Consider the following 144179-nt stretch of genomic DNA (forward strand, 5'->3'; position numbering starts at 1 on the left):
GTTTTTTTTTTTTTTTTAAGCTTAAAAACTCTGTTTACTTGCTCTCAAATTTTATAACTAACTGTTTTCATCTAAGATAGTTTTTGTTGTCTTCATTTTCATTTTTAAGGGACAGAAAATATTAATGGAAATTCTTCCCCTTAACTTTTCAAGGACAACCTAAAGCAATTTTACAAAAAGCACATGAAGCAAGTGAAAACATGTGGAGGAAGGAGCTTATGCATACAGCACATGGTATGCTTCTCCAACATACATGACATTTATTCATAGTTCCAGCTATTGCTTTATATTTCTCTCTTTCTTTCTTTCTTTCTCTCTTCCTTTCTTTCTTTTTCTTCTTCTTGGGAAAGGGAAGAATGACAATTCTGAGTTCATTGTTTCCATGTGTGTCAAATAGTCTGGAACATATTCCCAACTAATATAACTAACCACCAACTCCAGAGAAGATATTCCAGATAAGGCAGCAGAATTTTAATCTTTCCAAACACTAGGGAAACATGACATGAGATTTGGAACTGCTTATGGCTGCTTTGTCTCATCAATAAACAATAACTATCTTTGGGGTGCTCATTATGTTTTGACAGCTGACAAAATCTGTAAAGTACAATTCCCAGGTATATGGAGCATGTGAGATTCAGATGTACTTTTTCTGTACAAAAATCACACACAGCAAAATTTGCCACGCACTCCTTAATATTTTCCATAGCTCTTTTTCCCTCTGCAAGTGACTCTTGTCAGGACAAATGGAAATAGAAAGAACTTTGACTTGGTCCCAAGTGACAGAATGTTTCATAGTGAGTATGCAATTATAAAGTATTTAATGCACTTGAAAGTGAACATATATTACAATAATATTTTTTTCTAAATAGGTATTTTTTAGATTCTTGACCTTCAGTGGATTTAATATGTACTTTGGAAAGGCTAAAAGTTGGAATATCTCTAACCACACCTCTTAAAGCTTGTCCCATCTCTTATTCTGGTTGACATCTAGACTAAATTACCCAACACAGGGCCAATGCCCATCCTTGAATAAATTCTCATCATGGTACTTAATCTAGTTTTTAGAAACATTTATATAGACAACTGCATTCCCCAGTGGTGCAAAATAAAAGTTGCATACATTTGCCTCTAATTAAATTCTGGGATTTTGGTGGATGGAGTTAATCACTTGAATTTCAGTCTCATATTTACATTGTCAGCACCTGTCCTATGGAATTGCAGCCTTGTGCACACCAAGCAGTCCAAAATCTTCCCCTCATGGACTAAGAAAAATTTTAGAATTTTGTACATCTTCTGGATTCTTGACAATCTAAGATTTTTTTTGCTCTTAAGAGGCCATTGAGATGGTCAGAGTAACCTCTTAAGACTCCTCCTGCCCATGGTAAACTCTTCCTACCATAAGGAAGCTGAAATCTCCTTCAGCAATGAGATGCAGTTTAGATTACCACAAGGGGTCAGTAGAAATCAGTGAGAAATATTCCCTCCTTCTCCCCCCCCAGAAACTATGAAACGCTCACAGCCACTATGTCATTCCCTGTTAATTTCAGGAATCCAGTCAGGGAAAACCAGACATGATTTTTTTTTTCCTTTATAACCAGACAGCTTTCCCCACTAACATATATGAGTGGTTTTCTGTATATATATTATATTATATATATTATAAAGAAGTTTGCTTTTGATCAAAGCTAGCTGGAGTTCAAAATCTGGGATTCAATAATTTTTCCAGGATAATTTTTTCTCTGTATTTGTTCACAAGGTTTGTTAAAATGAGTGCTTCACCCTGGCACAGATTCATGATCAGGAAGCAAAATTTTTGTTTCTTCCAAATGAGATTTTAAAGAATTATTCTTTCTTTCTAAGTTAATAAGATTGAATTTAAAATAAATCTTAAATTAAATCAAATCATATGTCCCTGCAACTAAGCAAGTAGTTGAGAGCAGTTGCATGTATTTTCTCTCCAAATGCTTATGTAACTCTATTTTATTCATGACTGCCCCATGAACATCATTCATCACACTTGCACTGGTCTCTCTGTATCACATTCCTTTCATTCCAAAGGATGCTGGGGAAAAAATTTTGATTTGAAGTTTGATTCTCTGTCACTTCTGTGACAAAACTGAACACGTAGGGAGCATTCCAGTCATAAATGACAGCAAATTAAGGACCTGCCTACACCACAGTGGGAACCTGCATCTCATAAACTTTACCAAATGCCATCTGACCATTTTCCTTCGGGCAAGTAGCAGGTCAAGCTGGTGTCAGTTAATCTTATACTGCAGTGGTACACTAGGTAGTGTTCATGGAGCCCTTGAAATTCCTCTCACCTTTTCTTGCTGTAGCCATTCATCCTGAGCAGTCCAGACATAATGCAGGGAAATAAATTTGGAAATATTCAGATTTTAATTTATTGCAGACACACAGGAAAAGGCTCAAAATACTGCTAAAAAAGAAGCCCAGTGGTTGAAGCTGTCAGGGAATTATGGGTTTGTAGAGTCATTTGCTGGAAGTATTATTGTACTTTGGTTCATTTATTTGACATAGACAGAATAAGTGGTAGGAAATTAAACTAGATGGGGAATTTTGCCTCCAACAAATCACAGTTTGGCCAGGTTAGAAAAAAATTTCCATTGGTATCACTGTGCATTGTTCAGAGCTGGTGTACAATGAATGTGTGTTCAGTGTATTGTGCAGAGAGAGTATGCAGAGTGAAAAAGGCTGATTTTTTATTGCATATTGCAAAACCAAAGCAACATCACTCTTTTAACCCAGGCAGTGTCATTCCCTAAGCCTCTTGTGGCTAATATGTGCAGCAAGAAGAGGCTCTGAAACACCATTTTTCTTTTACAACACTTGCAATTCATTATGACTGTAAAATGCATGCTCATCAAAAACAGCTTAAAAAAACTAATTGCAGCTTAAGACATAAGAAGCAGTGGATTTACAGCTGCATTCTGTTTAGTGCAGTTAATGTTGTGGGAAATCCTGCTAAAAATGTAGCAGAAACTGGTCCCAATCTATGTTGGAGGTAAAAAGTGCAAGTTCCTGCCATGTGCAGTGCGAGAGGCTGATCAGGAAATGGCAGATGGAAATGGGATTGTGGCTCTGGGATGCTGGTTGCACACACTGCATTCAGCTAAAGCCTGAGAGAAATCACCTCCCTCCCTGTTCCCACGGGAACCTGGAGAGTCACCTCTGTGGATGGTAGCAAAGGAAAAGTGGAAATGAAATCAGGAGGCTCACAGCTATTGGTGGTGAGGAAGTGCTGTGTCTGCTCCTTGTCATCAAGAGATGTGCACAGACAAAGGAGGTTATGTCTCAAATTCAGAAGATGCTAAAATGTTTTTTTTATTTTTAATTTATAAGAGAAAATATGATTTTTTTTTTTTTTTATTATGATGTCCTGGAAAACTCAAACCCAGATTTTTTGGGCACCAGAACTCATTTCCTCCACTGTGCAGAATGTCATTCTTACTTGTTTGTGAAGATCCGAGCAAAGTCATAGGGCTCAAAAAGCTTTGTGAGGAATGGCTGTGTCTGGAGGACCAAAGTGAGACTGGACCCTTGATGTGCTACCTGCTGTAAATAAATATTGGAAGTGGACTGAAATAAATAAATATATGGACTGAATAACCATGGTGGAGATCAACTATCACCTTGCCGAGCCAAGATACAGCTAAATGGCTTGCCTCAAGTCACATCAGAGCTTGAAACTGAACTTCAGCATCCTGAATCTCCTTTCTGCCTCTTAAACATCCTGTCTTTATCTACTCACTCCTGCAGTCATGATCCCAGCTGCAGATGTGGCCTGACAGATGCACCTGACTGAGGAGGGACTTTGTGCCAGTGTCCTCGGGAGGGAAGGTGGAAGGGGAGATCTGGATTGGAGCTCCAGGCGCTCAGAAAAGAGCTCAGCTTGAAAGCTTCAGAGGAGCTGTGAGGTGAGGGAAAAAAAAAAAAGAAAAGTTTATACTCAGTAGGGGGGGGAAAAAGGAAACTCTCTTGATAAATACAAACTCAAGACATATTTAGAAGCTGGGTATGCAAGCTGAATTTTCCCTGGGGCTAATTGCTGTAATGGCATGTTAAATAAATCCTTTCTAAACTTGGCTCTGCCACATGAATGCTGTTTAAATAACTCAGTGCTCATGGACAAATTATCAAAAGTGTTAGGCAAAAACAGGCTTTTATTTAACTGGAATTGAAATACATGGTGGGGTTTTTTCCATCTAGTTATTGTGACCATCACAAATCAGATTTTTTTTTTGCCTTTTAATCTTGGGGCTTCCCCTCCTTTTGCTGTCCTGGTTAACCACAAATACAACACATGCTTTTCTTCTTTGCTGTTTTGTACTGTTCCATGGCAGACATAGGAATGTTCTTTCTCTTTTATTGAGCAGTTGGTAACTCCTGGGCCTTTCCTTTTCCATTGTGCTTGCTCAAGACAAGGCAAAACTGCTGGGAAGTGGAAGATATTTATGAAATGATAGTCTCCATGGCCAAGCTTCTTGAGTAAGGGTACTTCAGCTGATAAGTTAGAACAGTCTGTGCCCCAATTAAGTCTGAATGATAGTGATCCATTCTGAGAAAAATATAAAAGAAAAAACCAGAGGAGTAGAGGATATTTCTGCAATCTAAAATTCTGAAATCTGGAAAGTTTCTCTCTTTCTGGGTATATAGAAATAGCTAGATTTCTATATACAAATTTATATGTATATAATTAATTAATAATTAATAATATAATTAATATAATTATAAACATTAGCTTATCATTTTAGATATATGTGCAATAAATAAATTTACACTATGTTTATCTATTACGTATTCATGCATATTTACATATTCTATAGAAATATAGAAAAAAATAGATTATCAGTCAAAAATTTCCTGTCATGCTTATTGTAGTGTAAAACTACTCTAAAAAAGAGTGCAAAGGCTCAAATGGCTGGTTGCACCTGAGGACTAACAGACTGCTAATGGAATTTTATAATCTTTTGAAAGACTTCCCTAGTCAATGAAATGATAAGAATGACCACCCTAATTGGAGAACCCGAAGTGTCAGTTTGTGCTGGGTTGCAATACAGGATGTGACCAGAAATGTGTATTCTATCACCATCTGTTGAAGCTGGGTGGGGCAGTGATTCCTTATCTCCATGGCACACATTATCTGCTAATGGGCCATCTTTAAACCAGGTGGGGCAATCATCTTTATCTTTTCCACAGCCCATCCTCCCTCCAGGAAGATACCATCTGCTGCTGGGCCATTCAGTCCCACTGTGTGACTGATAAAATTACATCATCCCATGGGAGATGCTCCAGCCAGGGGGAACAGCCAAGCCTTTCCTACCTAGATAAAAACTGTTGGACAGCAAGTTACCCTTCTTTCCACTGGATTCCAGAGGAAAACTGGACCTTTCCACATCATCCCTGGACCTTCAGAGGAAAACTGCACCTCCTAAAGGAGCACTGCTTCAGCTGAACCACATCTGTCACTGCAGGGGGATGCAGCCACCATTTAATGGGACTGCTACCAACACACTGACTGACTGACAGGGTGTCAGGCTGTATTCTGACTCTGTCAGTGTTTTGGGATTGTTCTTTGTAATACTGTATTTCTATTTTAATTTTCCTAGTAAAAAACTGTTATTCCTATTCCTATATCTTTGCCCAAGAGCTCCTTAATTTCAAAATTATAATAATTTGGAGAGAGGGGATTTATATTCTCCATTTCAAAGAGAAGCTTCTGCCTTTATTGGCAGATAACTGTCCTTCAAACCAGGACACAGTTGCAAAAACACCCCATAAAAGGAGGTGCTTTGTACTGGTTCACCCCTATTCCTTACCTGTTTGGTGGTCACTAGCTTTGCTGGAAAGCAGTGGAGTCACCAATTAAAGCATGTGCACTTAGGAGTCCTTGAAATTGGTAAGATGGAGAACCTCTTCTAATATTCACCCTCATGATCAGACATAATGCAGTCACAGAATATCTCAAGTTGGAAGGACCCATAAGGATCACCAGGTCAAATCCCTACTCCTCACAGCACTACCTCACACTAAACCATGAGAATGAGTATTCTCCAGACAGGTTTGATGCCACTTCACACAGAAGAAACCTTGCAGATTCACATCTTTTAGTGTTCATCGTTTTTAGTGTTCAAAAATTCACATCTTACAGTGTTTATTTAAGTAAGTATAAGGTAAAATTAGGAATGTATACATCCACAATGTGAAAAAGTAAGTTATTTTCTTGGTGGTTTTTCATCTGGGAACATACACAACACTTTATTTAATTATTTTGATAAAATATTTCCTTCAAGTGCTTTCAGAAGACAGGAGAAATAAAAGTATATGATTCTTCTAAGCCTTAGAATAATGTGTTTACCTATCAAGGAATCTCTTTTATGGAAATCAATATATTTTCATTTCATCTGGGAAAAAACAATATTAGACACTTGTTGGTTCTTGGCTTTCTTAACACTCATTTGCAAAGAGAAACAAAAAATTTTACAGCAGCTTCCAAGAAAGCATATATTAGATCTTAATACTTAACTGCATTTCCTCACAGGCATTGATTTGCTGCTGTTATTGTTGTGACTGCATCCAGGTGGTCATATAGTTTGAAGGAAATATGCAATTAAGTTGATATCACTAAACTGTACTTGGAATATTTGTGCCTGGCTAGGTGTCAGACTGAAAAGCAAATCATTTGATTTTTCTTCAGAAATGGGAAATTCATTTCCCTCTTATGAACATCTTGACTGCTAAAAACCATCAGGAGTGATAGAGAGGGAGGTACCATGGGGCCAGCAGAGTGGTAGACATCCTCATTTAGATTCCCACGCACGTTCCAGGAAACTGCCATTATCCCAGGCATGGTTTGGGCTGGGTTGGGGGAATGAAAGGTATGTGAGGCAGAGGAGCTGGGGCAAGGCATTGTACAGCTCTGAACGTGCTCCTCAAAGTGCTTCCCACTTCCCACTTCCCACTTCCACCAGGAGTCTGGGCTCTCTGAACCAGAGGGCCAGGTCCCTTGACAAAATGAGCTATAGAAACAACTTTCTATTCCTCCTGCCCAGAGGCTGATGCAGTCAGTGGATAATTGGTTGTACAAGTACTTTCACCAGGAACTGGATATAAAGAACTGGAACACGCAGAAACTGGATATAAAGTATTGATGAAAGCTTTCTTTCACAAACCATTTTTCTGTCTGAAAAATATCTTCCTCTAAACATGCCCAGCCAGCTCCATTGTGTATTTGTTAAAGATGTGAATGCATATGCTTTTTCGTTTTATTATTATCAGATTTATCTCTCTGTTGACCTTTATTCTGTGTCTGTTCTAATATCAGACTTGCAAAGACCATGTGATGTGAATATTTAAGTATCTTACCTAGAGTGCACTAAAAGAGCCTGAATTTCAGAAATCTGGGGCTGTGGTTTTCCAACATCAGCCTCATTTAGAAGTTTTGCAGTCCATTTGAGCTTTCAGGCAACGAGTCACTCCATCCATTTTTACACAGGTTGCAGCAAGGACATGAATTTTAACTTTCTCTAAATATCCCTGTGGATTTTAATTGCAGAGTAATAGGATGGGATATTCTTTCTTCTGAAAGGTTTGTTCTTACACATCAGCTTTGATCACAGTCATCAGAAGTCCTGCCAAAGAAACAATCACTGAAACCAGGCCTTAGCTCTGTGGTCTCTGGACAAAAACCTGCTCAGGTGCAGGTTATGGCACCTTGTCTTTCACCTGCTGCTACAGGGAATCTGTGCCCACACTGAAGAGGACCAGCTTTGTGCAGAACAAAGCTCATTGAAAATTCCCGTGTTTTGCTCTTCCTGTGGGACCATGACCCTGCTGATGGAACATGCTCTGCAGTGCCTGGACACTGCACAGTCCGAGAGCAGGGATGGGTTACACTGCCTTGGAACAGCCCTCATCAGCTCCTGGCTGCAGCTGCAGTGTCCCATGCCAAAACTGTGTAGGGGCAGCAGCAGGGGATGAGGTACCACTGTGCAGAGAAGAGAGGTCAGTCACTGCTGCCATGGGGCTGGGGGCACTGAGACCGTGTGTGCAGAGAGCAGGAGCACATCACACTTCCTGGCAGGGCTTCAACCCGACAGCTCACTTTACCCAAGAGAAAACTATGCCAGATTCTGGCCTTTGAAGATTTAGGTAAGCTTCTTTTTTCAGGCAAAAAAGGGTTGCCAACTGGGATTTTTCACGAGTTGACTGCTTTTCAAAAATCTTTGTGAAGGGGCTTGGTTAAGGGCATTGCTGGGGGAAACCAATTATAATTTTTAAATATGTTAGACTTAAATAAACATTTAATTAAAATAAGACCAGCTTTTTCAGCCATTGCCTGCATTCTCCTGTTTGTAGAGTTGGGGAGTTCTGGGGAATTCCTGATACTACATATTTTTTGAGAGCATCAGCAAACTTCTCAAACTAACCTTCAATACTTCCTTTCCTTTCTCTTCCCTCCCTCCCAACCCTTTTCCGTAGACACTTTAACCTACTTTTTAGTCTTTCATCTTTCAGTTTTCCCCTATTTCTTGCAATATCAAATTTTCTTCTAACATCTGCCTCCTTGCCCATTGCTCCCTGCTCCCCTTTCCATGCATTTTCTCCTCCAGTTTAACTGAACCTCACCACAAGCCATGTTATCTCCATAACAGCCCCTTCCTAACGATGGAAGAAAATACCCTGGGACATCAGTTTTCAGCAACTGGGAGCCAGGAGGGTGTAGATGATATGGCTTTTCATCTCCCACCTCAATCTGTATTATACTTCTTCAAAAGTCTGCCTACCTTTGGTGGCACCAAGAAATGTAGCTGGGCTAGCAAGAGGAAGAATGAGAAAAGATGATTTCATCACCTGAGCAGCTCTAAACCACTGTATTTATTTATGGCACTATCAGCATTGTTACCACCACAGAGAGTGCTACATTAGATGCTGAGTGTGAGCCTTTGCACTTATTAAAACCTATAAATATCCTTGATAAAAGCAAAGGGAAAATATTTGCCACAAGAGAATTTTCTTTAAAAATCATCCAACTGATTTTAGTTTGACCCAGGTTGAAAGTTCCCTCACCTGCCAAAATAATTTAATTCCAAATTGTCCTGCTCTTTTTTTTTTATCGTTTGCTTTTTCCCACTCTTCTTCAGTGACTTCCAGTGCTTAAATGTGCCTGCTTGATAGGACACAATTAAGGAGAACACCATACAACATTGAAATAAACTTTAAACAGTACTTTTGTCTCTATTTTGCTGAGAGACAAACATGATATTGTGCAGCAGCTTTACCCTGGTTGCTATTGGACTGTCCTGATTTTGTCTGGAATTGAGTTAACTTTCCTCCTAGCAATGTGCTTTGGATTCAGTATGAGAATAATGTTGATAAAACACTGATGTTTTAGTTGCTGCTAAACAGCAACAACTGTTAGGAACTGGCTGGATAGCTGGGCCCAGAGAGTGGTGAATGGAGCTGCATCCAGCTGGGATCAGGCACCAGTGGTGTCCCCTGGGGTCTGTGCTGGGGCCAGTCCTGTTCAATATTATTATTGATGATGTGGATGAGTGTATTGAGTCCTTCATTAGCAAATTTGCAGATGACACTAAGCTGGGAGCTTGTGTTGATCTGCTGGAAGGCAGGAGGGCTCTGCAGAGAGACCTGGAGTGGTTGGATGGATGGGCAGAGTCCAATGGGATGAAGTTTAACAAGTCCAAATGCCAAGTCCTGCATTTTGGCCACAATAAGCCCCTGCAGTGTTACAGGCTGGGGATGGTGTGGCTGCACAGTGCCCAGGCAGGAGGGGGTCCACACCCAACTGCACATGAGCCAGCTGTGTGCCCTGGTGGCCAAGAAGGCCAATGGCCCCTGGCCTGTGTCAGGAATGGTGTGGCCAGCAGGAGCAGGGAGCTCATTCTTCCCCTGTACTGGCACTGGTGAGGTCACACCCTGAGTGCTGTGTCCAGTCCTGTCCCCTCAGCTCAGGAAGGACATTGAGACACTTGAGCACATCCAGAGGAGGGAACAAGGCTGGTGAGGGGCTGGAACACAAACCCTGTGAGGAACTGAGGGAGCTGGGGGTGTTCAGCCTGGAGGAAAGGAGACTCAGGGGTGACCTTATCACTCTCCACAACTCCCTGAAAGGTGTTTGTAGTCAGCTGGGGTTGGTCTCTTCCACCAGGCAGGAACTGACAGAACCAGAGGACACAGTCTTATGCTGTGCCAGGGGAAAATTAGGCTGGATTTTAGGAAAATGTTTTTCACAGAAAGCGTGATAAAGTACTGGAATGCTCTGCCCAGGGAGGTGGTGGAGTCACCATCCCTGGATGTGTTTAAAAAAAGACTGGATGTGGCACTTGGTGCCATGTCTAGTTGAGATGTTAGAGCATGGGTTGGACTGGATGACCTTGAAGGTCTTTTCCAACCAGTCATTCTGTGAATTTTGTGAATTCTGTGGGTACTTACCCTAAGTCAAGGAGTGTTCAGTTTCCCAGCCTCTGCCATGAGCAGGTGTGCAAGAAGATGGGAGGAGCACGGGCAGAACTGGTGACCTCAGCTGGCCAGGGGGATGTTTCACAGTACAGGACATTTTGCTCAGAACCTAAACTGGGCTGGGGGTGGCAGTGGGGCTGGTTGCTACTGGGAGACAGGCTGGGCATCGGTCAGTGGGTGGTGAGCAGCTTTATTGTGTGTCACTTGGTTCTCTCTCTTCATTTCAATTGCTGGTTTTGTTCTATTTTACTCTATTTCAATTATTAAATTGTTCTTATCTAAGCCTGTGTGTTTTACTTTTTTCTGAATCTCCTGCTCACCTCACCAGGGTAAGGGGGGAGTGCAAGATGTTTCATTGCCAATGGAATTAAACCACAACAGAGAGAGGCATTGACACAACAAACCATCCTAATTTTTTACATGGCTTCAACAACACACAAAAGTGCAGCTTAGTAAACATGGGAAGTAAATATATATGTTTACCAACTGCAAACAAATAATCAAAGCATAGCTTTAGCCTTTCCCACAATTTAGAGTTATGGCATTATTTGCAAAATAAAAATTAATATCTAAAATAACCCAATGAAAAGCTTTCTATTGAAAAGAATGAGAATAAATTCTTATACACAACTCTCATGCACATTTCTGCTCAGATTTGTCTTTCTTTGGCTCCACCCTAAGCATAAAATATTTTCCCCCTATTTTAAAGTATTCAAAATGTACAAAAAGTCCTGTATACTTTGCCTGTCAACCTTAACTTCTAGGCTTTCCTAACTTTTAAATGTTTGCTCTCATAAATGTAGTTTACCACCAATCTCAGCATTCTTATCCTTGTACTGTAATTAAGGTTTTGGAGACATTTTGCTTTACATCTGTGGGTATTCTGTGAACTATCACTTTTTCACTTGTCAATTCGTTCTTAAAAGCAGAAGTTCTTTTTAAATTTTCATAATGTAGAAAAGTTCTTCAGGGAGATTTAGCAGGAGGATTCAGTGGCAGTCTAAATTAATCTGGATCAGGTGAGAAAATGTTTTCAGAGTCACACCATGAATGCCAGCTTGCTTACAAATTCTGTTTCAGCTGTAAGCAGACTGCTCAGACTAGAGGCATTTCAAAAGCAGAGGAAACATTTAGATCCTACTAAAGCTAAACAATTTCTAGGCATCAAGAAAAAAATGTAAAATCACATTCAAAGTGACAGGTTCGTCTGCCAGTTAAAATTCTTGAATAGAACTGGAAAGAAAAGCCTGGGTGGAGATCACATACAATGTTGTTTGTGTCATGGATTTGATAATGGTGCTCTGAATTTTGGAAAGCTAATAGTTGCTAGATTGGAGGTTTGGCTGCAGGCATAGTTCTCTTCATTTTCACACAAACAGAAAAATTCTGTAAAAAACCCAACTTGATGATAAGTTTTTAGGAGATCTATGTTTAGCTATAATTAAAAAACCCCAAAATATTATATTTCCCATTAATCTTTTCCACACCACAAGACAAATACTACCAGTTTCTACATAACTCCTGTCTTCTGATAAGGATTAAATTGTGCCATCTGTTAAAATACAAAATGTAGCATAATTTAAAAACTAATATAAAAAAAGACAGGAAGCATAACTCCTGTTTTTCAGTTTCAAAGGTAAATTGATCTATAATCAATCCAGGAATTTTAGTCTCTTTCAGTTTTTAAATCGTTTCAATTCTCTCTGCTTTCTAGACCCATTAAAATACAGATTCAGTGTTCTATAAATGGAATTAAATTATTCATTATTCCTATTAATATACATATGTATTACCTTGAATTGAACACTGGTTATTGCATAGTTCAGACAAATCACTAAATATTTAATATATTATACTACTTTTTCACCTATGGAAAAAAATCCAAAGCATGGCATTTACCAAACTACAGAAATTTGATACACTAAGCATGTCTGAAAGAGTCTGCCCTGTCTGATCAAATCATCAAACTAATGATGCAACCATGTAAAATGTCTCCTTCTAGTTAAAATTTTCATCATAACTTAATAGGCATTTTATATGTCATGTACATCATTTAGAGGAGATAATTTCCATACAAGCTATGAAAAAAAAAAACCCAAACCATTTATCTTTTATTTAGTTACACAGGTCTTCATCTCCTGTCTACTTCTTGCTACTAAGAATTCATGTATGTGAGTAAAGAATAGCATCCTTGCCCTATTTTTAAGACTCTAAACATCTTCCCCAATACAAGGAATTAATAGCCAGTGGGATTTGCTATATCTTGAAATATGAATAAAGACACAAAGCTTTATCTGAGAAATTAGACCTCATATGCCATATGTTTTCCAGATTTTTATATCTTTTTATTTTGTTAGAAAAGTTCAGAGAATATTATACCCATCTCTGAGGATGTGTTTTGCTTAGCTCTTAAGCGTCTGCATTCATATTTCACTTACAGCATTTCCAAAAATACATCTTTCAGCAACCTGAGAGCTAAAGCAGAGGGGTGGCTCCAAGAATGGGAGTATGGGAGTTTTCTTTTACTACCCCATAACTGCATTTCAGCTCTCACCAGTCAGGGGATACCCCTCCAGCTCACCCCACCCCCAACATTTTTGATGGGTCTTGCATAATTGTAAATGATACTACTGTTTGTGAAACCAGACTTAGATGGTAAACTCTGTGTTCTGAACTACAGAACTGCCTTTATCTATTAAAAGGTCCACTGGGTTGTCAAACCACTAAACTTGTGCTAAATTCTGACTGCTGGCAGAAAGGCATCTCAGTCAATGCTCCTGTGACTCTAAGATTTTGTCCTTAAAAGAAAAGGTGATGTGGCTAAGTTTTGTCTTAGGCATATGCAGTAGTGGCAGATGTTCTTGGCAATTGTTAAATGAGCTCCAGATGGTAGCTTAGAAGCTTGACCTTAAACATTTTCTCTCCTTCAACCATAATTTTTAAATGAAGAGATGTGTAGAGCTTGTTAAGTTTTTCTCCAGGATTTAGACTGAAGATAAGATGATGAGGCTCATCAAGAAGATGGATGATGATATTATCTTGTCTCGAATTCATTGCAAGTGAAGTTTGACAGAATCATCTGTTCACCATTATCTAAAAAAGATATTAAGGGAAAAGAAACAGCTCGGTAATTTTGTTCTTTTTAGACCTCTTAGAAACAAAAGAAAACCAATTTTCTATTTGAATCTTTTATTCATTGTTTGATAAAATTTCATCTATTTATGCAGATTGTTTTCTGCTAGGCTGCTCAGGGTAAACCCTAACATGATGTGTTTATCCTAACAGAGAACAAACGACTCTGCTCTGAGATTTAAAGAACTCATGTAAAACTTCCTTTCTACTTCAAAAGATGATGTACATATTTTTAGATCATTTACTACTCTTATCACAGTAATCACCAGATAGTTTGTCAGAGATTGCAAGTTCATCTCCACAGGAAGCTTAATAATTTAGAAAATAACATCTTAAATCATGAAACTCTCCTGCCTGCTGGATTTATTTTCTACATGCAAGGTTAAAGGAGGATAACTCATTGTTCATTTCCTCATTAGAAAAGAAAACAACATGTCATTGCAGTAAAACTTCTGTATGCTCCTTCTAGAATGGGTGCACGTAGTGAAGTGGGTGATTTTTTGAATGCACAATAGGCATGTGCTGCAAAATCATCATCTGACTTAATTTTCTCCAATAATTTCTTTTTGCCCTGATGCACCCACAGTTCTACCATTTAAACTGAAAATTGTACTCTAAAGTCACATATCTTCCAGCAGAGAGCAGGTAATAGTCCATCTCAGGAGGGCAGCAGGCTCAGGGCAGGAGTTGAATCCTTTTGGGGCACAGGCACAAGATCAGGGCTGTGATAGGACATATAGGACATATCCATGTCCTATCCCAAACTGGGCTTGAAAGCGCTGTGTCAATGCTTGCATGGACAGGACTCCACATTAATAGTGCATCTGGTAGTTTAGATATAGGCATAAAAGTAAAAACACCAGATATGGTCTGGACTTGCAGACCTCCTTGGCTAACTTGGTCTCCTTTTAGGACAGGGTGACCCACTTAGTGGATGAGAGGAACAATGCAGATGTTGTCTACCTACAGCTTTGGTGAAGCCTTGACACTTCTCCCACAGTATTCTTTTGGAGAAACTGGTTGTTCTTGGCTTGGGTGAGGAATGCTTCAGTGAGTCACCTGGATGGCCAGGGCAGAGTGGTGATGAACACAGTTAAATCCAGTTGGTGGCCAGTCACAAGTAACAAGTGGCAATCCCCAGGGCTCAGTGTTGGAGCTGTTTAATAACCAGTGAGTTCACAGGAAATACCAAGTTGGGTGGAAGTGCTGATGTGCTGGAGGGCAGGAAGCTCTACAGAGGGATCTGGACAGGCTGGACTGATGGGCTGAGGCCAATTGTATGAGGTTGAAATGCCAAAATGTTGGGTCCTGCACTTGGGTCACAATAACCTCATGCAGAGCTGCAGGCTGGGGGAGAGTGGCTGGAAAATTGTCAGAAGTAAAAAGCCCTGGGGGTGCTGATCAACATCCAGCTGAACATGAGCCAGCACTGCTTTGAGTGTCTTGTATCAGAAACGGTGTGTCCAGCAGGAGCAGGGCAGTGATTGTCCCCCTGTACTCAGCACTGCTGAGACCACATGTTGAATTCTGTTCAACACTCTCTACATTGAGGGGCTGAAGCATATTCAGAGCAGGTCAATGGAACTGGTGCAGGGTCTGGAGCCCCAGTCTTACCAGGAGTGGCTGAGGCTGCTGGGTTGTGTAGTCTGGAGTAAAAGAGGATGAGGGAAGATCTTACTGCTCTCTACAATTACCAGAAAGAAGGTTGTCATTAAGAGGGGGTGGGCTCTTCTCCCAAGTAACAAGAAATAGGACAAGAGAAAATGGAAATGGTCTCCAGGCACATCAAGAAATGTTTTCATTGGATATTGGGAAATTTTTTTCAATGGAAGGTCTACCAAGGACTGGAGCAGGCTGTTAAGGGCCTGAGATCTCTGAAGGCATTTAGAAGTCTTATAAATATGGTGCTTATGGATATGGTTTAAGGGTGGACTTGGCAATGCTGGGTTAACTGTTTGACTTGATGATTTTAAAGGTCTTTTCCAACTTAAATGATTCTATTATTCTATATCTTACTGTTTCAACCATTTATGGCACAATAACTTTAGGACACAAATTAATGAACTTTAGAAGAAAGAAAGTGAAGGCTAAATAAAGCTGGCAAGTAGAATCTGAACTTTCAATTGTAAAACACTTCTAGGTCCTTTTGAATGAATAAATCTCTGGAAATATTGACTTGGAAATATTTAAAGGCTGACATTGATCATATCTTTGATCTATAGATAATTCCAGAAAGTTAGATCTAATAACATATCTTATTAAAGCTGAGGAATGTAATCAGTAATTTTCAGCCTGACTGAATATTGAATATTCCTTTATATAGCAATAATTCAAAAGAGTAGGGAGTCATTGACCAAGGTAAGTGGAAAAAAAAGTCATGAGGCCAAAAAGGATTCCCTAAAGTTAATTACAAAACAGTTGGGCTGTGGTATTGATTTATGCAAATGCCCATTCCTGTATGTGCATCAGACAGGCAGGGGTACATGTCACTGAGGGAGTGACCTGGGAGAGGCAGAGAGGTCTGGGACAATCCCAGGTGGCTGAAACAGGCGCCTTGGTGCCCATCATCCATGCCTCATGACTTCAGGGAGCAAAGGGGGGCTCATAACACCCAAGCAGCACCTGGATGTAACCTGCAGGTAGAAGATTTTATGGTCTTTGATGAAATATATTAAAAGTACAGTTAATTTAATTACCATCCACTATAGGCATGTCCATCTTGGGTTCAGACAAAAAAAATTAACTCTTCTTTTCTGCCTTTTCTCCCCAGAGTTGTCATGAGATGCAGGCTAAGGTTCACTGACTGCTACACTACAGTGAGTGTGACACAAGTTTGGCCTGTGCAGAAGAGAAAAAAACCCTGTTTGTTTCTTTTTCAAGTTGCTGGAGAATGGAAGTTTGTATATCAATAGCCATGATGAATTCTTCTTGTGCAATTTGAAACCAGCCTGGTCCAAAATTGTCCAGAAGACTGTTAAAATCAATGTAACTATGGAGTGAATAATTTGAATTCAATCAACAGGGAAACGTGCTGATTCTCAAGATAGAGAAATCAATATATATTATGGCAGAAATCATAAATTGTAATGGCTACATTCAGAAGGCAACCTGCTCTGTACTCTTAAGATTACCAAATAATTACATCTTTCACTGTCTCTAAGGGTATCTATCCAGTACACACAAAGCTCTCTCTAGATGTACTTAGAATTTTTTTCCTTTATCATGAAAATTTGGCTCATGATAAACAATTTTAATGTTCTGGTCAACTTTGGGAAAATGCTAATTTTAAACAAAAAAAGCAAATAGAGAAAAAGACAGCTTTCTTCATGCAAATGAAAAAATCCACTCATGCAGATCACTTTAATAATTATATTAACCATTAAGGTAAATACAAGGATTTAGTCTGAAGGTGTCACATCAGAAAATTGGTTCTGTTGGTATTTCAGGGATTTAGAGTCCTGTCTAGAGGTTCTAAAAGGTCTATAATGGGCCTAGAGGTGTGGAGAAAAGTAACTGAAATGGTTACCAGCTCACGGTAGCAACTTGGGTGTAGAAAGTCATCAGAATTTAAGTACAAAGTGTGCAGTATCCAAAGCTGTTAAAATACCCTTCTTAGAATTCAGGAAGAATGTATTGAGAAGCAGATGTTTGCATCAAAGCTTCACAGTAAAGCTTTAACACGAGCTTCTATGGTTTATTTTTGGGTTTTGATACAAATCCCACTTACAATACAAGCACAGAAAAACCATGTGACATTATAAACAAATATATTGTACTATCTCTATTAAGCCACCTCATTAATGATGAGCAATAATATATTTTGGAGGCTTTCTGAGCAAGGCACACCAACCTCAGTTGCTAAAATTAAGCTCTGGAGTGCAGAAGAAAAGCAAGAAAACAAGTTACTGGAATAAAATAAGCAGAAAAGAGATGAGAGAAGAGAGTGACATGTAGTATGTTGACCTAAAAAATTGCTAAGTAAGAGATTTTATTTCTGTGATCTGTAGGTGATCCTCAGCTCATCTGTACATGGTTTTGCTTATAAAACAAAAAATCCATTTCTCAATCCTGCAAGCCAAGCTTAGCAGCTACTCCATCTGCTGAGCTACAGTAGCAGGCAGAGGCTGTACTGGGTGTTATTTGTACCCAGGGTACAGTGTAAGATTGCAATTGCAAGCAGTGACCTCCTTTTCAGCTCTCTGCATAGGAATTTGTACCAGGGACCCCCAGACAGAGGCAGTGTTTTGTAGATGGGCCCTGCCATAATTCCCTTTTTTCCCCTGGGGACAGGGAAAGAAGATCAGTGGGTTACCAGTGGGTGCTGAATTTCTGTCCTGGGCTGGCCAAGTGATGCTTTCCTTTAGTCCAGGGTTTAAAGCCTTGCTTCTTTGCAACTCATCAGTCTCCAATTCAGGTCAACTGCCTGACCAGAGGCTGCTCTGAGCAATCATGGAAGTTATTGCTGACCCCAGGATGCCCTGGTTTGGCATTAAGAGTAACAATTTTAGTAATCTAATGTAAATCTCAGTTTTGTGTGTGTCTTCAGCTCTGTCCTGCAGAGAAGCATTTAAACTCTTTATGAGTCTCTGCCATTTAATATTATACTATATAGGCTCAGCTTTCAAAAAGGAAAGTGCATTGGCAACTAGTTCCTTTTTTATCACTGCTAAATATCAGGCTGGCAAGACAGATAATCTTTCCTGATTACTTTCCTTATGTTTTATTAGAACATGCTCCTGCATTCATTCAGATATTTAATTTCACTATTGACGGCTGCTTCCTAAAACATAAACAATTCTGTCTTTGTTTGAAAAAAGGTTTATATGATATCCAATAATTGCCTAAAGTGACAGCAACCACTAGCTCAATGCATTCTCCAAGGTTACTGGACTCAAGAGCATTTCCAACTACTAATTGTTTTTCTTCATGATTCTTCGTTTTTCCTTTAGTCTGGTAATTAATTTCATCATTCCTTCCTCAGGTTTTCATGTTCACACACTAATTTTCTTCCTCAAGCTCCTGAAATCTTTTTGTATACCTTAACCTTTGGATAGAGACACCATCCTCCTGAGCATGCACCCCATTTCTTATGTGGGGCTTGGCTAAATGAGGTAATTCTAGGGCTGTCCTGTCAGACTCAGAAGGGATCCTGCAGATTTACACAGGTATGATTAAATGTGGGGTTAGTTATTCACAGATAAAATACTTTTTCCCTTGCAGTTCCATTAAGCACTTAGCATTTGATTGCTACATGAACTGGTAAACTTTAAACTTTTTACACTGGCTTTCTGGCTGGTCACTAACTCATCAGAGAGAGCCTGAGGATCTCTTCCTTCACTGCTTGAGAAAGGAATTGACAACAGCTAAAGGGAAATTCTGAATAATCATGGCACCAGCTGGGCTTACACTCCCTCTGAGAAACAGATAAAGATCTGGGTGCTCTCAAAGAGGAAGGAGCAATGAACTGAGGTGGCTGCAACTCTCTGTGGAAATAGTGACTTAGTCTCTATTAATGTGGAGGAGGGTGCTGGGCTGGGTGATGGCAGTGAGACACAGCCACCACTGGCTCCAGGACTCTTATCCCAAAGGTTTTGGCAGCATCAACCTGGCAGTTACTCATGCTCATGCAGGAGAGCACAGACATGTCAGAACAAACTGCCTTACCCCTGCCCATTAGAAGCTGTTAGCTGGCAACAGGATCTCGTTCTCCCAGCACCATAAACTGCTGCTTCTGCCATGACATGTGCTCCCCACAGGTTTTGCAATAGCTGTGTGTAACATTTCAAAATATTTACCTTGATTTACAAGATCACTGTAGGCAGTGAAAATCAGAAATGTGAAATTTCTTGACCTGCTCTGATCAGTGTTTAATGTAACCTCAAATGTAAAATGTGTATTTCTGGAATACAGGATATTCCATTATTGCATTTAGAGGGAAAATGTTTGTTATGAAGCATCAGTCTTTGTGATCCTGGTGACTAGAAGAAAGCCATTTGGTCTGAATAAACCTACCCATCCACTCTAAGCTACCATACATGAAAAATATGAAGAATACATTTCATCTGCTCACTTCAGGACACTAAATTGTGTGCACTTGACATAGCAGCTTTTGCTGTCAAATTATCCCATCTTTTGGTGGTGATAGGGGTAATGGTGATGGTTCTGGCTTTCTAACACTGTGCTAGGGGAAGAAAATACCTTAGTGAAGCAGAAAGTGCAAACATAACAATGTAGAAATGAAAAAGGATGTTCAGGGGCAAGTGAAATACCTGAAAGGTGTTGTCATTCAGTTATTGAAAATGACCAGGTTTCACGCTCTCATCATCTTCTTAAAGGATTGAACTCAGTCCTCTTTGATGGCTTAGAAGTCTCTTTTTCTATACAAGGTAATCTTTATAGGCAGCTGCTACAGAATGTACCAGAATGAAGGCAGGTGCTGAATACAAGATACATTTATGTTATAAGGTGAATTTCCTTCATTTTACTTGAAGCTGATCTATCAATTGCAAACCATGATCTGATGTAGATAAATGAGAGGCCCCAATTTCTTGGTAAGGTGGCAGAATGGAAATTGTAACTAGAGACTGCAGACCCACAATAGTATTACAGTACTATGCATACAACTATTGGGAGCAAGGAGACCTGAGCAAACTCTGTTAACTCAGTCATTCTGACTGCCTATACAGGATAAATTACCCCATATTAAAAATAAATTTTAAAAGCATGTAGCAGAAACTTAGAAAGGAAATATTATCTGAAGAAAGAATTGCCCCTATCTCATTTGCTAAATAAAATTTATTTCCTTTACTAAAACCTCTCCTCTCTCCCCCATCCCAATGTAAATTGGCAGTTATGGATAGTAAGACTGGTGGTTCAGTGAGAGCCCAAATTTTTCCATCTTCTTAGTTCCTTTTGATGGTTTGGGGGCCATTCACTGTAAAATCTGGTTGTTTCACAACTGGCTACCAGCAGCTGGCTAGTTAGTCCACCTGGAAGAAGGGATGTGGCAGCAATTTTGTGTAGGTCCTGGGCTGGGAGAAGAGGAATCACAGGTGAAAAATCTGGCTGCACACACAGCAGGAGTTTCATGTTGTGGAGCTCTGAACTTCTAGGTTAATAAATCCAAACTGTAGTGAGAGAATTTATTTGCTTCTGTGTCATGTATGGACCTCTGACAGCAGGGTGTCTGTGGATTTGCTAATAATGGTTCCTCTGTAAGCTATCTAACATATGGAGTTTTTTTTAACTGTAGATGACCCTGAAAATCCTGACTACTTCAATTTATTTGCTTTTGACATAACTTGGCAGCCAGTGTTATTACACTGACACAAGCAGCAACTGTGTACCTCACACCAATTTGAGATTAAGGAAAACAAACAAAAATTCCTGCTATTTTAATTCACTACTGGAAGTTTCAATTGTTTTATAAGCTAAGCTCTTTTTAGATGACTTGCAAGGCTGAAACAAAGAAACACACAGTTCCTTGGATTAAAATGCATCATGTATGCATACAGATTTAAATGTGTTGACTTTAATAAACACAATAAAAAATAGTTTGATGGCAACTCATGAATGTTTGGTCAAGGATGTTCCTATGTGTGTACAGGGCCCACATTCTTCCAGTTTCTGCTCCTGTCTAACATTAAAATAAAAAGACTTCCAGCTCTACTGACCAAGAACTTCAAAGTTTATAAACAATAAAATAAATAGTGGTATATGTGCTTTAGTTCTACAAGTCCTGTCAGATATCTGCCATGATGACTGTAAAGTTTTCCTGAGCAATATATTTTGTACCTAAGCATTTAGCTTTAAAGGAGTAATTACAAAGCAGAGCACTTACTTATTTATAAAGCACACAAGAGAGTAACAGGCTGCTTTGTTTATTCTTTAGCTGGTTTCCTATAGTAATTAAGATAATCCCAAAAATTACAAAACAAAAACATTAACATTTTTCCATTTCCAAAATTAGATTAAATTTTCAAGCCCAGATCAGGTGTGTACTGGGAAATGCACTTGAGAATATGTCCCTCAGGGTCACAAGTCCTGCCAGCAAACCTGCTCCAGTGTGGGCTTCTCTCCATGTTTCCACAGGTCCTGCCAGGAGCCTGCTCCAGCACAGCTTCCATGGGGTCACAGCCTCCTGCTCTGGTGTGGGGTCCTGCTCAGGCTACACGTGCATTTCTGCTCCACCAGCATCTCCCTGGGCTGCAGGGGCACAGCTGCCTCACCTTGGGCTGCACCCTGGGCTGCAGGGAATCTCACCCTGGTGTCTGGAGCACCTCCTGCCCCTCCTTCTCCAATGACCCTGGTGTCTGAATATTCTCCCTTCTCTTTTTTCCAGCTACAACCTGCTCCTGTGAAGTAACTTTTTTCCCCCTTCTTAACTCTGTTACCCAGAAGTGCTATCGTTCTCACTGATGGTCTCAGCCTTGGGCACTGGTGGCATGAACCCTGCCAGGCAGGGGGGAAGCTTCTAGCAGCTTCTCACAGAAGCCATCCCTGTAGCCTGCCTCCCCCTGCCCCCAGATATTGCCATGCAAGCCCAATCCAGGCTGGCAGATCACATTTCCCTCTCCAGATGTGGAGTAACAGTCTCTAGCAATGAAAGCAATGCATGAGGTATTTGTGGAAGTTCATGATCTGTCCCAAGTTACTTATTAAGTATTCTTACATTTCATTGCAAAGATGGAGAGGTGGAAAATTATGATACCATCTGGAAAGGATGAGTTTAGTAGTCAAAAGCCTAAAGTAAGTCCTAGAGAATGGGTTATTTTAAGCATGCTTAAGAAAGTCACCTTTATTCAGCAGGTCACGATGAGACAGACAGAAGGAAGGTGGCTTGCACTGGATTAATGAGATTAATTCATTGCAGAACTCAAACACAGGGTGAAGGATGATTGTTTCCTACTCAGGGAACAATATGCTGTGAGCTGTGGTTTCCTTGGTAGGAATTTACCATGTAGCATTGTCACATAAAAGGCAGTGAACTATCCCTTGTCCTTTGGGAAAAGAACAAGAAGAAAAGTGCATGAAATAAACAGGGGAAAACTATATTGGTTATGAGGAAAAGTTTCCTAAAAATAAAGAAAAACCTTCCTGTGAAACCTAATTACTGAGAGAAAGTAAGCCAAATCCTGGAGAGCATGGTTTATATACAGCTGAGCTGAGCCGAGCCAAGGGAAATTAGCAGGAATCCTGTGAGATGTGTTAGGATTTTATGATCCTGAGGCTCCATCATGGCATTCACTGGCATTTTTTTTGTACAGCATTTTGCAGCAGTGGGGCCTGAAGGCAGCAAAAATGGCTGTGGGTGTGTGACAGGAGGGAAATGCCCCTGGCTAGAGAATTTTCTGCCATTACCCACGTTTCCAGAATTGCTCCAAGCCTAGCTCCCAGCCTGAGCTGACACAGCTCTTCCAGATCTCTTTCTCTTTGAACAGTCCAACATTAGAGGCATGTTAGTTTTCCCAGGCTACTCTTCCCTTTAGTGTGTGAAGTTATACACTTTAGTGTTTGGAAAGCTTGATCATGCCATTATGAAGATGAAGAGTTTTATTGCCCATGCATGCTGCTGACTCCCAAATCCATCTCACAGCCCGGTCTTAATGAAGAGTTTCAAATTCATGAGGCTATTCCCAGAATGAGGAGCACAATTCCAAACTAGGAAATGGCCAGGAAAAGGGTTAAGAGAATGAGATGTGCAGCTTTATCTACCCTGCTAGATCTTATGTTAAAGAGTGCCACATGATGGTCAAGTCCACCAAATCCTGCCAGCAGATTCAGCTACCTCAGCACAGTTAGACTAAAATTTTATAGCTAAAAGATGACCCACCAGAGCAATCACCACTGTCTCAGTGAAATATCTTCATCTAAAATCCCAGCTGTGAGAATATTTTTTGGCATAAAATAGGCAATAATAGGTTAAGCATCTTGGTTGTGCCCCCTGAAAAACTGTCTTTTGTTTTATATGTACCTCAGCATCTAGCTAAAGGGGGTGTGTGATAAAAAGTGAAATTACTTGTAAATCTTAGGCTGGCCAGCACGTGTCCTAGATCCAGTATAGAATAGGAAAATGGCCACATTTCCTTAGACTGACACTGTAATATTACCTTGTGGAGGTGCAAAACATGGGACAGCCCTGACACTTGCCCATATGTGAACCATTACACAATGACCAAATACTTGGGACTAATGTTCACACAAGATTTTGGATAATTTTTTTAATCTCTAGTTCTTTTAGTTCTTTTTCTGTTTCTTACATACTGTGGTTGTCAATCTGCAATATTTATCCTACTTTCCACCTTCATTTGTCCCAGAATTTATCAGGAACTTTATTTTTTTTCTGGCACATATAAATGCCATAATATCATAATTTGCTCAGTGTTTGAATCCAAGCTGTCAGAAGGGGTTTAAGATATGTCCATTGGTTTTAATAAGCAATGCAAATATTCAGTGCATAGTCCAAAGCTGACACTGGTGAAGAAAAAGCCATCCTGTTTTATTTCATTCACTTCTCCTTTAGCTTCAGGACAGCTGCCAGACTGTCGTGTCACCATATTTCTGCTTTTTGTTCCAGGTGTTTTAGGGTGCAAGAGGAACCAGAACTTTGGAATTGCATATTTACTGGTATGGTATCTGATTTCAACAGATTGTGAATTACTTTAGAGGCACCCCAGCTTCATGAATCAGTTTGTTTCTCTGTCAATTTATATAGACAGCTTGTCAACAGATGTTGAATTAGTGCAGAACTCTGCACTATCAAGAGTGTTATTGGAGCAAGAGAATTTATTTTATTCAGGGGATATGTAGAGACCAAAGGGCAATATGTAGAATTTACTTCTCTGACATTTAGTAGTCATGTGTAAGATAGTAAAATTGGTCTAAAAGAGGTTTTTGTAAGGATTTTTTAAAGTCTTTGTAATATCTAAGAGCATTCAGTTGTAGCTGAGAAATCTAGACACCACTGTAAGGATTGAGAACATCAGCAGTATCCCTTAGTGAAAATTGGAATACAAGCACATACCCTTCAAGATCTTTATGGATACTTTTAAAGCATTTAAACCACACTGTTGAGGATTTTTTTTTAACTCATTTTTGTGTGGTCACTGTGATACCAGTAACTGAAAGACCAAAGAAACTGTCTCCCAGCTCAGCACTCTGATACAATAGGCTATTCTATTCCAGGAGCTACCATAATCAAGCATTATTTGGTGGAACAAAGGTGAATGTTTCCTCCTCTCTAGAATGAGACAATCTAGAAATTACAATGTTGCTTAGCTTTTACAAACATATTTCAAAAGGCCTGGAAGAACAGACTTCTTTTTTGTAGAGGAGGTTCCTCTACAAGCCACATTTCAACAGAAACCCTTCTGACACTAATTAAGGACCTCATTCATCCATTTGTGGTCTGTGATTCTGTGGAGGGCATTCAAACCTCATTTTTGTAGTGAGATGAGACTGTTTTGGGGAAAGTGTGACCTCCTGGTTTTCAGATGAGCTATCCAGGAAGACAGCATAGGACAACTCAGAGAGGATGGGATAAGAGGAAACCTGGGGTCCCACCTCCAGCACATGACTAGGTCAGCCATGGGGTCAGGCCAGGTTGCTCAGGAGTCTATCCAGTCTTGTCTTGAAAAGATTCTATGCATGGAACCTGTAAAACTGGATATACCTCGTCTAAGATATAAATGCATCATACAGCAGCATGAATACTCACATAAACCCTGTTCTCCCAGAGCTAGGGCAGAGGGGGTAAGACAAAGGGAGCTAATCTCAACCTTTCCATTTATACCTGTTAATGGAATTCCTCACCAGTCACTCAAATACAGAATTAATTCACTTTTTTTTTTTTTTTTTTTTTTTTTTCAGAAATAAATTTTTCAGGGCATCCTAAGGCATTTTGCAGCCCTGCAGCACTTGACAGAGTAGCATCTGCTATTTGAAGAACATTTTAGAATTGGAGTAAGATAATGCACCAACCTTCAGAAAAAAAATTGCTGCTACTGTTTACTTTTGCCTGTCTTCTGAGAACAGGAGCCCATTAGGATAAAATAGCTTCACAGTCAACTCATTGAAGTGTTTAAGTTAAGTTTTTGGAGACTGCTTAAAAACAAAACTTTGTAATAGCTGAAGAACCACAGACACTTTGAATTGCCTAATATTTTTGAATGAGCACACGGCTTGCTTAGAAAGGCTTTGATAATTACCCCAGCATACATTCCTGAGCAAATGAATTTTGTACCAAGTTGCCAGCAGTTTTTTTAAAGAACAAAGCAAATCCCCCATAGCAATGCTTGGTAGAAGCAAATTTTAGCCTCCTAACTGAGGGAAGGGGAATGTTTTGGGTGGTGTATTTCTAGCTAATTAGCTGAAAATGAAAAAAGCTCAAGGAAATAAAATGAAACTACTTGCTGAATGGTTTGTACCCTGGAGCAAAAGACACCTTCATAATGATAAAATGTTTTTAATCACCAAAGGCTTGTTTAATGGGCTCTATATTTATATATAACACACTGAAACTATGCCAGTGTGGCCTGTCCTAAAAGTCAGTGCAGCAAATGATAACAGCTCTTGGAATGAATTTGGCTAATCTAAAAATGTCTCTGAAGGTCTAATCCTTCCCCTTTGGAAAAAGATCAGGCCAAATCGACACAGTTTTGTCACTGCTGCTACTTGAGCCAGGGTTTTTACATTAAATTTTTCTTTAAACATAAGAATCTCAAATTCTGACTCCTTGAAATGTGCAAATGGCTGCCCTAGCTTTGCAGAAAATTTTGAAAAATGACAAATTGAAACCTAGGCTGGGTGGGCAGTTCAGCAAGTGAGGGGCATTTCTTAACTGCTTGCAGCAATGATGTAGATGGCTCCTGCCCCATGGTTTGAGCACCCACAAATTCAGGGGCCATACACAGTGCACAGTCCACAGAGAAGCAGAAGCAGCTCTGAGTGTGGGTTATGGTACCTACCTACCCACCCTCCACACCAAACATTCCTCCACTGCTGTTCCTGAAAATCTACACAAGAAATGTGTGTACAGAGCCCCAGTTGGTCTTATTGCAGAGTAAAGGGGGTTTTATTTCAGCAAATTGACCTCCAATTTTTGGCAGGTTGCAGTTTTGATTCCCAACCTGTTACCTTTCTTCTCTAAGTGCACTGAGCACTCCTGTTCCTGTGAGGAGGCATCACCACCTGGCTGTTGTCTCTCTGCTTTCAGAGGATGCTGCTGCTGCTTTAACTCTTGAGCTACTTGTCTACCAGAAATTATGGCAAACATGCAGAAACCTGCCAAGAATAGAGTTTCTGACGTAGGTGCTGGCTCCACACCAGCTCTGCTGACACAGACAGACTGCCGCCACCCTTTTGCAACTTGTTTCTTTTTTGCTACATGTCAGGCTTCAGAAGGTGCTGATTACAATTACGTAGTTGATGAGTTTCCTAATCCAGTGTCTGATTTCACCTGCATGTTGAATTTTTAATCTTTAATCTGGTAAAGATTCTTATATCAATAGCTGAACTATACCCTCTGCACCAGGAAAATCTGTGGAACAAGTATCTTCAAAACCAAATGCACTAGTCTGGAGTTCTTTGTGATTTGGGGTTTCTTTCTTTGGTTATTTTTTACTAAATTGTAAAACAAGACTTGGCTTTATCCCAAAGCAATTAATTTATTCTGTTAACTGAAGAAAAATAAAAAATAAAGACATCTGATCTATTCAGTTTTATATATAAATTTAATTAGTTGATGGATACAGCCTGAGTAGATCAATCTGAAGAAATATGTTTGCTGCATGTACTTACTGAGTGAAATTGAATCTACAACACCCAGAAGATTAACCCGTATATCCTTACTAGAAGCTTCAGTGACCTTCATTACAATTTTCTGAGTGAATTACATCAGGAAACTAAAATTCAGTTGGCATGTTGTTTTTCTCTAAATCTCACTGGCCATCAGGGACTAATAGATCTGTAATTTAAATATGAGGTTGCTTTTTTTTTTGGTTGGTTGGTTGTTTTTTTGTTTGGGATTTTTTTTATTTGTTTGTTTTGTTAAGGCATATGGTTAACATAGGATCATATCCCTGCCAGGTTGTCTAAAAGAGGAAATGTGCTCAACTCCCCTGAAATAGCAAAAAACTGCCAAATTCTACTTCACACTCCCCTTCCTCTCCTTTTATTTCTACTAGGCAGCCAGACAAGCTAGAGGTGTGAGGGATAGTCTTTAGTGACTAGAACTTTAAAATGGATCCATGGTTGGCTTTAATGGAAAAAATCTTTTCTCCCTGGCCTTTCTCTGAGCTGCTAGCTCCTATAATGAACTGTGACTAGGGAGACCATTAAGTGAGATAAACCAGAGAAAATTTACAGCACCACGGCGAGGTTATATGTATTCACACAACCCAAACTGAGCAGGAGCAGGACAGTTTAGCACCTGGACTGAAAATCCAAGGGAACACTCCTGCACACAGGTCTCGGCTGCCTACGGCTGTTACAGATCCTGGAGCGCTTTCCAACCAACATCTAAGCTTTGGACAGGGTAATTACACTCTGCCCATTTGGAACTCCCCTTGGAAATCTGAGCAGTGCCCAGCTCTGCACGCCCTGCTCTGAAACACTTGATTTCAGCTTCCTGCCGAAGGCGGTGCTGCCCTGGCTGGGGATCCCCGTGCGCTCTCTCAACAGTGTGAGATGATTTGAGACCTGCTGGAGTAAAAGATGTAGCAGAAACACGAATGGTTACATTACTGTTACTCCAGATGATGCCTCAGCGCCATAAGTGAGCAATGGGCAATGAATCCAAGAGCATTTTAGAAGTATCTGTCTGGTGGGATAGTTCTCGGAACATGGCACTGCCCCGAAATACCTAAAGGAGAGAGAGAGAGAGACAGAAGTCGTCTGAGCCCAGCTTTGGAAAGTCAGAACTCCTCTATGCTTGCCCCACCTTAGCAAGGGCCAGAGCTGTTTCTTCAAGGACTTCCCTGAAGAAATGTAAGCAAAGCGATATTCCCGTCGAAGAGAGATAATGCCATTTATCTACGTGGATGGTCTAATGTCACAATATGCAGATAAGGTTTGCAAGGCACACGTGAAGCTCCAATAAGCACTAATTAAACATTTTTCTCTGTCATCCCGTTTCCCATAGACGACAATAAAGTTTCTACGCTACCTGTTTTAGCAGCTAATTAAAGCTATGAGTTGCCTCTGCCTGGCAGCTCGGACATATTTATTCTCTAGCGCAGGGAAAGCCACCCCTGCGTGTGTAGCAGCAAACAAAACCTTTCAGCAAAGCTCCTCATCTCCGGGCGGCGGGGAGGGAGCGCTGTGTCCGGGGGGATCGCTGTGTCAGGGGGTGCCCGGGGGATCGCTGTGTCCGAGGGCACACGGGGGGATCGCTGTGTCAGGGGGTGCCCGGGGGATCGCTGTGTCAGGGGGTGCCCGGGGGATCGCTGTGTCAGGGGGATCGCTGTGTCCGGGGGATCGCTGTGTCAGGGGGATCGCTGTGTCCGGGGGTGCCCGGGGGATCGCTGTGTCCGGGGGGATCGCTGTGTCCGGGGGCACACGGAGGGATCGCCGTGCCCGGGGGTGCCCGGGGGATCGCTGTGTCAGGGGGATCGCTGTGTCCGGGGGCACACGGGGGGATCACTGTGTCCGGGGGGTGCCCGGGGGGTCGCTGTGTCCGCGGGGATCGCTGTGTCCAGGGATGTCCCTTGCCGCCGGGGCCCCTCCCCACCCGCCCGGCCCGAAGTTTGGAGGAAACTTTTCGAGCCGGCGGCGCTCCGGGCGAGGGGCACCCACCTGGGGCGAGCTCGGGCGGGCTCTGCCTGCCCCGCAGCGGCAGCCGGGGCTCTCGGAGGGGCGGCTCGGCCCTGCGGAGGAGAGCCAGCCCCGCTCCCGGCGTGTCCCTGCCGAGGGCTCCAGCCCCCACAGCTTGGGGACATCGCGGAGCCCCCGCCGCGGCACCGCGCAACTTTTCTGCAGCCGCACGGCCCCCTCTTCCTTCGTCGCACGCCGGGAATCGGGAATTCGTGGCACGTCTCCAAACTGAAAAAACGGGCTGGTGTTTTGCCTGTGCGTTTTCTAGCGGTGGAGTGAATGCCTGGGGCAGGCTGCGAGTCCTGCTGGCGTGCTGATAGCGCCTCGGCGCACTGCAGCCCCTAAAAAGGACCGTGTGCTTCCAGCAGTTCGAAAAAGGGCTTTGGCACAGTCCTTTTGCTAATGTTCCTTATCCTGAGAGTGGGGAGAAGTCCCACCTATAATCCTGTCAGGAGGCTGAGAGCCATCAAGTTGCTGTCTCGTGAGCAGTGTTTTTGTTTAACTTCCCAAAATCCAGGCGACTTCCGTGGGACTGCTCACTGACTCCCCGGAGTGCTTCAGACAGGTAAGAGCTAAGCATGCCAAACTTGCCTTTTTCTGCTGAGGTCCTTACTGGGGCATGTTACTAAGAATAACAATGATTTTTCCTTTTTGAAGCGAGATGTCCAGCAGCTGTAGGATGGAACCCTTGAAACTGAATATCCTGGTGAACTGGTGAAGTTCCAGACCTGATGCTTTCAGTGTCTTCTCTGCTCTCTGTAAGTAACCAAAACTTTCCATGATGCTCATGTGTCATCCTGCATACACATGGGTAGGACACCTTGGCATTTATCTATTCTTAACACAACCATAACTTTTTTGTTTGTTTGTTTAAAACTGCAGCTTTAAACTAATCTACAGGTGTAGGCAAGTTGCTATGTGCATTAAGCTGATATGGTCTAAAGTTTAGTAGGATTTGTGGTTGAGAAGCAGGACCAGGTAAGTTGTGTGCATGTTCTCAGAAGCAATGATTCTTGTTTATGCCCATTGTTTCACTAGATTGATTTTTTTTTTTTCATTTAGAAATATATCAATAGGATAACAAGGAACTAGTGATCTTAGTAGAATAAAATGGCAAAATCATATGCAAACCATATTTTCTTTGCCATGTTATTAATTTTTTTATAATATTTTGTATGCTATAAAGTGCACTTAAAACAAAATGTAATTGCTATAACAGCATTGTAGTCTGCTATATAACCAGGGAGAGTGAAGTTGAAAAATGTTAAATATGTACAAGTTGACTGGGTGGGAATTACTTTGGTGATGTTGGTATTTGGAATTTCCTGACTGCTGTTAAAATTTAAATTTTTAAGCTCTGTTTTCTAAAGGGGCTTTATTGTTTCATAATTGGCAGTGGGTGAGTGAAGAATGCTCACTTTGATAAAAACAGGTCCCTCCTTTGAAGAAAAATTCCTATATGTTTCATAAAAAAATATTTCATTATTTGTGTCTTATGGCATTCTCTTAACTTGATTTGCAGTGTTGGTAGGTTGTAATCTTCTATTATTGCTAGTAATAAAAGTTGTGCAGGCCAGATGGTGCCTTCAGTTATACTTTTACACAGCCTTCTTATAAGCAGCTCTTCAGGTGAAGAAGTTGCTGAGGTATCAGCAGGACTGATGTAACAGTGGGCCTGTATGCTGTCTGTATACACCTAGTAAATTCCTACAGACAGGAAAAACTCCATTATGGGAATTTTGGTTTGGGTTTTGTTGATTGTTTGTTTTTTTTTTCCTGGGGGATGTTTGATGAGGGGTTGGCTGTTTCAGTTTTTCTGATTTTTACAGACTTTCTCAGCATCACTGTTTGGCTATCATGATCTGCTTACTCACTTAATTCAGATTTCTCTAAGGTCTTTGACTTCACCCAGCCATAACACTCAGCATAACTTGCTGGAGCTAGAAAATGGCAAATACTGTACTTTTATTTCTAGCAACCTTTGTAATACACCAGGATGAAAAGCAGTGCTGCCTGATATGAGGAACTGTGCAAGCATTGTTAAGAGCTGGAGCTCTGCCTCGTGCTAGTCGTTGTGAAGGCAGAAAGTTGAGATGTGGACAGTGGAAAGGTGATCCTGGAGGATCATCTGCGTGTGAAGTAGGACATGAGCTAGCAGATGAGAGTGAGGGAGGAGGGGGAGCGTTGAAGTGAGAAGATATCCTTGCCTCCTTCTACTGACTGAGCTGAAAGTAGTCTGGGACACTGTCCAGAACATTCCTCACTGCAAAGTTTTCTTGCCATAATAACTCCAGTGGAGGTATCAGACAATGCGGTGCTTCCTGAGGTGAGGAAGGAGTGAAGAAAATGAAAACAAACAAACAAAAAAAAACCCCAAAACTGTGCAGTTAAAGTAGCTTTATTTTTCTCATTTTGTTTTCATTAATTCAGTAGTGTCTAAGGAGATACTGAGTGTGTAGGAATCTGTATTATCCCACAGTAATATGAATGCATTGACCATTATAAAGATTGTCTGGGTTTTTTCATCTGTATTCTGCTGGTTAACCCTGCATCTTGATATTCTTTATCTCCAGGTGAAGGAAAAAATGCTGGAATTAAAAAGAAAGGTTTCTAAATAGTTGGAGGTAATCTAATGTTTTGTGCTTTTGTGTCCTTGATTTTGGATCTAGGTGATGGTGAGGATGGGTTATGGTGGCAAGCAAATATAAAGTCAGCCACACATACTGACCAGATGCTGTGGGTTTTGTGTGGTCTAGTACAGGAAGGAGCCAGGAATGGTCCCTGAGTGCTGAGGTGCCTCTATTCAGCTGCAGGTATATTTGATTGCAAAGAGGAAAGGTTGGATAATGTCCTGAAAGAAGGAATCATGCCAAAAACAGAAGGTACACCCTTCCCCATTTTTGGGTGGCTGTGTTATTTCAATTGCTTGTGTCGGCCCTGTACAGGAATGTACCTGTTTGAACCCAAAACACAATGGGGAAAATGCAAAGCTTTTATATCAATAGAATGAGGATTCTTGAAACTCTTAATATTTGACAAATGTTAAACAATTTGGACTCAGAAGTGAATGACCTGTAAAATTTCTAAATTTTTGCTGTGTTTGTCATCTAAGTCACATAGTGCTATTGTCTGCCAGGTTTACAGCTTCTCCAGGATGGATAAGGTTATGTAGTAGTCTCTCTCCAAAAGAACTTGAAATTTCAGGGTGCATGACTTGAGTTGAAACAGGTGGGACATTGGGGTCCATACATCCCAAAGAGATGGAGGTGACATTGGACAGAAGCAAGAGTCTAGTTCAGCATAAGTGGAAGCACAGAGCAGTTTTCATGGCTACATTAGTTCCCTCATAGCAAGAACCATCCAGCAGGATGGTCAAGGTGCCACCCAGGGGAGCCAAGTCACCCAGGACTGGAGGCAAAAAAAAAGATTCACAGCTTAAGCAGGGATGCTGAACCTCTGTCTGGATTTGGCTGATCTCTTTTGAAAATACTTGGGTTGAAAGTAACTTCATCTTGGCCTTTTACAGCCATAAGAAATCATTTATCTTGATTAAAGAATATTTGCAGGTATTTCCTCTTGCCCAGGATGCCTGAGAGTGTAATCCATGACCATTGCTTTTTAATACAAAAGGAGCAAATTTGTCAGTGTTGTGCAGCCATTTTTCATGTTCTACTAGAAGATTCACAGACACAGATTTTTTTAAATGTCACTATAATTTTTTCATATGTGGGTTACAAATCACTGTGTTAAATAAATTAAACTACTCATTCAAGCTGAAAAGTCTTTAAAATCTTATAAGGTAGCAGAATAGTTGGGTTTGATGTATTTAGATTCTAACCTAAGCTAAAATCAGTAGTGTTAATTTAAAGTAATGTTACTCTTGTTTAAAACTAATCTTAAAACTTAGCCAACACATAAATGAAGCAGTTTCATATAAATTAAATTTAAATAAATTAAACTAATTGCAAGCAGCATGTAAACTCTTGATACAAAGATAATTATAGCACTGTGATGGTGGAGTGAATCTGCCTTAGGGTGTGTTTGCTAGTTCAAAAAACAAAAAAAAAAAAAAGAAACCCACCTTGAACTGTTGATTCCTTTTACAAACTTCTTTCCACTCAAAACCAAAACTAACCTAGAAAAATATCTGTTTTCTAATTAACAGATTAAACAGCTTAAAAGTGCTCCATATTTTACTATGCATTTTCATCATCACCTTTCAAGCCTTGTAGATGGTGCTGTGTCCAACCATGGTGGTGTTTGGGCAAGGCCAGCTCTATATCCTTTGCTGTCATGGGTCATTGATGTATGTGATACCAGCTATTGCTAAAGGAAAAACCACTGGCACTGTTCCTTGGGTAAATCCTTTGTGGGCTGTAATTTGGTTAAGCTTGGTCAGAAAGCTCTCATGTGGTGGCAAGGGCTGGGCAGACAGGGAGGATGTGAGCAAGTGGCTGGAGAGAGCAGCAGTGCCAGTGTACAAGTGTCAGAAATGTTCATGGAAGTGTGGTGTGAGATACTTTGCTTTCAGCATCATCTTGTGGCCTGAGAAAGCTTTCCTTGCCCACTCAAGGACACTGTTTTTCAGGAAGGAGGGCTGAATATATGAAAGCATTGTGTAATCAGGGATGGAAGAAAGTAACAACATCAAGAAAGTGGGCTTATTTGGAAGCATGCACTGTCATTGTGTGTGTGGATTCCTTTTGTTATGAGAGAAACTTGTGAATCCCAAACAACAAGAAACTGAGTCCTGCTCTCTGTTACTAATTTAAGTAATTTATTTCAAAGATATATCCAGACCCTCATATCATAATCATTTGTTGAGTTTTTTTTTCTTCCTAATCCATGCTGTCAATGTTCTGTTACATGAACAACACAGCTTTTGTTTGTGGGAAAACAGAAGAGGTTTGTATTCATCAATTCTATGGCTGGTGGTTCTTGAAGCATTGCTTATGCTGGGAAGCTTCTGTCTCATCAGCAGAGTGGCTTCTGAAGACGTGCAAACAGTGCACTGAAGTTGGGTGCAAAGCCCTAAGTAGCCTTGTGGCATAGATAAAGAGCTCTTTATCTATGAAAGGAGGTGAAAGGAGGCTCCACTACCCACACATACACAAAAAGCATTTCACAGCATTCCCCAAGCATTTTCTTTGTTTTTGCCCAATCTTCATTGCTTCCTTACAAACCTGTGTATCATCACAATAGCTGCAAACAGGTACCTGTATATAACATATAGGAAATTCCCTCTCTGTAGGATCAAAGCAGAAAAAGCAAAGTTAAGGAAAAAACCTCCATCACCTTCCTTTCATGTGCCTGGTTCAAACCAGTTGCTTCATGACCCTTACAAAAAAAAACTTCAGACAGAACATTTACATTCTGTTAATGTCTAGCTATTCTCTTCTGCAGAACAATTACACATCAAATGATTAATATTTAAACCGTGGCTTACATTTTCTGCAGGCAAGTTTGTGCTTAAGAGAAGTGTATAGTTTACTGGCACAGAATTGGAAAAACATCTGAAAAGTCCTAAATAGTTTTGTTGTTCTTGAAACCTTTTGTGTCTTTCTAACATGGTTACTTTGTTCATTCAACAGCTGTTTTTAATGGGAGTTCCTGCTAAGCTTTATGTCTACTGTATTTTTAGAAACTCATCAATTATAGATGTACAGTGCTGAGTTATTAAAAAACACAAACTTGAAGAACATGAAGTACTTCTATGATTCAGGATAAGTGTTATGCACCTGCATTTTCTTTTTTGTGTATTTAATAGATTTATCTTTCAAGTATCTTCCAGTCGGCTATATTCCTTTAAAAACTTGAGTTTTTCCTAGAATTCTTTGTGGTAGTTCATCAGACACTTCTGTCATATGCACTGGCAACAGTGTCCATTATGTTGAATTTTAAGGCATTTTCTTTTGCTGTGCAGGCCAGTTGTTGAAACAAGCTCTTCAGCTTCTAATAATGCACTTTCAAAAGTGGGCACATTCTCATTCAGATTAAGGAGTTGTCCTCTAGTGATCTGCAGTGTCTTCATGTTCTAATGTTATAAAATGAATTTTACAGCCCCTTTGTGGCAGATGCAGGGTATCAGGTAAATTGCTTCCTCTGGGCCCACTGCTGTTCAATAAAGTAATCTTTTTGATAAGTTTTTACAGTTGAGCTCGTTTCCATTAAACTTAGTAGCAAGAATTGAGTTCCTGACAAGTCCCTCTCCATATTGCAAAACACAGCTGAATAAAAAGATGAGCCATTAATTAATTTTCTGCTGTGTTACTGAGACCATCTTATGCTGGCTTTTCCTAATCATGCAAAACTCACCTTGGATTGGTATTTGAGGTTGAACACCATTGTGTGACTCCTCAATGCACTGGCTGAACCAGCACCAAGGCTCTGAGAGCAGAGTGGTCGTGCTGTGGGGGGAGCCATGCTTAAGGACACATGATTATACAGTTCAGAAGCAGAGGGGCTGGGCTGCCCATCACAGGGGGCTGGCAGCCTCTTGGAGTGTGACCCAGCCCCTGGGAGGCTCCAGCTGCTTGTTGGTTGGTGGCACAGTGGGGCTTTGGTGTGACCCAATGACCTCGTTTGGGTCATTACCTCCCTCTGTTATGCCAGCAGGTGATGTTGGCTCTTCTGGAGGTGGAATGGTCTTTTCAGCCACTTTGAGAAACACATCTGCTTGGAGCTCATCTGGGGGTTGAAAGAACATCAAGATTGTGAGCAGAAATATAAGCACTGAAAGCAATAGCTTGTGAGAGTTCCAGCTTGTATATAGTATGATGTTAGCACAGTCTCTGGTGAAGAATAAAAGTGTAACACGAGAACAACCTCCCTCTCTTGTTATTTCAGGTTGGTGTCTCTGGGGAAGGTACCAAAGAAGATGCAGTCTGAAGACTTCAGAAAAGTGAGCAATGAGTCCTTCTGAAAGCTGAAGAGGTCATGAACCTAAGACAAGTCTTTGTGTCTGTACTGCTGTTTGGAGTAGCTGGTCTACTCCTCTTCATGTATCTGCAAGCTTGGATTGAAGAACAACATACAGGTTTTCTCTCTCATTTTTAATTTTTCTAACTTAGTTGCATCTATTATTTTAAGATGACCATAAAACATGATGAGGACAGTTGAGGGTGGAGTCCCTCCCCCATCCTTTGGAAGTAAAATGGCATTGAAAATAGACTTGTTTTAATTGCTACACTTCATTAAGAAATTTCTTCAGTCACATGAAAAGATGCCCCCCAGCTACCTAATCATATTGTATCAGCTTCATTTGCAAAAGCAAGTGTTGCAAAAGCATTCTGCATGTCCAATTTAGAAATTATTTTCTATGATGATTTGTTGTGAGTTTTGTACATTATATTTTGTGTGGTAAAGCAATTTTTTGAGAACAACTGCTGTGTTTTATGGACAAAAGTGGTCCTCTAAGCAGCAGTGCTCATGGAATCATCCTTTCCCTTTCTTTTTTGTTGTTGTTTGTTTGAGACTGGGCTTACAGGACTTTTTATATATATAGCATCAGAGTCACATAACAACTTCAGGTAAATCTGTGTTAGCACTGGCTCAGGATTACTCTTCTGAATGGTATTTATGATTTATGATGGTTTGGGTTGGTCTAGATCCTCTTATGGACAAAACTAAACCAGATTATTTACCTCAGCCCCTACTGGAAGCTCAATTCATGGGACCAGTCTAGAGCAAATCTGAAGTAACCTTACACAAAATGTATGATAAGGGGTGCATGTCAGTGAGCTTCTCCACAGATTTGCTCTGCAGGTCCACTTCAGTTATGTCGCCTTATTGAGGGCATATCCTTGACTTAACTTGTATACTTGTATTTGGGTTAGGGTTTTGTTTTCAAGGTTTAGGTTTGGTTGGGTGTTTTGGGGGGGTTTTGGGATTGTTTGGTTTGTATGCTTGGGGGTTTTTTGTCAGTGGTTTTTTGTTTGTTTGTTTCCGACTTCTTAAGTCTTGACATTTAGATCCTCTTGTCTCTCTCACTCAGCTTTCATTTCCTCTGTAAAACTTTTATTTTATAGTATGTTGATACCATTGTGAAGAAATACATCTGTAAAACCACATTAGTCTCTGGCTTTATTGATCTGTGCTGTTATTCCATATGAGCTGCAAGGCTCCAGTGTGTTTTAGAGAGCAGTGTTGACAGGGAAATATACTGCATCATTTCTGCAATTGTTTGACAATGATCTTGAGGTTTTTTTCAACTAAGTGCAGTGATCACAGCATTAATTTTGGCTTGTTAATTTTATTGGGTTTTCCCAAAGTGTTCAGAAAACTGTTGTAAGAGGTAATACAGGCTCCCTTTGGAAAGGTTCCCTTGTAATCTGTTGTTGACAGAGGGGTGCTGGCAGAAGCTGAGCATGCAACAAAGCTGGGGGTCCTCCTTGAAAATCTCTACTGTTATCAGGAATGTTAAGGGCAGATATCCTTGCTTTCAAGGTAGTTCAGGAATGTAGATGATGACTGTAGATTATTGATTTATTTACTTGCTGACATTCTTCACATTCCTTGCATCTTTTCTTGTGCTGTAATTAACCTTTCTTTCCTTGCAGTGCTCTTTGTTGCTTTTTCTCACTGCAGTTTTTTTTACTCCTTTCTTTTATATGTATCTCTCTACCATTAAAAAGAAGCAGGAAAAATAAATTAAAGGTTGAATTAGGACAGACTCTGTTCTTTTGGCCAACCAGATGCTTTCTTTGGGGTTTTCTTTGATATATTGCTATAATCTTTTTCAGGAGAGAGGCTTCTCCTCACACACATAAGTCATTTCCATGTGGAAACATTTCTCTAATAAAATGGAAGCTATCATAAAATAACAGAATGGTTAGTGAGCTTAAAGTGTGACTGCAGTTTTGAGTGCCCTTTTATCTCACTGGACTGCTGTGACAGCACTTCATCAAGATCCCAAAAAAAGAATTTTGGCATTCTCTACAGTAGCAGTAGAGAATGTATATGGTCATGCACATTGGCAAGAGCATGGCAAAAATTCATTCTTTGGTGTCTGCTCTTGCTTCTTCTTCCAATTTAACATTTAGAGAGCCATTCTTTTTTATTTCAAACACCTGTATCTCCCCTAAAAACCTTCTGTGGCTCTGTTCTCTAATGCTTCCCTCCTGTATGCTACTTTAGAGTTGATATGAAATGGAACATATTTGCATATTCACAATATACTTTAGTTTAGTTATGGGCATTTTGCAAATTTTTTTCCCACTCCTTCTCTGTTTTTCATAATGCCATGTGCTGTGCACTGTGGCTTTTTTTGGGATGAGCTGTGTCTGGAGAATCCTAAACTGACAAGTATCTTTGCAAGGATTTTATGTGTTCCTTTAATCCTCTCACTAGCTGCACAGCTGTAAGACAGCTAGTTTTAATCTGCCAGTGGCTGAGCATGTGAGGTGAAGTCCTGTTAGGAAATGGAAAGTCTGCCTAGTGCTTGCCAATTGCCAAATTCCCAAATGCTATGAGCCTGTAGAGATAAGTGTTTGATGTAGGCAGAACTATTTTTAGCTCAAGACCTACAGCATCCATGTTTGCATTTGGTTGCTGAAGGAATGGAAAGTTGGATGTGTTTGAGTTTAGGAAAGTATCTGTTATGCACCTGTGAAATGCTTCTCCTTACTACCCCATTCTTCTGAATATCTGGAGCCTTTACAAATCACAGTCTCTGGAAAAGTCAGTGGATTTTGCTCTTTGTGGTTTGTAATGTTCATGCTTATTTCTCAGGCTCTCCTAACTGTGGTGTGAATTATTCCCAATCAGATGTAGATTTCTGGGGAGAACTGGAAATGGTAGTTTTCAATTCTCTTTTTAATGTTTGTCCTACTGTTTTAAAGTTGGACTGTTTTCTTTCACACTTACCATTCTTATTGCCACTTTTTCTAGTTATTCTAGAATTCTAGCTAGTCTAGATATACCATAATTTTTCACACTAGATCCAGTGCCAGTTTTTATTCATAGTTTGCTTTCTCTCTTTTGGGGTCTCTTATTTCTACTTCCTGTTCAGATCACTGAGATCTCAAGTGTGATTTTATTCCCTTCTTTGTCCTATTTTGCTCTAGACTGATTGTATCCAAGCATGTTTTACTCTGATTTATTCTTACAAACTTCCCTCATTGCTCAAATGTATCCAGCCCAGGAACACCTCTAATTTTTCATCCTGTCCATCTACTCCAGATGCACCTGCAGGCTCAGCAGCTGGATGCACCTCTCATCACAGCCATGTCTTCTGCTCCCTCCCACCGTGCTTGGACTCTTCAGAATATTTCCAGTCGTGTTTATCATCCCTACACCTTAAAAAAGAGAAAACCTTTCATTTAAAGATGTCTAAGAAGCAGCTGCTAGCTACATGGTGGTCCTCTCTGATGGCTTTTCAGAGACATTAGCAGACTGAGAGAACAGGGGAGTTTCATGGTTTGGCTCTGGGCATGGAGTGTATAAAGACAGGATGATATATCTTTACTTCTGTTTGGTAGCTTCAGCTCATCTCAGTGGAGTAATTTGGCACAGACTTGTCAATAGTCAATGTGAGCATCAATATATACAGACTACATCTGGATGGATATTTAATTCACAATATTGATAATATGGTATAAATGGAGCACTTCATGTTCTCCATATATAAATATATTCATTGTATATAAATTCACATACATGAATGAAGCTTGATGTAAATTCAACTGGATCTCACAGCTTTACTTGACAGTTCTCCATAGGATCTTGCATTATGCAGTGCAAACATCAAATATTGTGGCACTGATTAAGAAGCAATAACTATTTTTTACACACTTAGAAATTTCCAGTGCTGTTGTTATTATTTGGGTGAAGCAAACCACTGGGTCTTCCAGGGCTGATGTTGAGCTCTGTGCCATGAATCACCTGAATTAGGAGGTTGTGGGGTACAAAGGACACTTGCAATTAAATCTTGAAATATTAGAGATATATATGTGTTAGAGTTTTAAAATAGGAATTCTAATTTTGTACTTTAAAAGTCTTCCTTTTTAGGGAAACTGATGTGATTTAGTGTGAATGATTATTACAAAATAATCTGAGAATATCTTTGAGACTAGAACTGTATGCTGGGTTTGTTTGGAGTTTTGCCATGTGTTGCTTTTTTCCCTTCTCTCAAATTTTGTGAGGTTTTGGGGTTTTTTTTGTTTTGTTTTGGTTTGGTTTTTTTTGTGAACTATGCCTAGTAAATCCATGATTATGAAGGACTGCTTTAAAATAGTGTAGTCTTACCACTAATTAAAGGGTTGCACTGCCCTCCCATAGATTTCTGGTTCCCTAGGGTGAAAAAGTCAGCATCTGCTCTTTCCCAGCAGTTTTGTATCTCACCTTAAGGATGCAGAGATTTTTCTGTGTGCTTCACTTTGCAGAGTATCAGTTCTGTAGCATCATCTACACTCCATGTGCTTTCCTGCCATTTTGTGCATCTACCTCCTGAGGAGCTTCACAACACAGACCTCATACCCACTCCTCAGGCCACAAGTCCTCCTTTTGTAAAGAAACAAAATAAAAATTCAGATAAAAATCACGCTTTTAAAAAAGATGGAAATTCCATGAGCTTTCATGCAATTCTTTGCATGAGCTTTCACAATTTAGTCTGCTATTGCTGTAGCCATCCAGGTTGTATCCATTATACATAATCCTTGGCATAAACAGGTGGGTTTTTTCCCCCACTTTGCCAGATTTGGTAATCCATGGGGGTTTTTTCAGTCCTTTAGTAATCTGGTGAGATATTTTGACTCCATGGAGTGCCTTTCTTCCTTATCTTGGCAGTAAAGGTAGCAATTGAATATGTGTGCAGATATGATAATATTTACCTTTTTGTTGTTTTTATGAGTTGATTTTTATTTAGACTTTGTCTAAATTGAGAAACATTGATGTGGCTTAAAGAACCATGAATATGTGATGAATTGCAAAGGCAACTTTTTCATGGAAGTCATAGTTTTTCTAGACAATCATCAGAAAATACATTAAAGTAATATATTTGGAGAAAACAGGTTTGTAGATAAAAAAAAAACCACTGCTCAATCATGGATATTAATTATGAATAATTTAATACTTCTAGTAAAATTGAAATATTTCTGCTGTCAAAGTCCTGGGTACTTTATGGGAGCCTTCCTAAGTCTGCTGGAGAACATCACTTCTATGGCAAACAAATCTTCAGGTTTACAGTGCCCAGTCATTAATGAGGCTGTTCTAATGAGTCTGGGACTACTTAGACTTCACCCTTCTGGCTGGAATATGCTGTGTTTTGTGTGTGAAATGAATCTGTTTCTTTCTATTTCTTTGTCATTTTGGTTTTGGCTTTTTTTTTTAATCTGCCTCGTTATTGGATTGAAGCACAAAAGAAAGAAGATTCAATAGGATCAGTAAATGCTGCTTGGTGAACAATAACACAGGTATTGAAATCCCAGAAATGCTACAAAATTTCATTAGGTGAATTTCTCCATATAAATAGGGGTTTCCTTTCCCCCCACCCAGCTTTCAGTAGATGGAAGCTGTAGGGAAAGAACAATTGCCTTTGCAGGAAAAAAGCTGTTAAGAAACAGGTGGAAATTGGTATTTTCTTAAACCACAATGGTCTAAAAACACAAGTAAAAGTTGAATATAAGAGAAGGTGGTTTTCTGAGCTGATTGTAGAGTCTCACCCTGTCTTCCACAGTTGCAAACCCCAGAAGCTGTAAGAAAAAAAAAAAGTTAAAAATTCTTATTTTATAGCACTTAAGGCTGTATTTATCTATTTCTGAGGATATTTCTTCCCAGGTCTAGCTGTTTAGCAACCGTTTCATTCATTTTTTTCATTCAATCATTTTCATCTCGCATTTCATTCCTTTTGCTTTTATTATTCCTATAGCTAAATAGCATTTAATTTTATAAATCCTTCTGGTTTAGAAGAAATCCCAGCTTCCACATTCTGGTGGTATAAAACAAACTAAATAGGAGGAGGTTTTGGGGCTCCTCTTAGCCATATATTCAATTTGAAGTTTGAGCAGAAGCTGATGACATTTCATGTATTATTGTGTATAAGCTTTAAACAACCCACACAACCTTTTTCATACCTAGATCACAGAGATCTACTTCTAGAAAGGTGTAGCACATACCTTAATTATATATACTGAGGACACCTGAATGTACTCTTTGTTGCCTGTTTTCAAACACAACTTTCAGAAGAGGATTCTGTAATTTTCTTGTATCTATGGACATGTAACTGAATTAACTTCAAAATCTGAAATATAGGTACCCCTGAAGGGCTTTTTGGCTTGATATTGAAACACTTATGAATTGGGGTATCCTCCTTCCTGGAAAGGCTGAGTAACAGTAACACTGTTTTCTAAATGCTCTTTTGAATTGGATACAAAACATGCAGTAGGTGCCCTTCATGCTCGTTTCCAGTCAGTCAGACCCTCAGAGCAGAATATCTGGCTGATGTTCAGAAACGTGATCTTTACAGAGTCCTTAGCAGTCATTCTTTCTATTAAGTAGCTTTTTTTTTTTTTTTTTTTTTTTTTTTTTTTAACATGGTATATGAATTTTGTTTAGTTTTCCAGCTTCTGTTTAATTTCCTGACAGATGTGCTGTCATTGAGTGAAGTGGTTAATTTTCAGTTATCATCCACCATTGTTGCTTTCAACAACATTTGGTTCATGGCACTTCTTCAGTTCCAAAAAGTCTTTTCCTCAAAAGCTTGTCATTCAGGCAGTGCAGCCCTGCAGTCTTGTCTCTTTTGGGCATGGATTGTGTGATGCAGCACCATTTAAGACAAATATATAATCCTACAAAGCAGGAAGGGTGGAGAGGTAATTTTCACCTGGCAAATCATCATTTAGATGTAACAGCAGAAAAAAATTAGATCACAGAATCATTTAGGTTGGAAAAGATCATCAAGTTCTACCTTTGACTAATAACCACATTGTCAGCTATACCATAGCATTAAGTGCCATGTCCAGTCTTTCTTGAACACCTCCAAGATGATGACTTCACCACCTCCCTGGGCAGTCACTTCCAATCCTAAAATACCTTTTTGTTCTGGTTTGGAGGACAGGTGTCTGCCAAGAAAAAAAAAAAAGCAGGAGCCTCTCTTTGAAATGGAGAATGTAAACCCCCTGCCTCCAAATTATTATTATTTTGAAATTAAGAGGCTCTCAGGCAAAGATATGGAATAGGAATAACAGTTTTTTACTAGGAGAATTAAAATACAAATACAGTATTACAAAGAACAATCCCAAAACTCTGATAGAGTCAGAATACAGCCTGACACCCTGTCAGTCAGTCAGGGTGTTGGTAGCAGTCCCATTAAATGGTGGCTGCATCCTCCTGCAGTGGCAGATGTGATTCAGCTGGAGCAGTGCTCCTGTAGAAGGTGCAGTTTTCCTCTGAAGGTCCAGGGATGATGTGAAAAGGTCCAGTTTTCCTCTGGAATCCAGTGGAAAAGGGGCTATTTTGGTGTTCCAAATCTCAGTTTTTATCTAGGTAGGAAAGGCTTGGCTGCTCCCCCTGGCTGGAGCATCTCCCAGTGGGATGATGTAATTTTATCAGTCACACAGTGGGACTGAATGGGCCAGCAGCAGATGATATCTTCCTGGAGGGAGGATGGGTTGTGGAAAAGATAAAGATGATTGCCCTACCTGGTTTCAACAGATGGTGATAGAATACATACTTTTGGTCACATGCTGTATTGCAACCTAAGACACCCTTTCATGAAGAAATTCCTCCTGATGTCCAGCCTGAATGCCCCTGGTACAGCTTGTGGCCGTGTCCTCTAATTTTGCCACTGGTTTCCTGTGGGAAGAGATCCATCCCCATCTGCTATACCTTCCTTTGTGGTTGTAGAGAGTGATAAGGTCCCCCCTGAGCCTTCTTTTCTCCAGAATAAACAAACCCAGCTCCCTCAGCTGTTCCTCATAAGACTTACTATCTAGGAATGATGATGAAAAGATTAATGTTTTTCTTTTCCTGGCTTGTTCCATTTTCCTTACATGCACTGCACATTTTTAGAAGAGCAAGTGGTTGCTGCTGGAGTATATTCAAGGCTGCTTACCTCTGCATCTGGTGTTGAACTGCTTTGATATATCACTTCGTTCCAAACAGTCCTGTTAAAACATGTGATGTGGTCTCTGCAAAATTCCAAGGAAAATTTTTGGTTTCTCACTGGAGTTAAATTAGAAATTCTGGTGTTTGTTTTAAGTGTGTGTATATACATATAGGTATGTATGTATATATATTTATATATATTTGTTTAAAGTATCCCCTTTATTTTCCTTCTTTTTTTTTGTGGGAGTAGAGACCACTGGTAGGAGAAATATTTCAGATGGAAACATGTCTTCTAACCACAGTCAGCTACTGGGATACATGGAGATGAGTTTATATTGAAGAATTTTTTTTTATCCACACTCTAGAGCCTTTGTTTCTATTTTTTCTATTTTACTAGTTTGGTCTTACTATAAACAAGTTATTGCTATTAATTTGGGATATTTCTGGATCATCTTGCAATGTGTGAAACAAGCATTTAAAGATCAAGAGGCAGAGAGGTTTTGAGTAATGGGAGCCATTTTAGCATACAAGGGGTTAATGTCTGACAGATGATGTGTATGATTTAGCCAGAAAAATGCAATTTATGTCAAAGAGCAAAAGGTTCAAGGAAGAAAAGTGCCTTTAATGTCCTCTTCTGTTGTTTGCTTTTTAATGTGAAATAACCTGGTTTTATTTTTGTGGGTTTTTTTTATTTTTATTTTTAAAGGTAATTATTATTCACAGCAGCAGGAATATTGGCTGGGCTTTCAAGTTTGGGTCCCTGCTTCTTCAGACAAGGGCCTCACTTTTTGTAATTTTTTAAAAATTTATATTAATAGCATATTCAAAGAAAAAGGATGTTTCTACATTCTACAGTATTCCTGTGCAAGACATTTCCTATCTGTCAGTTTGACTCTGGGAAGATGCATGACACATCAGCATACAGTGTTTTTCTTTGCAGCCCCTTCAACCTTGAGCCTCGTGGCTATATGTGTGGGAGTGAATGTTACTGTCCTCAGCCACAAAGAAGAGAGAGCTACTGGGTTCTATCAAATGCTGTGTTTAAACAACAAAATCCAAAATAAACAAAGAAGCAAGCCCCTTCCAAAACTCCCATATTTGCTCATTTCTCTTGAAAGCCATGGTCAATAATCAGATCAGCTTAAAGCTTCTGCTTTTTGTAAAACAGTAAATATTCATTACTCAAGAAAACTGAAAAATATGCTGTATTTTAAGCATTGCCTGTAGATGGATAAACCGTTCCCAGGCATGTATGAGCCTCACTTGATGTAAAGTGATGGGGAATAGAATATCACACACATCCATTGGCTTTGGAATTGGTTTGGTTTGATCTTGATTTAGTGAAGATGTGCAGCAGCAGCATCCTATACTGCCTGGAAAGCCACACTTGGCAGCAAGTGCAACCTAGAAAATATTATTGCCTACAGTGGTTCTTTAGGGATTCTCACTCCCCCAGTCCCTCTCTTATCACCAAAAATGATTGTTTCCTTGTCACTTGAGAGCCTCCCCATGGTAACAACATCCAAGACTATCACTGACCTCTATTAAACCTGTGTGAAACCTGTGTACTAGAAATACAATTTGTCCCTCACAGCTTTGTTGTTTCAAATGATTTTGTTTATATTGACCACTCAGCTTTCTATCATACAATCCTGCCAGGAATTCACAGCACATAGTTCCAGCAAAATCAGGCTGAGTAGGCACAGGTTTTGTCTCTTGGCACCATCTACAAGGGGAAATGACATGAGTTATCAAAATATTTGGGGAATGGTAGACATATTTCTTCGGAGAATGATAGTAATAATTTTCATGTTTACAGTTCCATAATATTCTAATTAAAAACAAACAAAAAAGACTTGATCACTGTTAGACTTTTCCAAATGAGCAATGATTCCATTTTGTTTGGTTGAGTTTTTTGATTGGTTGGTTGGTTGAGGGTTTTTTTGTTGTTCAGTGGTGCTGGAGCACAGAAGGTCCTGGAATGGCAGGGATGGGATACAGTGTTGAGTCAATGGTTGCAAGGAGTTCAGTTCCCATGACTGAAATTCCTATGAGCCAAGCAGACAATGAAGGGGGAAGGAGGGGAGGAGCTCTTAAGAAAGTCATTGGCTTTGAGAAATTGACTTTCTTAAGTAACAGTGATAGCAAGGCAGAACTTGTCTCTTAGCAAAGAAATTAATTGTCCCAGAACATAACAGATGATGGCCTAATCGCCACAAATTTTGACATGCACATCAGGAAATATCTTCTGCATGTCATAGACACTGGGTAACATCCAGGAAAGTAACTGAAAATCAGCAGTGTAAAGTTAAAAATAATCAGAACCAATATTAAATTTCACTGTGGGTAAGTGCCAGGTGAAAGACGAGGTGTTAACTGATTTTATATTTAATATGATTGGAATGGAGCAGCTCATTTCACTGCTAATTATAATCCAACAATAGAAGAACTTGCCCAGCTTTGTGTACATGTGTGAGGACATAGATGGAGGAAGAAGTTGTTAAAAGTTTGCAATACTCTATGTGACAGATGTGTTATAACCTAGGCCTAATAAAAGCATGCACTTAGGATCAGCTCAAGTGAACTTGGGGTTGTTTAGAGTCATGTTGTTAGGCCCTGGGTATGGGCATGTTGCCTCCCAGTAAATTATATGCTAGAGAAATGAGGGTTTGGAGGTGTTTGGTTTTGATTATGGTCAGCTAGGGAGATGTGCATGAGTTCTGCTAGCTGCAGCTGGAAACATTCCATTGCATTAAACAGGAAAATATCAGTGCCTGATGCTTTGCCATTCATCCATAAAATAGCTCTGTTCAGAAAAGGAAATTTGTCTAACAGGAAATAATAAGTATAGAAAACACTGTTTGCAAAGACAGTTTTGATTATACTTTCTACTCTTGCTTAAATTTTTTAAAAGAAGAGTTTCTTCATGGGAAGATTGGAAAACAGTTGTTTCAGAATTGTTGCTATACTCCCATAATGTTTCTGCTGTTCAGAGGTATTATGTCATGAGAAGTTACTTTGACTTTGGCCTTACAACAGCAAAGAGAAGAAAAAGCTTTAGTTAGCAAAAGCTTAATAGAACTGGGTAAATCGAATTTCACTTTCTGGTCCACTCATCTGTGCAAAATCATTTTTTTATTCCTGGAAGAACACTTAGTGACCAAACAATGCAGTGGAATCTTTTGCAATAATGCTATTGCATTAAAAAAAATATACTATGGTATATTTCACACTGCACTTTTTGAATGAATTCTGGCTATACAAATTAGAAAAAAATAATATAAATGCATTAATTTTATTTTGTCTTTCTTTGTTTCTGGCTTTTTCATGCTCTAATTAAAGAGTCATTGATGCACAATATGCCTTGTCCACTACTGAGAATGAACAGGTACAATCTGCTAACACAGGTCATGGCATTTGAATTGTGTGTAAAATGCAGCCTGTTACTTTAAACATTGTGTATATAATTAATTAAATGTCATTGCTTTAAGATGATTTCATACTTGCAGTCAAAAATTATGGAGCACTTTCCTGAAAGCACTTCTGTTCTTGATTTTGGGCCAAAGAATCAAAACTTTTCATGAACTTCAGCTTGATTTATAAACTATTAGGAAAGACCCAAGCCAAGTAGCTCTACAGGACTGTTGTTAATAGAGGTGAAAGATTTTTTTTTTTCCCTAGAAACTGAAGTTTCTGTGGGAATATAAGATTCTCAAGTTTTCTAACCTTTTCTGCCTATCAAAGAGGTCATCAAATATGAAAAATTCTGACACTGGTGAAGAACCAAATCTGTCATGTTTTTTGATGGGAGGGAAAGAAGCAGCTCAGGCAGGCTGGTGGAGGGATGAGAATTTACTTGGATGTGTTTTTATCTTTTTTTTTTTTTTTTTTTTTTTTCTGTGGGAGCTGCTGAATTATTAATGCAATAATAAAGTCCATTTGATATGAGTAGACTCCTAATTACTAAAGAAATTACTTGTAAGATCAGAATCATTAAAGTGAGAGTTGGCTGACTGCCCCCCGATTAAATTATACCAATGAAGCAACAAACTGTAAAAAAAAATACACTAATTTTTTTTTCCCAATAATTATTTGATGAGTTTTCTTCTTCCTCTGTGCAATTTTATGTAAAGGATTTGCCATTGCAGTCTGATGGCAGGTAGAAGACAATGAAGAACATCTCTAAAAAACCCTTGGCTTTGCTCCTGGATTTCAAAACACTTTCATAGAATGGGGCCAGCACAAAGTATATGTGAAATATAACAAATAATATGGACTTTGGGGATTTTTTTTTAAATTTGCTTTATCCTCTTACAGATGGCAAAATTAATTTCACCCTACTTCTTTTCTGTTCCAATCTTTCCACTTCAGTGTGCCTACTTTGAAGATGAGCAGGCAGATGAGACCTGGCTTATGTAGGCTGAGGTAGTTGCAGTGAGGTATAAATACTTCATGATTTATTTAACCTTTGGGCAGAAATTTCTTTCTGGTAGAATTAGTCTGCAAATAGCTGACGTGTGCTACCACATAAATTATGATTGATCATGCAATATAACAAAACCCTATTGGCATCAGGTTTAGGACTGATGTACATATAAATATAGTGCAGATAAAGCTGCCAGATGCTGTGACTGACAGGTGGGTTCAAGGTATTCTTGGCAAGAAGACTCAGCCTTGACTCTCCAGCTAATAAAATGTGCATATTGGACAGCTTGTATTAATATTCTATAAATAAAATACAGTTGAATGACAGTTGGGAAGCAGTTTAAGCACAGTCTAGTCTGTGATGACCAACACTCACACAAATTAATAACTGACTTTCTGGAAAGTTAGAAGTTAATCTTGGTATTTTAAATGAGCTAATCCATGTGGACTAGTATCTACTTAAGGCAATCATATTGATTACTTGGGGGAGATCATATGTTTATTTATAAAACTTTCCTATCCCAGTTTTCATCTGGGGCTGAGGACCAGGTATTTCACCTGGTCAGAGGGCTGCCAGAATGTCTAACTCTACAGCTGGTAGAACAACACCTTCTTGGTTTTGTCTCTCCATAAGGGCCAAAGACCACAGGAAGGATCAAAACCATTTATTCATTCTCTTCAATGTGTTTCTTGAAGCTGACACATTCACTAACAAATGTGTTACTCGTTATCCCCTGAGGTAAACCATAGGGAAACAAGAGCAATTTAAAAAATGGCAGAGAAAAGAAAATGGTTTATGGGTCCTTGATGATAGAAAAGGAAGGTAGGCCACAGATGTTTGATTCTAACTTCTGATATGATTTATGTTACAAGAAATGTGCTAAACTTTCTTTATATTATTATATATTTGTTGTATATGTTTATGTTTTTCATGGTTGTGTTTTACTTTTCTCAGACTACTGCTTGGCAGCTCCTAGCACTAAAATATTTTTGTCCTTCAATTATGTTATTTCTCACATATCATTCATTAAACTCTCTATCATAAAATTGTTCTCTGGTGACACCATCTAAAGAAGGCTGTCATCACACAATCAGCCATTCATTATGACTATCCTGGCCACAACTCTGGTTTGGCCTTGAAAAACTTCTCACATTTCAAGTTTTTCCAGAATTCTGGCTCCCAGTGATATTTCTTTTCTTTCCCTCCAAATATCTGGAAGCAGCTAATGTGGCTGCAGTTTGTAGAAGTTTTTAATGGGTGGATTTGTAGGAATAGTTTCTCATTTTATGGTGCAACTTAAAAGTATCTTCCTCATGTTAAGATAACCATTTGCCAAAAAGGTCTGTGCTTCAGAGAATCAGTAGAATTAATGAAAACTTTTTGTGTATGTGAGAAGCACTGAAGTTTGACCAATTAAAAGTACCCAAGTGTTTGTTCCTGCTTTTTTTTTTTTTTTTTTCTAAGTATTCTTTTGCTTTGGCTTTTGATGTTTTCCTCTGATGTGATATTGCACTTGCACAACAGTGTTTGTGGTATAGAGGTAATGTTTCAGGTAGTTCTATTGCTACAGACAGTCACAATTTGTTTTTCAATAAATAGCCATAAAATTGAGCAAATAATTATGTTTGCATTCGATGCAATGCCAAACACTGTATTATCAAAAATGTTGACTTGAAACTGTACCTGTCTAGGAGTGCTTTCCAGTTACTAATAAAACAAAATATTTGTTGTGGGGGAGCAAGGCTTAATCTTATGTCTAAACATCCAATGTAACAGTAAAAATTTGCACCTTGTAATGGTGTAATGCTGTGAGCTGGGGAATGAGGAATGGTGGAGAGGAGGGGAGGCAGAGCCTGAAGAGGAGCTAAAATAGTTTTGGTGGCATGACATTGAACGAGTTAGTCCAAGAAAAACACCCAAATCATTCTGCTCTGGGTTTGTTTTTTTTTTTTTCTGAATAGGAAGACAGAGTAATCAAGTGGATCATAAATACTTTTTTGAATGAGAAATGTTTATAGGATCTAATGTCTTAGTCTTAGACTGCTGTGAATACCAGTGAGGGGAGGTATTCAGACAGGTAAAGACCTGAAAACTTTAGGTTTTCAAGAGAAATGTTACTTGAGCCAAGCAAGTATGGTAGCAAGATGATCACTCTGTGTCACCTAGGACATATCAGGTCACTTCTGCCTTCAGGTAGCTCGAGCAGAGCCTTAGGAATCCAATTTTCTGTGGCAGAGAAAAAGAATAAATCAGGTCAGGTTCAAAGGTCTCTCCAGCTTCATATATTGCCTCTGCAAACAATGCTTAGAATAGACTATAAACTAGCTAAATTTATAATAACAATTCAGAGAATTTTCTTTGCCTTTTGTGTTTTATAATTTAGAGGCCTTCTAGATTGGAGGTGTTTTCAGTAGCCCTGAATTATTCCTTCTTCCATCCATTTGTACAGTGTTGTCTTAACTGATGCCTTTCCTCTGAGATTCCTCTGATGAGAAATCCAGCTTGAATACTGGATACTACTGGAAGCATTTTTCCCATCATGCTCTTTAATTCCATGGAAATATTCTCCAGACTGTGTTATCATTGGATCACTGAAAAAAAAAATTTTCTACCTTCTGTCCCTGTAAGATCATAAAATCAAAAAGTGACTAATGGATGGCTCAGCAGAACATCCTGGCTACATTTTTACATTTTTGGTACTTCTCTGTGCATCTCTTTATCAAAAACTAATCAGAAATTATTGATTGTATCACTTCAGCTTTGTACCTATCAAAGTGTTGACAGTAAATTGGAGAAAGTTGTTTTTCAATAATTTTTTTTGTAAGAAGGAAGGAGATGTCTTAACTGTACTCATGGCTGTTCTGGGATTGACTTTGTACATGTGTGAATAAACTGTCTTTCAAAAAAAGAAATTTTGATAAGAGCAGATCAGAGATCTGATAGATGTTTGAGGGGAAAGGGGTTTAGGTATTAAGGACTTTCTTCATAAGACAAAGTTTAACATTTTTTTAAAATTAATAACAAGAAAACTCACTTCTCTGCCAGTCAGTTCAGTAAGATGACTGAAATTATTAGTTTTTTATTAGATGTATATTTTCTCCATACATTTGATAAAACATGCATCTCTTAGTGCCTAAGATGGAGAGGAAGATAAATAAGTGAGGATTTCTGCTTTTTTTGTATAAAGCATCAAGTGTTCCAAATGCCACATTTACTTAATGTTACTTGTGCAGTGATTAGAAATGGAGCTGACAGTCTGAGTGGGGCAAAGCATTTGCTGGATAAGGATAGCAAATAGAATAGTGTGATAGCTTGGGGTTTTTATCACTAGCTGGAATGAAATTTTAGCATATCAATCAGCTGCAACACCTTTGGGAGCAGCACAACGATTAAGCAGTGTTTGTGAAGCCATTTCCATCGCCCTGTGGATTGCTTAGAGGAACTAACCTGCTGCCACTCCGCCTCAGAAGAGCTGTCTGTCATTAGCAGCTCTAGGTATGCCAGCTCACTTCTGCAGCTCTGACAGCAGCTGAGGCTGTTCTACCCGTGAAACCGCTGCCCGAACTGCAGCAGACAAAAATTCAATTTTCTTGTCTTAGTCGACAATTAATGGGGAAAGTGGCTGTGCTGTCAAGTGCTCACTGTTGAATGATTTTTCTCAGCTGAGACGGGTGCATGAATGGAAAAATAACTTTACTAATTTCAAGCAATTTAATTCTAATGACTTTTTTAAAAGCCCCACAAGCTAGGTGGTCCAAAGGAAGGTTCTAGGAGAAATTATGTAAACACTAAACAGATGCAATTACCTACATTTGCTTTCATTTTAAAAATCACTTATTTTCCTGGCAAGAGGTTATAGTTGAAAAAAAAAAAAAAAGAAAAATTAAATAGTAAAGACATTTTAAATAATTTTTAAGGATATGGGGTTTAGGTTTTTTTATCCAAGAAGAATAATAATTAAATAGCTTAAAGATGAGTTAACTTGGAAACTTTCAGAATGATTTCCAGTGGAAAGTATAATTTTATCAAAGTAGAAACTAAATACAATTTAAAAAATAAAGCTATTTCTTGTTTATTTCAAAGAAAAACTTAATCAAAATTATTTTATTGAATATCGGACTTTACTTTTTAAGGAATGTTTTGATTCAAAGAAGTGTATGATATATAGCTTAACTGCAGTGTCCTGTTATGAATGGATAAAAAAATAGAATGTCAGACTTTTCTTCAGAAGAGTAATTGAGATTTTTACTAGCTGTAACAAAGGCTCCTTTAACTCATGCTGATATATTGGAGATGCATTATAGATTACTGAGAAGGCAAATGATAATGTATCACTTAATTTATTTGACAAATGTACTTTCCTTAATTAGCTACAGTACTTCATAGACTATTAGCAAATATTTTGCAGTCTGTCCTTTAAAGAATGATTTCACATAAAGAGCCCTTGCAACATCAATTGATTAAGTCTTGATTTGACATGAAACGTCCTCAGAATTTTGTGAACAAAGTCTGCCTGTGCAGTTTCTTGAAGCATGAGTTGGAGAGTTTGATGTAGAAATCAGCTTTTCCCATCCTTTATTAAACCTGTGAGGGTTTTATTTTAATTCTACTTAGTTGCATTTTCTGATAGAAGCTGTACTGTCTTTTGTTAGAACTGTTAGATAGAGGTCACATTCCATATTAATTCAATTCCTGAAAGTTAGAAAAAGACAGCATTCTGTCCCAGATTGAACAAACTCTAAAGCAGACCTAATGTTTATTTTAAAGCTTTCCTTATAAAAGCAATATAAGCCTCCTTACTCTGTTATTCCTTTTATGCATTTGTTGTTTGGAGGAACCTTGTGTTTGTGACAAAATATATCCTGCTTCAAGAGTAAACTTTCTAGGAGGAAGAATTCACCAAGAAGTCTATTTTTGGTCACCATGCAGTTAGGAGGTGCGATAATGCAAATTTTGGGCTGCTGAATCTCTGCCAAAGAAGTTCAGTGATTTTGTTTGTTTAAAAGCACAAGTCTAGCTGCTGCCTAAACACATGGCAACCGTTTTGAGGGGGAGTTCTAGCCGGATGGTTTCCATCAAACAGGCTGTCCAAGTGGGCAGCATTCTGGAACAGTAAAGCTCACTGTTGAATATAAAACAGCATTTGGGAAGGTTCAGAGCACCATGCCTTCTCTGTGTGCAGTGCAAAGGGAGAGGAGGAGAAGGTGACATATGCACTTGCTTCTCAGGGGTGCAGTGACAAGCAGTAGATGGGACTGCAGGTTTATGCACGCTTCACACTTTTTTGCCTGACAGTAGAAATGCCAGTATGAATTTGACTCCTCTCTTGCTTAACTTGCAAAATGTCAGTCAGTAGCTGCAGTGGTTTATGGAAATGAGGGTAATGTCAACTTACTTCAGTGTTATGCTTTTCATGCTTTAAGCAAATAAGATCACTTCCATAGCTCACTTTTATTCTGAAAAGTTCGAAATATTTTGGATTTGAGCAATAACTCATTGTAACATGTTTCCCATGTGATAGTGGACATGACATGGGTGTTGCCAGCAAGATACTTTTGATGAATGCTTCTAGCCCTGGATTACAGAATTCCAAAGTAAGTGACTCTGGATGATCAAAAAAATAGTTCTGTAGTGGATGGCACTCCTCTTCCTGCTCAGGTACGTGCTGTTAGTCCTACAGGTCCTATGGAAATTTTTTCTTTTTTTTTTAATGGACCTTTGCTGTACTATTTTAGCCTCAAACATTAGTAGATTATATTTGTGGAGTCCTTTAACCCTGAATTTAATTGCAGAAGTTCAAGATCTTCCATGCCTTGTTAAACCATGATGGTGATACATGAATAAGGGAGAAGATTTGTGTTGGTCTAAGGGAATTTATGTAAGGCTTTGTATATTATGTATGGAGATTCATCAAAGAAGATGTAAAAAATATTTCAATTCACAGTTTGCATCTTAAGCCCAGGGATGTGAATCATGAACTATAGAAGAAAAAAGAAGACAAGATGTGTAGAAGGGAGTTGAAAGAGGAATGTTGGGGTTGGTAGGCTGATCTTCCTGACCAGTGTGGTTAGTGGAGAGTGGTTATCTTCCTTTTTGTCCTGCAAGATAACTTCAGTTCTCAGTCTTTACTGTGGTGTAGTGTCAGTGGGGCTGGACTCACACTCTGGTTTAGATTAAGGTTGGGGCAGAGAGCTTGTAATATTTGTTGTTTGGAGCAGGGGCAGGAACAGGAACACTTGTCTGGATGAAGCCAAAAATGAGTGATGAGCAGGCAGGTGCAGGCGTGTGACTGGTTTCTATAGGGCTTTCTTTTTCTTTCTTTTCTTTCTTTCTTTCTTTCTCTTTCTTTCTTTCTTTCTTTCTTTCTTTCTTTCTTTCTTTGTTTCTTTCTTTCTTTTCTTTCTTTCTTTTCTTTCTTTTGTGTGTTTACAATTACAAATCCACTTTAAATATCCTTTTCTGACCATCTTCTATGGAGTCATAGCAGATGACAGGCTTAAGAGAAAGTCTAGAAAGAGACTGGTTTCCACTGCCTAAAATTAGCCTTGAGAATACCCCTTAGAGGTACTACAGTTTGTGTTCTCTATAAACTTCTTAAAGAGGGTGTGTGAAGGAAATCTAGCCAAGAATAGAAAGAGGTTTCATATTGCTAGGCTATATAAAACTGCAGAGGTTTGCCAGGTTCTTCTGTGGTTCTTGAGCTTAGTTAACCCTCTGTATGTTGTGTAGCTCTGTCCTGGTGTAACCCCAGACAGAAACCAAACACCACACAGTGCATTCCACCCCACAACAGGATGAGGGAGAGAATCAGAAGAGGGAAAATTTGAGGGTTGAGATAAAGACAGTTTAATGGGACAGAAAATGAAGAAAATAATAATACTGATGAAAGGATATGCAGAACAAGTGATGCAGAATGTGATTGCTCCCCCACTGCTGACCTATGCCCAGATGGTTCCCATGCAGTGGCCCCCAGCCAGCTTTCCCCTGGGTTTATGCCCTGAGCATGACACCATGTGGGATGGAATATCCCTTTGGCCCATGTCCTGGCTGTGCCTTCCACCACCTTCTGCCCCTGCAGCCTTCTTGTGGTCAGAGCATGAGAAGCTGCAAAGTCCTTGGCTGAGTATAAACACTCCTTAGCAGTAACTGAAAACACCAGTGTTTTTACAACATCGTTCTCACACTAAATCCAAAACACAGCACTGTACCAGTCTCTAGGGAGAAAGTTAACTCAATCCCAGCAGAAACCAAGGCAAGTTCTAGTTAACATTTTAAGATCCTTTTGAAAGACCAGTTCAGGTGCTGATCAAAAATGTGCAGATACTGTTTTGTGAATATAGAAGAAAAAGAATGGAAAAAAGCCCTGGTGCATAAAATGCTGCAAGCAGAAGTGTTATATGCTGTGTTGCACCCTCTTTCAGCCATTATACATTGAGGAATTTCTTTCTGTTTTATGAAGGTGGGTGGCCTTTCCTTTACATGTGATGTGCTTACCTGGTAAACAAGAAATTCAGAGATTTGTGCCATCAAACTCTATTGCCTCCCTCTCCTGTGGGATGAGGAGTGATGTCTCATTCAAGGTCCTAGACATGGTGGAAGATAACAGGTTCTGTCTGAATTTGCCAACGATTTCTTAAGAAAATAATACAGAAAACCTGTGTCCTAGGTCCCTGTCTTCAAAGCAGAGGTGATGCTAGGTCCTGCTTTGAAGGCTCATTCCAGTATTAGAATCCTGTGCTAACAGAGACACAGAATTTCACATTCAATGGAAGCTTGTATAGCTTTGAGACCCTTCCTTACAAAGGCAAGAGAACATTCCTTACAGCAGGAAGCTCTCTTTATTCCATTTCTCCCTAGTAACTCTGAAAATCCATGTCATTATGAATTTAATCCTTAGACAGAATTTTGCCACTGCTCAAGATTTATGCTCTTGTTTCATGGCTTACAAAATTCTTTTAACCAATTCATTTGTATTATCAAAAGGTATTGTCTAGTCAGATAAAATCATTTCTTGTAAATGACAGGGGTCATTGCATCCAGATTCAGAAGCTCAGTTTGCAAAGCAGACAGGAGGTGCATAAAATCTAAACTATAAGAATACTTCCCAATTTATCCTAGTTTAAGATCTATCACTCATCAGTCTGTCAGTGTGAGTATTCAGTTTACTGCATTTAGAAGTTAAGTCTCTTCACTGTCTCAAATTTTCTGGGTCTGTGTGTTCTTTTATATATGGCTTAATAAAGCAAAATTAAAAAAAAAAAACCACCCTCAACAAATATTGATTTAAAATATTAAGTAAAATTGAATAGGTAATTAAAATAATAAATTAAACATTGAACTAAAAAACTTACATCTAATAAATTCACAATTTTTAATTTTTCAATAAATATTATGTTAATACCTGTAAGACAGTTGCATATAACTTGGGTATTCACATATTTAAGAGCCAAAAGAAGTGGGAAAATATATAAAATATATATATATATATAATATATATATATATATAAAATATAAAAAATATATATGAACCATTCACTAACCATTTAAGCCAGAAATGTATACAGAGGATACAGTCTTGTATTTCAGCATCTATTCCCACCAAAGATGTGGTGGGAGATGTCTCAGTGCTGTTTATATTAAAGGGATTAATGCTGATCACTGTGGTCTAACCACGAGCTGTTTCATAACCTTAATATATTCTTCTTTACATATCATCTGTGTTTTATGTTTCTTCTCAGGTTTAATGTTAATATTTAAACATTTTGCATCTGGTGCATTAAGAGTCCTCATAAAGTTTGAATCTTTCTGCATATAAGTTTTTGCCATGTTCGGTTTCTCTTTTTGCTGCCTCTCATTATGAAAAGCAAAGTAGATGCATTTTTTGATGCAAGTTTTTTAAGCCTCATATAAAGATTTATTGATTTGTTCATATTTTCTATGTACTTGAGCTACAAACTGTTCAATTGTGTGAAAGATTGTTCTAAAGAGTAAAGACAGTGGAAGAGGCAGTGTGAGAGATGGTAATTTGTGTCAACACATCAATATGACATGGCTACAGATACTTATTATCAAGGAAATACCATCCCAAGACACAATTTTTGATTGTTAATATTGTTTTCAATATCCAAACTACCACCCATAATTCTTTGAGTATTCTTTTTATCTGAGCTTGTCAGATTCACTGCTTCTCTTTGTTCTCACATTTCTCTTGCAATCCCTCAGGCAGAATGTTCTTTTCTTATAATTTTAATTCCAGCAGCTATATATAATAAGGAGAAGGAAAATATTGAGAACCACTAGGCACGAATAAACAAAGGAGAGCAAGTTAGCTTAAATGCATTAACTTCCTTTGCTTTTGTTATCTGTACCCAAGAGCCTCAAACTACCTCCTTTTTGAAGGTAATGTTGTAATGATTTATTGCTAGGCTGTTCTTTTGTACCAAAAGAACCTGAAAAGCAAATGTTTACAATATATGCTAAAGTAAAAAAGGAGTCCAGTTATACCAATAATCAGAGTGGGGAAAAAAACCATGCTCTTATTTGTGGTCAAAGATACCAAGCATGGCTCTCTGTATGTATTCTTGTGTGCTATCCAAAGCAATGGCTTCATAAAGCCCTGGTTTGTTGCACAGGACAGCTAATTCTGTCATTAAATTAAAGATGGCACACACATACACACACTATAGACACTGTGGTTTTTTGCACTCTTTCTTCTCCCTTTGACCTGGATATGCAGTAGGATCTTGGGCACTGTGAAGAGAGTATCTTTTTGGTAGTAGTAGGTGAGAGATGGAAAACTTCTTCCCAACTTTTTGGCATTTCTTTCCAGATCAGCTTGGGTTTAGCACAAACTGTTCATGGTTCATTTTCTCTCCTCTGGTGCATCCCTGACTTAAAACTGCTCAGTGATTTGTTGTATTTTTACTATTTTTTGTGTACAAGAGGTTATAGTTCATTATCTTGTCATGCTTACTTGTCAAGCATTAGATAGCTTCAGCCATATTTTTAATGCTTTATAAAAAACAAATAGAATTAGTGAAGTATTGCAAGTGATGTAAGAGTTAGAGACTGGCAGGCAGAGCTGTGCTTTCTTCCTTTTGGCTAGTAATGGCAGGGTTTGTTCTCCCACACCCTTACTTTATGTATGGAGCCTGCAGAACTGAATGTAAGATATTAAAAGGTTTAACTTCTGGCAGTTTAATGGTTGGCTGGCTGACATGAAAAAACAGAGTACACTTTGCTCATAGGTACTATAGAAATAATGAAGTGTAAAGTATTTTTGTGACTCCTTATAAAACCAAAGAGCAGAAAATGGAGATAGAGTTATCTGCAGATGCTTTGTTATATTGTACTGCCTTCTCCATGTGTTACTGAGCTTCTCTGCTCTCTTCATTGGAGCATAAATGTGAGGGTATATAGAAACAAAGCAATTATTCTTTATTCTTACTCCTTTTGTGTCTCCAAACATAAATTATTTCTCCATTCAATACTGTGGCATCTTAAAAATACGTAATTTGGGTAAAACTTCTTAGCAGTGAGTCAGGCTTTCCAAGACACTCCAGAATCTAAACCAACCCAAAAGTCATGCCCATGTTTCAAAGAAACCTGAGAAGCAAAAGACAACAAAGTACAAGCTTGCCTGTACATAGACATAAAGGTTTTAGGTTGATAGATTCCTAACTGGATGTTGAAACCTCAGAATACCAGACTTCTCCTTTCTTTCCTTCAGAAGGTGGTGGCACAGCCCTTTCTCTCTTAGGAGAGCAGCTAAGCCATAGTATAGAAAGTTGTTTTTCTTGTTTTCTTGTTCTTCTCCTACATACTTGTTAGAATGTCTTCAACAGTCTATAGGGGACTGTGTTGGAAAGTTTGCTTCTAGTTTATATATACTGTTTTTAGAGTAGTATTTTTGCGGTGCTTTATTTTTTGGAGTTGGTTTTTCTCAATTACTGTGGGTTTTGCTATAGCAGCAGTGGAAACTCTCTGCTTGGAAATTTTTGTAGAACAAACACTATAGAAGTTTGTTGGTAATACTTATTTACAATTGGCATATTTGATTTTCAGCAGAGTTTCAATTCACCTGAAGGCTGGTATCAGCAACATATGTGTTGGGTTTTGAAATTTGCTTTAAAAAGTATTTGTAATCAGACTGAGTACTATTTTTTTTTCCACTTATTTGATATACAGATTGGTGGATGCTATTAGTGAAAAATTCCTAGAAAAGTTGAAAATCTTATGCATTTTCATTACTATTAATTAATTATAGAAATGCTACAGAGGAATACCAAAAAAATTGCTCTGAATCTGAAAATATTTGAAGAGAAGGAAATAATTGGGAGAAAAATAGCTGCAGCTATGACTAATTAAGTTATTCATCATTGCTACTTTAATAAACATTTTGAAGATGTATAGTCCATGCTATGACCTTCATGTTTTGCAGTTAACAATAATTGAAACTAAAGTGTGTTTCAAAGCATGTCTTAAAACTTGTACACTTGTGGAGTACTGCAGAGATAAAAATCTTTTTTTCATTTATTTTGCCATGTGGAAGAGTTCTGTTACAGCCCTCTGCCTGTTAATAACAAATATTTATGGGTTGGAATTAATCATCAGCTCAGACTGCAATTATTCTGGTAGGAACAGTTGTGCGTGGCCATCAGAGCTCAAATGCCATATCTCAAGGCCAGATCTCTTGAGCCAGTGGAACAGAGGTTGTTTGGATGGAAAATACAGAGGGATGCTGTCAGGTGGAACCAGAGTGGAATTCAAGCAGAAGGAGTTTTCCAGATGGGGAGGCATATTTCATGAGGGGTGAAGATAACAAAGGTTAAGAAGGACAAACTGTATTTTAGATAACTCGTTTTCAATTAGAGGTAGAAGAAAAGAAACACTTCTCAAGCTTGGAGCATGCCAGAATATCTGGGTGTTGCTGTAAGATGGGCACAGACTGTAGCTCTGGAAAATACACTGATAGTATTAGCTAAAATCATATTTCTGCTACAGAAAACTGGGAATTCTTGAGCTGCTGAGCTGCATGCACAGAGCTAGGAGGACAGGAGGTGCTGAGGCTCCTGTACATCCGAGGAAAGAGCAATGGGATTAGATCTGAAATGTACTATAGGAGAAATGAGAATGTGTTAAATAAAGCCTACCCACAAGGAAAGGGCTTGTGTGCAAAGACTGAATGCATTGTTACATATGTTTGAGGAGTATAAAGAGCAACAAAGGTGGAAAGATGTCTCCATGTTGCCTGGGAAACAAAAGCTGTTCTTGGCCCCTAGGAAACAGCAAGTTGTCATTTTTAGCTGAACACCAAAAAGTTGAATGTCAGTTGTAAGCTGAGAAGGCTGTCATGAAAATAAGGCATCATTACTTGTGTGGAGAATCTCAATGCAGTAGGTATTAGCACAGAATTGAGTTTTTGCAGGCAGGGTATTGAATTGTAGAAGTGATCATAAAACTGCATGCTCAGCATAGTGCTGAAAGCAGCTGAGTGTGGGAGTAAAAAGGTCTGGCTGTTAAAATTACGAGCAGTAGGAAGATTACTCATTAATCCATTAATAATTAATCTCATTAGGTGAAATAGCAGGTGTGGTGTGTTTATGTTCTTAAAGAACTGCTCATTAGGAAATTAATTTCAGTTAGCTTTAAATTGCTCTCACATGCAGTTGATTGAGGGATGGTTTTTTGAGAAGCCCCTGGCCATAAGTTGAGCAGTTTGGAGGGATATAGAAATTACCCCAGATGTTCATGGGCTGCAGAAGACTCCATGTGACACTTCCTACAGCAGCACTTCACTGGCATGGTCCCCAGGGAGGGCACTGAAGGATGAGAAGTTCTCTTCTGGCTGGGGAGGAAACTATCCTCTGCTTTCTCTCTATTGTGTTTGGGCATGCTGAGGCTGCAGAAAATGTATCTGAATCTGACTGAATCTGCCTTGCATGCTTTAGTCAGGGTGCCTGACACCAGGATTCTATCCCATTGACATTGCTGCTTCATGACAAACTGATGTTTCTTGGTATCACCAAGAAGAGCACTTGCTCTTTGCAGTGCTCTCAATCTCTGCCACACTAATGTCTTACTGAGGAAGCAGCTCCCACAGTTGTAAAATGGCATGGTAGCAAAAGCAAAGAAAAATTTAGGTGTAAGACCTGCATACAAAGTCTTAGGGTTCCATTCTAGTAAATCCTTTTCAATAAAAGCTATGTTTAGCTTTTCCCACACAATAAGCAGTGTGGGGGGGAGCAGCCTCTAACTTTAATGTTGTAAAACTTTTTAAAGTTTTGCCCTGGATCGAGGCTGGTTGCCCTCTATACCAGCAAGAATTATTCTTTGGCTTTTTAAAGATCAGCTGACCTGTCCAGTACTTCTGGTGGGAAAAATAGAGGCAGCAATTCAGAAAAGGAAGGCCAAGGAAAAAAAAAAGGGATAAAATATCAGAGTGTGAGTGGACACTAGGAAAAAATATGAAATTAAATGGTAGGTCCCCTACCCAGCTGAAATCTGAAGTTAAAGAGAAAAATAACTTGGGTGGCAATATGGAGTTAGTACTGCTACAAAGCATTATTAAAGAAAAACTACCAAACCAGAATGCACAGTCTGGTAAACCTAGAGCAGAACTGGTGCTGGAAATGTACCTGCTGGCTTTTAGGTTTGTTTTGGGCAACATTTTATTATCTCTCTCAATAAAGAAAAAATAGAATTGAATATTGATTGAAACAAATTCTTCATAAGCTAACAGTACATACTTCAAACCCCAATGCCATAGATCCAGCTTTAAAAAAAAATCTCTATTTATGGACTTAAAAATCCCATGCTTAGTACTTCTAAAATGCTGAATGCAAACTTTTCTATGTCTATAATGTTAGTGCAGAAACCAAAGTTAATTTGAAATAATGTCTCTAATAAAGAAACTGAAAAATCACTTACTCTTCTATACTACAGCCATTTTTGTACACTTTTTTTGCTGACATATCCATGCACTGCAGTAATGTCTTGCAGAAGTACTCTGCACCTCTTTTCACATGAAGAGCATTGTTTGCAGTTGTTACTTGGAAAGCACCAAGGTAGTGGGAGTTAGAAAAGGAGTCCAGCGTCACTGCTGGTCTCTGAAAGTAATTTTATGTTTTCTTAACTCTGTAGAGTTTGAAGACTACTTTCATTATTGCACCCATGTGTGCTTCTGGTGATGACCAGAATCCAAGCTAGGATTCTGTATTGAAAACTCTGTAACACTGCTTACTGTCATTTTGTCAAAGTACTATGTTAGCTTGCAGGTCAAAACCTGAGAAAACAGCTTACTTTCCCCAGAAACAGAGAAGATTTGCCAGTCTGTACTAGTATTGAGAATTTTTGCATTTCATCAGAGTGGATGTATTAGGATGTTATGAGGGACCACCATGCTGAGTGCTGCTTATATGTTTTTAAGGGCTACAACCCAAATTTCCAAATGGGTGTGTGCACCAGATATTGATTCTCTCAAAGTCAATGCTTTCTGTCTTCAGTAATGGAAAGGGATCTCACAGAGAATTAAAATGAGTATCAGTATTCCAAAATACTTGAAAAGTCATTCAAGTGTGTCCAGGCTTTTTAAGACAAGCTGGAGCAGAGTGGAAGGGAAACAATTTGAACTGCCTTGCTTTAGTTCCATAACATGATTAAAGCTGCAACACAGACAAAGCCTTTTGCAGATTTTTAAATGAGAGAGCTGGTTGTATAGAGGTCTTGAGAGAGTCAGAGAACTTCATCCTGCTGGTCTTGGAGTAAAATTATACATGGCCTTGTCTTTGCTGGTGTTTTGCTTCATGTTTTCCAATTCCACTGAGTGACTGCTGCTCACTAGGTTAAGACAGCCATTAAAGTCACATCCCACATTTGTGCTGCTCCATCTCTTGTTACACAGAACTTTTTAACATGTGACTTAAGCCCATGTCAAGTCCTTGATAACTCTTCCTAGATGTGGCAGATATGAATGGATATGAATTTTTATGCAGAGGTATGGATCTTCACATAAGATTGGAACAAAAACCTTATAAATAATATGCTAATTTACATGGACATATGTGTTTTTTTTCTTTAAATTGTGTGTAATTTGTACATTTCTATTTATTTCATTGAATATTAGATAATATTCTCATTGCACAATTATTTCTAATAAAGACACTGTAGTGTCTTTAAAGCTCTTCCAACAGCTAAGGCTGAACACTAAACCTCAGTATTAATTCTTATTGTGAATCAGTTATCTAAAAGGTTCATGTGCATCAGTTATCTAAAAGTTTCATGCTAAAATGAACCTTTACTATGCAAACTGTTATGGGTTTTTTAAAAATTATTTTTCTTGTTAATGCATATTGTGTTATGAGAACCTTGATTTCATTTTATGTCTTAAGCAGCTTCTCCAAAGTAGTTTTCCTGTCTCAGATCTGTGTGTTCCTCATGGCACTTTATAACAAAGAGAAACATTAAGCTTAAATGAACATCTCCAGGTAGCCTAGCAACAGGATATGATTAATAATACCTTTCACCTAACTGTATGCAGATAAATGTCTGAAAGTGAAAGCAAATTCAGAATTGGCTGGCCAGAGCCTGGTAGTGCAGTGAGAGAGAAAAGGTAATATGATAATATCTTGTGATCTCTGTTGAAAAAAGGAGAGAAAGTAAAATATATATTTCGTGGGTTATATCTGCCTTATGTAGTAAAATACAGAGCATAATGGATTTTTTTAATAATAATTGAATGGTGTACAAAGAAAAAGAATAAATGCTCTTGCTTCTTATTATTGGTTATCATCACTAATTCACCAGCCATGCTTTTTAATATGTGAGAGATCAGAAACAATCAGTAGTAATTACTGGACCATCACAGCTCAAATGAAATGTAGTAGAAATGAAATGTAGTATAATTTAACATAGAGTTAATGGCTTTATAGCACCATACCAAGGTTTTTAGGCCTGAAATGGACTTTTGTATTGAGTGCTATACTTAAAAAATACGCAAAACATTGGATATGGCATTAAGCTTATAATTACAGATTTCTAGCAGAGAAAAGGAGAAGCTGCAATGTTTTGTCTTAAATGGCACTACATTTTTAGCTTTTTCTTAAAACTTCATGTGTGCATATATACAAAAATAAGAGGACTCTGAATTTTATCTAGACATATTTGAATGTTATATATTTATAAAATGTTGGAGACATTTACTTTTCAAGCACTGGAAAGGTGTTAGAATATGAGTTGGCCACACAAGCTCAATCCTTTCACATTTTGTATTCATTCAGTATAAAGAGGCACTGTGGGAGTAGGGTGAATATGAGTTTCATTGTATGCTCATTTCATAATAGTGGGAAATTGCTGTTTGTATAGGAATAAAATGGAGTAATGTATTTGTGTGCTGAATGCAGAAGAACTAGTTATCTTGAGACAATCCCATGGACTGGCATAATATCATAAACATTTGCCTTTAGAGAAGGAATAGCCTATTACAATGCAGAAGCACAGATTTCTGTCCTGGGCTTTAAAACCTGCCTAACCTGCTTTTTTTCAGTTTTCAAATTACTTAATTATACCGGTCATGCCCTGTCTTCTGTGTGAAATCCACAGAGATGTTTATTCCTGTCCATTGGATAGTGTGTATTTATATTTGCTGCTCAGTGATGATGTGAACCTTTCAGTGTGTTGCAGAAGTTGTAGGGGAGAGGCTGTGAAAGGTTAGCTGCTGATTGTAGCTCCTTGTAGGTGTCCTGATGCATTTTTTAGCCCATTTAGCATGGGCTAACATCCATCAGCAATAATTTTGGTTTTCACTTTTTTTTTCCTTTACACAGTCTAAATCTTTAGTGCCTGGTAGTATTCCAGGTTTTGTTGCCAAAGCAGAGAGGGCAGATTTTTGCATTTAATAGGCAATTCCTTGGTTTGTTCACAGCTGGTAGCCTACTGTTAAAGTATGGTGAGTTTTTTTATTTAGCAAGGATGTCTATTTAAGCCCAGACTCCTTTCAAAAGAAAATTGCTGCTTTTTTCTCTAACCACTGCCATCTGAACTTACTACACAAAGATCTCGGTGTAGGTGTGTTATGGCATTTTATGGTGGAGCAGGGGATCTCTGACTCATCCTTCTGAGGCTAGTCCCTCATTAGCTAAAATTCCCTCCTGCAACATATCAGGCCTCAGTATTTGGCTTTGTCTCGAGCTGAGAGCATTCTCCCTTGGAAAACTGCTTCTGTAAGTTTCCCCTGCCTCATTTCACCTCAGTTGTCACCTGAATTGGTACCACCTTCAACATCTCCTCAGCCCCTTGTGAATATATCACTTAGTGTGATGACACAGGCATAAAGACATGTCTTTAATTTTCTTTTTTTTTTTTGTTTAAATAAACAACCAAATCCATAATTTTTGAGAGATTTCTCTAACATGTCTCTCTAGCATTAGAGAAAGAATTTTTGGTTAGGAAATAAATGCCATCCTTACTCTTGAGATCCAAGACTCCTCTTTTTGAAATCACCATAAGTTCTGCCATGGATTTACCTGAGATTTACCTGATGGTGCCCTTTATCTCTGGTTTTGCTGAATGAAATCTCTTAACTCCCTGCTTGCAGCCTAACTAACTGGTTATGCAAACAGCTTTTGGTGCTTTTAATTCTTTAAGAGTGCAATTCACAAAGATGGCTCACAGAACTAGTTTGACTTGTATCTTGGGTAATTATTTATTTTCTGAGAATTACAGCTTCTAATCAGTATAAGATATTCATGCAGCTGTTTCTTAGCTTTACTGACCTCCTAGCTTGAGTCAGCTGTTTTTCCCTGGATCTTTTGCCCTTAAATAAATTTTTTATATTTTTGGTTGAAAACCAGACAGCAAGACAAGAATTAAAATAAAATGCCCCTTTCTTCCTGTACTGCAGTTTTAGTGTAGCATTTATTTAACTGGTGAATCACATTTTCAGCTCAAATAAGAGAGAATTTCATAGGGGGTTCTGTAAACTTAAATGAGTTCAGAAATGGTTGTTTTCAGACAAACTTCATTTTACAGCCAGTCAATTTTAAGATGGAGTATAAGTAACAAAACAGCTGTGCACTGCAATTTTGCAAATGCATAAGATTTTGTTGCATAAGGCAGCTCAGAAACACAATACATCTAAACAAGCAAAATAGTTCTGCAATTAAAAATTACTGCTGTTTAAAAAAAAATATATATCTGCACATTAACTAAAGCCAGATTTGAAAATTTTTATGTGAGGCTATTCTTCAGAAGCCATTGTATTTGTAAAGGTGGATGGAATAACAATAAATGGAAGAGAATGTAATTAAATTCTATGCCCTCTGAATAATTAGTAATGAAATACTGCTTACATGTTAATTACAGATTACCTAGTTTAAATTTTCAGAAGTCCTGTGTGTCCTGGAATCTCTCTATCTCTTTTGTAACTTAACTGAGACAGTGCTGTAAATCTTGCTTGAATTTCGAGGCGCAGTGATGTGTGTAAAGCAGCATCCTTTATGCCTTTTGTATGAATCATAGTTCTGAGTCTTTTTCTCTTACAGTTCTGAAAAGAGCAAGACTTATTTGGCTGAGGAGTGCAGAGGGAATTATGAGTGGGATTTCTTGCATTATCAGTGCGTGCATGCATGTTTGGCCCTCTCTGCCCTCTGCCTGGGCTGCCAAAACACATCACAGTGCATATCTCTGAGTAGTGCTGAAGTGCTCTGCACTTCCATGAGTGAAAGAGGTGTCTCTGTGCTTCAATTAGCAACTGCTGTGTTGCAAAATGCCCTCAGGATCCCTAGGCTGCTGGAGGAACTGCACCAGCCAGGTGATCCACTTCCTAAATTGCTCGTTACCTGTTAGCATGACCCCACGAGCCATGTGCCTTAAATAGATGGAAACAGAATTAGAGCAGCTCCTCTCTAAAATCTGTTCAAGGGTCTCCTGATCTATTTGGTGGTGTAACACTCATGATGCTACCATTAATCTTAATATTTTTATTCTTGTGGAGATCAATGACATTCACAGAAGTCTGAGCAAATCCATTTTGTTCACTGAACCCTGTTCCACGCATCCACAGTGTTCCTGGATGGCTTCACAGAGCTTTCAGTTTCACAGATGTCTGAAAGGTTGAATGTTTTTTTCTTATCATTTGGAATAAGCAGAAGAGGCTTATTTAATAAAACAAAAGGGAAGGGGGAAAAAGGGAGAGTAAACACAGTGATTCAAATTGCTTTGAATCCAATTCAGGCTGAACATTGCTGTTCCTCTTTTGTCACTACTTGTTCATCAGAGTTTGCTGTAATATTGCTCAATTTCAAGTGTTCCTGCACTGTATTCCCTTTTATTTGGGTGCATTTTCTTCTGGAGCAGTCTCTATCATGCTTATTTTTAACATCTTTTTTTTTTTAATGTCTTACTATTGAGAATCACATCTCTTTTGACTTCTCCTCTTGATTTTTCTTTCTCCTTTTACCTCTCCTACTGTGTTCATGCTTTTCTTTTGCTGAACAGTTTCAGATATTTGCTGTTGTTGCTGAAAATCCAGGTTTTGGTCAGGGACTCTTTAACTGACCTTTGACAGTATCATCTTTCTACTACTGAGAGGAGAAGCTACTTTTTCATGTGAAACTGAATTGGCATATGTTGTTACCCTTTCAGCTGCTAACAATTTATTTATTTTATTTTTCCTTGACCTCTTGTGAAGCAGAATCATAGCATTATAGTGCAGTAATGGTGAGTTGGCTTTGTCTTGGACTATTGAAGTGGGTTTGAGAGTTTTAGCAAGGCTGGTTTTGTGGGTGTTTTTTCTGAGGTGGCTTGGATTTTGCTGGCTTGAGGAAAATATACCTGAGGAAAAATGTTGTAGGGACACTGAGAAAGTCTCAGTGTGTAATGAGACTTGAAAAATGACATATAAAAAATGCAGTTCCTAGCTATAACACCCCAAGGTTCTGTGGACAAAATTGAGATGCCTGTTTAAAACAGAGGCTGCCAGTTCCTTTACTTTTGATTTTTAGGTTTTTTCTGGTTTTTTTTTGTTTTTTTTTGTTTTTTGTTTTTTTTCTTGGGGAGTAACATCTCAAACCATTTTTGCAATTTGCTGGTTCAGAGGGCAATTTTATGCATCTCTTCTTATCAAGAGGAGAGAGGTCCTCCCAGGGAATGGCAAAAACAAAGCTTAGAAACCAAAGAGCAAATAATGAAGAGAATGAGAATAAGAATGAATGCTGATCAAGAGGCATAACAGAAAAAGCACTGGCTTGTGCAAAGCCAGGTTTGGAGCTCAGAGTTCCTCAGTGGCACCAATATCCATGCTTTATATTCTTGCTTCCTCCACCTGCAGGATGTGGGCCCTCAGAGCTAATAAATGAGGCTTGTGATTTACTGTGGCTGATTTTTTTCCTTCTGTGAAGCTTGTGCTTAGCTTGTGACACTTGAGTAGACCCTGAAGTCAAGAGGGACTTTTCATGTGGTTAAAACTAAGGCAGTGCTGAAGTGCTCTGGCTGGCTGATTTGTAGTGCTGGCTGCAGAACTAAATTTTAGTATACACAGTTTATTGTAGTCAGAAGAGGCAGATTTAGGATCAAAATTTGCTATGCCTTGTGTTCTATTTCTGTTTCTAATTATTTTGTGTTTCTATATCTTTCCACAAACCTTATCCTTACTGTGCACGTTTCTTTTTCCACGTCAGGGTCCATTTTTGAGAGTATTTCGTGACTATAACTGGAAGAGCCAGTGAAATTAGAAACATAAAAAGCAGGAAAATGATAAATGCATTGCAAGGTTGAGTAAAGAAGATTATTTTCCTCAGCTTTAATAATGGAACCATAAGCAATAAGACAAATAGGCTTAGAAAGGATAAATCTAGCCAGATTGCTTTTTTACCTTTCTGATAAGATTACAAAATAAGCAGATGAAAGGCAAGTGGTATAACACATGCATTTCAGTAAACCTTTTGATACCATCTTGCCAAAGCATACACAAATAACTAATACATGTTGGCTTAGATAGAAACATGGTCATACAGACTGTAGATGAGTTGAAGGACTATAAATAATGAGCAGGGATGAGTGGTGATGAACTGAGACAGGGTGTATTGTACTAATGAGGCTCTACAGGGGTCAGGATTTAAGTTCAAGTTTTTATTCTTTAACATCTTTATTATAGCATCTTTTCAGCTTGCTATTGATTTCCCCCCTTGCCAAAAATAACAGAGACAGATAAGTAAAATATTGATGCCTACTAGATTAACCTCAGACAGAAGATAAAAAAATTCATATTTATTAGAAATGCTTAGACCTTAGAAGTAGGGAGGCTAAAGAACACTTTCTTTCAAAATTATTATTTCAAGAGAAAAGACTTAATTTGCACTAGTGCTGATAACCACAGGAAGGCAAAGTGAATCTGGGTGACTGAGGAGTAGCAGCAGTGTTCAGCTGGATTCCAGGAATCCTTAACTTAAAGGGAGTTTAGTTTTCTGTCAAAGATGTGTTGCAGGCTATGGAATGATTTCCTAAAGAAAGATTCTCAAAGCTCTGCTGCTTGAAACATCACATTGTGTACTGGGGGGAAAAAAAGCAACAAAATGTTTGAAGAAATCTTTAAAGAAAGATGGTGTGAGTAACTTCTGTCTCTGTAGTCTTTTTTGCACCTTATTTCTTGAAGACATGGGATGAAACAGAAAATGGCAGCATGGAGCCAGTATTTCATACATGCTCTCTGCAGCATGGCAGAGTGCTCAGGAATGTAGGCTGAGTTTTGGAGCGTTGTTGCTCAAAGATTTTGACAGCAATAATATAGCAGAATGTCTAAGAAGAGAGTACTGAATGCCATCAAAGCAGCCAGGAATGGATTAGGCCTGCTCCAAATTCTTTTGTCAGGTTACTTTCAGTGAAATGTGCATGTCTTGTAAAAGTCAGCCATGCTGGAAAATCTTTTGGGGTTTTCTTGACAGATTGTCACCAAGTGTTGAAATGATTTCAGCTGTTCTGGAACTTGTTTGTATCTCCAAAATATTGTAATACATAAGATGAACACATAATGGTGTGTTACAAGCAGTCTAGATAAAAGTCTGTGTGAATAGGTCAATGGTACAATAATCAATACAATATTACCATTTTTCACCTAAATCTATCCTCCCCAGTTGCAATGAAAGGTCATCACTTGTATCTAAATAATTGTGTAAAACTGCAACTGATATGCCATGAAATAATGAAAATTAAAATTTACAATAAAATTTTTTGTAAAGTTGTTGCATGAGATACTGTGGAAATCCATTTTTTTCAATTTCTTCTCATTTTCTGTGCCCAGAAACCAATGTGTTTCAAGTTGCCTCTGTGGATGAAATAGTGTATTTCAATTAGTTTTGAAATGACTGGTTTACTTATGTGGGCATATAGACTATCTTCTCTATGCATTGGGAATTAAATAAGAATATCAAAAAATATAACAATAACAATATTTTATCCTGAATTTATAAGAAGAAAAAAAGGCAAACCAGTTGCTGCAGGAATCAGAACTCGTAAATGCAAGCTTTCAATTCCCTAAGCTTCTTGTGGAAATGTTATGTTTATTATTACGAAATTCATCAAACTGATTCAGTTACCCATTTCTTATGGCAGTTGTGATATGTATATCAGCCTGAATAACAAATGTGAATTCTGTATGCAGGCAGTTATCAATTAATAGCACTTCTGTACTAAAAGTTTGGGAAATATGGTTGATAACTTTTCTCTAATGATGAAATGTTGCAGGTTCTTTCTGCCACTTCTTGTAATTAAGCCTGTATGAGATGTAATTAAGCCCTATTATATGTGTCTCGTGCTGCTGCTGCTACTTGTCTTCTTAAATCTAAATCCAAGCTTAAAGAAAAACAAAACTGTTTTCCTCCACATTTTTTAGGTTCAGTTGGAGCAGACTTAGCATAAATGATAATGGAATTAATCAGATGTGAAAATATATCTTTAGTCTTGTGTGTAGCTTGAATTTAGAAAAAGGAAAAAATACAATTAGTAAATGATGTGAATTGCATACAGATTGTGCATCACTGTGATGCCACAAGGAAACTAAATTATTAGTTTGAAAGACTGGCAGACAGTGGCAACTGGGTTGTGTTTGAAGTGTATCTGGTAGTAACCATACATGTCTACAATTTGGGTTGTGAAATAAATGATTTGTTGTGTGATAATTTGCATTGGCATCATCAGCAGCAGTTGTTCCTTGACTTTGTAATGCAAACAACTTGATGTCTAATCCAATAAATTATCGTGAACATTTTGCTTTATTTTTAATGAATATCAAACCAATTATCATCCACTGTCATAGCAATGGCAGACAGCAATTGAAGCAGTTCTGTTGAATACCTTACCTTCAGAATTAAGGAGAAAATTACTACCATTGATTCACATTTGGTTCTGATGATGCTGTTCAGCAAAGGAAGTATTTATAGTTTCTAAAGAAACTGAAGCATACAATAATGCACAGACACAATTCTTTACTCTCTTTTAGAGAGGTTGTGAATGAGATGCCATTTGAGAGCAGCTGGAGTTGTGGAGCTGTACAATGGCTCGTGGTCAGTGTGCCTGTTTGCTTGAGCAAGCTTTGGGAAAAGTCTTCCCAGTATGGTGTACATAAAAGGAACTGGCTGTGTTCGTTTTGGTCTTGGCTCCAACAGCAGGAAAATCATGTTTCTTGAGCTAAATCTATGAGAGCAAAAGGAATGTTTGTTTATGTTAGTGCAGAGCCAAGTCTAGCTTTGGGCCACAGCCCTAAGGATTGTCACAGTTCCAGTACACACCTTTCATCTGATAAGGAAGGTCTTTATTTCCTGGAAATCTTTGGAGTATCCTTCTTTGCAGAATATGCTGCAGAGCCCTGGCCAGATGGGGCATGTCTCATTCAGCAGCACAAGCTCTGCTTTCCCAGCTAAATCTGTCAGTCTTGTGACCTGGATTGTGTGGTGGTCATCAACCCATTTGCCTGTACTGCATCATCTTCCCTTAAATTGAACCACATTTGGAAGTGACACGTTTATGAGGTGAGAAGTAGGGCTTCCTAAAGCTAAAAAGAGCTTATTCAGAAAAGAGAAAACGTTATCTATAAGCATGTATGCTTAGTTAAGAGTAGGTCACCTGTCTTCTGCAGCAGGAGAATTAATAAATGCATAATAAATAATACATGTCCTTGTTGTAGACCACTGTGGGTATGATACAGAACCTGTCTTTTCAGGTATCAGTATCCCCAGCCCACTCTGATCACTGGTTCCTCTGGTAACTCATCTCCTGATCACTTAGGCTGTAATACAATCACTAACAAGCCCATGTGGATATGTATAACATTTATTTTAAAATTAATATAGTAATATTCAAATATTCAGTGGTTCCATAGCATCTGTCACGCAGTGCCCCTAGCCAGGCTGCCTGGTAAGTGCTTAAAAATAGTATTGGAAAATGTGTTTTATCAGGAAGCCATTAGATATACAGATTTACAGATCCATTCCAAGCTATGAGATGAGGCTATAGGATAAACTATGCAGTAGTTTAATAATCAGGATAAATTTAGACCATTGACACATAAAAGCATGTAGATCAAAAATTAAGTATTCTACAGAAAGATTGTTTGAGGATAATGCTAAATACTGTTTTATTCGTTCATACATAGTGAATACCTACTTTAGCAATGGGAGCTTAGTTAAAATTGCACAGATTAATATTTGAGATTATAATTGAACTTCCACTGCAGTCAGTTTAGTTGTCTGTCTGGTGCTTTTTCTTTTTGAATACTCATTAGTTCCAGAAATTAGATAACAGTAAGATGCTGTATTTTTCTTCCAGTCCCCTAAGTACTTTATTCTTTCTCATGTTGGTGTTTTTCTCTTGAATCCTGCAGCAGCAGCCATCCTCAGCTCAATAACTGCACTTCTGCCTGCACATCTCCCATGCTTTTCTTGTGTGGCTCTGCCACTTTCTCACACCCCTGCCTCACAAATTACCAGTTTTCTCAGAAATCTGAGCCAAGGTAGCACAGCTGGGCTGGACCAGCCCTTGGCTTGGGATCACAGGCAGCTGGACCCAAGGAGGAAGGGTTTTTCATACTTTTCAGTAAGGAAATAATTTCAGGACTTGATTGTCCTGTTGCTAAAATACAAGTAAGCACAATTCCCTAGAGCAAGTCAGGGATTTTTGTGACAGAACATTCTCCTTCAGAAGGAAGCGCTGATCCAGTGCAACCACAGAACAGTGTGTGGGAAAGAAAATTTCAAATGAATTTTCTATTTAAATTCATTTCTTTGGAGGACTCTGCTGACATTATTGTTTTGACATCTTCTGAATAAAAGAATCCTTTCTTAGATATTCTGAATTTGTCAAGAGTCTGCAGTCTAAGTAAAAGGACAACATGTTTTGAAATTATTTGGAAAATTCAACTAGTCAAAAGAGTGAAAAGTACTCTTTCTTTAGTTAAAAAGTCATTCTAATCTTATATTCTTCTCCCTGATTTAGAGAAGAGAAGTTTTTTAAAAACCCCAAATATTTTCCCAAATTAGGATAACTGTTTCATACCTGTCAAGGTAAGTGATAATTAGCAACATTCTTGATAATAATGCATTTTTTCAAAAATAAACAAGGATGCTGAATCTGTATTTTTGTCTAGCAGATGACAAGGGGATTAGAGATAAAAAATCCTGCTACTTTAGAGAAAGAGAAGAGGAAGGAGGAGGATAAGGCACACATATGCAAGCCAAGAGGCTCAGAAAAAGAGGGATCTTTCTTAGGATGATGATGGAAAGATGAAAGGCCAGCCATGGCTGTATTCATTTTTATATTATAGCATCATCCCAGAGCATTTCTGTCCAGCATCCTGTTTGTCTTTATGGTCTTGAGTATTTTTTCTCTTTTTGCAAATTAAATTATCCTTTCAGGATAAGGAAGAGGACAACTAACACAGGGAAAACTGGGTTACCCTGGTCCTGTTTGTGATACAGAGACTGAAAATTGGGAAAGCAGAATTGGCCAAAAGAAAGATTAGCAGATTTTTTTGTCTAATCATGCCTTGTGTTCCCACCAAGGGTAGCAGGGGCTTTTCTATGCTGGGCTGACCCAGCAAGGCCCATGACCAGAGGGATCCCAATTGATATTTGTAAAAGGAAGTGGCTTTTCTATAATGGGGCTGTTGATATGCAGATGAAAAAACTTAGTACAATGTCTAAAGCTGCCATCCTTTCAGGGAAAAAGCAAACCATTTGTGGTCACATGAACATTATATGATCTATTTTAGATTATGAACAAAGTCTCTATAGAATGCATATGACATCTTACACAGGGCTGTGGTGTATATTGTGCCTGCCAAGAGAACTTTGTGTTTCCACATACTTGTTTCATGAAAATATATCCTGATACTACTAACTTTTCCAAATAAACAAAAATGGCTTATTTTTCCAGATGTTTTCAAAATCAATAAAGAATATTCTTAGTCACCAAAAGCTGCAAAGGCATACACCTTCAGTGGAAAAATGCATCCATTTTATGACTTCTGGAAGAGTTACCAGTCCAACTGCATTCTAGGGCAGTTTAGAGGCCAGTTGTTAAAGCCATCCTCTTCTTTTTGCAGTCTATGTGCATTGAAAGATACCTATCAAAGAGTCAGTCTCTTAAGATGGTGATGTATTTATGCTAATGCAATCTACTTGTTGTATTTAAAATAAACCCAAGGGAATGTTTATTGTGATTTGATAAGAGTATTTCCTTGGAAAGATGTGCCTTAAAGGTCAAGGGCAAGAGCCTGCTTTGGAAGAAACCACCACCATTTTTATTGGCATCAATACAAATTTCTTCTTACCATAGCCTCCTTTTTGCACCTGGTTACCAGAAAAGCACTATTCCTGATATTATCTTATGTTCTTTCTAGTTCTGGTCCAAAAGTTATGTCCCACGAAGTGATATCCTCAGGATAGTCCTGGAGAACACATGTAATTGTTTTAGGTCAGTGATGATGAAGGGGAGGATACAAAAGGAGGACAAAATCAACATTTCAGTGCTGGGGTAGGAGGCTCGTGGCTCTTTGTGGCTGGTGCCCTGTTAGAGTTCAGGGGAGCACAGGCTGACCTGATGGGTGGGCAGACCTTCAGAATCCACTATCCACACATCCCTTCACCTGGCTTTGAAAGGCTCTGTGTAAGTCACTCACCCGTGTCAGTGCCAGTGCATCCAGGACAGATGTCACCCTGCATCCCATATCTTGCCCCTTAGAAGCAAAGAAGAAACTGTCCAAACCAGGTCTGGATTTGACCCCCTCAACATCCACTTTCAAACTCAAAATTAGGAAATCTGCTGAGCCCATTGTCCAGAAATGTTACAAAATCACTAGGAAATTGTTGAGACTATCCTGGATTTTTTTATTTAATATTTCCATTCCTTCTTATCAGAAGGAGGAAAACTTTCATATTGTTTTTATTTTTACAGCTGTACTCTGGGATTGTAACATACAGGTTTCTATCTGCCTCCAGTGTCTGAAGCCACAGTTTATAAATGTGCTTTAAGGTAACAGAGCTGGATTTCTTTTTGTTGAAAATGTGGCTCTGGAGCACCATTTTTCCTATTTCATGTTTCTTTGATGATGACTTGTCCCCCTGGCACCACACTGGAGAAGTAACATCCCAAAATTCTTACACTGGGTGAAGGATTTCTCTCTCAGACTAGTAAAAATGACAGCATTTTTTTCCCCTCATCAAATTGACCTCTTTCTTCTGTATCCAAATATAACTCCTCTTGCTTTTTTGAGTTAAATTATGCACAATTACAGCAAAACACTATTCTGAATTTTGTCATGCATAGTAATTTCATGATTAGTGCTTAGGTTGCCTTCACACTTGGGCATTTACAAGTTGATTAAGTGCCTTGGTTACCTACTTGGGTAGCAGTTGTTAAAGATTTGGAGCATTTTGAAGGGAGAGGGATCCTTGGTTTTTTGTAAAAAATTCACAGTGCTGTAGAAAAGGTGGGAATGTGGAAACCTTGGCTGTTGTGAAGAACCTGGTGCAGGCAGTGGTTTTTCTTCCCACCTTTTGTTCTTTTTCACAGCATTTCCCTGGTTGGGACCTGTGGTCCTTTGCTCCATGGTGGCTGGGCTGTAGTTGTGTTGGGCAGTGCCACTCTTCAGAGGTACCTGTGGTAGGACAGGACTGAAAAGGAGAGTGGGAAGGATGCAGTGAAGAGGTGCTGTCAGTGCTTTTTTTCCCTCTGTGGTGGCATGTCCAGCTCTGCCTTTAGTGCCACCATGGGCAATTCGGTGTCAGTGCTGCAGGCACAAGTTTTAAAAGGTCAGTGTGCCAGAAGTTATAAAATGTTCTCCTCTCTGGAAGTGCTGGCTCAGTTATCTGCCCCTAAGAAATCCAAAAGCCTACTTTAAGGAATTCCACCTTCTACTTTGCTTATCAAGGGTTGCAGTTGAGGCTGGAAAATGCTTCATCTCTTGTACCTACCACCCCAGCAGTGCCATCTGTTTATTTTCTTAGGGAGGTAGAAAGTGTCTCTCCTTCTCATAGACATACATACATAGGAATATGCAGCCATTACAGTTTAAAATAAGAAAATACTGAAAACTACTTATATATATATGAAATATATAAAGATATGAAATGGAAATAAGAGTTGCAAATTTGAGAGGGCTTTATTTTAGCTTGCTGCCTTGAGTTGTTTGGTGAGTAGCATGTTGGGCTGATCTGAGATCCTTTATCCACCTTCTTTTCAAAACCAAATAGCATTGGAAGGGTCTGTGTGGGATTTGGGTTGCTTTTTTAAATTTCTCAGTCTTTCAGTAGAATTAATATCCCTTCCACTGTCTGTACAGCCTGGCATCAATATTCTGTACCTTACTGCATTTATTTGTAGTGTCTGTCACTGAAGACAGAAGTTCTCAAAGTGTTACTACTCCCCTTGCTGGTGTGTTGTAGCCATGGCACTGCAGTGCCAAGCTGCTTCTTCCTATTTGAATTCATGAGGATGATTTTATGAAGAGACAGAGACAAATTTAAGAATATAGGCTTTTTTCTCCTGTCTTATACCATGTGACTATTAAATTAATAGGATGACTTTCACACATCTCTGATTTACACAGGCATGGACCTTGGATGTGTGTAGACTCATCAGCACAGTTTTATTTGTGATGGAAGCTATTTAAATAGTAGCATGATAACTATTTTAGCTGGTTTGTTTTTCAGAACAGTTTATTCTCTTGAATGAAAAAAAAATTTTAAAAGGCTTGTAGACATCTGGGTAAAGATTTACAGATATTGCTATATTAAGGAATAATAATAATAATAATAATAATAATAATAATAAATTTTCCACAACTTGAAAGATGGAACTGTTTAGCATGGTAAAAGTGTGGTTTTTTCTGGCTCCATGTAACTGATGAAGTCAAATGTTCCTACAACATCACTTTCAGGTAAAATCTGTTCTTCATCGTGCAAATAGAAGTAGCTGTGAGGCTCTTTTGTGTCACTGTACAACTCATTAAAATATTCATTTGCATGAAGAGATTATAAATAAGATAGAGTAAGTTTTTTTTTTAAATTTGGATCTTTAGAAGGAACTTGCTGAAGTTTTTCTTTCTTTTTTTTTCATACCTTGACAAAAAGTAACAGAAACAACACAGATCTATATTTCAGGAATTCACCAGCTGCAACACAGAATAATGATCTCCTCCTGCATCTGGTGCTGCACTTTCATAGGATTTTATATAAGCAGGTTTCTTGTCTGCCCAGTTCTAATGGGCCATGTGGAGCCAGACCAAAGTTCTGCTGACTACAGTTATCTGATCTGCAGCAGGTAACCAAAAGCAGATTGCAAGTGAAGAATGCAAGAAAAAAGCAGTAATTCATGGTCCCTTCCCCCAGGGCTCTGCCAGTTCCACTTAGGTAATGCTCTAACAATGTTACAGAATAAATTTTGGGGGAAACAATTATCCTTTTTCTGTGGAGGACCCAAAGGGGAGGAAAGCTGGTGGTGTTTGTTGGAATGGCCCTAGAATGTAACAAAGCTTTAAGGAAAGGTGGAGGTAGCTGATTTTCTTTTATTTTTAAATGGAGAGGGTGGGTCTTTGTCTGAGGATAGCAGCGTGGAGACCCAGTGAACCACCAAAACAGAACAAGAATAGGAAAATACACTTTGTGCTCATCTCTGTGAACAAGACCAAGCCAAATGCTGAGTAACAGTGGATTGGGGTCAGTTTGTGATGTGCAGACCTCTGGCTTATGAATATTGAGTCTGAGACGCAGCATCTGATTCTTAGCCATTTATTTTGATTGTAGAAGCCAATCCATTTCATTCAGGGTGCTTTGCCTCCTTTTGTATAGGCAGCCCAGGTGAGGTGTCCTAGCCACATAGGTGCTTGGCAGGGAGATTTATGGTTAAAACAGGTGAAAAGCAGGGGGATACTGTCACCCCCATCCTATCATCTCTTACCTCAGTACTATATCCTGCAGGATACACTGCTCTATTCTGCTTTTTGCAGCCCATCTGTTCCTTATGCTTGTTTAAGAACATTCGTACTTAAGAAATGGCATTTAATTTTATAATTAAAATATAAGTTGGCACTTTTCATTGTTTTCCTGTCTGGCTTTCTATGGCATACTACAAAAAAAATATTTAAGAGGTCTGTGGTTGCAAAGATTTCTGCTTGAGTGGGCTGCATTACTTCTTTCTAATTTTTTTTTTTTAAAGCAGACACAAAACCCCCCAAACATTTTAAAATTAACCACCTTAAGGCTTGATGTAGCTAGTTGAAGACACTGTGGGATTGTAATCCAGAATCACAGAACTAATTTTCTTGTTTTACTTTTAAATTAGAGGATTTTTTTTAATTTTTTTTTTTTTCTTGACTAGAATTGAAATGTTTCAGTTATGAATAATGCCAGGAAGAACCAGCACACTTGAGTGGGCTTAATGAGTTGCATGTGTTTTTGCTGCTTTGTGAACGTGTGTGTGGTGGTGGAGTTTCTGAGACCTGTCACTTAATATATACAGAAATGCATGTTTTATTTATGATGTATTAATTTTAACTATCCTAGCTTTTTTGTTTTATGAGCAGAGTTTCTGCAGAGCCCTAAGATCATTTTAATATGATCAGAAGAAATTTCCACAGACATTGAAGTGCAGAGCTTTATGTCTCATGAAAGTGTAAGAGTAACATGTTTCTTGTCTACATTTATTAGCCTTAAGAAGGCACTGGGTGTTTCTGTCATGACTGAGAAAATACTTAAGGGTAGTTTATTCCTTTTACTGGGTAAATCAGTCATTTGCATTTACAATCCTTGATATTTTATGTCGATTTTAACCAATATTAGGCAGTGTGGAGTATGGACAAAGAGGCAGAAATGTAACTGCTGTGATAAAACTTGAGAACAGGAGCTAACCATAAAACTGTACCCTTTTTTGACAGTCATTTGAAAGGTCAAATTGCAATTCAGAGCATTTTAGTATTCGTGTTTGTTGTTTTTAAGGAAAAAAATTTCCTTAGGAGATTTGGATTTACTTCAGTGCATTTTATGCTGTGTGCATTAGAAAAATTTGTCTCTTTTGCCACATCCTTTTTTTGGTTTATGAGCTGTTTTTTGACCTCTCTAAGAAACTGCTTACTGGAAGGCTGTATTTTAAGCCTTCAATTTAGTGTTCCAGAAAAATATAGGAGTACTTCTGACTAAATCCCCAGTTTTACAGTAACTTGAGAGCAGCACACTGGCAAACAGCTTTTCTAGCGAACATCATTGATTATCTTAGTGCAAAGACACTGAGTACAGCAAAGAAAATTAATGTGGTAAGGTTATTACTTCATTAGAAAAACCAGAAAATATAATCCATGCTCATTAAGTGTGAAAACAAAAATAAAAGCATGTTTTCATTGAAGTGTTTTCATTTTTTAAAAAATGCATAGAAGAGAACAGTTTTACTTAAATCATTCATTGTTGGTCTTTTAAGAAATGACCGAGAGCTGTTTTACAGACTGAAGTGTAATTGTCAGGGTGAGATTCTCCACATTAGAAAGCAAATTGCAACATCTGAAAAAATAGGAAAAATGCTATTTACAGAAGAGTGATGAATAATTTTGAAGCAGCATCCAGAAATCTGATCATGGAAATGCTATGAGTGTGTGTGTATATATATATATATATATATATATATATATATATGTGTATATATATGTGTATATATGTGTATATATATGTGTATGTTTATATATATATGTATATATGTGTGTGTGTGTGTACTACATATGTAAGATGCAATGTATTAATGTTTATATTAAAACATAGTATAGAAAATATATATTGTGCATTACAATAATAATAATAATAATAATAATAATAATAATAATAATAATTTCTTCTCTGTTAAGAATAGATTGTAAATCTTCAGCTTTCACCTAAAGGAGTAGCAGTACAAAGTAAAGACATTGGTGTCCTTTCTATGATTTCTCTAATTTCACAAATGTAAAATGATTGAGGGACAAAAAAAATATAGGATTATTTCTTTTGGAGGGTTTTTTTGTTCTCTAAGCCAAGCTTCCCAAAGTCCATGTTTTCCATGTACATGAAATGAAGGTTATGAAGCAGGTGCCTTTTAGACATGTTTGCTCCAGCATGTGGGTGGGCTGTTCTGGGGAAGGAATGACTGATTTGAAGTTTCTGTGTGGAGTGAGGGATTTGTAGCAAGGGGCAATGGTTGCAGGGCTGGCCCAGAGTTAATTCTCTCTTCTACTTTGCAGCATCACCACTCAGTGGCAGACAGCTCTTAGGAGCAACAGCAGTTCAAGCAATGTTGAGTAATTTAAACAACCCACCATGTGTCTCCCTTGAGTTATAGGAATAATAACATTGATGCAAAAAAATACTCATCATGTTTCAGTAAGTAAGGTGTATTTTAGACTAACAGAGTGATTGATGTTTATTATTATTATTATTATTATTTTATTGTTATTGTTGTTACAGATAGATTGTGCTTGCCTGTTTTGCTTTATTTTTTTAAAATAAAACAAAACAAAACAAAACCATCAAGCAACAAAAAATGAAAAGCAAAAATCAGAATTAAATGAAAACCAAATCAAACAAAAAACCCCTCAATGTTTCAGGCACTGACAACCAAAGCTGTGTGACATGTGGAAGTGACTGTGAAAGTTATTTGGAGTAGGACTTTGTCACTAGAGGGCACTTAGTCACATAAAATTAGCCATCTTTGGGTTGGGTTGGTTTTGGGTTTGTTTTTTTTTTTTTTTTTTTTTTTGGCAATAGTTTCTTTCTCTAAAATATCTTCTAAAACATTTGTTGATTTTGCTGGATTTTATTATTGATTTAAGAGTATGCAAGTATAGGCATAAATATCTGTAAACCTAAGAGTACCAGGGCAGTGATCTGCAGTGAAACATTTCCTTTGGGACAGGAGACAGTGGGGGAAGCTAAGGAGAGGCTGCAGTGTACAGGTTTTAGTGCAAAAAACACTCAGGCTAAAATTATACCAAGAGATTGCTCAATTAGTATTAATTTAATTAATAAAACCTGAAGTGGAACAAATCATCATACTTAGCAGCAGGGGTGCATAATCACAAACACAGACACAATTCTCGAGTATCAAAATCTCTGCTGTAAATTGACAAATGAAAAAAACTCCTGTTATTGCAAACAAACAAAGCCAGAGCCCTCATTTGTGCACACCACTCATGAAGTACAGAGTGGAGTGCACTTTTATAACTGGGTTTAACATACTTGACACTTCACTAGACCACCTAGCTTATTATGCTCCAGTGGTTTGCTCTGCTGGACACCAAAGCAGTGATTTCAGCCTGACCACACAAGGGCATATTGGCAGCTCATGGCATGCCTTTAAAGCTGCCTGTGTGCTGGGAAGTTGTGCACTTTACCTCCTGGCTTCATGGCTGTGATAATTTGCCATGGCACCTCTTTTCTCTGGCGGATAAGCAATTCCAGTGGGCTGGAGAGCTGATGCCCCAAGGGGTGTCCTAAGAGGGTGGGGTTTGCTTTATTTTTTTTCCTGGCTGTTACTGCCAATCACAAAGAGAAAGAAAGCACTGAGGGACCCCATCTGCCAGGCCAGCTTAATGCTGAGGTATGCAGAATGCCCAGTATAAATTTACACATGCTTTCAGCAAGCATGGCATGCAGTCATGGTATGTCTGTTTGTCAGCTCTGTCCTTGGCTCCTGACCAAAGCCTCTCATAGAAGACCTTGGTCCAGTGTTACTTGGGGTTTTTTAGCTGTCTGGGCAGCCTGACAGGTTAATTATCAAAACAATCAGCTGTTGTGAGTGGGTGGAACCAGGGGTGAATATTGCAGGTGTGAACCTGAAGGGGTCTGCGAATGGGAAGGGATGGAAACTGCCAGACCATGGATGATAGAGCTTGTGAAGAAGCAGAAACAGTGACAAGGACCAAATATACTGGAAGCACATGGTTTGTTCTATTTCTAAACCAAACTGCACCAGGTTAAGCCTTTGCTGGAAATTTAAAGTTTTGAAAACACAAGTAGCTACATATGTAAATGGGTTTTTATATTTTCCTGTGTCTCCTGTCTTATATGGAGGGAATGCTACTGGGATGCATGGAAGACATGCAGGTGGGATAATAGAATTGTAACAGCTTGCCAGGATTTCCTGTGTCTTTTCTGCTCAGAACTGTAGCTCATGATTAACAGACATGTATACCCACGGCTACAGTGCTGCCTTTGCATTCATGGACTTGAGGCCAGGTGTGACTCTCTGAATGCCATTTGCATGGCTTCTGTCCCTCCACAAATGGACATGGAAATATTTTCTATTCTCTAGGTCAGAGAAAAACAGTTTAAAAGTCCACAGGTGAGTGTACCCTCTAACAAAACCCAAGGGAATAGATTTCCTGTTGATTTTCTATATCTAAGGAATTTCGAGCAATCCCCTTGGGCAGAACTGAGAATTTAAAGTGCAAGTCAGAGTCAATAACTGTGGATTATCACTTAAGCTGAATACAAGGTCAAAACCATTGGGACAGACTTTTTCTGGGTCCTCATTCATGGTGCTGGCTGTCTGCTATGGCTTACAGGAACTTTGTCCTTGGTGCAGTGGTATCTGCATGAGCACCAAGGTCTGTCCCTCTGTAGTGTGTGCCAGGTACTCAGATGGCTGTATATGTGTTTCACTGCATGGATCATATTGCAGGGCAAGGATTTACAAGCTGGAATTCTTTTTTCTCTGTCTGTCATGATGAACTTCACTGCAGTACACCACCTACCACATTTCCTGGAAAGATGTGGAGAACTACTGAATTCATAATCCCACTGATTGCTAAGAGAAGTTTAAAATGATGTTTTATGAAAACAGGATAAAATTATGCAAGGAATACATATCTGCACTTTTTGTAATAGCAATCCCTACCTAGACTGCAATGTAGAGGAGAATAACACTTCCTACTCTTGGAATCAAAAGAAAGAGATTAGAAATCAGTTCCAATCAGAGTGGTAAGACCAAAGATTTAAAAAATTGGAAAGTGAAGTTTTCTCTAGTTTTGCTGCCTAAGCTTTTTAAGTGGAGCAGGTAGAGGGCAGTAGGTGCTAACATTCAGGATCTCGTCTCCAAAGTCCCAGTGCTGGGCAAACCACTGCTGCTCCTCAGCCTGGATTGTAGGTAACCTGATTTTACAAGGAAATAGACTGGGAACACTCACACAATCTGAGTTAACATAACTCAGCAGCTGGAGCTGTAACAGCTCAAAATGCTAAAAATGAGCCTCTTGGTAGGTCTTAAAAATCAGCAATGAAAATAGTGTAGGCATTGACTGGGGATCTCCATGCAGGTAAACTTTGAAGCTGACACTGATTTTGTCTAACACAGCTAAGATAATTCATGTCTTGTACAGATTTTGTCTTTTGCTCTTAAAATAAATTAAGTGATAAGCATTATTTGCCATGAAAATGAATCTCTAGAAAAAGATTCATTTCAATCTCTAGAAGGAGAAAAAACATAGGAGGATAATGGTATGAACAAAGCTTAATTAAAATATAATTGTATTTAATCAATGCAGTATAATTAAAAATAGTGCTTAAGAGTTCATTTTAATGGCTGTTGGGCTATTTGTATTTTTTAAATTAATATCTGCCTTATGAACAAAGATCCAACTCAGCTCACTCCTCAAAAAGACTCATTTGTTTTTCTCTAGTGATTTTTGTGTAGTTCTAAGGAAGCAGAACCAGTAAACCAGAAAATTGATAGGTGGCAAAAAGTTCCTGTAATGCCTTCTCAACCCTTTGTATTTCCAGCCTGTGGCATTACAGGGTGATCTGGTGTTGGCATCTACCTTAGGGTACTGCAGGTCAATCCCTTGCTCACAGTAAACTTTCCAGGGAATATTGGAAATCACTGAGATCATTGTGTTTGTTTATTTTTCATTACACACGGAGTCTAGTTGTTTTAATATTCAGTAAGTCTGTTCTTCCTATTTCTTGGAAATTTATCTAAGCACTGGTCAGTCCCTGTGGTTGGAGGCTCAACAGGAATGGTCAACAGCATGTGCAGGTGGTGCAAGTTGTTATTGAGGATGTCCAGGCTCTGAAGGGTTTTAAACTATTGCCTTTCTTTTTTAGCTATCCTGTGTTGTTGCACATGCACACAGCAGCAACACTGCCTGAGACCCAAGCTCTGTCTTGCTCAATATCCTAGCAGCAAAGTGAAACCTTCTCTCGTTACTTTCTCAAACTCCAGCAGTTTGTGTTGCAGAAACTTCCTGTGCCAGAGGTGCTTTTTGTTTGCTCATCAGCCCCAAAAGGATCTCCCGTCTCTCAGCTTGTTCAGTTGTCCCCTGAATCCATGTAGAGTTTTAGCAGCTGTAGCATCCCCTGGCAAAGAGCTCCTGAGCTTCCTTTCTCAGTTGCATGGAGAGCTGCTTCCTCATGTTTGTTTTCCACCTGCCATCTGCCTGCTTCATCTGATGCCCCCAGCCTTGTGTTACAGTGGGCAGCAGCCAGTTCTGATTCACCCCTTCTCTGTCACTCAAGATTTTACAGATGCCTATCATATCTCCTCTGGATCATTGCTTTCCCATGTTTTGTAGTTGTTGCTCCTTGTAAGCCAGTTTATCCTTTCAGTCCATCCTCTTTTCTTCTTCTTCAGCTGTGTGGAAGGATCAGAATTGCAGATAATATTTAAGATGCAAGTGTGTGAATATGCAGAAACACAATAGTTGCCTTTGAGGTTTTCTCTGGTCTTCAATTTGCTTTCTCTACTAGTGAGCAGGAAGATGATGTTTACACAGAAGTTTTACCATCCAAAGATCTAATTTCTGGGTAGCAGTGTGCTTGTAATTCAGTTCAGAGTCCACTACTTTTGAGTCTAAATTAAGCTTTCCCCTACAATATTCCTAGCATAATTTTGTATAAATTGTGCTTCATATGTCATTTTATTATGATGCTACTCTCATAGAAAGTTCTTTAGCCTCCATCATTTCTACTCCAAATAGTTTAATATCATCAGCAAATATTGTCTCTTCCCTGTTTGTTCCCTTTCTCAGGTGAATTCAGAACAAGTTGAAGACCACTGATATCCTCAACATGAGGCAGCAGGACTCCACTGGCAATTTTCTTCCACAGTGAAATTTGACTGTCCTCTCTCATATTCCTATGCCCTGTTTCCTATGTTTTCAACAGCTGCTTTTCCAAATCTGTACAAAGGTGTTCACTCTAGTTCTGTGCCTGCCAGGTTTCCTTAAGAAACCTTGTAAGAGAGATATTATCAAATACCTTTTGGAAAGCCAAATATATGATGTATCTGAGTATTTAAAAAAAATAAAAATTAAAAAAAAAAAAAAAAAAAAAGGAAAAAACCAGAATGCCATAAAATACAAGCCCTAAAAGAAAATAGCTGGTTGTCAAGGGAGTTTTTTTATCCCTGCACATGTGAACTATTCAGTCAGATGCTGAGGGATCTGAAGCAGCTGGGCAGATAAGGGCTCTGAGCACATGGAATTATAGGAGGTTTGTGCTGATGGGGACTTCTCATTGTCCCCACTGCTGTTTCCAGCTAGGTGTCTTGATCTGCACAGCTGATGTGGCTGCTCTGAGCTCATGTGGTTGAAAATCATCCTATCAGGCAAGATGAAAAATTCTAGCTGAGTCAGGACTGTGATGTGTCTTGACCTGCACTGCAGGTGCACTAGTGGCCAGCACATGGGAGGAGGAAGAGCACATCCCTGCAGCTGCAGCAAGGGCTGGGCATTGGGAAGCTTAGACCAATGATAGCAGGAAGCCCTAAGAAATTATGTTTGTCTGTAGCTTGTATAAAGGAGTATTTTTAGCTAAGATTATTTGGGTCTTGAGTGTGTGTAGGTGGCTGCATGATGGAATAAGTTTTCCAATAAAGAAATAGTAGTCCATACTGGATTTGTAGAACTGGTCTAGTCTCTTCTCAGAAATGAGAACTGAAAATGAAGGGATTTCTTTATAACTTATATTTTTTCTGTCTGTCTTGATTTCTTCTGTGATGAGCCTAGCTTCCATTACAACAGTAAGTTAGTTGCTATGTTTAATCTAAGCTTGGCTTTATACAGGTTTTTAATGTGATTCTGGGAGCTAGTTATCTGTAATCCATGGGAGAAAAAACATTGCAAGTAGGAACATTAGTGGTATGCTTGTATGAAGAGAAGAAATATTAAGCTCTGAGGTGTTTGCATCTCTTTCTTCCATAGTCTCTGACTGTACATCTAATTAACCAGCCATTTAAAAATATTAAGCACTTCTTTCAACCCCTGCCAGGAACATCAATATGTAAAATTAATTTCTCTTAAGATTTGCCTCTCACATGCTTGCAACATTTGGACCTAGACTTTAAATTATAAACAATCCACGGTATACAAATTACTTTAATTATAGCAGTAGGTCAGTATGTTAGTGATGCCCAAAAGTTATGTGGGGGGTGGATGCTCATTTATAACATTTTCTTTTTTAGATTCCTAGGAAGGCAGGAAGTTCAGTCCTCTCAAAACTGCTTTTTTACCCTTCACTAAATATTTAAGCAATAGCAATTGGTGTGGCTTTAGTCCAAAATGATTTCTAATCTGAAGAGAATTTTTCCACATTTCATTTGTGTTTCTTTTCACATTCTTAAATCAGATTTCATATAGAGTATTATGTCCATTGGAACTAAATAATAATAATAAGCTAAACAGAAATATGCATTTTCCCTTAGTCTTGGACATATGCAAACACCTTGTCCCTGCAGTTAGCAGGAAGTTATTGCCAGGTTGGTAAACACATACAAAAATGACAGTGTTCTCCTGCAGAAGAAAAGAGAAATGTTTCGTCCTGAGTGGTCACTTCATTAGAAATCAGTAATTTACATGTGAATAAAGTCACCATATTATGGTACTGTGTTGCTTAGTACTTGCTGAAGCTTACTTTGGTCAGTAATTCTCATGCTGATTCATGTCAGGCTTGGAGAATTAATTTTACTGCCTGGAAAAGAATGCAGTTCACTAGGGAAGAATAAACAAGGTGGGCTCTTTCAGTCATAGAAAACCATGTTGAATCACTTGGTGCAAAGGACTCTCTCAGAAATATTTTCAGCTTTGCAGCTGGCACATTAATCTTGCCCTCAGTTTGGGGTATCATCAGAGCTACCAGAATTAGTACACACAACCAAACCAGGACTGGGTCAGCTTGTTTCTGAAATCAGTCTGCCAGTCACGAACACGACTGCAATTCTGAATTCTGCCTCTCCTTGCTGAGCCTGGCATGGCACATCCTATGGAAAGATTGTTGTCTGAAGGCTGCTGTGTAAGTAGTAGTTGTTTGCTGTGTGCTCACATTCCCATAGGTCTCCACAGTACTGCACCTGCACATTTATGGATGCAAATTGTACCTCAGCACCAGTTTTGGTATGTGCATATGGCCCTTTGCAAGCAGCAGCAGTATATTTTGTAGGCAGAAACTGCTGGCATGTACAAAACCTGCAGGTGTGGTTTTAAAGCTTATTTTACCCTCTGTACATGAAAAGGATGCACTGTACCTGAGAGCATCTACTTAGACTGCCCAAGTGATCAAACTGATCCAGGGCAGCATTTATGCTTTTGGTGTTGGGGTACTTTGCATTTTCTGGGTACTGAAAACCTTACCATATACCACCTTGCTGTTGTCATTTTGAGTCTCTGTTTAATTGAAAAGAATCATTTAACTGTGTTTCCAGAGGGTATGTTGAGTTCAGTTCTCATACACATTTCTCCAGCTGAACTTGCTTCATCACCCCTGCTGCTTTCACTTTTGAGCACTGCCAGTATCCTCAGGGGTGCAGCAAGGATGGCACACAGAGGGAGGCTCAACAGGCATCCCTAAAGTGAGAAAAAGGCTCCTCCCAAGCAGAGAATGGTGCTGTTTGTGAGGCTTGGAGCATCAGGGTGTTTCACCTGCAGGAGAGGAGGCGGCTGCAATTATCCACAGTAGGTGCAATATATACCCAGTTTATACACAGCTGCCCAAAGCTAGAGGTAGGGCAGATTGCAAGTCTGAGCTACAGGTTTGCCTTTAAAGACACTAAGCATAAAAGAATATTTTTTTGCATAATTTCAAATGAGCTCTCATATAGTGGTGGTGAATCCTTTACAGACTGGCCTTCTGAATTGATTTTAGGTTTCTGAAGAAGTGTTGTCATGAGATCTTGATTAAATAACTGCTGACAGTTCTCTCTAACATGAATTTTCTTTTACTTCTACATTATTGTATAATTTTTCTTTTCCCTAATCAACTACCTTGGATGATACAGTTTGAATTTTCTGATCTTCAGAGAACATTACTAACGATCTTACATGTTTTTATATATCATTGCACTTTCCTTGTTGAGGATTGCTTGTGCATCATCAGCTCTTCTTGTAAGGAGCTCTTTAAAAATCATACTTTTAGTGAAAAAAACAAGAAAAAAAAAAACCACAACAGCAACAACAAAAACACCAAAACCAAACAGTGCTAAAGTTAGTGCATAAAGTCAGATAAATATGGTTCCTAGGAGAACAAACTATCTTTGCCTAAGAACCTTATTTCCTTATTTCTTATTTCCTTATTTCTGAGGGTCCATAATCTTTTCTTGTAGTGGAGAATCTGTGGAAAGAAGAGGTTCTATCATGCTCTAGACAATAAAAATTGACTCAAGTTACATTATTAAATAAGTAGCCTTGTTTGATAATGTAATCTTCTTTGGTAATATTTAAGTAATGTAGTCATAAATGGCAAGCATAAAAACTGTGTATCCTCTCATAATTTGCATTCACGTAGTGGAAATTGATTACTTAGATTAACTGCTGTTACCAAATTATAAATCCATTTGAGAACTGAATCTGTAGCAGTGAATGAGGTTCCTGCCCTCTTTTTCCTTCCCCAAGTTCTTTTGAGCAGCACAAACCTGAATCCTTGTGCATCTTGGATGCATATTATGTTCTCAGTCATGGATGACCTTTTACAAATGACTTCCAATAGCTGCAGCTGAAGTCAGCCACAAGATTTGGTGGTAAAAGGTCATATTCCAGTTATACAAAATGTAGATAAATTTGCACTCCCTGCAGCAACTGATTGCTGTAGGTTTTTGGTTTGTATCTGACCAATTTTAATTCAAAGCTATGCATTAGAAAAGGTTATGTTCTAACTTTGTTTCTCTTTGCCTTTCTTCACTTAATTTTCTTTCACTATAAAATTATTTAGTTTGCAGAATTTTTTTACTTTTCCAGTTGTTAAAGTTCTATTTCATAGGGTTCCTATTTCACCTTTTCCTTTTTCCCCTCTCTTCTTTACTAGTGGATTAACTACAGATTATTCCTTGTAAGTGTGAGTAGTATCTTTCAGTTATTGTCAGGTTCTCACTGGGGAATATTCTACTTCTGACTGGAATGAGTTCAGAGAAGTTCTTTGAGGCCATTCTGCTAAGAGTATGCCTTAGAGTGTCACATTTAGACCTTAAACAAAGAAACAAGGAAGATTTAAACAACTACAGTTTGTTTATGTAGGCATAACTCAGAATGAGTCGTAAATTAAAAGAATATTTACTCTCATCACCACTGGTTACTTCCTGCCCTTATGTTGTACAGACAATTCTTCTTCTTTTTATTTTCTGAAATACAGAAACTGTAGACTAAGGCTTCCCATGGTGACTTTGCCGTGGGACTCTGCTTTGTAATTAGTGCCAAGAAGCTGAATTTTTCCATCCCTGTTTGGGCTTGCTGTGTACTTTACATGCTCACACTACTGCTGCTGATTCACACTAGAGAATCTTTGCAGCTCAGCTGCTTGTGGTGCAGCTGTCCTAGCAGGTGAGCCAAATTAAGTTTCTCTGGGCTTGTGTGCTGCTTCCCATTGGTACTGGTACCTTCATGTGCCATTTCCATGGTGTTCTAATCAAGATTATGTCAGTATAGTGTTCTCCAGAGGTGGAGATCAACTCATCTTTGCTACCAGTGAAAAACCAATATCTGACCATGATGATGACCAGGATGATGAGAACTCCATGAGGCTTTGCCTTGAGGTGGTTAATTGGACTGCAAATTTCAACTGCACTCATATCCCTTATCTGGATAGGGGTAACCATATGTTCTCAATATGAATAGAACCCAAGCAGGAATCAAAACCAAAGCCAGACTACTGCAATGTTTCAGTCCACTGTGAGCCCAGCTGCCTAAGACCACAGCAGGGTATATTAAAGAGAGAGCTGTATGTCCACAGCTTTGTTTCTGTCTGAGCATGTGGATTCAAGCTCCAGCTTCTCTCCATGGTCTTTTCTATCATGACAGCTCTTACTGTGATGTTCTTAGAGTAAAAACCCAGACAGTTTTCCTTTGTTGGGAAAAAAATCAGTCAACCACCCAAGGCCATGTGGTTGGAGCTCTGAGGAACCTGGTCAAGTGAAAGGTGTCCCTGCCCATGGCAGCAGGGTTAGAATTAGGAGATCTTGAATGGCACTTCCAACCCAACCCATTGTATGATTTTATGGTCTCTCGCAGAATGATGTACTAAGAACCCTGATACAGGAAACTGAAACAGGTGTGTAGAAACAGCTTCCTTTGTGTCAAAGCCTGGAAACCTATTTTTTATTTTTAATACAACTGAATAAGCAATTGAGCTTGGCATAGGAGCACAGTCAAAAAGCTATTTTAACAGATGATGTGACCTACCCTGCAGATGATCATTGCTTAAAGCAGCATAAAGCACCATACATAACTAGCAACATGAAAGGGGAGACTTTGTGGTTTGTATGAGTTCAGATGAAAAAGCAATGGCCCTTGCAGTGTGGGAACTGAGAATTTTTACCATTGGATTTGGATCACATTGTGACAGAATTTGAAAAAATGCATCTACTAAGACATCATTAATTGAGCTTTGCTTGTGTATTACAGATGAATAGGAATGTGTAATTTGCTCCATTCAGTTCCTTCAGAGTGCAGGAATGTGAAAAAAGTAGTGAAGCATTTGGATAAAAGGAAAAAAAACTTTTCAAAGCAGTTGCACAGTGAGCTGTAAAACAAAATTGAAACAAACTACTCTTGTTGTTAGACACAGGATGAATGCCAAATAGGCATTGAAAATATGTGCCATGTGCAGCTGGAAACCATCCAAATCATGATATCAATATTGTGTTGATGTTACAACCAAATACACTGTTTGGCACGTTTCCATTATCTCAAATCTTCCATCCTTAAAGGAAAAATATGACAAATTTTTGCTTTCCCTTTTCCCAGTTATAGAAAGCACAGCCTTCTGGAAGAAAACTGGCAAACAAGGCTGCTTACTAATTCCATTAGCGGGCATCCTGGCAATTCTGTCTCATTTAAAAATTTTTATTACTGCTGATGAGGCAGAGAGCAGGTAAAACTTCAAATTTTTAATTAATTTATCTCCTCGCCCTAAGTACAGTTACACAATGTTAGTCAATGCAGGATTTGGTCCAGGAATGGATTTATACCCCCACCTCCTTTTTGTGCTCAACAGAATTAATGAATGAGAACCCTCAGTCTTATTAAGACTAATGTTCCTTTGTCAGTCCAATTTTTTTTTTCCTTTGGGGTTCCTTCTTGTTATGACTTTGTTAGGTGGAAACTGAATGGTCTATGTTAATCAGCACAAGACATTTGGCTACTCAAGCTTTCGTAAATGTTTGGTTTCCCAGGGTCCTTTGAACCTCCCAGGGAACAGTTCTGCATCCTTATTAGAGACTGACAATTAAAGGTCTGTTTTCATATCAAAAGTAATCACGAAAAATTAGCCAGGGAGACCTTGGAATGCTGTGAGAGTCTCAGTGTTTTGAGATGGCCAACTTTCCTTCATTTCCTTCAATCAGTATCAACTTAGGTTTCTTTTTATGTTTCCTTCTGCCAAGGGCAACTTATGAGTTGGCATTGTGACAACTGAGAATGATTATGCAATACCATGAAGATGTGATTAATATATTTTAGGCCACTGTAATCATATTCAGTTGCATAATTATCATTGAGGTGCAACAGTAAGCTAAACTGGGTTTTGAAGGCAATGGTATAAATGAGCACTTTTAGTTTATTGAATTTCTTGTTAGAAGGAGGAAGAAATGATGTGCAGACCTGCAAGAGCTGTGTTGCTTACACACTTCAGAGACTCTGCTGATAATACATAGGAAATGTATGGTTCTGCCCTAAATATTTTAATCTTTGTGTGCCAAGTTACAGGCTTTCACAGAAGATATCTGTTAATGTCACACCTTGTCTGTTAAAAGCCTGAAAAACAAATCTGAGTGTTTCTTTCCCAGACTCTTGTGCCATGGGTATTTGCTGCAGAAGTTTATCAAAAATGAGTGCTTTGATTTGCTTACACTTCTCAGAATCTGTGCTGGTAGATCAGAACTGCAGCAATCAAAGTGGGGTGGGTCAAAACTTAATAGCTTGCACGTGTGTTTAAGCCTAGAAACATGAAGTAAAAGTTGAAGTTGGTAGGGTTTACTTCACAAACTGGAAAAACAAAACTAAATCAATATTGGAGCACCAAATTCCCGCTTCACAAATTATTTTGTTAGAAGTAGCATTCCCACTTGAAATTAAGTGAATATGGCTGTTCCAGATTATGCATACAGCAGTTTCAGAGCAAGGCTGGGGGTCCCTTTTGCCCCCTGAGAGATCCACACTATTCTCAGTCTTGCTGGAAACCCTAAGAACAGAGAAACAGACTAAGCATTTCTGTTCATCCCCTGCCTTTCTGCCATGCCACAAATATTAGAAGAATTACCTGAAGACTTAAGGAAGCAAACTTTTTATTCCAGAGCTTTTATTTTGACATTGATGATGAAAGTATATAAAAACTTGAAGTATATAAATTTGGATTTGAGTTTTGGAAGGAAAAAAAAAAATTTTGTTGCTAGGTCTTATAGCAGTCATGCCACATAAATTGGCAGATCTGTATACTTAAGGGATTTTTCTCTCTAATTAAATGCAGTAATAATGTCTGGCCTTTTGAAATGAAATCTTTGGTTTTTTCATCTACATACATACAGAACAAACATGCTGTCAAAATCCTTAATGTATCCAACTATTTGAACATAAAAAACAGCATCAAGCTGTTATTTGTTCTGTTGGAGTGTACTCATATTTCCAATCTGAATCTTTTGTACCTGGTGATCTTAATTATATTTGAGCTGGAAGTAGTTTAACATTAAAGGGAATTACAGCAGATTAATCTGTAAACCTGCACAAATATCACATTCCTTTGTAAGGAGGTAAGCAGGGCATAGAGTGCATAATTATGTGTTGCTCTCTGTGTAGGCTGTGTGCATAAGGCTGAGGAGCTGGTGCTGCCATTCCTCGTGACAGCAGCAATTATGGCACACTCTCATGTCTTGCAGCTGTCAGTTGCATTAGGAAACATACATTATTCCTCTCAGTAAGGTAATCTTTTAATCATGGACAAGCAACCAGAAAAAAAAAAAAAATTGAAAAAACCAACTTGCCCTGGAAACAGGAATTAGTATACTAATTAGTGTATGAACATACAGAGAAATCTTTTAAACAATGTTTGTTGTAACTTTTTTCTAAAGTGATATAGCTTGAGGTCAACCCAAGAAGGCCATTTATCTCAACCAGTCAACCACCCACTACACTTTTTGCTACTAGAGAGACAAAAGAAAATCACAAAAAATTAGTTGGTAGAGATATGTTTCTCCAGTCCTGATGCAAACCATCACTGGAATCCAGTTGCAGCAGTCTGGCCTCAGCTAGCACGGTAGGAAAGCACAGTGTCAGCAAACAAGAGTGATAGTTTGTACTGGTAAAAATAACTTTGGAATCACAAAGTATCAGTTATTTGTCTATGATTAAGGCCTTTGGACTTGACTGTGACTTTAAGGCTGCTCAGGTGGCACTATTGAGCCCATTTAGGAACAGTTTGCAAGATGACAGGAAAATGAAATTTCAGAAGAAATACAGAAGAGCAAGTGTGAGCTGCAGAAGGTATGCTCTGGGACTGCACTACTGGGCAGCTTCATGTAAGTTTTCAGATGGCAGTAAATTTCCCACTCAGTTTGATGTTGTTGCATAGGCTGCTACCTCTTTGCAGCAGCTTGGGAAAAACTGTCAAAAATTTTAAATTTAGCATGTGTACATCTACCAGAAATTAAACTTCTTGCAAGTGTCAAGTATTACCTGAATTTCATGAGACTGACATAGGTGTTGTCCATAGGACTGGCTGACATGTTTTGACAGTTCTGGTTTTGTCAGTGTCCCAATTCTATATGTCCTTTGAGTTAGCAGCAGTCTCTCCAGTGGTGTTTTTTGAATCCTGCTGGTGAATGCTGATGGTCACCACAAATGATCACAAGGCACCGACACAGGAACATCCTCCTCAAAACTGAGAGTGCCAAAAATAAAACAGATAAGATAATTCTGAGAATTTAAAAAAAATAAAATAAAATAAAATAAAATGGCAAACAAAAAAAAAACCCAAAGCAGGATTTAAATTCTGCCCACTTTCAATGGCCTTGTCCTGCCCTACAATTAGCCTCTGTCAGCTGGAAACTGAACCCCCTTTCAACGTTGTAGGTGTCATGTTCTTTCACTGCTTTTTGTGATGTTTATTCTAAAACAATAGTACAGTACACACCAGGACCTTGCAGATTTCCCTATGCAATAGTGCCAATATATTTCCACCCTAATTTGCAGAGTGTCTGTTTTTACAGACCTTGGTCCCTCCTGAGCACAAGTGCTGACTCTGCCAGATGCACATAGTTGTTCTGTGATGAGGACAAGGATCATCTAGTGAATAAATGGAGAGCTCAGTATTCAATTTAGTGGTGACCTTGAATTTGATCTCTCTTCTATCCTTAACAGCCCAGTCAATCTCTGTCCTGTTTAACCCATGTCACCATGGCTGCTGTATCATACAGCCTCTTCTGCAACTGCCTTTGCCTTGGTACTGTACATTTAAATCACCAAAAGAAAGAGAACAAGGAAAGAATTAACCATAAATTCTTCTTCACCTTTTTCTTAATAGTGTCAGGAATGGCTGCACAGGTCTTTCCCAGTCTTTCTGTTCTTCTTTTTATATTTGGCTGAGGTAGAAACCACAAGATTGATTGATAATTCAATTTGCATCTTGAGGGATCACTGGAAATACAATGGCATGAAAGGCTACTCTGGCAGAGCACACTTTTCCCTCAGGGCTGACTTTGGAAACTCATTGATGTCACTTCCTTCCTCAGTCAGCAAGTGAATTTTCACTAATTCTCAAGACCAGCTGTCCATGCTGTCAACAGAAAGTTATTAAAATTCCTTTAAAGTGAATCAAAATAGCCTAAAAACAAATGTACTGGGAAACAGGAAAGCATCAGTATTCAAAGTCCACAAACCTTTGAGCAAAATAGTGTTGATCTAACCAGAGATTTCAAACACACTGCTTTCCTAGCAACTTGTATATCATTAGAGAATGCTAAAAACACATACTCCTTTAATCTTCTATCACCAACAATCTATTTGGCTAAAATATTTGTTACAACAATAAATCTTATTTCTCCTAAAGATGAACTCAGGCATGAATGAGGGAATACATTTTAAGAAGTAAACGAGAGTTCTGTGGAGTTTTTTAAAAAATACAATTTTTATATTTAGGAAATAAAAACACAACACAAGCATGCAGGAAGTAATTATCATAAGAGACAATCTTATAGCCTGAAGTAATTATCTTCATCTGAATAATCTATAATGCTTTCATCGAAAAGAGGAGTATTCTCAGGGATGGGAAGAGAGGATCATTTTCCTTTAAGTAGAGTCTTTATATTGTATTTTAACACTTTATATATTTTCACCTCATTTTAAAAATTCTGTTTGTGCCACACTTATCAATATGGAAAATTTTTGTTGAAATGGAGTATCCTTTCCAGGGCTGGAGATGGCAGCCACCCAAGCTGGGCAGGCTCCTGTGACAGTTAATAGTGATACTGACAGGTTGTAAGTCCTGTCCTATCATTATTATTTTTAAAAACCCTCTGGGTGCACGTAGCCTAGCTGGATGGGCAAGTGAGAAATTCCTGACTTTCCCCAATATGTGTGGATGGTCTCCAGTAGGAAACTGATACCAGCTGCCCTTTTGACAACCAGTGCATGGGAGCAGTAAATGAAGCAAATTACTGCCCCTTTTGGTTGGAAAGCAACAAACAGGTTTGAGGTGTCCTTGCTGCTCGAGTCCAAGGCAAGTTGTGTAGAAAAGCAGTGTTCAGTCTAGGTTTTGATTTTATCTCCAGGAGCACTCTGAAGGACGCTGCAGAAGAAGGCCAGAATAAGGAAACAAGACCATAATTCAACTTGCCACTTTGTGGATAATATCAGGATAGAATTTCTCCCTGGGCCAGCTGGTGCTGAGCCTCAGTCTTGACACAGGCATTTGATTTTATTTTAAGGTAATGGCAGAAGTTGCTTTTCTACTCCAGTGGTCAAATCCTGATTGGATACCAGCATCCAGGTCATGTAGTACATCTTGCAACATTAAGAGGCTTCATACTATATATTAGAATTATTTTTCTCCCCTTTGAATGTTTAAATTTCTTGTGGTGTTCCAGGTTAGCAAGATTGGCTACCTATCTTCTTTCTATCACATCTTTTTTATAAGAGAGGTTTGTATTTCTTTTATTTTAGGTGTATTTCCATTTCAAACTATCAAGTAATTTCTACATGTTAAATTAATTATAGGTTTTGATTATTTTTTACTAATTTACTGTTTGCTGCTTATTGCTCTGCAAGTCCCCTATCATATTGATTAGAATATATGCAAACTAATTATTTTCTTTCCCTTTCAGAGTCCGGAAAAAAACTGCAACAAGAGACAATTAATCAGGTATTTAGAAATTTCATACTTTTTGTTAACTTAATTTTTCAGGCAGAAGAGTAGTGGCAAGTAGAAAGGAGAACTTCACCAGATACACTAATATTAACCATACAGGTGTGCAAAGGAGCAGACAACTGGCTGGTTCTGCAGATGTGTTGGATTCACAAGTGTAGTCGTCATTTTTATCTAAGATTTGCCATTTAAACAATTTAGTTCATCTACTTCCCAGCGTGTTGGTGCTGAGGACAAAGCCCAGAGGTAATTTGCTCATTATCAAATTTTCAGTATTCAAATTATCAGTATCAAATTTTGTAGCACAAGATTATGCTTTTTTATTTCCTTCTGTTTGCTAGTATTCCTTTTAAAGGGCAGAAAGCTATTGATACAAATAACTGAAGAGCACATGTAAGCTGTGTATCTCAGTGTTTCTTAGGTTATTTCTGCCATGAATTTTCATTGAGGCTGCACTAAACTGTGACATTGCTTGCAGAGGCATTTTCCGCCTGTACAAAGAGTAATTACTTAGGAAAAAACCTTTATATATTGTAATTAGTAATTTCAGCATCAGGAAAAGCATATAGGAACTAAACTGTAAAAACTTCTAACCAGAAGGAGAGGAGGGAACAGAGTTTGCTTTCCTCAATTGCATGCCCTTGTGGATCAAAAGGATCTGACTCCACAGAAGTGTTCATGCTTGTCATTCTTTGGCTTCTTGTCCTCTTGCTGAACACTGTTATCCAGATGGCAAATAAAAGGGCATCTGGATTGTTTGTGAGGTTTATTTTGAAATTCTACTTAAAAAGTGATCATTAAAATATTTGCAGTCCAGCAATTACCCTCCCTTGAGCCATCTTCCCTCTAAGCTATATATATCAAGGCATTGCTGTAAGTACATCACAGTTAGCTGGGAACTGATCAGCAAGATGAAGGACTAACCTGACAGGGGACTGACCACCTCAATATTGAGAAACTGACAAATAGATATTTAGTCCAGAATATGGCATTGCATAAGCAAAGGAAGTCTTTCACTTTTTAAAATAACTGCAGAAATATTTTGGAATTTACTGGGAGTTCTGTGCTTTGACTGAGAGTTTATAACCTAGAACAAGTCTAATTAACTTTTATAACCAAAACTGCATTTTAAAATTAGCCTGAAATGTCTTGCAAAGCCACTTTTGGGAGTCTTTGTTGGCCAGAAGGGGGGGCACTTGTATTTTTAAACCACAACTTGAGGCAACATTGGCCATGTGTTGATTGAAGACCTAATTCTGCTCTGTGCATGCCATCGCCCTTTCTGAGGAAGAATGTATTGTGATTTTTAAAAAAAAAATTGCCACATTTTGAATGGTTGGCTCATGTGCTGTACTTTGTGTGTTCAGTCTTGGTCTTTTCCCACATGCTGCTGTCTTGCCTTCTTGAATGGTTCACCTGCTCTGTCTCTCTGCAGTTAACCTAAGAGTGCATGATTTTGTAAGAATATTGTATTGTCTTCATATGATGAATGTAACTAAATAATGCTGTAAAAAGTTGATTTGTAGGCATTCCCATTTAAATGGATACTACTTAAGCTGGTGATGTCACATTCCATAGGAAGTTCCTTTGGATATCCAAGAACTGGAAGAGTGTTTCATAACAGAAATCAACTTAATTTTCAAGTCTGTCATTTACGACACAATTACAAAAGCACTTCATATTTGATTTGTTGTTTAATTGCTTCAACAAAAATATTTAAACTGGTGTTGATCCTGATGGATTATCTGTTGTTGAAGGATTCATTTTATTTTCAACGCTGAACTTAAAACTTTATATTCAGAGTAAGATCCTTTAGTCCCCTTTAAGTTCAGTTCAGTAACAGTGAGTTAAACTGGCTGCCAGAAACTTAAGTGAGGGAGAAGCTCTCTGCAGAAGATGGATGATGTTATGACTTGACAGGAACAGGAGTGCAAAGGGGCAAATAGCAGGAAATATCTTGTTGAGAGGTGAGTGAAACAGAGAGGGGATGGAGAAGTGATAAAGCTGCTGTCCCACTGATCTCCTGCTGGGTAAACCCCTGACTGTCTGTGTTCATCTGGGACTTTTCTTGAAGACCACTCTGGTTTCTGTGTGGTTCTTAGCTCTTCTACAACCTAAGCAAAGTTTAGTGAAACCTGACGTAGACAAAACACCAGGGGATATCTGCTTCCAGAAACCTTTCACTGCAGTTTCATCTTCACTGGCTTTTGTTCCCTTTGATCATAAGGCATCTGCTGGTTTTCCTCAAACACAATTTTTGTCATTTATGTATATAAATATGTATGTTCATTTGACAGCAGTGGCCACCTACCACCAGCAGTCAAGCAGATGTAGCATACACTCTGCTTTTCAATATCTTTTAACTATCTTTGCAACTCCAAGGGTAAATCCTGGCACCAGTGTACAGCCTGTTTACTGTAGCATGTTAATGACTGCTGAGGAAAATGCAAGGAAAGAAAAAACCTTGAGTTTCTGTGTAACAGTCTTGGCAAAACAACGCAGTACAGACCACCAATCAAAATATGTCTAGGGAAATCCTTTATGTTTCATCCTTACCACTCATATTTGCTTGTGTTTTGGTCTTAATGTACACTCCTACACACAGTTTTGTCCAGTGCCTCTGGATCTCTGAAGGACTGGCAAGAATATGTGTAATTCCATTTGGAAGTTGAAGTTGCTTGCAGAGTCAGACTTTTGGGTTAAAATCCCAGCTGTGTTTGAGCTCAGACTTGAGGCTGTCCCTTCTGCGGTGAAGCTGCAGGTCAAGCTGGGAGAGCAGTGAAAGTGCTCCACAATATCTGTCCCCTTGTTTTGTCACTGAGGAGTTTTTGGTCCAGGCAGATTCTCTTGAAGTGGCACATCCATCCCTCATTCTTCTAAGCTCTGTCATGGAGCATTTCCCTTTCTGCAGATGTGTTTGAAGCAGGAGCACAGAAAGGATAATGATGAGGCAAATGTACTTGCTAGAGCTGGGGTTGGACCATGGGTAGCTGCAGCTCTGATATACTGTCAGAATGTGTACACCTTGTGCCAAAGAAATTAAGTCAAAGACAATCAAACCTCTGTTAAATGACAATATAAGTTTGTTGCACAGCCCATGATGAGGAATTGCTTATGACCTGAAGGTTGCTTCAGGCACATAGAAATCTATATTAATAAGAGTGAAAACTTCACAGTTTGGACCAAACTCCTTGGTTGCCCTTGTGCACTGCTGCAGTTTACTCCAGTTCTCTCCTCTATCCCCTTCATCATCTCAAATGACCTAGCTAAAAAAAACTTCAGTCCTTTTATGCCAGCTTCCAAGTCCTGCCACTTTGAGGTTATCTGATAGGTATGGCCCTTGCTTCTGTTTTCCCAGTTTGAGGTCAATAAAGTGTTACATACTTTATTCCCCAAAAATTAAGAGTTTGAAAATCTATGAGAGAGCTAATGCATTTAGCCCACTAAACAAACTGAACTATTGTTTCACCCTCATGTGCTTTATAGAATCACCAAATGGTTGAGGTTGAAATGCATCTCTGGAGATTATCTTGTCTAACCTCCTTACTCATAGAGCAGGATCACATCTGGCTGGATTTTGAGTACCTTCAAGAAGAGTGGCTCCTCTATTCCTGGGCATTCCTGGATGCCCGTGCTTGATATTCACACAGTAGAAATGTATTTTGTTATATTTATATGGAATTCCTTATGTTTCACTTAGTGCCCATTTCCTCCTGTCCTATCACTGGACAACTCCAAGAGGAGTCTGGCACTGTCATTTTTACTCCCCCCACTTCTTCCCTCCCAGGTTATATACATTGACAAGGTCTCTGCAAGCCTTCTCTTCTCCAAGGTAAACAGCACCAGCTCTCTTGTATGCCACATGCTCCTAACCTTTAAATACCTTGTTGCCCCTTCACTGAACTCACTCCAGCATGTCTACCTCCATGTCCAGTTGTACACTGGAGGCAATCCAGTATGCCCATGTCTCCTGCACTGGGAAGTCCAGAACTGGACTCAGCACTCCCAGTGTGTCTGTGTCTCACCAGGGCTGGGCAAATGTGAAGGATCACCTCTCCTGATCTGCTGGAATTTCTCTGCCTAATGCAGCCCAGGAGGCTGTTGGCCTTTTTTGCTTTGAGAGCACATTGCTGGCTCACAGTCAGCTTGTTCTCCAGTACTCTCAGGTCCATTCCTACAAAGCTTTCACTGCAGTTTCATCTTCACTAGCTTTTGTTCCCTTTGCAGCCCCCAGCCTGTGCTGGTTCCTGGAGTTGCTCTTCCCCAGCTGCAAGACTGCATTTCATTTTGTCAGATCCCTGAAGTCCCTGCTTAGCCATTTCTCAAGTCTGTTGAGGTCCTTGTGAATGGCAGCACAACCTCCTGAGAACAGGGGGACAAACCTTTTCCTAGTCCTGTTGGTCATACAGTTTTTGATACAAACCAAGATTCTATTGACCTTCTTGGCCACCTGGGCATACACACTGGCTGAGATGCAGCTGCTGTTGACCAGCACCCCCAGGTCCTTTTCCACTGGTCAACTTTCCAGCCACTCCTCTTTTCCCTGATCCACTAGGTGGGTCACCTGGTCATGTCTTGTAGGCTCTCACTTGTTCACTTGTTTGAGGTAGACAGTTCTGAGCCCAGCCTGGCTGAATATGAGATCCTTCCTTCTCCCCCTGCACATTTTGTTTATCAGTAAGCAGAATTTGCATTTTTTAATTTTTTTTTTAATCTGATATATTATCAGATAAAAATCAGTTGGGAAAAAATGTTCAGTTTTTCCCTACACATAACATTTTCTTTCTTCCAAGCTGATAAGGGCTTCTTCTGATAATATTCTCTGTCCCCTCTGAGTTCAGATAATATAACAGTCCTTCACTGACTAGTGCTTAATATATAGTACCAAGATGGTGACTCTCAGAAAAAAATGCAGGAGGAACTGTTATTTAAATAAATACAGTGGACACTTTTATGTGAGAAACTTTTCAGTCCCTTGTGGAGGAAACTGTTCCTCAGCCTGTACAGACAGGAACATAAGTGCAGTGTCTGAAAATAAAATTATCTTAAATTTTATGAAGAATTACTCTTTTTGTGAAAAAAAAAAAATAAACAAAAAAACAACCTAGGCATTAGAATATGCAACAGATTGAATGCCCAACAGAAGCATTGAAAGACATAATGTGAGGTCTGAGCAATACAGGGCACCATGGACTGGGAAGTTAGGTTGCAGTCCCAGTTACCAGATTTCTGTGTCTTTTCTTTCTCTGTAAAATGACAATGTTTTTCCACCAGTGTTAATCAGAAAGTAGGAATCACAATATTCACATGGGCTAGGCAATTATTATCTTTCCTTGGTTTACAGACATGGAAAAATGAAGTGTGAAGGTCAAGGGACTTGGATAAAACCAAACACTGTGGCTCTGGTGGGTGCAGCTGCCCTTAAACACAGAGCTGCTCTTATGACTCCTGTGCTTCAAGGAGGGATGGTGCTTGGACCAGTTAGTGTTTGGGTGGCACACTGATCAGCTGTGGCACTGCTTGCATATTGAGTGGATAGCCTCACAAAATCTGCTACAGAATAAGCTGGTGTATTTTCTTTTACCTGTGATAGACATGACTTTAGCCCCTTAGGGTCAGTCACTGTGAGGATGGAGTTTGAATAATGTGAAACAGTGAATAATGCCCTTTGTCAACTCACAGTCTATTTTTTTCCACTGTAATTTATGAATGCAATCAATTCTCAAGTATTATTATTTCCATCTAGAAATGAACACACAAATTTGTTTAAAAGTGTACAAATGTAGGAAAATACATATTTTGAGATATTTGCCAACCTAGAGTGCATTTATATTTATTTTTATTTCCTTTTTATTTACCAATAAAGTCATCTAATTTGAATGAAATGCTAATTGTGATTGAAGGGAAAATGTTTTGAGACCTTTAGAGATCTTAGTATCTCTTCCAAAGCAATTTGGGGGAAATTGAATTCTTCATGCCTGAATATACATTAATATTCTTCATCTGAACTTAGTTTCATTTGAAACTTTTCTTATTATTTCTAAAAGAGCAAGATGACTTGTTTATGCTGGAAGATAAGTGTGTTTACCTGCAAACAAGATAGAGATGGATTCTGTTTACCAGAAAAAAAAAATCCCTGTTAATCTTGCCACAGCCACTAATGTGAGGGATTCTGCTTTGTGTGCAGAAGCATTAGATTTCAGGCCTCAAAGCACTTGCTGGAAAATGGGTGCCAGTGTGTCAGTCCAAGCATGCAGGGTTAACCTTCAGGATTAACACCCAGCAGTTTGGTCAGCTTCCTGCAAATTATGTCTGTTCATGCAGATAAGGAAATGGGGACAGGGTCTCTCCTGCAAGGCTGGGTGTTGATCAGCAAGGGCTGAGGTATGGTCCCTCTTTGGATAAAAGAAGTGTTGGTGTCCTTTTTCTTTAGAGAGGAAAATAGATGTTTTCTGAAATATGAAATGTACTCCAAAATTCCTGCCTGACTCGTGAACATACAAGAGACATTATTTGTTTTCAAATACGTGTTTCAAATACACTCAAAAATAGCAGTTTTGGGAATTGCATTTGTCAATAGCAGGTCATTTGTTTAGGTCATTTGGTTTGTTCTGTGCTTGAAGTTATGAAAAAGTAAGCACATTAGCATTACTTAATGAGTTAAAATAAGAAATCAATATGTAATATACAGAGATTGCCTGAAAGTGTAATCTTCAGATTTAAGCTCCCTCTATGCATAAGGTAAACCTACTTGTCATGAAGCCCTATGCTTCATAGAATGAATATTGCATGCTTAGTTTAGGCAGTTTTTAATTTCAGGCTTTTGAAATTGCTTTGCTGTGAGATTGTTCTGTATAGAAATATTAGTGTTGATGAAGATTTCTGGCCACTGACCACAGTGTTTGACTTAGGTTTTACTAACACAGAGGAGGAGAACTGAGCTCAGAATTAAACCATTTGAACACATTGGTTTACCTGTACCCAAAACAAGTGTTGCTAGGTAGGAAGGAAGTTGGGCTAAATATGGCCACGTGTTAAGAGGTCCATGACCTGAAAATTGCCTTTTATTAACAGTGCATCCCAGATGCACATCTAGAGACATGCACTCCATGCAGATTGGCTGCAGACTCTGCCCAAACACTAGTTGTAAGGGCTGCAGTAGCTCTGGGCTTATTTTCAAGTCTGTAAACTGTATTACAAAGAACCTGCACCATAAAACTGTTATCAGGAGGCAAGACAAGCAGCATCAGCAATGCACTATCCTGAAACCAGTTTATTATTGCTATCATTGACCTTCACTATTATTTATTTATTAGTAATAAGGGAAAGGAGTGTTTTTTTTATTTGCTATACTTGGTTGTAATTGTATTGATGAATCTTTAGTCTGCCATGCAAAATTTAGTTTCTGATAATAATAGCATCTTTATTGCTACTTTTTCTATTATTTATGCCTTCCTCTTTCTTATTTATCCCATTCAAAGCATGGTTTGACTGTGAAGGTGGAAACAGGAGGGAGTTAATTCCAGATTTGATGAAGAATTGGCAAGTAAATTAGAGTTTAATTTCCTTCATCCAAGCTGCTGACCATGTGAATCAGCGTGTGGAAGTGGCTCGTGCAGACTGTCTTGCCTCATTAGCATGACTTTGTGCTTTCTGTAGATGAAGACAGGGCAGGGAGAGGAGGGGAGCCTGGTGCCAAGCCAGGAGTTGGGTATCTAGGAGGTCTCAGCCAAAGAGAAGTGGATTTCTCCTGTCTCCTTATTAAGGGGGGACAGTATGCCATATATCACTATATCACTATACTTGTGATAATGTTACTGTTTATCTTACCCCACTGGGCCTCCCCACTTTCCCCACTGCCCGTGGGCCTGGGTTCTTCTCCTCCAAAACCATCTCTGGATTGGGGCTCTCTGCTCAAATTTTTCGACACCAATCACTGATGCTTGGCCACACCATATAGCAAGAAAAAACCCCTCTCTTTCCCTCTGTCTTTTCCTTCTTCACTGCCTTGGTCTCTATTCTTGCCATAACTCCAAGTCACTGTGCAATGGTGACTGGACTTTCTGCTAACAGATTCTAGGGGCAATAGTCACTGATTCACAAAGCTGTGTTTTGAAAAGCAGTATTTAAAATTACTGGTATCTGTTAATTAAAATTTACCTGCAGTATATTTTTCTTACTGTGATCACTTGTTCTATTTTGTGTCTGGATCAGAGTTCACAAGGATCTCCTTTGAACCTAATTGTAATTCAGCTACAAACTATGAGGTTTGCCTTTTAGTCTCTGAAGGAAGCCCTGAGTATCTTGTATACTCTTTTTTCTTATTTTTTTCCCCTCAACCCATTTAGTAATCTTAGAGATGCTTGGTACAAGTACATGGGGTTTAGGGATACATATCTCATAGAAAATGTGATGTCTGTGACAGTAAGGTCTTGCCTCTGGCTTTTGAGGAATGTAGCATCAGTGATATGCCCTAATAAATTAGATAAGCCAAAAATTCATGGCTCTACTGGGAGGTGAGGGGTTAGTGGTGCCTATTATATTTGAAGTAGCTGATACAAGCACAAGTGATGAATCAAGAGGTTTATCTCCACTGCACAGAAGGTGAAGCACCCCATCAAGAAAATATTTTCTGTCACTTGTGGCCAGCCTGAATAGTCTCTCCACTGGGAGATCCTGTGGGAGTTTGTTTAGCTCACCAACATTACACTAAACTGCTATGATGTGAGAGAGTTCTGACCATATTTACATGTTGGCTCAGGTAGCATAGGAGTAGTAGAGGAGTCTGGCCATTCTGAATTACGTTTCCCAAATAGTCTTCTGGCACAAAGTTAGGATAATCTCTCCTTTTGGCAGGCTTGCACATACAAGCACAGCTCTTCATGTTTGTACAGCTGAAGTGAGGTAGTTACACATCCAGGCTTCACTGGCTTGCTGAAAATAGGAATCATGCCAACTTTTCCTCATATTTAAACCGCATATCAAGTCTGACCTATGTGCCACAATCATGGTCCTTGGATTAAGAGATTCTTCTAAGTGTGCCCAACAATTATCACAGAATCACAGTCTGAGTTGGAAGGGACCTTCCAAAGGTCACTTGTCCACTGGTCCAATGCCCCTGCAATGAGCAGGGACATCTTGAACTAAATCAGTTTGCTCAGAGCCCCGTCCAACCATTATGTGAAAAATTTGAGGTTTTAGGCTGAAACCATTGGTTCCAAAGTTTTCAAAGACTCACAGATATGTACCATCCAAGTAAGAGGATGTTTGTTTTATAGTCCCCCAGTATTCAAGCTGCCTTCAGCTAAAAATCTAGATTAAGTGACTCATCTCTATGTGCTCCTTGATCATTACAGAGTCAGAGTGTGAACTGAAAAATGAACCTTGTCTCAAATTACACTTTGTCATTTTTCTGCAGAGAGATCCTAGGTAAACAGGTAAGTTGGCAGCAGAGAAAAGCACAAGAAAACAGAATATTTCTTTCTTTTACTATTCTTCATGCTATGTTTTCTGTTGGACTTATTTAATTTTATTATTCCTGTTAGTAAAAACTGAATATCCAGCACTAAGGCATTTAGGAAGCACAGCACTGTCTGCACTGCAGGCCATTAAATCTTTGTAAACCAGCCCTGGAATATCAGCCTTTCCAATACATCATTATCTTTTTGCATGGTGAGTTGCTCTAATTGCAAACTGCCTAGATGTGGTCCTACCCATGCATCTAAAATCACCACAAAGCATAATTGGATGAGTCTTAACCATTCTTGGCAGTAGTCAATCTCTTCTATCCCAGTAGCTGATGAAGGTATTAAAGGAAAAGACAGTTTCAATGTGTATAAAATAAAGTATTGGCTACTTATTTTTACAGTGAGGAGAAATCCTTTTGTGAATGGGGAGGAGCAGGGAATCTCCAGCAATAAATATATATATTAAAAAATCCATGAACCCATTGATGACTCTAAAATGCCTTTAGCTTCAGCAGCTTCACTGAGTTGCTTGCCAGTAGCTAAACATCACACAAATACTCTATTCAATTCTATTTTTTCCCCAAATTTAAACTCATTTTTAAATCTTCAGTTCCAGCCTAGCTAAAGTGAGACAGAGACAATGTGCATACTCTTCTTGGACTCATGGCCACTTCTTAAGTTCCTTTCAAATGTGTCCATGCAAACAGAGGACAGGGATCTCTGCACAGTTACTGGCACAGGTGCAACACTTCACAGGGTTTCAGTTCTCAGAGTAAATGTACACAACCTGCTGCACAGGTTGTCAGCATGTCTCACAGACAGCCTTGCATCTTCCCAAGGTTCATCTCCCACACCAGGCAGCTGGTTCCCAAACTTAGCAGCTCTTTGGAAAGCCATAAATGGACATCCCTGTCCTTGGACACTCTGCTCAAAGAGTTTGGTAAGGGCTGTCTGCATGGGCAGTTCTGGATCCAGAGTCTGGATCTGACTGATACTGCCTGCATGCTGCCTGTTGTTGGTCTATGTCCAGGTGTTTTCCAGAACAACAGTGCTCAGCAGCTTGTGGAATGGACTGTTAGGAATGTAGATATATGGACATGGATGTTTGCTAAAAGTGTTTATTGTTTTCACAAGTTTTTGTTTACCTGTTATTGCTGGGAAAAAAAAAACTAAAAAAAAAAGAAAAAGAAAAAGATATTACATGGAGATGTTCATATCTTTAAAGTGTCATAAAATGCACAACAAAAAATCACTAACACCAAGAGCAAGCCAAAAAAGGCACCTCTCTTTATGTAAGACTGGTGCCATAAAATATTTATATCCTTTCAGAGTGTGTCAGACTGTCAGGCAGCTTTGTTTAAGGAACATGGCACTATCTATTAAACAATTTCTCTTCGTGTCCTAAGAAAACTGTCTAGTTAAATATTTCACATCCAAAATAAAGCTTGATTCATCTTTTCATTCATCTCATCTATATTAGGTACTAACCTAGTTACTCAGGCAAGGATATAGAAAGGTTTAATCTCTTTCTTTTCTCTTTTCTTTTTTTTTTTAATTTTTTTGAGTTAGAAAACTTCCATGGCAATTTACCAGCCATTTATGCCTTTGGAAAAATATCACTATCTATTCCTATTCTTACACCAAGTTACAGCCAGCATTTACTGCAAGGACACTACCCCTTATGGAGACCATACAAACATATATTAGCCAACATAAGTGGGATAATTGTCTCAGGGAGAAGGGGAAAAGAAAAGCAGCTAATAATATTTTACATATTCAGTTAACTTCTTCATCCTCAGATCTTCCTGTATCATTGTTTTGGCCCCAGAGTCTTGGGGTTTTGTTTGGGGTTTTTTATTTTGCTTAGGAAGGGAGGGGTAGGCTTGTGGGGGTTTTGGTTTGGTTTGGGTTGGGTTGGGTTTCGTTTTGAGTATTATTTTTTTATTTTGCTTTCTGTTTGGGCCTTTTTTGCTAAGAGATTCTGTCTCCTTTTGCCTCACTAGCAAGAAGCTCCTTCCAACTGATTCCAGCCATGCATATGTTGTTCCTTTACAGTGATACTGAGATTTCTCTGAATAGTTCTGTCCAACCTTCTTTGAAGTTTTTAATCTCACTAAAAATCTTTTAGTAGGGATTCCTACAGCTGCATTCACAGTTTCTGCAACTAAAATACAATCTTCCTCTGGTACCATCTTGGGTTATCCTCGAGGCTTGTCCTGGATCCCAGGCAGGCTCTTTGACATGGAACAAAATCAAGACTACACACACCTTTCAGTCTGTCCTTTTCCCTCCTGCTCTAGTGGACCTAGGGCATCTTCCACTGGTTCAGGATGACGGGATGGCTTGAGAAGGCTGAACTTTCCTCTGAAGTACAGGGCCCATTTTAGTGGCTTTAGTTTGAAATTCAGATGGTTTAAGTTTCTTTGCACAGAAATGAACTGCTAAATTCAGGTGACATACCATAGGAAGTCATGAGGTACTGCCCTCTCCTGAGTTTTCTCTTAATTGGGGAACACCAGTACAGCCATTTATCCCTGGAGACTGTCTTCTAAATTTTCAAAATCACCAGACTTGTACTGATGAACTTACAATCTTTAGTTACTTTAGCATTGTTAAAATTTTATTCCTACTTCTGTTGAACCTTGTATTGTGTAGCTGGTTTCTGAGTGTCCCATATTTCTCATCTCACCTTTTTAAGATCCAGGTTTCCCTTTTAAGGTAAAAGCATTTAAATTATTTGTAAGTCTGTGGTTCTGCAGAAGCAGTTGTAAGAATGGCACTTTGCCATTCACTGTGATGCTGAAACTCCCATTAGGCTCATAGTCACACCCTGGTTTACTACTACCACTACTTTCTGTTGTTACACACTGACTTAGCTCCTGAATTATTTCCATCCTAGGGCAGAAGGGATAAATCTCTAGACACATGTGTTTCATTTGTTTTAAAGAATAAAATATTAGAAAGAATACATTTTTTAAAAATACATTAAAAAACCTGACCATATCAAATCCAATGAATTCAAGAATCCTTTTCATCTCTAAATAGACCAACATCCCTTCTCTTTCACAGGCATACAAGTCCTGCATGACTCTCTTCTTTTATTTGTTTTCACCCATAGAAAAATCAGTTCAGTGGCATAAAGACCTGCTTGTCAGTGGTTTGCAGCAGTACAGAAAAGCCTGATCCCCTGGGTTTGTTTTTGTTATGGGAAATTATTACACTGCAACATATGCTAACTTTTCTTGGAACTGCTTGTTTTTTCATAGGCTTTTTTTCAAACTGGAATTCAAATTGTGTTCCATTCATTATCATTTCTTACATTATTCCTCTGAATTTTTAACAGCTTTATTTGAATTGGCCTATGAACTTTATCATCCCCCCCAAATCCTCACTTTTGATCTGCCAGTCCACAAATGAACTTTCCAGTAAATGTTTAATCAGTTTATGCCAGAAAAGCCTTTTTATGTAGATTTCCAAAAATGTTAGACTTATGGAAGCAGTAAGGTAGTCTGTGCTTGTCTGTCCATCTAACTATTTTTCTGTTACTTGCAACAAGATGTTTAAAAACCTGTCGATCAACATCCTCCCTCTCCAGATGTGCAATGAAAATAAGCAGCTGTGGAGGTGTCCCAATGCATCAGGCTTGCTTACCAACAGGAGAAAGAAATCTACAAGGCTTAGCAGACACATGAGAATCCACTCAGGAATGAGTGAGCAGAAATACCCATATTGCAAGAAACTCTTCAGTCAACTTGCATGATACAAGACCCCGAAGAATTTTACATCAAAACACTGATGCCAGCTTTGCTGCTCCTGCAGTTTGTGGATTGCACAATGGCTGGGAACATAAAAAGAGATGTTTAGGAGGAAAGTCTCATCTTTTCGCATTCTTTGCAGGGTCACTAGTTGATGTTTAGTTAGTTGGTGTCATTAATGTTGATGTTTAAATAAGTCAGATGGAATAGGCTCCAAAGGCATCTATTTTTCCTTATCAGCTGTGAAAGCAGCTCAGGTGCAGGCATCTGTGTCACAGACACCTGTGTGTACATTCAGTCCAGTGCACCCACTTCCATCATCTCTCTGGATGCAGACAGGAGTAGGAACATTTTGGAGGGATGATTTTTTCTGTCACTACACCCTCCTCAAACCAACTATGTCAACTGTTTAGGAGCCTTGGGTTTATCCCCCACCACCACTGGGGGACAAGCTGCTCCAAGTGTCAGTGGTGGGAGTGGATCCAACTCCTGATACTGTGGTTGTGCCAGTGCACTCCAGAGAATGACCATGCCACTCCACCAGTGCCAGTGCTGTCACAGGAGAAAATGTTTTGTTCAGTAGGAAAAAGTCCCTGGCCACCCCTTCCAGGACTATCAGCCACCCTGTGTGAACCATTTTTGATTTCTTAAGAGGTGTGACTTGAGCTATTATTTTTTTTGTAGGAAGACCCACTGTGTGCTAACAGGTAATCTTCACAAGCGTGTATTTCAGTAATTAGCCCAGCTTGTTCCTAAATTAGGTGTATTTATCAAGCTGTTCAAAAGGCACTTGGTAGTACCAGATGTGGCTTGGTTTTGAGCACACCCCACCATCCTTGCTGCTGCTGCGAGTGTCGCTGTGCTCTAAGCTCTGATCCTTTCCATGTTTGCAGGACTTCACTCTGCAGCCTCTGGGGATGCCAAGGGAAGCAGCGTGGAGGAGAAGTGCTCCTGTGGGCCTCAGTGACCAGGAGATGGCTGTGTCAAGCAGCAGGCACTGGCAGGGCAGGGCTGAGCCCTTCGGCGTGGCAGCTGCCTCCTCGGCGAGCCGAGTGCCCGAGCAGCACAGGGCCAGTGAGTCCCCTCCCAGCTGGCTCAGAGGGGTGTATTTACCTCCTGCTCTGCACCCATTAAACAAGACATTTGTCAAGGGTGCTGAGTGGCAGGACACAGACAGCAGCCAGGAGAAGCGCAGGGCCTTCCTGCAGGACTTCTGTAGGAAATACAACAGCAGAAAGAAGCTGCAAACCCACCTGGTGCACCTGGTGTCGAGAATTTACGTGGAGGACAGGCACAAGGTTCTGTACTGTGAGGTGCCAAAGGCAGGCTGCTCCAACTGGAAAAGGGTCCTCATGGTGCTCAGTGGACTCGCTGCTTCAGCAAACAACATCTCCCATGACGATGTGCACTATGGAAAGCATCTAAGGAAATTGGACAGCTATGACCTAAAAGGGATCTACACACGCCTGAACATGTACACCAAGTTTATATTTGTACGTGACCCTATGGAAAGACTGGTATCTGCCTTCAGGGATAAGTTTGAACATCCAAACAGCTATTACCATCCAGTGTTTGGGAAGGCAATAATTAAAAAGTACAGACATAATGCAGATGAAGAAGCATTGAAAACAGGATCAGGAGTTAAGTTCAAGGAGTTTATCCAATATTTGTTAGATTCCCACCGACCAGTTGGAATGGACATTCACTGGGAACAAGTCAGTAAGCTCTGCTATCCCTGCCTCATCAACTATGATTTTATAGGAAAGTTTGAAACCCTGGAAGAAGATGCCAATTACTTTCTGCAGCTGGTGGGAGCTCCAGCCAATCTGAAGTTCCCTAAATTCAAAGACAGACATTCCTCTGACGAGAGAACAAGTACAGAAGTAGTGAGGCAATATTTAAAGGAACTGTCTAAGGAGGAGAGACAGCTGACCTATGACTTCTATTACTTGGATTACTTAATGTTCAATTATACATCACCACTTGTATAGCACTAGAATAGCTTCAGGCTTCTATAAGATATTTATCATTCTGGGATTCAAAACAACTACTTTGATATTAGCCCTGAAAAGAAATGAAGTTACTGCTAAGTAGAGTTGTCTTGAATTAGAGTGGTATCAATTGATATTAAATTATGGAGAATGCAAAGAAAAAAAGACCTGTAAACAGCATAAATTGCACTAAAATGCCTGAAAAAGCTGCTTTTACCATTATGGATTATACTATGGAAGCAGTAGCTCAGACAGCTGTTGCATTAGCTTACCTAATGTTCTTTTAATGGTTTAAGAAAAAAAAATTAGAGTGGCTTGATTCTTTTTTTGGTGTGTTTGCTTTAGAAATGGATTTTGGAAAAACTTTTGAATGTATTTTTACTTTCCATCACTTATTAATAAAGAATCATTGGCTAATTTTCTAAAATGTTAGCAACATTCTCAGCTGCAAGACTTGGTTTTTTTTGTTACTATTAGACTGTAGCCAATTTTAGACCAGATTTTTTTTATTGAAGGACTCTCTTGAATACAAATGCATCAAACTAAAAATAACACAGCAGGTCAGTTGATGAGCAGAGTAAATTTGGGTATGCCTGTTAAAGCCCAGTCCACTACCTCAGTTTGATTGATGCACTGGAGTTGACAAGTATGACCCTCCTTTCAAAGAGCTGCTGCATTAAAAAAAAATTAAGATTTTAATGCACAGTGGATGCATCATTACATGGTCCCAATATTCATGGTAGTCTTCATTTTTGGTGAAATGGACAAAGTTTCAGCATGGCAGCTCTGGGATATTCTCTGTACTTCTCAACTTCTCAGAAGCAACTGGGATGCAACTGCTGTGACCATTCTCAGTCTGCTGGGGTCTGATTATCAGCCCAGCTCCCAGCATCTGTTACAAAGAAGGCAATTGCCCATTGCCTCCCAAACCTATGAACTGGTTCTGCCCCCAGAGCTTCTTGAAGTCACCTGTGTTTTGCTGTTCTGCCTGCCTGGCCAGCAGTCACCAAGCCCCAGGAGTGGGGTGCATGGTGCAGTTTTATGTGGTGAAATGTGTATTGGTTGTTTGTCCCAAGAGGAAGATGTGTCCAGAACTCCACAGTCCTGGTTTGAAAAGGTACCTTCTACCTTTCCCTGCCCTCTCCTCCCAAAAGTGCTGCCTGACCAACACATGCAGTTGTTCCTGCAGCCTGTCTTGCCCAATGGGTGGGACAGGGTGTCCCAGGAGGAGAAATCTCTGCAAAATCACAGGATCATGGAACCATTGAAAAAGGTGTCTAAGATCATTGAGTCCAATGATTAATCTAACACCACCAAGTCCATCAGTAGACCAAATCCCTAACATGGATAGGGAAAAATCTCTCTGCCCTTCCAAAATAAAGATGTCACCTATGCCTTTCTTTCTGAAATTGTTTGGGGCATCTTGCTCCAGTGTCTCTATATAGCAAGTTGTAGTGTGAGGAAACAGCCTGATGGGAAAGTGATGAAAGTAAAATGTCCTTTTCCTCTGTTCCCAATCATTGGTCACAACTAATGAATGCTACTATTGTTGTCTTTTCCTTCATCTCAGGCAAAGCATGATGTACAGAATCAGTCCTTCCACAGGAGTAGTTGTGGGTCCCAACTGAAGGGACAGGCCATTTCCTAGGTACCCTCACTGCTTGATTCTCCCTCAGTTTTGTCCTCAGAGGAGGAAAAAAAGCCACCTCCAGTCTCCATGGTGCCAGGGTATAATCAAACAGGCTCTGCACATCTCTCCTTGTGGCTGGACAAGCCACTCCAAGGGGAAAAGGTAAAAGCAGACTGGGCAGCCCAAGGCAGGGGTTGTGCTGTCAGCAGCTAGCAACACCCAGAGCTTAAACCATCCTGTTCCCTGGCACCATGGAGCAAAGAGGAGAAGCAAAAAGCCATCCATCAGCATGAGGTGTGGGGATTTGCTCAGCACCAGTGAGAAGCTGGAAGGCTGCCTTGGACAGTAAACACACACACTGCTTGTGTGAGCTGTGGCTGTGCATGGGTGGACCCAAGATGTTAGCACCCAGAAGTGTTTGGGAGGAGATATCTGACAACTGAACCTCCCCCACGCATGCTTCTCCTCAGCTGAGCCAAAATCTCCCCCTTTTAACACAGGATGGTGTTCAACTCCCATCTTCCCTGTCAGAAATCCCTCCTGGTTTTCCTTCCTGGAGTGTGCCAGAGCTGCACACTGTCCCTGAGCACCATGGGGAGCACAGGCATTCCCTGACTGGGTGCTGGGTCCCTGGCTGGAGAGGTGGTGGTTCCTTGCATTCCTTGTTGTGCTGGACACCAGCATGGAGCCCCTGCACTGCCACACCAGCCACGCTGGCTAATGGCTGTCACTGAGTTCCCATTTCCAAAGACAACCCTGCAGGATTTATTTTTTATTTAACTTGACTGTGCATTTTCATGACTGTTGCTCTCAAGTGCGTCTGTGCATCAGGACATTACAGAAGAGCTCCTGAAAGTTTTGATTTTCTACCATGCAACCTCCTAACTCATGTGGAAACTGCATTGGATTTGGCCTTGGTTTGACCTCTAGATTCTCTGCTCTTTTAAGTATTGGATTCAGCCTCAAATCTTGAGTGAATCTCTCTTGCCTTATAGGAAGAGCACTGAATGTAGTAAATTTAAATAAAAGATAAATGTCCACCAACCTTTGGGTGTCTCTGTATTTGCTTTGTCTTGTCTGTGGAGGATGTGTGTTAATTTACTGACAAAAAATGACACACTAGTGATACTAGTATTTTCAAAAAAGCACATGAGGAAAAAAATGCAACACGCTAATGAAGAACAGAGGCCAATTTATAGATGAGTTAGGTATGAATACTTTAGTTCAGAGAAATAAATTAATATTAGTAAATGACAAAGTCTCTGAAGAACTTAAGCTTCACACTGAGTTCATTTTAGTGGCAAACTTTCTGCTTATCTGATCAGAGAATGGCAGAGGTTTGGGGGGGCAGCTTTAATTGCATTGCAAAAGCTGCACAGTCTCATAAGATTTTGTCTACTAGCAGGTCTTAGATAAAGCTATTGTTTGAGTCAAGGAGGGAGTTGAAAAAAATTATTAGCAAATGTTTGGTTTCTGCAAATGATAGGGAAAATGACATTGATTTGCATACATCCATGGATGTGGACATAGGGTCCCCAGACTGTCATCTTGAAAATCTGGTATGGTTTGAATTTGTGATTTAACAGGGGAGGACACTAGTTAAGGCCTTTAAAGCATGCATGTGCACAGAGGCGTAATTGTTTTAGCTGCACTGTTGTTCTATGGCTCTAGTGAAAGTAATTTAACTTCTTTGTACGCTCAACTTCAAATTTCATAGCCCCTAACTGCACTTAAAAATTCATTTTTTGAAAATCTAACCCAGACTTTTGTAAAGAAGAGCCTCTCCATAGTCATGTTCAGCGACCTAAGGGATTCAGATGATCTCAATAGCAGAATCTAGATGGTACTTTGCCTCATTAACCACATTTTGAAAATCACCAGCCTGCTTTGCCAGGAATTAAGTTACATGATTTAAAATTAACATAAGAGTTTAGCATAATTGAAGTGGGACTGTGATATCTGACTTATGGGATTATAAGAGATAAAGGCATAATTTGCAGCATAGAAGATAACCTCTATTTTTAAAAGTAAAATTTAAAAGGTCAAAGTGGGAGGCTGCATTGTAACTTTGTTTATATTTTGTACTAATCCTGGGCAAAAACAAAAACTGAAGGTCGCCCATCATAACAAGCATAAAATCTCATCTCCACAACTGTGCACAGATGTTTGTTTTACTCAGAAAATTATATATATAATGTATGCAGAAGAGGAATGAAAATACACTCCACAACATTCAGTGTGATTCCATCTGCACTAGAGATCAGCTGTGGCATGCAGAGCCTCTTTTAAGGGGCTTCATTACAGTAAGTGCTTTTTAGTTATCAACATTTCTTCATTTGAAGATCTCTGAGCACTTCTCTAATGCAGGTCAGTTGTCAGAGCAAGTCAAATGTGCTGTGAAGGCATTACAGGGAGTGTGTGGGAGGGCTGGCATGGCAGGAGAGTGCTCCCTTGGCTCATGGGTCTCTTCCAAACACCAGACAGTCGGGCATCCCTCCTGAAATTAAAACTTGATTTTTGGAACCTAATGTTCTGCATCTGCCTTTCTTCTAAAATCAATCAGTATTAATAAAACCAAATTATTTAACAGCAATTTTAAAAAATAATAAATTAAATAAATAAACTCCATAGGTGTGCATTCCCAAATTCTGATGTATACATCAACATAAGGCAGCTTCTTTTTTCCAGGTAGGATTTGGCTTGCAAAGCTCAGACATAGCCATTGTGCCCATCTCTCCTAAAACTGCTGCTAAACTGTTGCTTGCTGAAAGTCAGAGGTGTGCAGCCATAGTGCAGTCAAACACAGCACATACTCCTGGAAATTTCCTCCTGTGGAACTCCCCCAAAAGGCCAAATTTATTGGAGCTACTCCTGCCTCAGGCTGCACTATCTTGGTGATATGTCATTGGAGATCACTGCTTTAATTTTAAATGTAGTTTAAATTTAACTGGAAATTGCAATGTGACACTTTGCATAAGTCTGAGAGGAAAATATTTTTCTAGACCTTTGTATTGTATATGTAGGTTACATATAAGCAACTTTCTTCTATGTGCCTTAAGGCTAACAATACATCAGAAAAGTCTTTTAAACTGTAATGCTAACACCAGTTTATCAACTTTATAACTCCTGTGATGCCTTCAAAACCAAACTAATTTGGTCTTGGAACGTAAAATCTGAAATCTGACTATAAATCATTATATTTCATTAAAAATATGGATGCACCTGTCCTATATCAAGCAATTAATGTACAGTTCAGAGGGCAGGGCAGGCACACACACTAATGGGAGGTGGAACTATCTGATTTAAGAAAGGACATCTGTTTATATCCCCAGGTATCTGGGATTGCTTTTCCATCAGAAATGTGTACAAGTGGGTGGATTCAGGAAACTCATATTATTTAACTTAATGAGAATGTCTTAGATTGTTTGGCTATCATAGAAAAACATTTTTATGGGAGAAAAGTTGTGCTTCTGGTAACGTAGCTAATTGAAGTGAGTTCCACATGTGACAGACTTGGACTTAAGAGATCTGGATCTTCATCCAGGTTCTGTAACTTCATGCACTTGTTAGACATTAAATGCTCTCTGCATTGGTGTCCCCACTGGTAAAGTGGTCCTGTAAATAGAAAGAAATTATGCCATGTGTCTTCTCCTAAAATCATTAAACTGTGTGGATAAAGAGCAGTGGTTAGAAATTAAGTGTTGGTATGGAATTTAATTCATAGGATGTTCATTTCCTTATGCTGTACTTCCAATGGCTTGGAGGAAGCTGGGGATTTCCCAGCTTTGCTCCAGTTGAGAAACACATCATTCAGCTCTGTTCTGGGCAGTTGGCAGCCTTAAGAATGCAAGCTCTGTTTCAAAACACTGTGCATCTGTCAAGCACTGCCTCAGCATAAAACCAGTGCCAGGGTGTCTGACATGGGGAAAGTGTCCCTCCAGTTCCTTTGGGAGAGCAGACAGGGTGAGAATCTTGCTGTCTCAATTTATTCTGAGCCCAGATGAAAGAGAGGCTGTTTTATTTTGGTGCAGTAGCTGTAAATAAAGTGATGCTCAACTAGAGGGCTCTGCAGAAGCAGTGGCTCCTATCCAGGTATGCAAACTCCTGCCTAGTCCTAAACACCAGAGCTGCATGACCCAGTACCCAGGGCTATGTTCCCCCAGACCTTGAGACAGGCTCCACTTTACCTGGCATGCTAGATCATCTCAGGATTTAACTCCTACCAACATAGCCACTGTTTCTGTGACCCTCTGCAGGCTGCAAATAACACAGGGATGGCATTGAGACAGACTATGTTGCTTTCTTCCTTGTATCTTCAAAAAAAGATGATTAACAACCATGAGAGAGGGAAAAGAGTCCTTTACAAGAGGAAAGGGAAAATCTCAAGGCCATGACCATAACTTTTTTTTTTTTTTTTTTTTTTTTAGTATGTGTAATTGTCACTTCTTTCCTCTGTCTCTTCACATAGAATTTCCCTCCCTCTCTAATTATGTCAGCACAAATGGGTGAGACCAATTGCCAGGTTGCTCTCAGCTGACAAGTGTAAGCCACCTCCAGTCCAGCACATCTAAGTTATCATGGAACTGAGGCTGCACTAATAAACCTGACTGAGAGTATGGTACTGTCAGCCACCATCTGTGCACACATATCTGTCTTGACCTTGTCACGTAGAAATTCCTTCTGCCTCAGGGTTTGGGGATTTTTCTCTCAAATTCCTTGCAGAAACCACATTTTCCACAAAAGCTCACAGTACTTCTCATTTCTGAAGATTTGTAAATTTTGAGTGTCCTGTGTAATTTGCATTCAAGAAAGCATTCTGAGATGTAAGGTGTAGGAGCAAAGCACGTTTGTCAGAGCATTTCAGCACACAGAGAGGTAAATCAGTACTCAGTGGATTGTATATACATGTCAGTAGGATATTAAATGCTAAAGGTTTAATTTTCTCAGGATTGTTACTTGGATGTAAAAAATGGATGTCTTCAGAGTAGGACCTGCATATTGAATTATCTCATTTTTGACAAAAGCAGATGCACACAGAGACAGATTTTCAAGTTCTAGGGGTAATCATAAGTTACAGTTCATCTCAGAAAAAACGTGTGTTTCTCAGTGTTCAGAAAGCTGAGTTCAACTATATAGTTCACTTCCTACAAGCTTGCATAAATGCAATATAAATGCATGCACGTGTTTTATAAATGCATGTGCATACACACAGTATTTGTATGTCAGTCTTATAATACCCAGACAAAGGTTTTGCAACAATGGTAATGGGAGCTACATAGTTGAAGTCCTGCATTTGACTTAAAGACCTTTAAGATGCATGAAAACATTTGCACATAAACATTCTGTTAGCATGATGCAGGAACACAGCATTATTCCAAGCAAACCTAAACTACTTGCAGGGACTGCAAGGCTGCCTCTTGCACAGCCTTTGTTTTTGCTTCTTTAGCATGCTTTGGGCAGGATGCTGCCAGGTCTATGAGTCTGCATTTTGCCAGCTGTGCCTGCTTCTGGTCATGGCTACAGCTACAGGTTTTTGGGAGGAGGTTTCCTGGTGGGACACTTGGTAGGGGTTTACAGCATCTGCCTGCTTCCAAGTTATGGTGTTATCCCCATAGTGCACTCCAAGCCACACACAAGCTTCACCTTTGCTGTGACTTTTGCTATTCTCTTAAAAAAGAAAAAAAAAAAAAAAAAGTGAAAGAGAAAAGGGACAGAGGAAAAACCTCTAATGAGAAGGGGAAATGTTAATTGTGGCTGGAGGTGACAATGAACAATAATAAATTGCTGGTTTGCTATTGTATCTCTGATCAAAGCACTCTCAGGCTGCAGCAGAGCAGAAGCTCAGCTCCAAGGGAGGATGATGTTTCTCCAAATCCTCGTGATCCCTGCAGGTCCTCCTATTCAGCAGAGAAAACACAAACACTGAACCAAAGTTAGATAAAATTTTTCTCTGTCTCAGACTTGCTGCCAACAAGGCTCCTGTTTCTCCCTGTATCTTTTTGTCTGTCTCCAGCCCAGTGGCTACAGTGGGTCCAAGACAATGCCCTGCCCTTGAGTGCAGAAACTCCCCTAATGGAAGCACTCTTACCAAGCAGAATCTGACCCAGATTTATTTTCTGCCTTGCTTTATTTAAAAGTGATGCTAAGACTGAAATTTTCAACTTAAGCTGATGTATGTCAGGCTATTCAACCTGCAAGTTAGCAGGCAAAACTTTTTAGGTGGACTGAGCCATTGCTGCTGCCAGGCACATCTCTGGGAGTTGCAAAGGCCACTTTTGGAAAGCAGGATGGCCCTAAGGGATACTCCTAAGTGCTGCTGAAGAACCCATTCTTAGGATGCTGTGCTTCACTGACTTTTAGTATGAACATATACCCCTAACCATACTTCTATCTGGAAGCAGCAGAAGATACTTTGCCAAACCCATACCTTTCTGAGCAAGACCTGGAGAAAAAGAGGGAATATTTTGGTACACTTTCAGAGATTCTTTCTAAAATTTTCAGTTTTACTCTCTGTGCCCCCTTGGCTCCCAAGCACCAAGGCATTTCTTTAATTTACCAGAGGAAGAAGAGCTCTACCCATTGACACATTTATAGCTAAAATCTGCTCTCTGTGCTGTCTTGGTTGCAGAAACAAGCACAGGCTGAATGAGAGAAGCTGGGAACTTGTTATGTAAAATCTACAGCAAGTGAGCTTTTCTAGTGCTATTATGCCTTGACCCCTTATTTTGGCACAGTAACAAAACCACTGAGACTGGACAGTTATAGGGTTTCACAGGCTTTTTTTTTTTTTCCCCTTTTCCCTTTTTGGCCTCATCACAAAACCCAAGTGAATCAATGGTGTGCCCAAACTTCTGAAATAGTCTAGGACTTTCAGTATCTTCTACACACAAAGAAACAGTGGGGAAAGATTTGTCTTTTATTTATTCATTACTTAATCAGGGCAGACTACCCTTGCTGAGGATCAAGATAGAAATCTCTCACACATTTTTCCAATTGCTTGGGCTACACTGTGATCCCTACTGTTTTACATTCACATTGTTTTCTCTGTGTAACTTAAAATCTCCATTTTTCTCAATAAATTACACTTGCCTGTAACTCAGGTGATCATCTTCCCCTTCAAGACTTGATTTTTGTTCTGTTTCAGCATCATCACTTGAGTAAAAAAATAAAAGTAATAAATAACTAAATAAATCAAACGGGAAGAAGGGAAGGGAAGGGAAGGGAAGGGAAGGGAAGGGAAGGGAAGGGAAGGGAAGGGAAGGGAAGGGAAGGGAAGGGAAGGGAAGGGAAGGGAAGGGAAGGGAAGGGAAGGGAAGGGAAGGGAAGGGAAGGGAAGGGAAGGGAAGGGAAGGGAAGGGAAGGGAAGGGAAGGGAAGGGAAGGGAAGGGAAGGGAAGGGAAGGGAAGGGAAGGGAAGGGAAGGGAAGGGAAGGGAAGGGAAGGGAAGGGAAGGGAAGGGAAGGGAAGGGAAGGGAAGGGAAGGGAAGGGAAGGGAAGGGAAGGGAAGGGAAGGGAAGGGAAGGGAAGGGAAGGGAAGGGAAGGGAAAAAATAGGTTTTTTGGCTACAGACTACAGGGACTTTATATGCATTTTATACCTTTTTGTCATTTTGGATATTCCAAAGTATCTACAATTTCTCAGGTATACAGAGAACAAGTCTGAGGAGATCCACGTGGGATCAGAGTGACTTTTTAAGAATGACTAACAGATTTCTGACATTGCACAGCTAAAATTGCATTGTGACACTGTGTGGAAGTGCCTTTTGCACTGAACAGGATTGGTTTGGAAGTCAGACCTAATCTTTGAAGAGACCATTCTGCAAGTTGCACCCTGCAGCACTGAGGCCCAGGCTGGGTGGTTTTCATGCCCTCCCACACCCCAAGAAGCAGCCAAGCCCCAGTGGGAGCAGGGGGATAAGGTGCTGTGAGGCGTAGCTGAAGAGAATCCCTTTCACTGCTGTGTTGGTTCTGCGGGTGAGGCTCACGTCAGCCACGTGTGCAGGGTGACACTGAAAATCACACAGGTGTGGGACACCTCAAGCCTATACAAAAGGGGCCACATTAAACCATAAACCACTCAGAAATCTCCCTTTCTCTGCATGTATTCTTATAAAGTTACATCTGTTTTTAACAGGGATCACACTGTTTTGACCTGGAGAGGTGTTCCAGAATCATAGAATGGTTTGGGTTGGAAAAGGGCCTTGAAGATCCTCTACTTCCAATCCCCTGCTTTGGAGTCCCCACCAGCCTTGGCTCTTTCATAGACACAAATTCAGCACAATACCTGTCCACACAAAAATAGTTTTCTCCATTAAACTCACAAAATCCACTTTAAACAGCATCTTATAGCAAGGCTATCTATCTAAAACATTAATGCAAAAAAAGAGATGACTGATGAGTTTAAAGAGGTAAGCCATGAAGAATGGCCTCAGATGAGTTATTCTATATTAAGTCTGCAAATAAGTAAAATTAAAAAAAATAATAAAAAAACCTTTTATCCCCAAAGTCTTCTGCAATAAATGTATTTTTTTGTGATTTTTATTTAAGGGATTGAATAGCTCCAATAGCCATTTCCGAGTCTGAAGCCTTTCTCCTAGTCCACTAAAAATGCAGCACCTGTATCACTATCATGATGTGTTGGAGTTTTTCCACGCTATAAACACAAAAATCTGTCAGAAATAAAGTTACCATTCTATAAAGGATTTTGAGAAAAACATGCCATCAGGTTTTCTTTAGAAGCTTATGGACAAAAGGAATTGTAAATATTCATAGTCAGACCTTCCTTTTTTTGGTTAGTTCAATGAAAGATGCACCACTGCATGGGAAAAGGATCAACATCTTCACATCTCTCCCCTGAGGTTTTACTTTTTAGAAGGTATTAGTGTTGAGAGGGAAGATAACCCCTGTAAAATACATAGTATTAAGACAACAGTCACTGTAGTAATCTACAAAGATAACCTGAATTATCTGAATGAAAACTGTCTTTCTTGGAATGTGCTGCACAAGCCCATTCATGGCATACATTTCCATTAGATATATAAATCCTGTGAATACGAAGCTAGGTATATTATATACTTTTTCATTATATTCATACCAAAAATAAAGGCAAAAAAAAAAAAAACAAACTTGGACAAAGAGCAAATTCCTGGCATTTGGCCACATGTCAAATATACACCACTGAGGTTCAGCCTTGCCAAAGGAAAAAAAGAAAGAAAATTAATAACAAACAGGACAGATTTAATTTTTTAAATCCCACAATGGCTGACAGAGGTAGCTGAACAGCAGTGTGTTTCAGTGCTTCTAGAGCCTTTGCTGCTATACTGAGTCATATTTGCTTAGGGCACTACCACTGTTCATTAGCCATGGAACAGTAAATGTGTTCAGATCTGGCTGAGAGATCTCTGAAAGTACTTAATGTACTAATCATGGCAGCTGTTGGGGGATCTGAAGGGATCACTGTGAGACCTCATGTGCTTTAGTGTTTTCCTCAGCAGGTAAGTCTGGAAGTAAATATAGAATCAGTGCCAGTATCATTTGAACATGACTCAAATCAGCAGATTGAGAAAAGGATGGCCAAACACAGCAGACTGGACTGTGCTCCAGTGTGATGCCTGTCAGACAGAACCACTGCAAAATTGCAGTGCCTCAGAGTGAAACAAGATTTATCTACAGAATGAGGGCTACATCCCCAGAAGGTCTCAGGAGTTATTGTGGAAGAGCAAGAAAAAGCTTCCTCGATGCAATACTGTGGCAAGAATGACTAATTCCCAGGTGTGCTAAAAGAAATGCCTTTACTTCAGAATATGCCTTCTGGGAGACCAATATTAAATATGCATTTTTAAAAGCATGTTGAAAAAGTAGAGAAGGCACAAACAAGACCTGAAAAAAAACAAAGTTACTGAATTTTCTTTAGAGGGAGAGACTGAGAGCTCACTCTGCTAAGCTTATCAAAAGGATGATGAAGAGATGAATTGCTCACATTATATAAGTATCCTCATGGGGAGACAGCAGAAGTATAAGAGGCTTTTATTCTGGAAGATAACAGCATAATAAGAAGCAGCATATGGCAGATGAATTCATACAAACTCAGTTTAGAAACAAAGACCATTCTTGGTGATGAAAATTATTAGTCTTGGGAAAAAACTAGCAAGGGAATGGGTGGATTTTCTTTCCCATGGGTTTTCAAATCTAAGCAAGGATGCTTTTTCAAAATATGTTTAACCAAATATAAGTTACTGAACTCATGAAATGTGTCTTGAGGTAAAGTGTAATGGTCTACAGTATACAAAGTTGAACAGAAAATGTTATGTTACTATCTGGTCTTGAACTCCACAATTCTTTGACTGAGCTTCATTTTTTGTAGGAACCTGAAGTGGTGGTGAGGGAAGAAGCTGAGCATTTTGAGCTGAGGAGCTTAGAAACAGCAGAAGGACTGTAAGTGAGAGCAATACAGACTGGTCAGGAAGGCATGGCTGATGTCACAGAGTGTATAGCAGCAGTGTTTACCGAGCACTGCATTTTCTGTGCCTGATAAAATCTGTGAGTGCTTAACTGAATTTCAGTGTCTCACCTGGCCAAGTCAGACAAATCTCTTTGGTCCCACTAGCTAAGGCTACACAGCCCTGGCACACAGTCCACCAGTATGATGGGCTGGCTTTCCCTCCCAGCACATTCAGAGCTGACTGCAGCTTGCTCTGTGCTGCTGCTGCATGTCACTGCCCCCCTTCACAAGAAACCTTACTTCTCTATTCTTAGTTGACCTGGGCTGTTCCCCTAACTTTCCTGTGTCCCCACGAGTGCCCAGGGCAGCTTCCCTGCCCCTTCTGTCCAGTTCATCAAATCCTGCCAAGCTGAGCCACTGATGCAGCTTTTCACAACTGACATTGCAGCAGTTTGTGGCAGGAGGACAGAAAAAGATTTTTGTTTTGTTTTGTTTCTTTTTTTTCCTCCAAGCAAAGGGTCTGTCCACGCCAAGTTCAAATTAAACTATTTCCATAGATGAAAAACCTCCAGGTGGTTCTTGTACTACCTAGTTCTTAATTTTGCTTTTCCAACAGTAATAGAAGCCTATTGAGGTGGGGGAGAGGGCAAAGAAAAAGCACTCAATCCAAATTGTCTTGTGAGGGAGGTAATAGAGCAGGGCTAAGGAAGCTCAGCAGTCATTTAAGTGCACAGCTTCTTGTAAATCCTTTCTGAAAAGCCTGAATGAATCCCCCAAATGAATGGCCATTTTGTCCCTTTTAGTTCTCCTTCTCTAGCACAGAACTCAATGTGCAGCTTGTGGACAGACAGATTCCACAATAAATAGAGAAGGAGAGTAAAACTAAACCTACTGGAGCTTGGCCAGCAGCAATGTCAAATCTCTTGACTGATTTCCCAGGGAATTCTTGCTCTAAATGTCAGGAGAACATAGCCCTGCAGCCAAACCTGGACCAGACTGATACCAAGGCGTGACAAAATGAATGACCTAAGTAACAAGATTACACCACAGGAAAATTAAAACTTCAGAAATGTGCAAAGATCACATTTCAGTAAGCGGTGTTTTATGTACGATCCTTTTAGTATACAAAGCTTAAACCAAACTTATAAAACATAAATTGATGAGGGGAGGGGAATTTATCAGCGGCAACAGAATGAAACTTTTCATCACTCATGATTTAGAAAAAAAGCCTGGAGTTTCTGCAAATGGTTTCTGAAAAGGCTCACAGCCTGCTCTTAAACACTCTTGTCGACAGGAGCCAAGGAAGGTCAAAGGAATTTGGTCTCCTAGGAGTCTGCACCACATTGAAAACAGCAACTAAGTCCTCCATCACTAGGGCACTTCTACAAATCCTCTTGGAGTCTGCTCTGCCAGTGACAACAAGTGTCCCTTTTGCTGTGATTACCTGCAGCCACTCATGCCCGTGGGACTGGCAGGAGCCTAAACAGCTTTGGGATTTCTGATCCTCCATCAGCTGTAGTTGAAACTGGCTGGTGGGTTCAAGATCTGTTGAAAAGGGTAGGAACACCCAGAACAAAGAGAGGGGAAAGAGAGAGAGAGAGAGAGAGAGAGAGAGAAAGCACAGGCATGTAAACCTCCTTGCTTTTGGAAATTAAAAGCCTGAAGTAATGCTGAGAGGAGTTGAACAAGCTGAAGAGCTTAACAACAGCAACATAAGGAAAGACAGAGTCCAGATCCACTGGGTACAAGTGGGAAAGGACTAAGACACTTAGAAAACACACAATGCTTCTAAACTGTGTTCTTTTTTCAGATTTTGGCCTTTCTTTTAATCTGTTTCAGTCTTTGCTGACAAACCCCACAGTCTGGCAGAGTTGCCCAGGATAGGTATCTATGAGATTTGCCATAGCAGCAAAGGGACTCTTCCCACACTGCTGTTCAGTGAGATGACAGAATCTTGTGCTGAGAGTTTTTCATATTGTTTTAGCTGGAATTAGCTGTTTGCACATTCCTCTCTGACTTTGGCAGTGTGCCCTCTCCTCCATAACTGACCAAACTGAAATCCCAGATCCAGCCTGCTTCAACTGTCTGGGAAGTTCTTGTTCAGAATGGGGATGTCTTATGTGTTTTAGCATCTTCTCACCATGGCTTAAGTTCCTACAGAGATCTTTAATTCATGATGTCCTAGAAATTACTGTAGAAACTCAGACTTAATGTTTAGTGAAGGAGAAGCAGATGCACAGCAAGATTCCCCCACACATTTCCCCCCACCCTGACATAGATTAGTTTTAACACCATCTTTAAATTTTTCATAATACTCTTTTGTAAGTTATTTCCATAGCTATATTGAGCACAGTAGCAGGAGTATTTCACTGTTGGATAGAAATCCAAAACGAGTTAACCCAGGTTTTATAAAGATAGTGATATACAAGGAAAAAAAAAGAAGAAAATTATGCAAAAAAAAAAAAAAAAAAAAAAAAAAAAAAAAAAAAAAAGCATGTGGTCCCAACACTGCAACTCCCAACACTGACAAATTTATCCCTGGACAAACTGGGGCAGCTTTCCTCTGATTTCCAGTGCCGTCTCAAGGGATGCCTTCTGTGCTTTCAACAGAACATAGTCTGTTTGATCAGAGCTGGCACGGTGCACTTCGCTCCAGGTTTTGTGCCCGAAGCATTGCCTTTCTCTGTTTTATGTGGCCACAACCTTTGTCTAATCCTCCAGAAGATCTTTCACAGTAAGAATGGTAGCAGTGACAGAAGCTATCAATGTTCTGGCTTCTCTGTGCGGCACTGATCTGCTCTGCAGATCAAAAAGAGCAGATATACGCTATCTGCCACAAAAGGAAAAGCAATTACTGGTTTTGCTAAGTGAATTTTGCTTGTGAACAAACAAACATGCCAAAGGAGCAGAGTCCACAAGGTGCCAAAGAACAAGGGAGTTTTTTTCTGAAATCACTGTAGCAGGTTGTGAAGGGCTTAGACTGAAAACCCAAACACAGCAAATGAAAGAGCAGATATGTGCAATGATGACTGTACACAACCACCCCCCTGCCCATCCCTTGACTAAGCTCAAGACAAATAAAGAGTAAAACAAAAAAGCAAGCATCAAGCCTGCAGTTTCTCTTTTGCCACCAAATTATGACTGTCTTTTGTCCTTTATGGCATGGCTTTAGAGGAGGAGCAGGCAAATTGAAAGAAACACCTACATTTGTACATTATGATAGCCTGTATTTGCCATAAACTGTGATTGGTAAGCATTTAATATAAGGACATGACTTTTTTATTGCTGTGTCTGTAAATTTGTCTAGGGTATCCTTAATTGATAGTGTTATACGTTATACTCACTTTTCACTATTGTAAATTATTATCTGCAATCTCTTAGCAGAAGCTTAGGGACGACTTTCTGTCTGTGGTTTCCTGGAGTAGTTCTTCAGATCTGTCACTGTTTACTCATGGTTAGAAGGATTATCTGGTACAATGTGTCTTGTACAGGCTGGCTGATCATGCCAAACTTTGATTTTTTACTATTGCTGCATGGATGCATGGCTTTATCTGTAGTTTAACCTCATTTAGCAGTTGAATATGTTCCTCAGAATGTTTTCTGTATAACTTATGCATATATTCTTCTACAAAATGCAAAGGTCTAAGCCAGATTTTCTATATACTTTGTTCCATTCTCAACCATGTCTTCTTCAAGTGACAGTGTCTGTGTATTCTCTAATGAAATAGTTGTGCCTGGGGCCTTAGGCAACTTTGTGGGTTTTCTTATTACATTAAGGGTTGTTTTTCATTGAATTGTTTTCATGCTATAGAGGCACTGAGTAATGACCATGTGAATTTCCTCAACAGACAGCACCACAGTCTAATTTAAATACTACTTTCCAGTGGCCTCTATTTGGCATTTCATACTAGTCAAAACTTCATTCAATTTAGCAACTTCAACAAACAAAACACAATGTAAGAATTCTATTAGAAAGCATCCAAAGGAGGGCTACAAGAAGGGTGAAGGACCTAGAGGGGAAGCCATATGCAGAGAGACTGGGGTTACTTGGCTTGTTCAACCAGAAGAAAAGGAGACTGAGGGGAGACCTCATCACAGTCTAGAGCTTCTTCATGAGCGGCAGTGGAGCAGCAGGCTCTGATCGCTTCCCTGTGGTGACCAGTAATAGGACTCGAGGGAACAGCATGAAGGTGTGTCGGGGATGTCTAGATTGCACACTACAAAAAGGTTCTTCACCAAGAGGGTGGTTTGGCAATAGAACAGGCTCACCAGGGAAGTGGTTACAGCATCAGAGCTCAAAAGATGTTTGGTCAATGCTGTCGGGCACATGCCGCGGTTCTTGGGGCTGGAGTTGGACTCGATCTTAGTGGGTCGCTTCCAACTCAGGATATTCTATGATTCTATGATTTTGTAACCAGTAGCGTTCCAATAATGTACTCCCTGGCTGCTGAGCTACTAGGGCTTTTTTCCCCTTCAGCACAGCGAGTGGCAGAGAAGAAACTGAGCAGGCTCTGAGCGCTGGGCACAGCCGGGCGGCCCCGCGCCGCAGGAGCTCTCGCTCGGCGCTGCCGCTCTCCTGCCCGCACCGGGACCGCCGGCCGTGCCCGCACCGGGACCGCCGGCCGTGCCCGCACCGGGACCCGCCGGCCGTACCCGCACTGGGACCGCCTTGCCGTGCCCGCACCGGGACCGCCCTGCCGTGCCCGCACCGGGACCGCCCTGCCGTGCCCGCACCGGCACATGACCGCAGCCGGCCCGCCGCCGCTCCGCCGCCCGTTCCTCGAGTGCCGCCCGCCCGCCCGCCGCACCAGGTACGGAGGGGAGCCGGCCCGAGCCCCCGCCCCGGCCCCCGATCCGGCCCCCGACCGGCCCCGAGCCCCCGCCCCGGCCCCAGCCCCCGCCCCGGCCCCGCCGCTCGCCGCGCCCGCACGGGAGGCATGAGCGACGGAGCGGCCGCTCCGCGCCGCGGGTGAGTGCGCGGGGCGCGGAGCGGGGAGGGAGGGAGGGCAGGAGACGGCAGGAGACGGCAGGAGACGGCAGGAGACAGGCGGGCGGGCGGGGACAGCCCCCCCAAACCAGAGATGAGTTTATGGGAAAGCTTCGGCCGGGGGGTGCCGGCCGCGGGAGGGGTGCGCAGCCAGGGCTCCGCGGTGGTGCCTTTCTCCTGCGTTTTGCACCGAGGGATGGCAGCCGGGCATCAGCTCCCCCGTCCCGAAGGCACCGTCGGAGCGTCGCTCTGGAGTTTTCACATCAGAGGTGCGAAGGGTGCGGAGAAGCAAACTCTCTCTTCGCATGTTAAAACTCTCTTTCTTGTCCACTTGCGGTCCTGCAATGGAAAAAGCCCAGGTACCGCACAGCGGAAAAGTTGCGGTACTGGCATCCCGAGGCTCCCCACCTCCTGTAGATATCCACGCCTGTCGCTCCTTTAACAGCTTTTTTGGAAATGAGGCAAAACTGTTACAAGCAAGCCCTGCATTGGTGCACTAGTTTTGCAGACAGAGGCTTGTCGCCCTCCTCGCTCGAAGTTGGCCGCAGGTGCCCAGGGGCCATTCGAGCTCTGGCCGGCGCTGCGAGCTCAGGTCGGGCAGCGTGCGAGTTCGCAGCGGAGATGCCGCCGTAAATAGTCACTGCAGGCACAGAACCTGTGTGTGACAGCAGTGTCCTGTGCAGTGGCTGGCCGCAAGCCTGCCTCCAGGATGTGTGCTCTGCTCCTTGAAATTACATTAGTTAGAAAACGAAGAATTTTTAGGATACTGTTAGGCTTTTGTCCCGAAACCTTTGTTATGTTTATATTGTTATGGCTTTTGAAGCCGTAACCATGCCTGAAGCCCTGCTGGCAACGTGATGTGCAAAACGCACCTTCCGTCCTATCAGACACAATCTACTGTGTAATCTTATAGCCCAGACCAGAGAATTTCCAGTGTGGCCACGTGTGAAATTAATGTGTGACCATCACATGAAAGTGGTTTGCTGTTGTATTTCGAATTTATCTAAGGAAAATGAGAACAACAGCTACTGAGAACAAACTGTTTTGCAGCTTTGGTGGCAAATCTTAGTTGTTGAGAGGTCCCATTTCAGTTTCAGACCTGTCACAGCCATCACTGTCTCATCTCCAGCCTTTAAATTTAACTGCATGCCGAACAAATAGTGGATGTTTGAGATGGTTTTGATTTCAAAGTTGCTGACTGGCTTTGGATTTAAGTGAAAACCTGGGCTCAGGGCTCAAACACAGTATTAAGCTTTTATTAACATTTACAAGGGAGTTTGCTGTAGGGAGGAAAGGTGTGCAGTTTAAAAGAAAAATTTGGCCCTGACAGCTGAGCATTTTGCTTAGTGTTGAAATCATAGGAAAACAGACTGCCTAAAAAAAACAGGTATGGATTAAAAATAGATGCTTAGCTCATTAACTGTCAATATGGTTGACAGAGTTCTATGTAGCATGATTTTCTAGAAAAACAAAAACTTAAGTTCATGAGCCAACTTTTGTGTTCAAAGCATTTGGCTTGCATGCAGCATTTTTGGTTTTTCAGGGCTGCAAATAATATTGACAGAATTGACTGCACGTGCTCTCAGCTGGAGAAACAATATGAGATCTGCCTTTCATAAGTGGTGGCCTCCTTCTAGTCAGGCCCACCTGCAGTCCAGTAGAAGGTGTGATCTTCCACATGCACATGCACACACACACTCACTCTCGAGGTGATTTTCCAAGATGTTCCATAACTAGTGAGAAGCCAACTGCATGATATTAATGCCAAATGCAAACACCTTTTTCTGTCCACTTTCTGGGATGAAGGTGTGTAATTAATTTGCTGATCTCATTGTTCTCTGAGTACAGAAAGTGATGGTCAGGCACGTTTGAACAAAGGAGTCACCGTGCTCCATAAACCTACATTCCCCCCACACTGCCCTTGGTGGCTGGAAATTTTTCAAAACTCTTGAAATGTAACACCAGGACTTGCACCAGGGAAATCCAGGTTACATCCCAGCTGAGCTGAGTAATAAAAGAGTGGATGAGTGCTGCTTCCCTTGTCTGTGCACACAGTTCCAGGTTTCTCTTCCATGGGCTTCACTATATGTGTCATCCCTGTGTTCACCTGGAACATGCCCAGTGAGCTGGGAAAATGAGCTTTTCTCAGTATGGATATAGCACCTGTATTTAACTCAGGTCACCAAGATAAATTATTAGTGAGGAAGCAGTAAGGGAATCACAGATAAGCCTTTAAGTTTCAGTGTGAATCTGGGCATAGGGTTCAAAGGTAAGAGCAGCCAAATACCTGTGAGCTTCAGCTTTGAGGGAGGCAATGATTTTGGGTTCATTTTGTACAAAAAGTCTAGTCTAGATGGTTGGTCATTAACTGACTGTTAATATGAGATCTTACAAAAACATCTTTCCATTTATCTCGAGTTCAGCCTAAAATCAGAAGATTTGGGGTATTACTTTATTCTCTTTTGAGGTTCTGGCTTCACTTCTCTAGAAGAGCAAGCCTCGCTCAAGTGTCTCAGATCCTTTCATAAGCAAGAGCCGTTTTTAGGAGAGAATGTAACTGTTCTCATCTGAGAGTCTAGAGAACTGAGATGGATCTCAAAAGACCTGTCCAAAATACAGAGTAAATTAGCATAGGAAATGAGTCAGGGAAACAACTTATTTGCTCCAATCACAGCATTAAATTGCTTTTCCCTAACTCTCTAGAACTGTTAAGAAATTCATGGGCCATTCCTCTTGCAATGACTTGACAAGGGCAGACATGCCTTTTATGCTTCTTTCTGATGTAACTGATATTAAATATGCACAGTAGCTCAGTTACCTCGGATAACTGAGCATAAATTCATCCGTCTTCCACTTGAAATTCTGTTCCCAAATGTAGCAGCTGAATATTCTCTCTTTTGTTTTCTACTTTTTGGATGGGTTAGATGTTTCTTACTTTTGTTTTTAGAGAAGAATCTTTTTAGAATTCCTTAGAAACTAATTAAAATGCTTCCCTTTTGGCTTATTCTCCTAATTTATTAATACCACAAATAACTTTTCTTTGGTGACCCACTTTCATAGGTATCTGAACATCTAGCAAAATAGTAACTCGTCAGGAAGGCAGTGTAGACTGATAAATAGCATCTCCAGACAGGAAGAAAAGCCAAGACACTTCTTTCTTTGCCATACAGAGTTTTACACAACACACATACAGAAAATATTTTTCTACTACCAAGCTAGTGGGTGCCATTAGCCCAAAAGAAAGCACTTTATTGATTAGACAATTGATTTAAAGGTCAAAATGTAGGATTGCATCTGTTCTCCTGCCTGAATTCAATTTTCACCCAACATCCATAGTGAAGAAACTGCTCTTTGCATAAATATGAATTGAAATACTGGTCTATGTGAGTGTTCAAGCAAATAAACTTTCTCTTCTAGCTCCCAGGGCAGCTCCCCAACACTACACTGTCATCAAAACCACTAGGATCAACTAAGATACTGCTTTTTGATTGAATTATCTAACCTGCTTTGTGAAAATTGCAGACTTGCATAGAAGAGGAGGATACTCACTGATTTAATGAACATGATGATCAACAGGAAGTGATAGAGCTGTATGTACATACATATATAGAGTCTCTCAATCAGAGGCCAGCAAGCACAGAAGAGTACACTTAATTTCATGATCATTTCAGAATACACAGAGGTTGCTTTTTGGGAGGATAACTATACAGAGTTGTCACAAGGAGCTATTAATTACCCTCCAACACTGGCATGTTTTAAGGGCAGTCTTCTCTAAGAGTGTAGTCTGTGGTTGTCCCAGCCCAAGGAGACTCAGTGTTGCCGCCTTCCCTCCAAAGTCTGCTGAAGAGCAATCCCTGACAGGAGAGCCTAAGGTTTATTTGGAGACTTCTGATGAAGATTTGCTTTCCTTTTCAGTAAGTGTGGACGTCTGTGTAAGTGTGAGAGAATTATGGTGGCGTTTAAAGGAGTCTGGACTCAGCCCTTCTGGAAAGCCGTTTCGGCAGAATTTTTGGCCATGCTCATTTTTGTCCTCCTCAGCCTCGGCTCCACGATCAACTGGGGCGGAGCAGAGAAGCCTTTGCCTGTAGACATGGTCCTGATCTCCCTGTGCTTTGGCCTGAGCATTGCCACCATGGTGCAGTGCTTCGGGCACATCAGCGGAGGCCACATCAACCCTGCCGTGACGGTGGCGATGGTGTGCACCAGGAAGATCAGCCTGGCCAAGTCCGTCTTCTACATCCTCGCCCAGTGCCTGGGGGCCATCGTGGGCGCGGGCATCCTGTACCTTGTCACACCTCCCAGCGTGGTGGGCGGCCTGGGAGTCACTGCGGTAATCACCTCCTCTGCCTCTTCCACTAGGCTAGCTCAGACCCTGAGAAACAGAGTCAGTGTCACACACAGTGAGGAGAGCTCAGGTACCGATTTTAACAGCTTGCTGGTTTATTTGCAGCATCCAGACAGCTCTCCTTAGGATGGGTTTATGCAGTGTTATAGCTGTAGCTCTTCTTTTTATAGAAGCTGTCTTTCCTAGAACTTCCCCAAATCTGATGACAGCAGGTAATGTTAATTTACACCCAAAATTTAAATAATGTGTGCGTGAAATGCCATTTTTATATGGTCTGGGGAGGGGGGAAATTAATTCTGTGCTATTATGATGGGGATTGAAAAAACATCAATTTAAAATGACATACTTTTGAAATAGATTGTGGCTTAGATTTCAGCTTTGTTCTAAACTAATAAGGAATGCCATCAGTTAGCCCCGTTGCAGGACTTATTAAAAATGCACTTGAGCTGCACACTGCTTAATTTTTAATTGAAATTTAAATTAATTAAGTCAGGGCTAATTAATGAATTTATAATTGAATAGTAAATTACAGTGCTCCCAAGAAAAAAAAAATGGTGAAAGGGAAGTGCAGCATTTGCAAATCCCTATGTAAAAATAAACTATACTTCTGCAGTGTAACTTTGAAGTTCCAGTTGGGTGTTACTGTTAAGCCTTCTGTTCTCAGTCCAGCAGTAATTTTCCATGGCTCTTAAAATTAAAAAAAACCCAACATTTTAAAGATAAAAAAAGAAAAAACAAAGGGAGAAGAATGAAGAGGGGGGAATCTGTACCTCTGAATTTCATCGTTGTCTTTCACTTTCTGCTATTTAGAAATACTACTCATTGAAGTACAATTTATGTATGTAATGGATTTCTGATTTACAAAATCAACTTTTCTTCATTTCTGGTGTTTCTTTGCCTTCTTCCAGGTACACAGAGATCTTTCTGCTGGGCATGGACTCCTGGTGGAATTGATAATTACATTCCAGCTGGTTTTTACTATTTTTGCTAGCTGTGATTCAAAACGAAGTGATGTCACTGGTTCAGTAGCTTTAGCAATTGGATTTTCTGTTGCAATTGGACATTTATTTGCTGTAAGTGAATGGTTTCTCTTTAAAAAATAGATCCCTTTACCCTTTAGGACTACTTCAGAAGTAAATGGAAACTTCTGTGACCTTTAGAGCAATTACAGCTATATAGCTGCTGTATTCTTTATGCCAAAAGTCTTTTGGAATCTCAGGAGTACCCTTGGGTAGGGTGTTGCACCAGAACTTTTCTGGCTGTTCATGTGATGACTTCTTTTAACTTTGTGTTAAGACTCAGGGGAGTGATGCTATCTGCTGTAAAGAGGAGGAGCTGTACAAAACCAGGGTGTCTCATAGAAAATAAATCACTACCTCCCAGACTTTGATAACAGGCAACATTTTCTCTCTGCTTTAGATCAATTACACCGGTGCCAGTATGAACCCAGCTCGATCATTCGGACCTGCTGTCATTATGGGCAGATGGGAAAACCAATGGGTAACTCTCCTTTCATACTTCCTTCATCACAGCAACAAGCAGTGATCAGGATTTTTCATACGTCAGGATTTCAGGATTTTTCATACATAATTTGCTTTCAGTTATCTCTCCTAGTACATCCCATAGAGACCATCCCCAAGGAAGACAGGCACTGACCTGCCCCAAGCTTAGGCATCATCATGCTCCTCACCTAGGACTGCAGTGCAGCATGCAGCATGTTGGAATAGCATCTCACTATTTTACTATTTAGGTGCCATTTTGTGGAGGTAATAGCTGTGGCAGAAGGGAAATAATACGAAAAGTTCAAACAAAAAAAAAAAAAAAAAAAAAGCAATCCAGGGAGACTGAAAGAATTGAAAGAAAAATCCTCCAAGGCAGATTGCAAACCCTGCTGGTCGTGCTGGTGAGGAGTTATGGAAGTAATTCCGTTGAATTCACGTTTCACCTGGTTCTGTAGCAAACTGGGGCAGATGTATGAAATGAGAACAGGGACCCTCTGTGATCTGGTCCCTGGGGGAGAACCTGCCTCGGCAAATGCCTGCAGTGGGAGATGAAGAGGTTGCAGTCTGGTATTTGCAGACCAGGCCAGATGTTACCTGCTTCAGATTGAAAGTGTCAGCTTAGCCAGCAGCAGTTGCTCAGGAAGCAATGTTATAAGCAGGCTGTGAATGATGCGGTAAATTTCTATGGTGTCTAACAATCTGACTTACAAAAAAACATTTCATATTTTATAAGGGAGAGATGGATCACAGCTCAGCCTCACCTAGTTATAGAGAGGGAAATCACTTCTAGGGACACTTTCAGTGCTAACTGAAAGAGCTGCATATTACAGTGCATATAAGGATTTTCTTGATTTTTAAAGTAGGAAGCCCACATTGCTCCCACTGCAGCTAATGATAGAAATAGCATTGTCTTCAGGCCCTAAGGCTTCAATTCTGCAAACACGATACCATGTGTAACTTTGTTCCCAAGAGTTATCCTATTGAGGCAGATTTACCCAGTTATCAGTGAATGGCTTGTTCATATGAAAAACTGCTGTAGTTTTTCACAAGATTAATTATCCATACTCCAAGGAAGCCTGTAATTTATAACTAAAGCTATAAACAATAAACAAATGTACCATGGAGAAACTTGCAGGAGAAGCTTAGTTACTGTCCTGGCCACTTTTCTCCTCCAGAGCAGTGACATTGGCACACCATCAACAGGAGCCTGTGGGCTTTGGCACCTGCTAGTTACTGCACTGCTGCCTGTCATGATGAAATAGATAGGTGCCTACAAAGTTGTGTTATGTCCATTGTATTCACTTATTCTAATTAGATTATCAGACTGCCTGTTGTGGTTGACTGCCTGTTGTATTCTGTAGGGTTAAATGCCAAATCCAAAATATTTTGGAAACATAAGTCTGAAATATCAAAGCAGAACTGTTTGTGTGTACACTAGGAAGGGGTTTTTTTCCTTGAAAGTTCATTTTTGTCTTGGGTCAAAATGCAGAAAGAAAATCACTTTTCTACATCGGTGTTTCCTTTGTGTGTCTTCTTGCAAAGAGTCCATATTCGTGGAAAAGTTTAGAAGAGGTCTCCTGTAAAGAGATAGATCAATAAAACTTGACAAAATTATTTCACTTTGAAGAAGTAGGCCTGCTTTTCAGTCTTCTTATCGTGGTTAATTTAAAAGCTTAATGCCTGGGGTTTCTCCCACCTCCTTTTTTGCAGGTGTACTGGGTGGGACCAATAATAGGAGCAGTCCTTGCTGGTGCCCTGTACGAGTACGTCTATTGCCCAGACGTTGAGCTCAAGCGCCGCTTCAAAGATGTCTTTGGTAAGGCCACCCAGCCTTCCAAGGGCAAGTACATCGAGGTGGATGACAACAGGAGCCACGTGGAGACTGATGACCTGATCCTGAAGCCTGGCATAGTTCATGTGATTGATATCGACAGGGGTGAGGACAAGAAGGGAAGGGATCCATCCAGCGAGGTGTTGTCTTCTGTATGACTAGCAAGAAGCACTGAAAGCAGAGAGCAGCCTGCTAGCACTTCCACAGATATCCTTCCACCCATTAAAGAAACAGACCTTCTATAGAATGAGCACCTTCCACTTCTTGAAAGGTATGGTGTGGGCAGCTGCATGGTGTCACCAAACCATACGCCTGCTCAGTTGGAAGATTAGGACTTTGCTGTAATTAGGATTCCCCATCTATTATTACAAATTTAGACTTGTTCATAGTATTTTCCTTTCCTTCTTTCTGGAGCAACCACAAAGTCAAAAAAAGAGATGGAAGCATTCTCCTTTAGTAAATCAGTCAATAACGAGATAAAGATAGAGATGTGTGACATTCAGATTGACAGTTAAGATATATCAGGAAATGCCTATAGACATGAAGACCTACTTATCAGATTGTTCTTCTGACACTTAATTGGCTATTGTCAGCTCCAATTATAACATCTTACCCATTAAACGTTCTCTGCGAGGTTCAGAGACAGCACCAGCACTATTTAAGAGTTTTATCCACAGTCAAGCAAAGGAGTATTGTTTCCACTCATGTACATCACTATTGCCTTGGAAACTACCTCTGAAAAAATGATGCTTTAACAGGCCTTTAAAAAAATTCTATCAACCCATCAAATTTCACTCATGTGATTCACCATATAAATACATTACCTTCATCCCCAAGAGTAAATATGCTGAAATGGAATGTTGAAGGGTATGGTAATAAGGCTGCAAAGCAGTTGATTGTACTTCATGCTCCCTCTTGTCATTGTCTATCTGGTGAAACATTCTCCTGGGGTTTGACTATTGACCATTTAGTGTTAGCAGACTCTCAAGGTCATGCAAAGAGTATAAAGGCTTTCCTGTTACTTAATAACTTAAATAAGAGATATCAGAAGAAAAGAAGGCATATCTGTTTTCAGTGCACTTGTTTGAATACACATTTCTGTGCTAATTTATGTAAACTAAAGATTTAAATTACTTACCTATTTTCTTACGAGATGGTTGGAGATAGAGTTTTTTTTAATTTATTAGTAATGCAAAGGGGTTTTAACTTTTAACTCTATTGAGACACTGATTGGGAAATATTTTTTTATAACAGATGATAAAAATATGACTGCTTCTGGCTTTTTGTTGCAGCTGATGCCTAACTATTTGAACAGGTTCCCTGCTTGTTCCAGTGTTCCTATAGTCATAAACTACACCTCTGGCAAAGGTTTCTTTATCTGTTGTAAGACAAAGGTTCATGTGCTTGCAGAGTTTTTTAGGGGGAAAAGGACATGAAATATGTTTCGTAAACAGTCTTTCCCCTATAGAGGTTTTTGCCAGACATAATCACCTCAGCAGAATGTTTCTGTAAAGCTGTTACTTACTGCTTTTGTTTCTGAGCAGTGGCTTTGAGTTTTACAATATGCAGCTGCAGAGCAGTCAGGAGTATGGTATTATTACTGTAATTATATTGTTTTTATTTTTAAATTGAAAAGCTACCCCTGCTTATTTAGCAACAAGAGAGGAAAAAAAGTATTAGTCCTGACTGTGGGCTGTATTAGCCTCATCTGTTCTTTGACATACTCTACATGCAATTTTTATTACAGGGAATTAGATGTTTCTAATGAGATAATAAACCACTACAACCCTCAAATTTGTGCACTATGATCCAAGGGCAATTCTAGTATCCCAGCTTGCAGCCTTGTATAGTCCCAGCATGTCCTTTTTCAAGTTTCACATTTTTCTTGTCTTAAACCCTGTTAGTGTGGTGCAGGTTCCCTGCACTGAGCATGAGATTCATGACTCCTTCACACATTTGCAGAGAGTGGCTGGGGACCTGCAGTGGACAATGTCAAATTGCAGATAAGAGCTCCTTCCCACAGCAAGGACTAAGTCTCTAAGGGAAGGGCAGCAAAGGTGTGGTGGTAGAGCTCTGCTCAGATGGATAAATACCATGATGAAGAGATTCAATGAGAAAGATAGAAACTTGTTGGGGGATTTGTCTAGGCATTTAGTTGAGCACTTTTTTATATAGTTTCAATCTGCATTTGTTAAAGGGACATTTTGGTTAAACCTTTTGCATGACTTAAAAAGGTAAAGAGGAATACACATAGAATTGGTGGATTTTTAAGCAAAGGTTTGCATTTTTTTTATTTAAAGACACTCCTTAATTTGTGAATTTTGCTTGGTACTGTGTTATTTAAATAAGAAGCTGTGATTTGATTTATGCTTAAGGGTCCTTTACACAAATGGCTTGAAGTGTGTTTTCCTCACCCAGCCTGATTCTGCTGCTGAGGTGAGCATAATGTGAGCATAGCACCAGCCACCTCTGTTAGGAGGATCTTTTTCCTGAAACACTCTGTATTAATGAACTGTGGCAAATACTCAGAGCCAGCCCCAGAACCAGCAGAACTCTTTGTTGAGGATAAGATCCTGAGACTTCTGAAAAGATCAGGGAAAAGAAGGGATGCTAAAATACAGGCCACCAGACAGTAAAGGTTGATGCCATGCCATTAGACATTAGCAGGTCAGCAATGTGTGGTAGGTCTGCTCCTGATCCCACACACTGAAACTCGTGGAGGAATTTGTCATTGACTACAGTGGAAATGATCCTGGGCTTTTTTGGGGCCTGATGGCTTCTCTCACACACTTCACTGTGTTTTTTCTAAAATTCAAGGCTTTCATCAGTATACTTAATTTTAGAAGAAGATGCATTCAGTTTGAGGTTTATGACCCACCCTAAAGTAAATCCTAGGAGTGGCTGTAATAACAGGTGATTCTGCCCCACCACAAGACATCACCATTCATATAAGGGAACATCACTCTTCAGCATCCATTAGGACTTAGTTTAGCACAGGGATATGTGCTTCTCTAAGCTGTCTTGCAATGGTATCATCACTGTACAATAGTCATACTTGGTTAAATAATAGACTAGTATGGCCCTTTTATGGATTCAAGATACTTTTGCTTTGGTATTTTTTTTTAAATATATACTTTGGTACTGTTTGAGTGAGATTTGTGTTCTAAAGCTCTTCAGCTCTGCATATGGCACCTTATAACATACTTGATGTCCTTTTAAAATATTTCTTGGTTTTGGTGGGAACTGTTTTTTGTTTATAATGGTGGGTGGATATTGCAGGAAGACTGTCAGGTCTGTCATCATCTTGGGGCCCCAAAATATTGGATGAGTCTCACTCCTCCATGATGGCACGATTGTTTTCAATGCTATATTTGCACTTTTAAAAGCACCTTCATAATATTAAGTCACTGGGTTTCAGAAAAGAAAGCGTGGAAGCTAAGGGTGATTCCATTGAAGCACACAAATACCTTTTAGGTTGTGTGTACTCTGAGGAGTTCATCACCCAAACTCTAACTATTCTCAGGAAAAAAAAAAAAAAAGAAACCCTGCAGCTATCAAGTTGTCATGATAACTCTTCTGCTGAAGTTTTCCACCTTTCAGTGGAAGTAGGAGTGAGATTCATCTCATGCCTTGTTTAGGCTTGTCACGTGTGTTTGCATATCAGATTTTCAAAATGTGCTTTGTTTCTGATTATTAGTAATTACCACAGTATGTGCTTAGAAAGCTAGATGGCCATCTACCTTTCTAGTGCTTGATGGCAGAGCAGCTGCTGCTGTGCTCTGAAACATCTTATCTGCTGGCTGTGTAACACATTCAGGATATTATACACCATCCAATATTTTTAATCTTTTTAAAATACATGAGAATTTACATTGTGAGTCTTTCTTTTCAAGGTGAGAGGTGAAAACACCATGCACAATTTTTTGTATCTCAATTTAGCCTGTGTGTATCTGAGTTTCTCAAGGACTTTCTAAAGAGACAATATGTAAATACAGACTGAAGTATTTGCTACCCACTTGTATGATCTAAGTCATCCTGTTGCAGTCTGAAATTTAGACTGGAGTAATGGAGTAAATGGAGTAAAACAAACCGTGTATATGGATTTTTCAACAAGACTGCTTATTGTTTAAGTGCTTAGTCACCATAATATCAGAACTAATGTAATAGGACTTAAAATTTCCATATGTAATATTTGGAATAATCTACTGAAAAATTCACTATAAAATAATACATTGTTATCTGGTTCCCACATGTATTCTACTGTATCTCACACTACTGTTGCAAATAAACATGTCTCAAAAAAAAGCTTCTTGTGATCATTGGAAACATTTCTTGATCCTAAAGCTCGGGACTGAAAAATAAGGGAAAACCCTGAATCCCACCCCTAGAACATGTCTAAGAGGAGTCTGGAAGTGTATGCAACAGAGAATGAATGATTTACTGTGGAAAAATATTCATCAGAGAAGAGAGCTGCTTGGGCAAAAGATTTAATATCTTTAAGGAAATGAGCTGAAGCAATTAAAGCAAAAAATTATGCTGGTCTGCTGTTGTGTTTTAAGTCCAGCTGGCAACTAAGCACCACACAGCCACTTGCTCACCTCCCCCACTCCTAGCCCAGTGGAATGGGGAGAATCAAAACTAAAACTTTCATGTTGAGATAAGAGCAGTTTACTAAAAAAAAACCCAAAACATCAGTGTGTTATCAACATTATTCTCATACTAAATCCAAAAACACAGCACTGTATCAATGGCTGAGAAGAAATTAACTCTATCCCAGCTGAAAGCAGGTCATTTACTCCAAATGGAGTAAAAACTCATATGACTAGTGGAGAGCCAAGGTTTTGAAAAGTGATTGAAATGATACTGGCACCTCAGACCCTCTTCACTAAAACCCAGCTTGTGAGACCAAGCTCCCATGACCATCTTCAGCAACTGAAATCAGATCCTGTGGCATTTACATTTCAGGTTGTCTAGCTTTTTGCTTGGAATGCAAAGTTTAGCTCCTATGACATTAATGGAGGTAAATCAGGATCCTGAAAATGACTAATATGAAAACACATCACCTGGGATAGCTTCTAATCAGTAGGAACAGCTCATGCTTGATATTCACCCTTTGCAGTGCTTCAGCACTTGCCTTCAGCTTGTTCAAGCCTCACAAGAGGCTTAGGGGAGTGTGTATGTTGCATATAACTTAATACACACATGATTTGTACCTTCCTGGAACAGCTTCCCAAGGGAATTTAGGAGGAAGTAGTAAAATTATTTTGGTGTCACAATGACATGAGGAAGGAGCCACTCTGACATTTTGAAACAAGCACAAAACAGGAATATAGGTGTCTGGAGAGTTACAAAGACAAACACATAGTGATGGAGCTGTCTGCAGTATTAAGATGAAGGGTCCTGGGAAGAACACAAAAGCAACCATGTGGGCAAGGGAGATCTATGTAGTATACTTCTTACCCAGGGGTTACTGGCACTAAGGTATCACAGCATTAAAACATGGTCCCCATTTATGAGTATGTGGAAGAGGCTTTTGGATCTCACCTGAGCCTTTTTTGGACCCCATGGAGGGGCTGAGCTGTGCTGGGTGAGTAGTGTCCTTATTCTAGGCTTCAGTGGCAGCACTGGCTTCAGCAGTACAAACAGCAACTGTGACCCTGCTTAAAAAGAGAACTTAGAGAGTAGATATTTCCAATATCAGCTTCCTTTTAAACCCTCATTTGGCTTTACACTTCTTTATCAGTTGTAGATTGTAGTGTATTGCAAACGTTATACACTGCTTTATTTATATCAGGCTGATAACTGTTATCTTGGCTATTAATTTCTTTTGACCTTTCTTGCCTCTTTAGAAAAACAGTCCCTACAAGTACAAGAACTGTGACATAATCTGACTGAAAATGCTATCCTAATGTTCTTTGGAAAGGTAAAAGATGTATTATTTGTCTCTCACCTTGCCATGTTGTATGGGGAGAGGCAGAGGTTTTCTGTACA

The 144179-nt window shown here is 39.6% G+C and overlaps 2 protein-coding genes across 4 annotated transcripts; both read left to right on the forward strand.

Moving 5' to 3' along the window:
• The first annotated feature begins 29377 nt into the window (after positions 1 to 29377).
• On the forward strand, positions 29378 to 114228 carry CHST9 (carbohydrate sulfotransferase 9). Of its 3 annotated transcripts, XM_056484070.1 has the most exons (6): positions 29389 to 30007; positions 30100 to 30200; positions 32016 to 32066; positions 36289 to 36478; positions 98201 to 98238; positions 112357 to 114228. In XM_056484070.1, the coding sequence occupies exons 4-6, from the start codon at positions 36379 to 36381 to the stop codon at positions 113452 to 113454; spliced, it is 1236 nt and encodes a 411-aa protein (XP_056340045.1). In that variant the 5' UTR covers positions 29389 to 30007; positions 30100 to 30200; positions 32016 to 32066; positions 36289 to 36378; the 3' UTR covers positions 113455 to 114228. The 3 variants fall into 3 exon arrangements, with proteins under 3 accessions (XP_056340044.1, XP_056340045.1, XP_056340046.1); XM_056484069.1 differs by lacking the exon at positions 32016 to 32066 and having other exon boundaries at positions 29378 to 30007; XM_056484071.1 differs by lacking the exons at positions 29389 to 30007; positions 30100 to 30200; positions 32016 to 32066; positions 98201 to 98238 and having other exon boundaries at positions 36404 to 36478.
• A 16100-nt stretch (positions 114229 to 130328) lies between these two features.
• AQP4 (aquaporin 4) lies at positions 130329 to 141585 on the forward strand. The gene is made up of 5 exons (XM_056484992.1): positions 130329 to 130492; positions 134426 to 134840; positions 135764 to 135928; positions 136275 to 136355; positions 138068 to 141585. The coding sequence occupies exons 1-5, from the start codon at positions 130461 to 130463 to the stop codon at positions 138344 to 138346; spliced, it is 972 nt and encodes a 323-aa protein (XP_056340967.1). The 5' UTR covers positions 130329 to 130460; the 3' UTR covers positions 138347 to 141585.
• Positions 141586 to 144179: the final 2594 nt, after the last annotated feature.

This window comes from Oenanthe melanoleuca, chromosome 2, assembly GCF_029582105.1.
Source record: "Oenanthe melanoleuca isolate GR-GAL-2019-014 chromosome 2, OMel1.0, whole genome shotgun sequence".
Classification (NCBI taxonomy): domain Eukaryota; kingdom Metazoa; phylum Chordata; class Aves; order Passeriformes; family Muscicapidae; genus Oenanthe; species Oenanthe melanoleuca.

Coding starts and splice junctions, on each gene's coding strand:
- CHST9 (XM_056484069.1), top strand. CDS start 36,379: ATGAACCTAAGACAAGTCTTTGTGTCTGTACTGCTGTTTGGAGTAGCT. Junction 36,479..98,200: donor GATTGAAGAACAACATACAG/GTTTTCTCTCTC, acceptor TTTCCCTTTCAG/AGTCCGGAAAAAAACTGCAA. Junction 98,239..112,356: donor AACAAGAGACAATTAATCAG/GTATTTAGAAAT, acceptor CCATGTTTGCAG/GACTTCACTCTGCAGCCTCT.
- AQP4 (XM_056484992.1), top strand. CDS start 130,461: ATGAGCGACGGAGCGGCCGCTCCGCGCCGCGG. Junction 130,493..134,425: donor GCGGCCGCTCCGCGCCGCGG/GTGAGTGCGCGG, acceptor TTTCCTTTTCAG/TAAGTGTGGACGTCTGTGTA. Junction 134,841..135,763: donor GCGGCCTGGGAGTCACTGCG/GTAATCACCTCC, acceptor GCCTTCTTCCAG/GTACACAGAGATCTTTCTGC.